We start from the raw sequence: 144,179 nt of genomic DNA, 5'->3' as shown, positions 1-144,179 counted from the left end.
AAAACAAAGATGTGAAGAATAATTCATACTTTACGTATGATTTTTCAAAGCAGAAAACAAGACCAGATACTTGGACTTCATGTCCTCTTTGTATTTCCAAGTGGCCTCTTAAACTTTATGGTTCCTCCAAAGAACTTTAAGCAAAGCCATATCCTCCATCTACAACTGATGAACTTGTTGATCCAAGATTTCATCTGGGACTTCCTCATAAGAAAAGGAATTCAAAATACCAATATCCTTGATAGGAATAATTACCATAGATCACCTACATACTTCCTCAACATCGAGATATGAAACACCAGATGAATGGAAATCAAACTTGGAAAAAACTCTAATACATACACAATGCTACCAACCCTCTTAAAAAAGAAGTACGTGATGACATATCTAAGACTGAGATCCTCCTTATTCCCAAACTACATTACTCCCTTCATGGGAGATACCTTCAATAACACCCATTCACCAACCTCAAACTCTAACTCTCTACGCCTTACATCCAGAGAGAACTTTTGGCGTCTTTGGGCAACTTAAAGTCTATCTCAAATTACCTTAACCTTTTCCATTGCTTGGTGAATTAAATCAGAGCCAAATATCTCTGACTAGCCAACCTTAAACAACCTAATAGGATAAAGACACCTCCTGCTTTACAATACCTGAAAGGATCCACACCAATGCTATACTGATAACTATTATTGTTCACATACTCTATGAGAGGCAAATGATAGACCGAACTATCTACATAAGGAATCATGCAATAGTGAAGAATATCTTCTAAGAAATGTACCATCCTTTATGTTTGCCTATCCATCTGCTAGTGAAATGTTATACTAAGGCTCACCTTAGATCCCAAACCACTATGAAATGAATGTAAAAAATGCAATGACAATTGAGTATCGCAATATGATATTATATAAATAGGCACCCCATAAAACATCACAATCTCTTGGAGGAACAACTTTGCATAATCCTCTATCAAATAAGTCCTCACTGGCAAGAAGTGAGAAGAATTAGTCATACTATCCATGATGACACAAATTGAATCAAACAAATTTTGAGACTAAGAAAAACCAGTAATAAAATCTATATTAATCACTTCCCACTTCAACACAGGCAACTCAATCTCTTGAGTCAACCCCCCAGGCATCAAGTGCTCAACCTACACTGGTTGACACACTATGCATTTAGCCGCAAAACTGGCCATTTCTCCCATCATATTATTCCAGCAATAAATCACCTTAATATCATGATAATCTTTATAGAAATGGGATAAATAGTACAATACAACTCATAATCGTCAGCCAAAATACTCTCTCTCAACCTATCTACATCGAGAAAACATAATCTGCTTTGGTACCTTAATATAGCATCAATGCCTATCTTAAAATATACAACCTTTGTTGGCCAACATCTCTCTTAATCTTTATTAAGATAGGACCCATTACTTGTTTCTCCTTTATTCAGTAATAAGGGATGATTTCGTCAACTCCTGCACAAACACACCACCATCTTTAGAGTCCAAGAGATGAATTGAAAGGTTAGACAAATGGTGAATATCTTTCACCAATTCCTACTTATCCTTATACATATGAGCTAGACTCCAAATGGATAACATGCTAAGAGAAATAACAACCACATTATCTTTACCTGGGTAATAGTAGAGACTCATGTCATAATTTTTCAGCATCTCAAGCCACCTCCTTTGCCAGAGGTTTAACTCCTTTTGGGTGAACACATATTGCAGGCTCTTATGATCAGACAAGATATCTACATGGACCCCATACAAATAGTGACGCCAAATCTTCAATCCAAATACTACAGATAACAACTCAAAGTTTTGAGTTGGGTAATTCTTCTCATGCACTTTCAACTACCTAGAAGCATAGGCCACCACCCTAAAATGTTGTATCAACACAAAACCAAGTCTCATATAAGATGTTTCATAATAGAAAACAAAACTATTAGTGCCTTTAAGTAGAATCAAAATTGGAGCTGAAGTTTACCTAATCTTTAGCTTCTCAAAGTAACCCTCACAAGCATTAGACCACAAGATCATTACATTTTTCTGGGCCAACTTAGTCAATGGGGTAGCTATAGTGGAGAAACTCTCTACAAATCTCCTATAGTAGCCAACTAAATGCAAGAAGATTCAAAATTAGTTGGAGTCGTGCGCTAAGGCCACTTCTTAACTACTGCAACCTTTTTTAGATCCACGATGATCCCTTCACTATAAATGACATAATCCAAAAAAGTAACAATATTAAACCAAAATTTACAGTTTGAAAACTTAACATACAAATGCTTATATTTTAAAGTTTGCAACATGATACAGTGGTGACCAACATGATCAGCCTCACTCTTTGAATACACCAGAATATCATCAATTAACATGATGATAAAAAAATCCAAAAATTGAAGGAAGACCCTAGTCATTAAGTCCATGAATGCTGACAGGGCATTAGTTAAACCAAAAGACTTGACTAAGAACTCATAATGACCATACCAGGTTTGAAAAGCAGTCTTAGGGATATCCACTTTCCTAATCTTTATCTAATGATAAATAGACATTAGATCAATCTTCAAGAAATATCTAGCACCCTTAAAGTGGTTTAAAAATCATCGTTCTGAGGAAGAGAATAATTTTTTCACTGTAACCATATTCAACTGTTTGTAATTGATCACATTCAAAAGGAACCATTCTTTTTAATGAATGAACAAAATAAAATCACATCATAGAGTCACACTAGGATAGATAAAAACCTTTTTAAGGAGCTCTTTCAACTGCTTCTTAAGCTTCTGCAATTCTGCTAGAACCATTTTATAAGGAGGGATAAAGATAGGGCAAGTGTCTAAAACAAGGTCAATCCAAAAATCGATCTCTCTGTCGGGAGGGATACCAGGAAGAACATAAAAAAACCATGGGAAATTTACTAACCACGAGAATAAATTGCAATGAAGGACCCTCTAATTTAGAATCTTTAACTAGGACCAAATGATAAGTACATCCCATGGAAATCAACTTCGAGGCTTTATGATATGATATTAATGTTCTCTTAGGCAGAAGAGAACCTCCTTTCCACTCAATGACAGGATCATTAGGGAATTTTAACACCTTACGAGTCCGATAATCTAAGGAGGCATAGCATGAATAAAACTAATCCATCAACAATATAACATCAAAATCAATCGTGTTTAACTCATTCACATCTACTAGGATTTCGCTACTACCAACAGATACCATATATTTCTTTACACTATTTTAGAAACTGCAATCACCCACTAATGTTGAAACAAAAAAAGGATCAGGTAAACACTCGATGTTAAAACCAAAATACATAGCTAAGAGTAGACCCTGAATCGAGAAAACAATTCACATTACGAGTAAAGAGTCATAACCTACCATTGACAACATCGAGAGATATCTCAAAATCCAGGCAGGTAGCAAGAGCATACATGCAATTTCGACTAGTTTCAGCACTAGAAGAAGATGTAACTCCCTTTGGTATAGGGGCTGATGAGGTGGTTACAGGAATCTTATTTTCCCACAAAGCAACCCTAGAAGGACAATCCCTTTGAAAGAGACCAATCTAACCATATTTAAAACATTTCTTCCTCCTTTCTTCATAAAACCCATGGTGCACCTACCTGCAGAATCTACAAAGAGGCTATGGTAAAGCGAACTAAGCCTTATAAGTCTGAGATTAGGCATACTATTCTCTAAACCTACTATCATGATAGGAATGATGATCAACCAACTACTTTGGATAATGAGCGCTAGCCGTAAAGTATGAACCAGAACTTCAACATTTATTCTTAGACAACTTTCCATAATCTTTATTACTGTCTTGTTGACATCTACTCTGATTAGAAAATCTTAACCTCTTATTTTGCCTTTCCCCTATCTTTGTCTGCTTCTTATTCTCTTTCTCAATCTACTACATATACATAACAAATCTAGAGATATCCATATGCTTGTTCAACAAGGCACCCTTACTCTTTAGAATAAAATCATGGGATAACCTAGAAATACTAACTTAGGATCATATCGGGACAACTGATTGAATTTCAAGGCATATTTCATAATTGTCATCCTACCTGTCTTAAGATTACTAGACTCTTCCATTTTTTCCTCCCTCAACTCCCGAGGAAAGAAGTGGTCCAGAAAAGCACAAAAGAAATCATCCCACAGTGCAGATTTAGCACCATCTCCCTTAGACTATTCCCATTCATGATACCACTAGTATGCTATATACTTCAGTTAGTAGGCAGCGAATTTTACACCCTCTATATCAGTAGCATGAATAACAGGACAAATATTATCTAACTCATCAATGAAACCTCGAGGATCCTCCTCATCCTTAACACCAGTGAACATTGAAGGGCTCAACCTCTTAAATTGGCCAAACCCTATGGCCTTAGAAGATGGAGTAATAGAAGCATCATACTTAAACTAAGAAGAAACCAACTGAGTCAACATGTGAATGGACTAAAAGAATTCCATATTTGACAAAATAGCCTAAGGAGCTCAAGCAGGACTAGAAAGAACTGATGGAACTTAAGGAGAGAAATCAGGAATCAGTACCCTAGACTAGGTCTACACCGCACAAAAGGTAGTGTACCATCGACATTGTCATCAAGTGTGATAGAGAAGTTTCCATGAGATTCAGATCATCTAGGAGGCATCTCTTAAAAAGCAAACAAATGGGAATTAGTGAGACTTAAGACCTTGAACTCTATAGCATAAAAAAGAACAACAAAAAATAAAGAGATTCCTACATGCCTCGTCACCTCTCCCTTATAAGTGTGGTATGCTACACACCTAAATAAAATACTTTACTAGACATGGCTTTTGTTAGACACCCAATAACACCAAACCTTGGCTTTTATACCATCGTTGTCATGACCGAAACAAAAGCCTGGACTTAACGGGTATCTTAAGTCCTGCATGAACTAATGATTAGCCCTTGCAGCTAATCAAATCAAACAGACCACACCCCGAGGTTGATTTGATTTAGATCATATTACAAGATAACAAACCATCAATTTAAAGACTTTATAATAAGACTATAACCTCTACCAACTGATACTAGTGTCAATACCAATACCAATACCAATACCAATACAAGTACCATTACAGACACCACCTATGCCCATAGTAGTCTGACAATGCCTCTAGTAAAAACTAAAAAATATTCAATTAGGACATGTCCCCGATCATAGCCAAAACAAAGACCAAAGGAATAGTAAAGTTGTAAAGTTATCCATAGAATGAAATAGAGTCCTCTGAAGTATGAAAGCTCACCGCTGCAGTTTGACTTAAAAGTTCTCCCCAAATCATGTAGTCATTGAGAATGAGGGGCAAAAGTATGACAAACTTTGCATCATGTGGGGTTATAATATCTGAAGATTGTTAGCGGGGTGAATGCTAGCCAGAAACTCAGGATAATAATAACATAATAATATGATCTAAAGTTTTAAATCATTAAAAAACAATGTGCATATTCAAATACATAAACATATATATATATATATCACATATCAGGATAGGGAACAATGCTTAACATACATGTAAACACTTTAGCTTGGATTGTGTTCCTAAACAATCATATAATAGTACCCACAGGCTATATAGGCCCCATCTCTCACCCCTTGGATGGGCCCTAATGTATGTAGCCGCATGAATCGGAGAATAATCTCATATATATACACATGGAGGACTCAAAACCTCCATCATATATAAAGTCAACTTAAGAACCTAATGACATAATTATTTATGGGGGACTCAAACCTCCCTAATCATGAAATAATAATTAGGGGGACTCGAACCTCCCTGGTCACTTTGACCCCGGTATCCGCAAATGCTATTTCTAGTATCAGTCATTAGACAACCGCTTTTATGACTTTGCTTCACAACCCTTATTAGAGCACAATAAAAATAGTTATGACACATTTCAATCAATAAACCGCAATACACATTTAGGTATACATTGTTGGTATCGTCATACCAACTTCTCTTGAAAGGTAATGCATCTTGCCAAAACAACTTCCATTAACTTGGGGAGAATAACTCTCTTTGTTCATGAATACACATTGGGGAAAACCAACTGCCTTTGTTAATTAAATCATACCATTATATTTCAAATACATATTTATATTACGCAATAGTTCAAGCCGGTTTAATTTTACAAATTCCAATAGTTCTTATAATCAAAACCAATTTCGCATTATACGATTGGGGTCATAACTATATCAAAATTCAAAAGTTTGGGAAAATCATAATTCACTAGTTCATTTTCCATACCTATGCACCCACAAGTTTAAAACCATATTAAAAGCATGAAAATCATATGTATAAACCATAAGAAACATTATTCCATTTATAACATTCAAACCCCCAATCTTTGTTTTCAAAATTAAACAGTAATCTTACGAACAATGCTTTAAATAAAATGTTTAGGAAAAATTAATAATTAGAGAAAAGTAAAATGCCTTTATCACCAAGGAGTAAAAAGATAACTCACCCTTGAAAGCCCCAATTAATTAGCTTGATAAAAACCCTAAGTGTTCATGACCATGAGAATTTGGGAGTGTTTTGAGAGGTTATTTGATGTGTTTTTTTTTATAGATAATAACGACCTAAAAATGTTATAATATGTGGGTTTTACTTTGGGAAAGAGGGGAAAAGTAAAAAATGATCTTAAGTTAAAAACTGGAAAAAAGCATTCAATTCCTTGACTCGTACCAATACCTTACGATTATTGACCATGAGTCATACCCAAGACAGTGACTAGGACCCCTATACACTACCCACCTTTAGGATCCACCAACAAACTCTTAATGAGATCTTACAAGTCATAAGGTCTAGTTGTGAGAAACAAAAACCTAAATAAATTTAACACTGGGTATTCTACAATTTGAACTTATGACTCTTAATATATCCTCATGGCTCATAGTAAGCCACTCACACTTATAGTAGAACCTTCTAATTAAGGTTATTATTATTATAACCAGGGTCCTACAATCCGTTAGTGAATCTCAAGACTCATTACCACAAGCCTTGACCAAGGTAGTGAGCCCAAAGCTAAAGAAATTTCAAGGGCTAAAAATTTGGGGTATTACATCAATATAGGAGCTGATGTAAAAAACAACCCTTGAGCTTTTGGAAGATGGTATCACAAGCATAAGACCACTAAAAGGAAATCTTAACAAAGATGTAACACCCTGAATCTGGTACCCCGAATGCTACACAATGCTCATATCCTCGAAGGACAACAAGATAACCCATGACTGATATCTGTACCTGAACACTGCATAATATATTGTATAAATATGGAAATAAAAGATGAAATGCCATAAGGTTCAAAAATGATAAAACATAACATCTAAAAGTACAATATATCAATACCAAAACAAAACTATTTGAACATACTGTAGTCTAAAAAGCGTCTAAAATTGAACTGTCTAAATAATGAGTTGATGAGCCATGTCCCCAACTAACTACAACTACTGAAATAAACTATGTGTTGAAGAAATAAAGTAATGATCATGTCCTCGAAGGATGAGGACTCACTGCTAACTCTAACTACGGAAACTGGAATCCTACTGATGCTCTAGAGCTCGAGCTTCTGAACCTATGGTATAGAATAAAACACCATAGTGCAAATGCCTCAGTATGATTGAATATACTGGTATGCATGTGAGGTAGGCTAAATGAAAAGGGTTTAAATGCATGAACAATGCTAACTGTCTACAAAACATGAACGTGAGAATACATTCATGAATAAGTGCATGAAACTGAATTCATGATGGTACTCACTACTGAGTCTAATTATTGATAACATAAGTTACTAATAACTGATATAACTAATGCTGAGCAACTATATCTGATAGTGTAGGTTTTGATGGTACTAGTTGAGTTTTGTACTGTGCTGAGTTACCTGTATCTGACAGTCATAAAATTTAAAGAACTATCTAAGTTTTTTTCCTGAGATTGAGATTGTAGAAAGTAGTCATCTAACCAACATATCCTAAATAACATATTATAGATGAGTTGGGGTGAAATCTGTAACCCCAATTAGAAGGGTGTCAATACCGCGCCACTTGTAATGAAAAGCTATGGGTGACCCTCATCTGGCAGTATCTCCAAAAGAGAATGGTGGGACCCTCATCTAATAGTGTTTGTCTACCTCATCAACCCTCATCTATAAATATTGATGTCTTAACCTATGTTGGCTACATAGTTCTGGAATGCAACAATTTGTTTTAAGGATCACACCCTCAACGTAAGTGTATGTCCTCATCCTTGGGTTCACTCAGTGCTAAATCCTACTCTCATCTGAATAGATGCTTAACATGATTAACTGAACTAAACTGGACTGGGTTTATTAAGTTTCGTTGACTGATGAAATATTACTAAGATTACTTAGTTTTCTGAGATTACTGGGATTACTGAGTTTATTAACTTTTGCTGAGTCACATGACTGACTGAATTCTACTGAACATGGCTTGACAAAGTATATCGTGAAAACATGACACTGTATCTAGACACAAAGCTAAATTGTTAGGTACAAGTACCCACATGACTTGATAGAAGGAAACTGACAAGGCTAGACATTCTTTAATAAATGACAACATCAACAAACCATAATACAATAAGTTGGGGATTTCATGAAGTACATGGTTATCATAATCTTGTACATGGTAGGAATGCATATACTCAATGTCAAAATTTCATACTCTAAAATCATGAGCATTCCAACAAACATCTACATTGCACATCAATAACATGGGAGTCAATTGAACATAAGGATAAAATATAAATCCATCACATATATCACAATTGAGCTATATTACATAATTTCTAGTCTCTTATGCATTTTACCAAATACTTAGTTTGCATGTCTTAAGGCATGGAATAATCCTCAAATTAACATATCATAACCATCTAAAATTCATGGTTGTCAACTCACATGCTAACATATTTTCATACAAAAACACATAAAGATTCCAACTTGGGAATTATACAACAACAACCACATGAACAAAATCAACCCATTACATGAATATCATAATCTATAGTTTAAAACTTGATTCTTGGTCTTCGTGGACACAAGGAATCCATGAATAAACACTATGCATACTTAGTATGTGATTCTACAAAGATTTACAATGGAATTTTCTTGAATTTGAATCTCTAATTGAGAACCCTAACTTGTTCTTGAGAGAATTTTGAGAGAAGTGACTAGATTTTGATTGAATTGGGGATAAATCCCATATTATAGGCTTTTATAGGGGTGGGAAATACCCATTCTTCCCTTAAAATAACTAAAAAAAATGGGGTGTTTACGTCACTTGGGCCATAAGATATGCGGCACATAACTTATTGCGTGAGCTAGGTTGTGCGGAGAATAACTTATCGCCTAAGTTAGGTTATGCGTCACACAACTTATGGGATAACCATTCCAGTAGCCTTAGGCAATTTTTTAGGCAACACACTCCACTTTGCAAAGCCATAACTTCTTGCTCGAGGGTCGTATTTTGGTAAAATTGGTATCGTTGGAAAGCTAATCGATTCTCTAAAATTTGGTGGGTTTAAATCTGAAAAGATACCTCATATAAATCAAGTTATGCTTGTTCAAAAATGACTCTTGCGAAATCAAACACTCAAAACTTGATGGATTCAAAAGCTCTTAGCTTGCCTTACTCTAACCGACTCCGATGAACACGCTTAACACATTATAAGCTCTCTTATTACTAGGATACTCATTTTAAGTCATGTACTCTGATATGAATCACAAGATAGGAGGTTTCATACGTAGGAAAAATGGTTTATTTTTTAGCTTAGAAATATACGGGGTATTATAATATCTCCCCCTTGGGAATATTCATCCTTGAATGGGACTGACTAGACTGAGAATACTAATGGACTGGAATTACTTGAGGGGCGTGAATAGCTGAAACATAACTATATGGATGGAACTACTGGTATATTGAAATCTCAAGCTGAATATGTATGTCTGATGCATGGATATCTGACTGAGTTGTTCCTCAAGAAAGCATGACTGAAATAATTGGTAAGCTGAGCTTCTTTACTGAACATGCAAGTCTAATGCTTTAATACTTGATTGAACGGACTCTTAAATGCTTGACTAAATATGAAATGTTAATTAATACCAAGTTTATAGTGGGGATCTGAACATGAGCTGAATACAAAGCTTGTAACTGAAATATGATCATGAAACTGAAAATCTTAAGGGGAACTATTACCCTGAGCTGAGTTTGAGTTAGCAAAGAAGAGGTGAGGATACTTGGTTCACATATCTGCTTCAGCTTCCCAAGTAGCTCCCTCGACGGAATGATTCCGCCAAAGAACTTTGACTAGAGGGACTTCTTTGGTCCTTAGTCTGAGAGTCTAATAGTCTAAGATTTTGACTGGAATCTCTTAATAAAAGAGGTTGTTCTGAACATCTATTATCTGAATAGTTATTACAAATTCTGGGTCACCTATGCATTTCTTGAGCAAAGAGACATGGGAGACTGGATGAACTTAGGCTAGATATGAAGGCAACTCGAGCTCATAAGCTACTTTGTCGAAACGACTAATAATTTTGAAGGGACTAACATATCGGGGACTGAGCTTTCCCTTCTTGCTGAACCGCTTTACTCCTTTCCTGTGAGAGATCTTTAGATCGACATAATCACCAATCTCAAACTCGAGATCCTTTCTACACAGATCTGTATAAAATTATTGTTGGCTCTGAGTAGCCCAGATCTTTCTCTGATCAACTGGACTTTTTCTAAGAAATCAAATTCTAAGTCAGGACCTATAACTGAGGCCTCACAAACTACAAACCAACCAACTAGAGATCTACATCTCTAACTATATAGAGTATTGAATAGAGCCGTCTGAATACTGGAATGGTAGTTGTTGTTGTTTGCAAACTCAATCAAAGGCAAGTGGTCATCCAAACTACCCTTGAAATCAATTGTACATGCCTTATCATATCTTCTAAAGTTTGAAAGTCCTTTTTGCTTGACCATCTATCTGAGGATGAATGGTTGTACTAAGATGAACTTGGGTACCAAGACCCTTTTGGAACGCTTTCCTGAAATTAGAGGTGAACAGGGCACCTCTATCTAAGATAATAGATAGTGGAACACCGTTCAATCTAAAAAACTCTCTAATGTAGAGTTTGTCGTAAACCTCAGCTAAATAAGTGGTATGGACTGTAAGAAAATGAGCTAATTTGGTCATTCTATCTATAATGACCCAAAATGAATCATACTGATGATGAGTACAAGGCAAACCCATCATAAAGTCCATGTTCACTTCTTCCCACTTCCAAGTAGGAATTGTGAACTCCTGCAAGGACCCACTAGGCTTCTGATGCTCCATCTTAACATGCTGACATATAGAGCACTTAGCCACAAACTCAGCGACATCTCTCTGTATCCCACTCCACCATTAGATCTCCCATAAGTCATGGTACATCTTAGTGGCCCCTGGATGAATAAACTAGCACGCACCATGCGATTTTGCAATAATTCATTGTCTTAAGTCATCTACACCTGGCACGCAAAGACGACCCTAACAATGCAAAACACCATCTCCCCCTTGGGATAAAACTACTACTTTTTGGTCCTTCACTGACTCTTATAACTTGACAAGGCTGGGATCTCTATCCTACTTTTCTTTCACACCAGAAACTAAAGATGATTCTAAACTACTCTGAACCCATATATCACCCTCTTTTGTATCTACTAAGAGAACACCTAGTCTATAAAGTTGAGGGATTTCCTAAGCTAAATTATTCTTACTATCCTCAACATGAGAAACACTACCCATAGACAGTGTACTGAGAGTGTCGGCCACTACGTTGGCCTTGCCCATATGGTAAAGGACACTCATATCATAATATTTATAGATCTCTAACCACCCTCTCTGACGAAGATTAAGATATTTTTAGGAAAAGACATACTAAAGGCTCTTATGATCTATGAACATATCTACATAAACTCTGTATAGATAATGCCTCCAAATCTGTAAGGTAATTACTATGGCTGCTAACTCAAAATCATGAGTCGGATAATTATTCTCATGGGGTTTAAGCTATATGGAGGCATAGGTTATGACCTTACCATGCCACATGAGGACACAACCCAAACCTACTCTGGATGCATCACAATACACTACGAACCCATCTAAACCATCTGGAAGAGCCAAAAGAGGAGCTGAGGTGAGTCGAGTCTTCAACTTCTGAAAACTCTTCTCACAAAGATCTAACCACTAAAACTTGAGTTTATTTTGAGTTAATGTGGACATAAGGGATACATTATAAGAAAATACCTTACCAAACTATCTATAATAGCTAGCCAAACCTAAGAAACTCTGGATATCTAATGGAGGGACATGTCTGGGCCAGTTTTTTACTGCTTCGGTCTTTTGAGTATCAACCCTAATACCATCACTGGAAATGATATGCCCTAGGAATGCTACTGACCTTAGACAAAACTCACACTAACTAAATTTTGTAAACAACTGATGATCTTTGAGAGTTCAAAGCACAATTCAGAGATGGTTTACATAATCACGCTCACTACGGGAATAGACTAGAATATCATCTATGAAGACTATCATGAACATGTCAAAGTACTGTTTGAACACATAGTTCGTCAAGTCCATGAAAGCTGCTGGGGCATTAGTAACACCAAAGGACATAAATAGAAATTTAAAGTTACCATACCAAGTATAGAAGGTTATATTTAGAATGTCATATTCTCTGATTCTAAGCTGATGATAGCCTGATATTAGGTCTATTTTTGAAAAATAACTGGCACCCTAAAGTTGGTCAAATAGGTCATCAATTTGCGGAGTTGGATACTTGTTCTTGATTGTGACTTTATTGAACTAATGGTAATTAATGTACATTCTATGAGAATCATCTTTCTTCTTCACAATAAGACTAGTGCACCACATGGGGATACGCTGGGTCTAATGAATCCCTTATCTAAGAGATACTTTGACTGCTCTTTTAATTCTCTGAGTTTTGCTGGTGCCATATTTTTGGCGGAATATATATAGGGCTGAGTATCTGGAAGAAGATCAATGCCGAAGTCTATTTCCCTTTCTGGAGGAATTCCTGGAAGATCTTCAAGAAAGACATTTGAATATTCATTCATGACTGGGACTGATTAGCGAATGGGATTCTCAGAGCTGGAGTCCTTAACATGAACAGGATGATAAGCACATACTTTAGATATCATTTCTTTGCCCAAAGGTAGAAAACAAGCCGACCTCTAAAAGCTGAAGTACTACCCCTGTATTCTAGGATAGGTTCAGTCGAAAACTAGAACTAGACAACTTTATTTCTATAGTCGGTTGTGGTATAGCAGGAATAAAGCCAAGCCATACCGACACTGACATCAAAATCAGTAATCTCTAATTTGACTAAGTTTTTTAAGGTGACATTCTAAAATATCATAATCGGACTGTTCCTGTATATCCACCGGGCTATGATAGTTTTTCCCACTGGGGTAGAGACTAAAAAAGGCTCTGCTAGAATTTTGGGATTGACTCCAAATCAACTGCTATGTAAGGAGTAACAAAAGACAAGGAAGCTCCTGGATCTAGTAAAGCGTAAACATATAAGTGAAAGATCTGTAACATACCAGTAACCACATCAGGAGAATTTTCCTAATCTTACTAGGACTGAAGAGTATAAACTCTGTTTGGGCATTGCCCACTAGTAGCACTGGAAGTGGCACCCTGCTGATTTAGGTGATCAGAATGGACTGAGGAACGATTTTGCTGACCCTGATAACCTGAATGGGGATAATCCTTGACACTGTGGCCTGGTTTTCCACATCTGAAATAGACATCACTACCATCTCTTGAATGACCCTTGTGGTTTTTACCACAAGTTTGACAAAGGGAATTAGTTTGGGTATTATTGGAACTACCCTGAGACTTAGAGTCTGGCGCCCAATCTCTATTGTTATCTCTGAATTTCAGCACTGGTGCAGTAGCTAAAGAAGGAGCTAAAACGGAGGACTTAGGATGGAATTGTGAATGATTCCCTCTTTTTGATTTAGGGTGAGCAAAGTTTAAACTACCCGTCCTTGCTCTCTTATTCTGCTTCTCCTTCATCTTAATCTTTTGCTCTTTTATCTACTGAGCATAGGTTATAAGCCTAGCTATATTCATGTCACTATTTAACATCGTGAACCTGCACTCATTGATCACACTATCATTTATCCTGAAATAAACTTAATCATATTGTCCTTACTGTCTGCCACTACATGGGGAGAATATTTGGCTAATTAAGTAAACTTAATAGAATACTCTTTCACCATCATATTGCCCTGCCTAAGGTTGATAAATTCTAACACCTTAGCTTCTCTCAACTCTTAGGGAAAGAATCTATCTAAGAATGCAGTGACAAACTCCTCCCACTCTATAGATCCTGCATAAACTGACCTCTCTGACTTCCACTGCTTGAACCAAGTGTGAGAAACATTATGCAACTAATATGCAGCTAGCTCCACACTATCACTAGATGTAACCCCCATGATATTCATAACCTTCTGAATTTATCAAGAAATTCCTCAGATTCCTCATCTACCCTAAACCCAAAAAAGGATAAAGGATTTATTCGGGTGAAGTCTCGAATCCTGGCTGTAGCTGAATTGGACATTGGGTTGGCCAGAACGATAGTTGGTCATTCATTCTGAGCAGCAACTGACTAGACAAGAGTAGTGAATACAGCTCTAAACTTTGCATGATAGATGTTCGCCCAAAAGATCTTCACGCTGAGGGGCTGATTGATTTCCAATTCTCTTCTTGGGTTGTATGTTCAGTAAACAGAAGTGAAAAGGATTAGACTGAGAGATTAACTTAAGATTATGCTCACTGGCACAACATGAAAACTGATAGAAGGGAACTATTCCTAAAACATCTTATAACCTCCTGCACATAAATGTGGTGCGCAACACACCCATATAGCAGGCACTACTGATGCGACTTTCAGACTTCCTACAATACTATTAAACCTTAGGCTCTGATACCAAGTTTGTAATGCCCCAAATTTGGTTCCCGAAATGCAACAAGGTGATCATGACCCTGAAGGACCACAAACTAATCCATGACTAATATCTGTACCTAAATACTGCATAATATATTATATAAATATGGAAACAAAAGATGAAAGGCCATAAGGTTCAAAACTGATAAAACATAAAATTTAAAAGTACAATATATCATTACTAAAACAAACTGAAACAAAACTATCTTAACATACTGTAGTTTGAAAGGCCTCTAAAACTAAACTGTTTGAATAAGGAGTTGATGGGACATGTCCCCAACTACTGAAATAAACTATGTAATAAAGAAATAAAGTAATAATAATTTCCTCGAAGGATGAGGGCTCACTGTTAACTGTGATTGCAGAAACTAGAATGCTACTAATTCTTTGGATCTCATACTTCTGAACCTATGGTTTATAATAAAACATCATAACGCAAATACGTCAGTACGATTGAAGGTACTGGTATGCAGGTGAGGTGGGCTGAATACAAATGGTTCAAATGCATGAACAATGCTAACTGACTATATAACATGAACGTGAAAATACTTACATGAATAAGTGACTGTAACTGAATTTGTATTGGTACTGACTACTGAGTCTGATTACTAATAGCATGAGTTACTGATAATTGGTATAAATGATACTGAGCGACTATATCAGACAGTCTATGTTCTAATGGAACTAGTTGAGTTTCGTACTGTACTAAGTTAACTATATCTGACAGTCCTAAAATCTGAAGAACTATTTGAGTTCTTTTACTAAGACTGAGACTGTGGGAAGTATTCATATAACCGATATGCCCAAAACAATGCATTATAGTTGAGTTGGGGTCTAATCTGTAACACCAATTAGAAAGGTGTCAATACTGTGCCATTGGCAAAGACAAGCTGTGGGTGACCTTCATCTGATAGTGTCCCCAAAAGTGAATGGTGGGACACTCATCTGACAGTGTTTATCCACCTCATCAACCCTCATTTGTCAGAGTTGATGTTCAACCTATGTTGTTTACATAGTTCTAGAATGCAAGGATTACTTCTAAGGATCATACCCTCAATTGTCAGTGTGTGACCTCATCCTTTGGTTCACTCGGTGCTAAATCCTATTCCCATACGAATAGACACTGAACATGATTAACTAAACAGAACTTGATTGAGTTCATTGAGTTCCATTGACTGAAAAAATACTACTGAGATTATTGAATTACTAAATTTTCTGATATTACTGGGATTACTGAGTTTACTGAGTTTTCCTGTGTCACATGACTGACTAAATTCTACTGAACATGGATTGACTGAGGATATAGTGAAAACATGACACTGAATCCAGGCACACAACTAAACTTTCAGGTACCAGTACCCCCAGGACTCACTAGAAGGAAACTAACAAGGCATGACATTCTTGAATACATGACTAACATCAACAATCCATAATACAAAAAGTTGGGGATTTCATGAAGTACATGGTTATCATAATCTTATACATGGTAGGAATGCATATACTCAATGTCAAAATTCATTCTCTAACAGCATGAGCATTCCAACAAATATCTACATTGCACATCAATAGCACAGGAGTCATTTGAACAGAAGGGTAAAATATGAATCCATCACATAAATTACAATTTAGTTATATTACATAATTTCTAGTCTCTTATGCATTTTATCACAAAAAATAGGTTGCATGACTTAAGGCATGGCATAATCCACAAATTAACATATCATAACCAACTAAAATTCATGGTTTTCAACTCATACGCTAACATATTTTTATAAAAACATATAAAGATTCCAACTTGGGAATCATACAACGACAACCACATGAACATAATTAACCCATAACAAGAATGTCATAATCTATAGTTTTAAACTTTATTGTTGGGATTCATGGATGAAAAGAATCCATGAATGAACAATATTCAAACCTTAGCACGTGATTCTACGAAGAGTTACAGTTGAATTTTCTTTAATTTGAATCCCAAATTTAGAATAACTTGTTCTTAAGATAATTTTGAGAGAAGTAAATATATTTTAGTTGAATTAGGGATAAATCCCATGTTACAGGCTTACATAAGGGTGGGAAATACCCATTCTTCCCTTAAAATAACTCAAAAATGGGGTTTTTACATCACTTGGGCCATAAGATATGCGGCACACAACTTATCGCATAAGCTAGGTTGTGTGGTGCACAACTTATCGCCTAAGTTAGGTTGTGAGTTGCACAAATTATGGTATAAGTTAGTTTGAGCATAGCACAACTTATGGAATAACCATTCCAGTAGCCTTAGGTAATTTGTTAGGAGATACACTCCACTTTGTAAAGCCATAACTTCTTGCTCGGGTGTCGGATTTTTGTAAAATTGCTATCTTTGGAAAGATAATTCGATTCTCTATAATTTGGTGGGTCTAAATCTACCAAAATACCATATATATATATATCATGTTAGGATCGATAAAAGATAACTCTTGCAAAATCAAATACTAAAACATGACGGATTCAAAAGCTCTTAACTTGCCTTACTCTAACTGACTCTTATGAACACGCTTAAAACATCATAATCTTTCTTCTCACAAGGATACTCATTGTAAGTCATGTACTCAAATATGAATGATAGGGTAGGAAGTTCTATACGTAGGAACAATGGTTCATTTTCTAGCTTAGAAATATACGTGGTTTTACAAAAGCACTGATAGTAACTCACCAAACCAATAAAGCTTTGAATCTAACTAGGAGAAGTCGGCCTAGCCAAGTCACGAAATATTGAAATTTTAGCTAGATCAACCATAATACCATCCTTAGATGCCACATAACCCAAGAAAAAAATAGACTCCAACAAAAACACTCACTTGGAGAACTTAGCATACAACATCTTATCCATTAATATCTGAAGCAAAATACACAATTGCTTCTCATGGTCGGCTTGCTCTTGGAATAACCCAAGATATCATCAATCAATAAAATGACAAAAGTGTTGAGGTATAGTCTTAATACCTAATTTGACAACTTTATGAATGTGGATATGGTATTCGGCAACCCAAAGGACATGACCAAAGGCTTATAATAACCATACCAAGTTTGAAAAGCTAGTTTTGAAATATCTAAAGCTCTATTCCTCAGCTAGTGGTACCCAAATCTCAAATAAATCTTCAAAAACACAAAAGTACCCAGAAGCTGATCGAACAAATCATCAATATGAGGAAGAGGACTCTTATTCTTAACTATCACATTGTTTAACTTTTGATAATCAATACAAAAACACATACACCTATCTTTTTTATTCATAAACAAGACTAGTAGACCCCAAGGTGATAAACTAGGTCAGATAAATCCATAATAAAATAACTCCTACAACCGATCCTTCAATTCCGTCAACTCTATTAGGTAAATCCTATAAGAAAGAATAGAAATAAGTTTGGTTCCAACCTCAACATAAATAGAAAAGTCAATATCATGATTCAGAGGCATAGTAGGAAAATCCGTAGTGAAAACATCTATAAAATCAAGGACAACAAGGATAGAATCCAAAGAAGTAGGTAAAGCAACAATAGTTTCATAAATAAGAACCAAATAAGTCAAATATCCTGTCTTTACGAAATAATAGGCCAGATGGAAAGATATAACTCTTTTGGGATGCAGATAAAGCATACCTCTTCAAGATATCCATGGAACACCTGACAAAGTTAAGGTCACAACCTTAGCATAAAAATCTAGGAAAAATGATAAGGAGCTAACCAATCCATACCTAATATAACATCAAAATCTACCATTACTAGGAGGATTAGATCCATCCAAGTCTCTTGTGTCACAAAATTCATAACACAAGATTGCTTCACCCAATCCAACACTAAAAAAATCTCATATAGATGTAGATACATAAAAAGGCATGGAAAAAAAACACTAGCAAAATGAAACAAAAAGAAGAATATGTGGTCATATAGGAGAAAGTTAACTCCAAATCAAATATCATAGATGCAGATATAAAGCACATAAGGATAATACCTATAATGACACTATCATAAGCCTTTGCCTTTGGTCTAGTGGGTATAGCATAACACTGTCCACGATAACCACCTGTCTGAGTAGCCCTAGAACCACCACCATGGACACCACTACCTCTGCCATGCACACCTCTAATAAGACCTATAGCTCTCATATCTGATATTGGACACATGGGGGAGGCTATCCTTAGGTAAATTGCCAACCTCATCATACACAAAGCATCATCGTAAGCCCAACTTGATAGGATGAGCTTCGACTAAGCTTGAACTACCACCCAAAGCTGCTGAAACTAAAGGCCCATTACCTAAAACCTATAAGGCTACCTGCACTAGTCTAGCATGATACCCACAGAAACATCTATAATCTCTACCTCGAGTAGTATAACCTCTGAATTTGCCTTGATGTTGGACCCTATTGGAACGTCCCTAAAATCCACAAAGAATACACTCAATTATTATAGCATGATCTACCAGACTATGAAATGACACCCCATACACTACTATTGAAGTCATAGATAACTGAAGAGAAATTTCCAACCTTTTCACAAACATCTAAATTTTTTCAGACTCCATGTAATGTTGGGATAAGAATATCTAAAAAAGACACAAAAATATGACTCGTACTTTATAACAATCATGAATCCCTCATACAAGTGATAAAACTTATCTTTTATCTGATTCCTTAAATTTTATGGCCCAAACCTATCAAAAAGGCCAAAGCAAACCAATCCCAAGTAATCTCTAAAAATTCCAGTAGATGACTACTAACAAATAACCTCCACCAGTACTTGGTTGCATCTATCAATAGGTAAGTAGTATAAGAAACTCTATGTGACTTAAGAGAACCAAGGTTATGCAACTTCTCACGACAATCAATTAAGAGCTCATAGACATCCTTGCCTAAGACACCACTAAACCTAGGAGAACCCAAATAAGTGAATCTCTCAAACATTTTATGATACTCATAATACATAATTGAATTCACAATAGTAGGAGGCATAAAAAATCTTATTGGATTATATACTACGTAAGGTGGTAAGAAAAAAGGTTGAACTCATGATTTCGGCCGACCATACTCTATCTCCAACACAAAAATAGGAATAACACTTAAAGTATGTAGAGTACCAATAGTATATATAGATACAACTGGAGGATCCATACTCAGAATAAAGGAGCACCATAGGTAGACTTTGGCAGGGAATGAGATACAATGCTCTAAGTTTGAGGAACACTAGGTGCACTTAAGAGAGAACCTTCTAAATAACTCAGTAAGAAAATTAATCACTCTTCCAATAATAGGGTAGAAAAAATCCATGGGACTAAAGTAGGCCCCATATCTCTAGCATGCTCAACCCGAGGCTAGGGGGAGAGCCCCCAGTACTACCTATGGATGGGGCAGATCCTCATGCTCATCCACTAGCTTATGCTCATCTATGGTATTCATCTCTCTCTCAACACTGAGCCCTCTCTTTGAAATATAGGTCCACATATCTAGCCTCATGGGATCTAGTGCTCACCATCTATGTAGAAAATACTGAAATATAATCTAAAACATAAGGCATTGACAAATCTACATTATATAGGATAAATGAAGGAAATTTCCTAAGGATATCTTATTGCCTCTTAAAGATAGATATGGACATTTACGTCCTAATCTACAAAACTCTACAAGACTTAATGTTCTTAGACTAATAAGACTAATGAAACCTGGCTGCTTTAATACTAATTTTTCATGACCCAAAAACTAAGGGTTATGATGGGACTTTTAGCGACAAGCCAAGACAAGTAAGACAATCATGAAAACTAATCTGAAATGGAAAATTAATGTCACAACCAAGGGTAAGTGTTTTAGAACAAAGACGAACCATACAATTATGATATATAGAAAAATTACAAAAGAAAAGATACCATAATAAAACCCAAAACCTGATGTCATAGTGTAAGAAGTACTAAATATATTTTGAATGTCAAAGATACAATAATAGTCCAAAAGAATCATAATTTGTCTCTCAACACAAAACAAGACATGAAATAGATAGAAAAAGGTAGTATATAAACTTTGGATGCATAAATCATCCGCTACCTTGAATATAAACTATATACCACTTGAATGAGCTATTGTACGATGCACTTGTACCTAGATCTACAACTAAAAGGCTCAGTAGGGGTGATTACGGTCCACTTATACTTTTAGGTATCATAGTATGTCTAAGTAAAGCTGAAAATAAAGCATACAAAATACACATTATGGGCACGTGACCTACAATCAGAAAAAGTTCCTAATAGTATCCCACACCATCTCCACTAATAGTACTACAATATACATATATAATAATATGTCATTGATACCACATAAATTCCAATTTAGGCTTTTAAGAGAAACATAGCACCAAATATACATACACATGGCTAATAACATCATAAAAGACTCCACATGGTCATACATAGTATATAATGTCTCATTACCACAAAATAACTACAAAAACGTCCTCCACACAAGAATAAAAATATATTAATAGCCATTTTCATGATTGGTTTCTACACTATAACATACTTTTTATACCTATATTAGCTATCCAAACTAGTTTAAAGAAAGTTAATCTATAACCTACCCTAAATTCCATAAATTGGTACTAACAAGCCTTCAATACCTAATTTTCATCTCATCAAAGGCCCCAAAATCAACTAAAACACACAAATATAGAATTTATGCATTAAAAGGAATCTAATAATGCCTATATTACCCATTTTTGGGTCCAAGTCAAAATGAGCCCCCAAATTTAGTTTACAAAAAATAATGTTAAACATAAATTTTTTTTCCAAAAATGTATTTCTTAGGATTAAACGAACCCATAGAGGAAAATCCAAGTGAAAATGTATTGAGATTAGTGTTTGTATTGAGAAAATACTAATTTAGGCCTTCTTGGCCCAAACCCCAAAATTCCACTTTCAAATTTATGTTATAATGAGATTTAAATGATAATAATCAATGAAATATAATTGAGTTATTGATTTGGAGCTTATCCAAGATTAAAAATTGAAGATATTACCTAAAAACTCAGAAACCAAAGCTCTAAGTCTCAAAAATAGTGAAAGAAACCAAGAAAAAAATTATATATATAGGGATCAGGTACCACTAAAATGTTCAAGTTCACTTTAGCGATCACTAATAAAGCATTTAAGTACCGCTTTAGCAGTACACGACAAAGCATAAAAGTCTACTAAAGTGGATAAGGGTCATTTTATTACTTATCGCTAAAGAGAATAGGGCACCACTAAAGTGTCCTTGTCAAGATGGAGCTGACCACTAAAGCGACAAAGTGGAACTTTATCACCTACCACTAAAGTGGCCATAATGGCGCTTTAGTGGCTGCAATAGTTGTGGAGACTTTGGAAATTCCAAGTCTCTGTATACACCTTGGGATTCATTCGAGATTCTGAGAATGAAAAAAACTATGATACCCTATCATCTTCCACACTCTAAACTCAAGGGTGGTATAAAATATTTGAAAAAAATATTATTTTCACAAAGCTGACCCCAAAATCCTAATTTCATATTCCAAACCAACCTTGTTACCAACATAAAATCAACATTTTGGATTTGCTGGTGCAACATATTTTTCCATTTAATGTTCAGATAAATAAATTTTATCCAAAGTCAACTATAAAGTCTTTATTACCATCAAAAACTATAATGTTGTACTAATCATAGAAAAATATATTGGGAACCATACCAATCATACCACACCCTAGAAATAAAAATAAGCAACCATAGGGATGGGTAAAATGATCAAATCATACAAAAATTAATAGTTCACATAAATTACAAAAATCAAGTCATTACATCTTTCCCCTCCTATAGGATGTATCCTTTTATTTTGTAATGAACCTTTTCATAATTTTTTATGAGTCATATGTTTCAAATATAAGGTCGGAATTCCTCCTGATTTAGATGTTACAAATTTTAGGCTAGTCTAGTTTTAAGTGATTTAAGAGTAAGGTGTGGCCTAGGGAAATTTAGGAATAATTTGTACTGCGTTGTGGTATTGATATTTATTTATCGATAGACAAGATTAAAAGGGACCCATAGAAATTTATAGAATTAAATTTGGATATAAAGAACTCTAAAAATTAATCTTAGCATAAATGGCATTTTTCTGAATGTTCCAGGTGTAAAGTGTATTGCAAAAAGTGGGATTTTTCACTAAAAATAGACATTATGTGCTATTTACACCTGTATAAAAATTAGTACACTGCTATAGTAGTAGGAACTATAGAGGTGGTCAAGGAAGTCAATGCCCGCCATGTTGAAGTGAATCGCTAGAGTAGTGAAAATTGTTGTTTTAATAAAATAATTCCCCAAAATAGTTTATTTTTCAAAAACACAATTTGAGGTTAGGAAATGGGTATATTATGGTGAAAATCACCAGAATTGCTTAGTTTGGCTTCATTATGGTAAGAAATTCATTCTCGTTAACTCATTTTTAATTATTAAGCCTTAGAATTATCAATTTAAAAGTTTGGGGAGGGTTTTAAGGTGGAATTTAGTTTTCTTGAACTTAGGGATTGGGTGTGAGTTATTATTTCCAACATGGTAGATTATTTCATTAATTATGTATTTATGTGAATGTTCTAGGCCCCTAATACATAGAAATTGCATGGAATGACAAAGCTCTGACATAGGAGAGTTGTGTTGATTCAAGGTAGGTGATGGTATTGTAGTGTAAACTAATATGTGCTGTATGTACATGTTAACTACTCTATAGAATTGTTTATTAGTTCATGTTGTTTTGTGTTGTCATGGTAGATGATTGTTATGGTAATTATATGATTTTTGACCTATGTTACATACTAAATATGGAATATTTGAAATTTATAATGTTCTCATGGGATTTGATGTAACAAGGTTTACAGGCACTTATGTTTAGGTATTTAGTACAAGGATTGTAATTGTCCTCTATAGCTTATGGCTAAATGGTTGTCGTATATTCCTTAGTGTATATGTATGCGGGGTCGATGAGATTGATGGTTTCATGAGTGAATTAGGGAAATAAAATTTTATACTTAAAAAATTATCCTAACTTGTTTCTGGCTTGTCTTGACTCAATTTGACTTGGTGATAATATATTGACTTGATGGTTTGATTCCTAATTGTTAATTAATGCTTGTTCTGTTATGTGTATGTTGGTTAAGCATGGATTAACTTTTTGTACTGTAACCTAGTTATATGTTCCTATTATCATCATGAGTTGGCCAAATGACCCTACTAGTACACTATTATTCTTATGTTATGATACTCCACTTGTATTTACTTTTGTGATTGCAACGTATATTTTTGTAGCTTCTACAAGACCTCACTTGTGATTATAGTCGTTGACTACAAATTTTAGGTTGAGTGTCATATCGAGCTACTATGAGATCTCTCTTTATGAAATTTGCCATTGTTTGGACTTATGAATTTTTTTTGTTTTTGGGATTGAATCCCCTTCCTGATATTCCTTGTATGTTTAGGTACATCAACTTTTGGATTCCTAGGGCATTTAGTTTTGTATTTATTATCTCATTTCACGTATGTTATTAGACTTGATAATCCTAAACTATTAATGGGATAGTTTTATTTATTTACTCTAAGTATTGTATTATGTTTGTCCAATGATACTGTAGGTTATTTTCTATATTTCGACTTATTTTCACTGTTAGAGCTTTCTTATAACATCTTTCTGTCATTTATGACTTGCTGGTACTGATAGCTAGGTTATAGGGTAGTTCGTTTGGTTCTTAGAGCCAATTCAATATTTCGAAGCCCTTGTTTGTTAAAATAGGCTGCCAAGAGAAAAATTCAATTAAAACAACCTCATATTCTAGTTTCGACTAATCCAACAGCTCTGGAATGCCGATTTTATGCTAGGTGGACCTTTGGTTTGTATTCTCAGGCACCCGAGCAAGTTTCGAGCTATTGGCATAAGATAAAAAAATCATAAGTTGGGTTTGGGACTGATTTTTTTTGAAACCACCTTGGATGGAAATTTCAACTATGCTATTGAGTCTGAAACATCAAATTAATAGGGTAGCATAGTTCATTTTCTTATACGAGATTCCAAATGAATCCCGAGGGGTTGGCGATGACTTGGAAGCTTCCAAGATTCATCTGGTGTTGGTTCACTCAAGTTCGTGAGTCATTGATTGCATTAGCGATTAGATGCGACTAGATGACAACAATAAGTACAACAATTGCAATACTTGTGCCATGAAAGTTACTCCCTATGGCAGTAGATAGGTAATACTACCAAGATATCCTTTGTCGCAAATGCGACTTCTTACCTTTTGTCTGGGTAAAGCAATTGTAATTCACACATAGCAAATGTGATACCCGTGTAACTGGAAAGGATATAAATACCCTATTTAAGCCTGTTTTTGCCCATTTCTCACCCATTCTCAGATGTTGTAAATCGTAAAGAGTGGGATAGCCTGAAAATAGTATTTATGGGTGATTTGTGAGAATTGATAAAGATTAATTACATGATTTACTTTCAAATATGTGGTAAGATTCCTTCATTTTTATGGTTTAATTCTTCTCTATGATTCCTAAACCTTGGTTCCTTAATGTTAGCAATTATATATCTCAGAATTCACCTATTTTTAGGGTAAAGGTTTCTTGAGCATAAAGGGACGTTTGGTTGGTTTCGAAAATGTGACTTCCGTAAATGATCCCCACATAAGATTTTTGCTTAATTTTTGACCCATAGCACAATAGCGGAATATAGTTATCATTGTTCTCATTTTAAGGAATAAATTATTATTTTGATAGCATTGCACCTTTTAGAAGCTTCTTCGAAGAAAAATTAATGATTCAGCAAATTCTTCGATCTTTCTTCGGCATCCTGGTAGTCTAGGATTCCCCTCTTCATTTATTAAGCAATGTTATTGTATGCTTATGATATTATATTATATTTTGGATGGGTTTTAGGTGTTCTTGATAAAATTTGTTATATTTTGGTTAGTTGGAACATTTAGGATATTCGAGAGGCGTAATTTAGGCATAGTTGGCTTAGGTTCTTAGTTAGTAGAATTTCTATCTTATGGCTACATAAGACATTCTTAACATCTAAAAATGGGTTTAGATGCCCTTCAACCCGCCTTAGGTCAAGACTTGAGCTAGTTTTGGTAGACATTTATACTTTTGTTAGATGTTTTTGAGGTGCTTATTAAGAAACTTTATGAGACTAGATGATTAATATTCACGATGATTGATATTATTAGTTGATTCTAACTATGGTATTATAGGGTAGTTATGATATTGATGATATGAATACCAGTTTGAGTTTAATTATCAACTATAATATTGATCATACATATATTCATATGTATTGATTTGATTCTGGCCATTGATCTTGATATTAAATATATATGTACCTATTTGAGTCTAGCCATTGATCTTGGTATTAGTTATATATGTACATGTTTGAGTCCAATAATTAATTATGATATTCATGATATATAAAAATTTGAGTCTAGCTATTAGCTATGATATTGAAAATATATACACTAATTTTAGTCTAGTAAGAGGAGTGGTTCTTAGTATGACATGATCTAGAAAGAATCCCAATGATAGTATGAAGGCTGGTAAGTCATGGTTGTTCTATTATATTACTCTTTATTGTACCCTCCAAGCTTATAGGGGACTATATTTGGTTATTTACTTTTCCATACTTATGGGCTTATGCGGGCCAATCTTATAGTTTTAATCTTGCATTCCTTATGTTATTGTTATGATTTATTTAGCCAATTATGTATAGCAAGATTGGTGTTACTTCAAGATTTGTCTCTTATTTTTACCTAGTTATGTTATCTTGCATCTTATCATATTTATATAATGATTTAGCTCAGTCGGCTGATAATGCCGACTAAGTACCCATAGTTTTAGTACTCATCCTACCCTTCTGTACCTTTTTGGTGCAAATCTAAGCACTAGTTTCTGTCGTTGATTTGCGGATCATGTTGTGTTGGATTTTGGCAAAAGGGTGAGCTCTTGTAGTCGTAGTTTCTCCTTTTACTGTATTTATGTATGTCTAGTCTTTTGTTTTGAGAAATTTTTTATTGAATATTTCATAACTTATAGTTGTAGATCTCTTGTTTTGACTATACCAGGCCAGTTGATAGTTTTTTATGTTATGGCTACTTTTTTTATTATTCTGCTTCTCTTACTTATTTTATGAGTTATATTGTTATTTTCTCCTTTATGGAGCATTTTCCACCAAGTTATCCCATTCCAATTAGCTTTGGGATATTGTACGACTTACCTACTAAAGGGATAGAGTATTTACTATTATGACTCTTAAAATGTGTCAAGACAAATTAGTATCACAACCTAGGTTTTACTAGTACTATTGGTACAAGAGCAAGTGTCTAGTAGGGTCCTATAGATCAGAACGTTGACATCTATTTCTTATCTTTTGGATCCTATAGGACATTCATAGGAGTTCTTCACTACTTTAAATCACTTCGTGCTAAGTGTTCAAGTTGATTTCTAAGGCATTTCTTTGATTTGACTCTTTCACAGATGGCTAGGACAAGTGCTACCAGATAATGGGATGAGAGTCCCGAGACCAAGCCTATGTATCCTATCATTTTTTATTGATGACCCAAAGGTCATGAACATCCTCGAGATTATCCCCTTATAGGGCCTAGTATGGGGGCCTTCACCATACACTATTTTCTCTCTTAAGCCAAAGATTATTCCGCCCCAGCCAACAGTGGGCCAGGGATAAACCCAGGGTCCAACAGGATTTATTTCTTTTTTAGTGCTAAAAAATATTTTAGTGTAGCTCTTACAATTATTTGGTGGAACAACATCTAATAGTGCAAAGTCTACAGATCAGAGAATTACTAAGGCGGGGGCACAACCTATAGCAACTACTCCTAGAGTTAAGGTCTCTCTTACACCAGTAGCTACTCATCCTGTAGTTGCTTAGCCAGTGGTTTGACAGCCTGCTATGTCTGTTGAGGAGCAGAAGATGTTAGAAAAATTCTTAAGATTGGCTCTGCCTTGGTTTTTGTAATACCCCATACTTTTCCTAGCATGAAATCATCTCAAGAATGTTAGAATCTTTCATTGAAAGATTAATCAACTTTTTGTCATGTGGGAAATTTAATTAGCTTTCTTATGATACCAATTTTATCAAATTTTGACATAGGAGGAGAAAGTTATGTCCAAAATACATAAGGCAGTAAAAACTACTCAGGTACGACGGTGAGACCAATGAACCCTCGGGCTAGCGACGGACCATCGCCCACAACCATCGCAAGGGAAATAGTGAGGCCACCTTCTAGATAAAGTGTGACTGGCAGGTTGATGGACCGTTGAACTTATGATGGACCATTTCCCAGACCGTCGCTACTTAGGCAGTAAGCCCCTTCTCTGGCCTACGTACGACGATCGAAATAATGGACCATCACCATAGAGATGGACCCTCGCACGATCCATCGTAGGTCCCAATTCAGCAAATTAAAGCCATTTTTAAAAGGGTATTTTGGTCATTTACCACCCACCAATATATATGCCCAATTAAATTTGGTTTCAGCCATTTGGTTCATTATTACTTCACAACCAATATTAGGGTATCTCTCTAACATTAATCTCCAAGAACAAAATCCAATCTTCTTCAACAACTAAGTGATTTCCAATTCTTCAAGTTCAAAAACATCAAGAATCTTAACCCAGGTACGCATAGTATTCATTCATCGACTCTTTTCATACATGAAGTCCAAGAATCCCTTTTCCAACTTCAAGTTATGGATTTTCTTTATGATTTCATGATTGGGTTGTTCTTGTTCATGTTGATAAATGAGAAATTAAATTTTAATCCATGTCGGGTGATAATTTCTATGTGGGTTTAATTATTATAGATATAGATTCATGCAAACCTATGACTAAACCCTTGAATGATGAAATTAGAATGTGTCCATGATGTTTAATTGTGGTACAATGATGTTTACATGTACCATGCCTACAATATGTTTGATATAATGCCTAAATAAAGGAAAAGTTCCTAACTAGCATGTTGTCATGAAATCGTCATGTTTCTACAATCTTATGCCTATCACATGTTTGATGAAATACTTCAGGAAATGCATTATGGTGATTATTACGTCTTCAAGCAATTCATGCTTTGTCAGTTTCCTTCTATCGACTCCTGGGTGTACTTGTACCTGAAATATTAGCTGTGTGCCTAAATTCATGTTATGTTTTCATGATACTCTCATTCAAGCTATGATCCTTAAACTTCAGATAGTCTTATGACTCAAGAAAATCTCTATGATCTCACAAAGTCAGTCATTTGTTAGATATCAGTAGTATTTCATCAGTAAATGAAAGTCAGTAACTTAGTACATGTTTAGTTCAGTAAATCATGTTCAGTGCCTATTCAGATAGGAGTAGAAATTAGCACCGAGTGAACCAAAGGATTGGAATTCACCTATTATATGAGGGTGTGATTCTTGAAGCAATCCTTATATCCCAAAACTATGTAGCCTGCATAGGTTCAGACATCATAGCCTACTATATGAACGTAGATGAGGTGTCTTAACCTGCTATATGAGGGTTCCCACCCTTCTCATTAGAGTTACCTATTATATTAGGGTCACTCACATATTATCCATACCAGTGGTGCGGTATTGACAACCTTCCAATCAAGGCATAGATTTGACCCCAATTAAGCTATAATGCATCATTTGGGGCATGTTGATTAGATGACTACTTCCCATAGTTTCATTGTTAGTATCAGTCAAGAACTCAAATAGTTCTTCAAATTTCAGAACTATGAGATACAGTCAACTTAGATACAGTACAGAACTCAGCTACCTTCATCATATTTAGGACTGTCAGATACAGTCACTCATGTTATTAGTTATATCAGTTATTAGTATGTCATGTTATCAATATTCAGATTTAATAATCATGTTATCATGGTATCAGTTTTAGTTTTAATATCTCATGCATGTACTCTCCTGCTCATGATAGGTAGTCTATTATTATATTTGTTCATGTATATGAACCCCACGCATTCAGCTTACCTCACATATATACCAGTACATTAAAAGTACTAACGCATTTGTGCTATGGTGTCTTATACCATAGGTTCAGAAACACGAGTTCCAGAGCATCAGAAGATTCTAGTCCAAACAGTCAAAGTTAGAAGTGAGTCCTCATCTTTTGAGGACATGATCATTATTTTATTAGTTCATTAATTAGTGTATTAGTTATAGTTAGTTGGGAACATGTCCCATCAACTCCTTATTCAGACAGTCATGTTTAGAGGCTTTTCAAACTACAATATGTACAGATAGCTTATTTCAGTTATGTTTTGGATATTTCATACCCCATCCATATGTTATGGTTTATCAGATCTTATGTTATAATTTGTGAACCTGATGGCCTTTCAGTTCATGTTTCCAAATTATATAGTATGTATGCAGTATACAGGTACATTTATCAGTCATGTGTTAGCTTGTGGTCCTTTGGGGTCATGAGAACCATATAACATTTCAGGCACTAGGTTTAGGGCTTTACAAACTTGGTATCAAAGCCGAAGGTTCAATAGAGTCCTAGGAAGTTTGAAAGTCGAATCTAGTAGAGTCTTGTACATGGGTGTGTTGCGCGCCACATTTATGTGCAGGAGGCTATAACATATTTTAGGAATAGTTTCCCATCTTTCAGTATTCATCTCATGCCAGTGAGCATAATCTCAATCTAATTTCTCAATCTAATCTGTTTCTTGTCCTTATTTCAGAACATGTCTCCCAAGAGAAGAACCCAACCTGTCCAAGAAGATCCCTCGGACGAACAAGTTTTTGATGTAAAGTTTAGGGCCATATTCACTACTCCTGCTCAGTCAGTTGCTGCTCAGAATAAATAACCAACTGTCGTTCCGACCAACCCAGTGGCCAATTCAGCTAGAGCCAGGATTTGGGACTCACCTGAATGAATCCTCCATCCTTTCTTGGGTCTAAGACAGACGACGACTGTAAGGAATTCATAGATAAGGAGCAAAAGGTTATAGACATCATGGGAGTTACGTCTAGTGAGATTGCTGATCTAGCTGCATATCAATTACAGGATATGTCTCATACATGGTTCAAGCAGTTAAAGTCAGAAAGGGCAGATGATGCAAGGTCAGTTGAGTGGGAGGAGTTTTCTTCAGCATTCCTCGATAGATTCTTTCCTCTAGAGCTTAGAGAAGCTAAGGTGCTAGAATTCATCAACCTCTAGCTAGGCAATATGAAAGTTAAAGAGTATTCTCTTAAGTTTTCTCAATTATCTAGATATGCCCCTCATGTGGTTGTAGATAACAGGGCAAGGATGAGTAAGTTTGTTTCGGGGGTGAATGATAGCATGGTTAATGAGTGCAGTTCTGCCATGCTGAATAGCAACATAACTTTAGCTTGGATCATGACTCATGCATAGTAGATAGAGGGACATAAGATTAAGATGACGGAGAAATAGAATAAGATATTGAAGACAAGTAGTTTCAACTTTGCTCAGCCTAAGTAAAAAGGAGAAAACTATTCTTAATTTCATCCTAAGTTATCAGTTCTAGCTCCTTCTTCAGCCAGTGCTCCAATTGCTAAGTTTAGAGAGTGTAATAAAGATAGAGAGCCAAGCTTTAAGTCACAGGGCAGTGTTAGAAGTGCCCGCACCTATCTTCTTTGCCAGACTTATGGCAAGCACCATCAGTGTATTTGCAGAGCTGGCAGTGGTATTTGTTTTAAATGTGGCAAGCTAGGCAACAAAGTCAGAGACTGTCCTCATCCATGTCCTCAGGGTTAATAGAATCGCTCCTCAGCTTAGTTTGGTGTCCTAAATTAGTAGGTCGCTACCTCCAGTGCTACTAGTGGGCAACGCCCAAATCATCTCTATGCTCTTCAGTCCCGACAAGATCAGGAAATTCTCCTGATGTGGTTACTTGTATGTTATAGATATTTTATGTGCATGTTTACGCTTTGCTTGATCCAGGAGCTGCTTTGTCTTTTGTCACTCCTTATATAGCAGTCAATTTTGGAATTTGTCCCAAAATTCTAGTAGAGCCCTTTTCAGTCTCTACCCTAGTGGGTAAAACTATCATAGCCCAGTGGGTATACAGGAACTGCCCGGTTATGATATTTCAGAAAGTCACCAAAGCAGACATAGTTGAATTAGAGATGACTAATTTTGATGTCATTCTTGGCATGAATTGGCTTTATTCCTTCTATGCCACTGTCGACTGCAAAAATATAATAGTTCAGTTTCAATTTCCATATGAAGCCATCCTTGAGTGGAGGGGTAGTGTATTCGCTTTCAGGGGTTAGCTTATTTCCTACATTATGGCACAAAAAATGATATCTAGAGGATGTGTCTATTATTTTGGTATTGTTAAGGATTCCAGTTTCGAGACTCCTAGTCATGAATCAATTCTAGTTGTAAATAAATATTCAGATGTTTCTCCCAATGATATTCCAGGAATTCCTCTCAAAAGGGAAATAGATTTTGGTATTGAACTTTTTTAGGATACTCAACTTATCTCTATTCCACCATGCAGAATGGAACCAGCAGAACTCAAAGAACTGAAGAAGCAGTTGAATAATCTCTTAGATAAGGGATTCATCAGACCCAACATTTCTCTATGGGGTGTACTAGCTTATTTATGAGCAAGAAAGATGGTTCTCTCAGAATATGCATTGATTACCGTCAACTCAATAAAGTCACTATCAAGATCAAGTATCCTCTTCCCAGAATCTATGACTTATTTGACCAACTTCAGGGTGCTAGCTATTTCTCTAAGATAGACCTCAGTTCTATTTATCATTAGCTCAGAGTCCGAGAATATGACATTCCAAAAATAGCTTTTCGTACTCGATATATTTACTTTGAATTTTTAGTCATGTCATTTGGTCTTACCAATGCCCCAGTAATTTTTATGCACTTGATTAACCGTGTGTTCAAGCAGTACTCAGACATGTTCGTCATAGTCTTCATAGATGATATTCTGGTCTATTCCTGCAGTGAGCAATATTATACAGACCATCTCAGAATAGTACTTCAGACTCTCAGAGATCATCAGCTATTCATCAAATTCAGTAAGTGGAGTGTTGGCTAAGTTTAGTAGCATTCCTTGGCTATATCATTTTCGATGATGGCATTCGAGTAGATCGTCAAAAGACTAAAGCAGTAAGAAACTGGCCTTGCCCTGTCTATCCATAAGATATTAGGAGTTTCTTGGGTTTGGCTAGCTATTAAAGGAAGTTTGTTGAGGGATTTTCTTCTACTGCATCCCCTATGTCCATCTTGACTCAGAATAAAGTCAAGTTCTAGTGGTCAAATCCTTGCAAGAAGAGTTTTCAGGAGTTGAGACTCGACTCACCTCAGATCCAGTTCTAGTTGTTTAAGATGGTTCAGATGGGTTCATAGTGTATTGTGATGAATCAAGAGTAGGTTTGGGTTGTGTCCTCATACAACACGGTAAGGTCATAGCCTAAGCCTCGAGATAGCTTAAGCCCCATGAGAGGAATTATCCTACTCATGATCTTGAGTTAGCAGCCATAGTCTTTGCCTTAAATATTTAAAGGTATTATCTATACAGTGTTCATGTAGATATATTTACGTTCCATAAGAGCCTCTAGTATGTCTTTTCTCATAAAGATCTCAATCTTTTTCAGAGAAGGTGATTAGAGCTCTTGAAAGATTATAACATGAGCATCTTTTATCATCCAGGCAAGGCCAACGTAGTGGCCAGTGCTCCCAGTAGACTGCTTATAGATAGTATTGCTCATGTCAAGGATAGTAACAAGAAGCTAGCCGAGGAAATCCATCAGTTTACAAGACTAAGCATTCGCTTAGTCGATACAAAGGAGGGTAATATATGGGTTCATTGAAGTTTAGAATCATCTCTAGTTTTTGAGGTAAAAGAAAAACAAGATAGGGATCTTAGCCTTGTCAAGTTAAAAGAGTTAGTTAGGGATCAGAGAGTAGAGGTTTTCTCCTAAGGAGAGATGGTGTTCTGCATTTTCAGGGTCGTTTGTGTGTTCCAGCTGTAGAAGACTTAAGGAAGCAAATTCTTGCAGAAGTGCATGGTGCGCACTACTCTATTCATCCAGGGGCCACAAAGATGTACCACGACTTAAAGGAAGTCTATTGGTGGAATGGGATAAAGAGAGATATTGCAGAGTTTGCGGCTAAGTTCTCTATATGTCAGCATGTTAATATAGAGCATTAGAAACCTAGTGGTCCTATGCAGGAGTTCATTAGTTCTACTTGGAAGTGGTAAGAAGTGAACATGGACTTCGTGAAAGGTTTGCCTCAAAATCATTATCAGCATGATTCAGTTTGGGTCATCGTAGATAGAATGACCAAATCAGCCCATTTTCTTCTAGTCCATACCTTATATACAGCCGAGGATTACCCAAACTCTACTTCAGGGAGTTGGTCAGATTGCATGGTGTTCCACTCTCTATTATCTCAGACAGAGGTACCCAGTTTACCTGTCATTTTAGGAAAGCATTCTAAAATGTTCTTGATACCCAAGTTCATCTTAGTACAACCTTTCATCCTCAGATGGATGGTCAAGCAAAAAGGACCATTTAGACTTTAGAAGATATGCTAAGGACGCGTGCAATTAATTTTAACGGTATTTAGGATGACCACTAGCCATTAATTGAATTTTCATACACCAATAGCTATCATTATAGTATTCATAAAACTCCATTCGAAGCTCTATATGGTAAGAGATGTAGATCTCTAATTGGTTGGTTCAAATTTAGTGAGGCCTTAGTTATAGGGCCTGACTTGGTATTCGATGCCTTAGAGAAATTCTATTTGATCAAAGAAAGACTCTGGGTTGCTTAGAGCTGATAGAAGTCTTATGCAGATGTTTGTGGAAAGGATCTCGAGTTTGATATTGGTGACTACGTCTATCTAAAGATTTCTTCCATGAAGGGAGTGAAGAGATTCGGCAAGAAAGGAAAACTTAGTCCAGGATATATTGGTCCCTTTAAGATTCTCAGTCGCTTTTGCAAGGTAGCTTATGAGCTTGAATTGACTTTAGATCTAGCCTCAGATCATCCAGTATTCCATGTCTCTTTTCTTAAGAAATGTATAGGTGAACTAGTAGTTGTAGTCCCCTTTCATAGCACCGATGTTCAAAACAACCTCTCGTCTGAAGAGATTCCAGTTAAAATCTTAGACTATAAGACTCGTAGACTGAGTAACAAAGAAGTCCTTCTAGTTAAACTTTTTTGGCAAAATCAGTCTGTCGAGGGAGCTACTTGGGAAATAGAAGCAGACATGCGTACCAAGTATCCTCACCTCTTTTCTGCCGACTCAGATCAAGCTTAAGGTAATAGTTCTCCATAATCTTACCATGTTTCATGTTTAGTGTTCCTCACAAACTTAGTATTTAATACCGTTGCATATCCAGTCATGCATTCATGAATTAGTTACACATACAACCGATATGCATGTTCAGTATAATATGTTTAGTTATCAGTCAAGTCAGTCATGAGATCATCTTTCAGTATTCATGTTTAGTATGTACGTTGGTTATTCTTTCCCCTTAGTCTTATTTAAGGATAAATTTTTTCAAGGGGGAGATATTGTAATAGCCTGTACTTTTCCTATCTTGAAATCATCTCAAGAATGTTACAAGATTTCTTTGAAAGATGAATCCACTTTTTTATATGTGGTATTTTTAAGATTTTCACTTTTTCATTTGAGAAATTGAATTAGCTTTCCAACGATACCAATTTCATCAAAATCCAACATTGGAGGAGAAAGTTAGGGCCAAAATACAGAATGCAGTTAAAATTGCTCAGCTGTGACGGTGAGGCTGACGGACCATCGGTCTAGAAATAGACCGTCACCCACTACTGTCCCAAGGGAAATAGTGAGGCCACCTTCTCGATAAAGTGCAACGGGCAGGTTAACAGATCGTCGAACTTGCGACGGTCCGTCGCCCAGGCCGTCGCTACTTAGGCAGTAAGCCCCTTCCCTAGTCCATGTACCACAGTTAAAATGACAAACTATCACCCTAGCGAGGGACCGTCGCTTGAGCCGTTGCAGGTCCTGATTCAGAAAATTAACGTCATTTTTAAAAGGGTACTTTGGTCATTTACCACCACCTTTATATATACCCAATTATATCGGATTTCAGCCATTTGGTTCATTATTACTTCACAACCAATATTATGGTTTCTCTATAACATTAATCTCCATGAAAAAAATCCAATCTAGTTCAAGAACCTAGGGATTTCCAATTCTTCAAGTTCAAGAACATCAAGAATCTTAACCCAGGGATGCATAATGTTCATTCATGGACTCCTTTCGTCCATAAAGTCCAAGAATTCCTTTTCCAACTTTAAGTTATGGATTTTATTTATGATTTCATGATTGGGTTGTTCTTGTTCATGTTGATAAATGAGAAATTGAATTTTACTCCTTGTTGGGTGATAATTTCTATGTAGGTTTAATTATTATAGATATAGATTCATGAAAACCTATGACTAAACCCTTAAATGATGAAATTAGAATATGACCATGATGTTTAATTGTTGTACAATGATGTTTACATGTACCATGCCTACAATATGTTTTATTTAATGCTTAAATGAAGAAAAAGTGCCTAACTAGCATGTTTTCATGAAATCCTCATGTATTTATAAGCTTATTCCTATCACATGTTTGATGAAATGCTTTAGTAAATGCATTATGGTGATTATTATGTATTAAAGCAAATAATGCTTTGTCATTTTCCTTCTATCGAGTCCTGGGGGTACTTGTACCCGAAATATTAGCTGTGTGCCTAGGGCCATGTCATATTTTCACGATACTCTTAGTCAAGATATAATCTTTAAACTTCAGACAGTCTTATGACTTAGGAAATCTGCATGGTCTTATGAGCTCAGTTAGTTATTAGATATCAGTAGTATTCCATCAGTTAACGGAAGTCAGTAACTCAGTCCATCTTGAATTCAGTAAATTATGTTCAGTATCTATTTAGATGAGAGTAGAAATTAGCACTGAATGAACCAAAGGATGAGGGTGTGATTCTTAGAAGCAATCCCTGTATTCTAAATCTATGTAGCCAACATAGGTTGAGAAATCATAGCTTGCTATATGAGGGTAGATAAGGTGGATTAACCTACTATATGAGGGTTCCCATCATTCTCATTAGAGTTAGCTACTATATTAGGGTCACTCACACGTTGTCCTTACCAGTAGCGCAGTATTGACACCCTTCTAATAACGGTAAAGATTATACTCTAATTAAGCAATAATGTAATATTTAGGTCATGTCGATTAGATGACTACTTCCCATATTTTCAGTATTAGTATCAGTCAAGAACTCAAATAGTTCTTAAGATTTTAGGATTGTCAGATAAAATCAACTTAGGTATAGTATGGAACTCGGCTAGTTCCATCAGATTCGGTACTGTCAGATACAATCACTCATGTTATCAGTTATATCAGTTATCAGTATGTCACGTTATCAGTATTTAGTTTCAATAATCATGTTATCACAATATCAATGTCAATTTTTATGTCTCATGCATGTACTCTCAAACTCATGATAGTCAGTCTGTTATTATATTTGTTCATGCATAAGAACCCCATCCATTCAGCTTACCTCACATGCAAACTAGTACATTTAAAGACTGACGCATTTATACTATGTTGTATTACACCATGGGCTTCAGAGACATAAGTTCCAGAGCATCAGAAGATTCTAGTCTCCGTAGTCAGAGTTAGAAGTGAGTCCTCATCTTTTGAGGACATAATCATCATTTTATTAGCTTGTTAATTAGTTTATTAGTTGGAGTTAGTTGGGGACATGTCCTATCAACTCCTTATTCAAATAGTCATTTTAGAGGCTTTTCAGACTACAGAATATTCAGATAGCTTATTTCACTTATGTTTTAGGTATTTCATACCCCATCCATATTTTATGATTTTTCAGATCTTATGTTACCATTTTTTAACCTTATGGCCTTTCAGTTCATGTTCCTCTGTTATACAGTTTGTATGTAGTATATAGGTACAAATATTAGTCATGGGTTAGCTTGTGATCTTTCGGGGTCATGAGTACTGTGTAACGTTCCGAGTATAGATTCACGGCGTTACAATTTTTTGGTGCACATAGCGAGGATGCATATAAGTCTTTCATTTATTTTAATGTTAGGCACCATAATTTGTGCCTAGTTAAGAACCATGGTGTGGATACATTACTTTTCAGTTAGGCTTGACAGCCCGAGATTGGTTGAGAGGTCATCTTGATTTCAGGCCAGCTAGATCTTCACTATTTAGCATAGATTCAGTTATCCAAGATTTTGTTTGAGAAGTACATGCCTCACAGTCACATGGATCATTTTATGGATTAGTTCTCAATGTTTAAGAAGGGCTCTATAATGGTTATGAAGTATGAGGCTCATTTTTTCGAGTTGGCTCTATATGCTTCCTTTCTTCTTACTACTGAGTATGAGAGGCGTTATTTCTTTGTTCAAGGATTAAGTCTTTCTCTTTAAACTTTAGCTTAGAGTTTTGTTACTTGGGTAGGTCTTTTTCTAAGATGTCGGCCCATTGTTAGGCGATGGAGGATATGCATTGCAAGGCCTTAGGGGGAAGTGATAAGAGACCTCGATATTAAGGTATTTTTAGTAGGAGCCATACTAAGTCCTGATTTAGAGGTAGCAGTTCTCAGGGTAGATATCCTTTGAGCGGCCATATCAACCTTAGAGTTAACACAGTCGACCCGTTTAGGTAGTACTGCAAATTAATAATAGAGGTCAGTCTTGTGTTAGTGAGATAGAGTAGCTATCATTTTTCGAGGGGATCGTATTTTAGTTATTCTAGTTATGGTGATTATTTAGGGTTAGCCAGAGTTTTTAGTTTTATTTTAGCTCATGGGGCATGAAATAATTGTGGAGCTTTTCTTCAGTACTTGTGAGAGTGCCCTAGTCTTGGGGTGATTGTTAATATAGCTTTGAGTATTTCCCCTACTTGATCTATTCATACTTATGATTGAAGTGGTATGCATGGTAATAGATATTATCCCCAGGGTGCTCATGGAGTTCTCAGGCATGTAGGATTGGATATCAGTCAAGAGGCTAGATAGGTGGTGGGTAAGTTCTATTGTATATAGTACCTACTAAGCCCGAGGTTGAGTTTTTGGATACTGTTATCACTAGTACAATTTTAGTGTGCCTTCAATCAACCTTTTTTGTATTTGATCCAAAATCTATATACTCTTATGTGTTTGCTTATTATACCCCACAGTCAGAGTTATCTTAGGCTCTGTTATCTGTGCCTTGATGTGTATCTACTCTACTTTGTGATTCTTTAGTAGTGGATCAGGTTATCAGATCATGTGTTGTGATTTTTTAGAGATGTTGATACTCAATCTAATCTCATTATATAGGATATGGTTGATTTTGATATTAGTTTGGGCATGGACAGGTTATCCAACTATCATACGATCATGTATTGTTTATCCATAAACTCTATCTTATCCATGCCTGGCATACCCCCGATTTTATGGCAGAGAGATATTAGCCATGAGTGGATAGTGATTATTTCTTATGTTTATACTAGTAGACTTATCTTGAGGGGTTACAATTCTTATCTCACTTACATTCATGATTTTAGTATGGAGATTCCATCACTTGACTATGTTATTGTAGCCCATAGGTTTCCTAATGTTTTCCCTACTGATCTGCCTTACACTACTCCAGCTTGTGAGATTGAGTTTTTTATTAAGCTTGAGCTTAGTACCCGGACTATTTCCGTGGAACCGTACCATATGGATCTTGTTGAGCTTAAAGAGATAAATTCTTATCTTTAGGATCTTCTGGGTCAGTGTTTCTTTAGATCAAATTTGTCCCCTTGGGGAGCTCCTATGTTGTTTGTGAAGAAGAATGATAGCTCCATGCATATGTGTATTTATTATAGGCAGCTGAATAAGGTTATCATGAGGATCCATTATCCAATAGCTCGTATTGATGATTTGTTTGACTAGATTCTAGGGGCATTAATGTTTTTTAATATTTATTTGAGGTCTGGTTGCAATTAATTGATGATTTGGGCAGAGGATATCCTAAAGCCTGCATTATTAACCCGTTATAGTCATTATGAGTTCTTTGTAATGACCTTTGGGTGGACTAACCATCCAACCACGTTAATGGATTTGATTAATTAAGTGTTAAGGCCTTATTTATAATCCTTCATAATTGTGTTTATCAACAACATCCTTGTATATTTGAGGAGTAGAGAAAAACACGCATAGCATTTGAGGTTAATGCTCTTGAACTTGTGAGATCATATGATTTTTTCCAACTTCTCTAAGTGTGAGTTTTGTCTTAAGTCGGTGAAATTCCTTGGGCATGTGGTGTCTAACGATGGTATTATGGTATACCCGGCCAAAATTAAGACTATTCGTTATTGGGCCTAGCCTACATCTCTGATCAAGGTTAGTATATTTATCTGCTTGGCAGGTTACTATCAACAATTCTTCAAGGGTTTTGCTACTAGTTTAGAAACTATGACCAAGTTGACTCGGTAGAAGGTTCCTTTATAATGGTCTGAGGACTATGAGTTAAGCTTTGGTAAGATCAAGAAGTTTCTTACTTCCACTTCAATTTTGGCTCTTCCTACTAAGGGTGAGGGATTCACCGTGTATTGAGATGCTTCTAGTGTTTGTTTGGTTGTGTATTGTTGTAGTAGGGTAGTGTTATTTCTTATGCTTTGAGGCAGCTTAAGGTGCACAAGCACAACTACCCTATTCATGATTTGAAGTTGGCAGTAGTAGTTTTCACGCTTATGATTTGGAGGTATTATTTGTATGGTGTGCATCGTGATATTTTCATAGAACATTATAGTCTTCAGCATGTCACGACCAAAGAAAACTTAATGCTAGGTAGTGCAAATGGATGGAGTTTCTTAAAGATTATGGCATCTCCATCTTATATCATCCAAGCAACACGAATGTGGTAGAAGATGCCTTGAGTCAGAAGGTAGTGCGTATGGGTAGCTTAGTTTGTATTTCAATTTCTTAGAGAACGTAGGCATGGGACATTCAGTCTTTGGCCAACTTGATGATAAGACTTGTTATTTTAGGACATAAGAGGATTCTTGCTAGTGTTAAGGTGAGGTCATTAGTGTTTGAGCAGATTTAGGATCACAAGTTTGAGGATCAGTGACTTTGCATCCTCAATAATAAGGTGTTGAGTCGTGAACCTGCTAGGGTTATCACAGATTCTAAGGGTGGCTTAAGGTTTCATAGCCATAGTAGCATCCTAATGATCCATGACTTGATTTAGTTGATTTTTCCTGAGGCTTACAACTCTAAGTATTCTATTTATTCCTGTACAACAAAGATGTGTAGATACTTGAGAAACAACATTATTGGTGGAGTTTCATATAGAGAGATGTGACAGACATTGTAACTCGTTGCCTATATTTCTAGCAAGTGAAGACTAAGCATCAGCGACATGGTCGATTGATTTAGAGATTGCCCATTCGAAGGAAGAAATGGGATAGGATTACCATTGACTTTGTTAATAGTTTTCCTCATATTTCCCATAGTTCCAATTATTTTGGGTTATTGTCAATCAATTGACAGAGTTGGCACATTTCATTCCTATTTAGATGTTCTTCAGTGTTGAGAGGTTAACCTATGCTTATGTGCATGAGATAATCCATTTACATGGTGTGGTAATATCCATTATTTTGGATAGAGTCTTTGTGTTCAGTTTTATCTTTTGGAGATATTTTCAAGAAGATTTGGCTACAGAAGTGGATCTAATTACAACCTTTCATATACAGATTGATGGCCAGTCGGAGCAGACTATTCAGGTTCTTAAGGATATGTTCTGAGCCTGTGTTATGGATTTGGGAGGTTAGTGAAAGCAATACTAAGATTTGCAAGAGGTCACATATAATAATAGTTATTATTCGAGTATTGAGGTGTCTCCTTTTTAGGCTTTGAATGGTAGGCTATTTCGTTCCCCATTTGGATGGTTTGAGTTGATTGAGGTTATACCCCGTGGTACTGACTTGCTTCAAGAGTTATTGGATAGAGTTAGGCTGATTAAGAATATGTTGAGGGAAGCTCAGAGTAGGCAGAAGTCCTAGTTAGACTGCAGTCTTCGTCCCTTGATATTTGTAGTTAGTGACCGGGTACTCCACTATGTGTCTCCCAGGAAGGGTATGATGAGATTTAAGAGAAAGGTCAAGCTCAATCCCAGACATGTTGGACCCTTCAATATTCATCGTTCAATGGGTGAAGTGGCTTATGAGTTAACCTTACCTCCAGATTTTGATGTTTTCCATTTGGTTTTCCATGTTTCGGCGATATATTCGTAATCCATCCTATGGCTTAGGTGAGATTCAGTCCAGTTGGCTGAGTGGTTTACTTTCGTGGAGGAGCCTGTGCTCATTTTGGCTAGAGATGTTAAACAGATGATCACTTGGGAGATTCCGATAGTTCAGGTTCAGAAGAGGCACCTCCTAGTGGAGGAGGCTACTTGGGAGATCTAGAGCAAGATGCAGACCCATTATACTCTCCTGTTTGAGGATTCAGGTACATCCTAATCCCTTACTTTCGCAGAAAAAAATTCATTTTAGTTGTGAATATTGTAATGAACCTTCAGGCCATTTTCCATATTTCTACTAATTTTGTCGTGAGAGATTTCCTAGTCACGACCCAATTTATGAGCCATGATGGTACCGACCAATTCAAACCAGTAGGTAAGACAAAGCCTTAACTCAAAGCTAAGCAATGGGTTAATCTGGTAAGAAATTACCAATATTGGAGAAATTAAGAACATTAATTGAAAAAATAATGGTTCTAAATAGTAAAAAAAATCATACAAGATACCAATCCCAAAACCTGGTACAGCTAGTACAAGAGCATCTAATATTGTTAATACAAATCAAAGAATAGGATAGTCAATACATCTATCTAGAATACTAAAGACTGAATACAAGAGATGGAAGGAAATTGTGTGACTCAGACTCCAAATTCACCCTATCTCTGGGAATCAATAACCTCATGAACCACGATTAATGATAATAGCTAATACACGGATCTGCACCAAAAAGGTACAGAAGTGTAGTTTGAGTATCAAACAACGTGTACTCAGTAGGCATCATCGGCCGACCGAGCTAAATTATGATATATGAATGATAAAGTGCAATATAATCATAATTAAGTCAAGGTGCAAAATCTAACATGAATCATCTCCATCAACGCTGTATTTAATAGGCAAACAAATAGGAATAACAGTTTAACATAAGGCATCAACACATGCCAATATTTCTATACATAATATGCATTAATTATTGGAATAACAATATAATATAGGGCATTATTGCATGCGAATACCGTCGTGCATAAGAAATAAATGATTCAGAATCATAAAGTAACACAAGTACAATCACAAGCAGCACAAGTACAAAGTTGATGCCCATACACCAACTAGTGCATAATGTATGGAACTCATTACAGTGTCCAATACCGCTAGAGAGTACATCCAAGAGATACATAAAGGAATCAAGTCAAAAATATAACCAGCTTCCAAATTATCCATAGTTATCCTTCATTATCATCAAATGGCCATTTACAAACATTGATAATATCATCATCAATAATTTAATGGAATTACATATAACAATATACTCATAACCATAACTATACAATCATATAAGCATCTATCTTGTTAATACACCATATTAACACATTATTTTTTAGCTAACGCTTAATACCAAACAAATTACTCACTAGTCATCGAATAACCTCTAATTATTAACTATCCACTAGACCATATCTGCCAATTACCCAATATTTATTTCTAGCCAACATAATTCTACTAGCCATCACCTAACAAAAGTCCACAAATCACCATTTATTCACTATCCACCCATCAAATGACATCCTTTGTTAACTGGCATCATTAATCTACTAATTCCCTATTAGAAACTAATCTATATCATAAAGTCAGTCATCAATTCCAACTAACCAATACAATTGTTAAACCAATCCTCACTAACCTCTATAAGAAGCAAATTATCACTATTAAAAGCCATCAATACCACTAGTCCTCTTTACCACTAAGGTTAACTAATCCATTAGTCACTATTATCCATTCAAGCAATATCCACCATTAAGAATCTTTCATCCTTAAATCAACAAATATACCACTTTATATCTTAACTCATTAGAAGTCTATAACTGACATCTCTAATATCAATATTATAACCAACTACAAAAGAACATAAATAAATATATAATTTCCATATGTAGGTCTATCCAGATTCAAATAGATAAACATATACATAGGCATATCAATAAACATCCTCCGGCCTTGTTGGACATAATTATATCATATTAGTATTCTCCACCCTTATTGGGTATCAATATAACATCATAATTTCTTTAGGATGCAGAGAATATCAGCATATCATCACAATATCTTTAGTTCTTGCTGGTATAATCATATCATCATAATATCCTCTAGCTTTGCCAGGTACCAATATAACATCACAATATTATTTGGCCATACTGGTTATCATCATATCATCCTAGTATCCTCTGGCCTTACTGGATATCATCATAACATCAACCTATCCTTCAACATTTTCGAGTATCATCACAACATCATCAAATCCTTCAACATTGTCAAGTATCATTATATCCTTCGGCCTTGTTGGGTATTATCATAACATCATAATATGTAAATTTTTATTAGTATTAAAGAACAAACCCCACAATTATGAATATAAATGACATTACCTACAAGGTCATAAGTAAATGACAATCCCTACGAAGGAAAAAGTAAATGACAAGCTCTATGAGGGTTGAAGTAAATAACAAGCCCCATGAGAGATAAAGTAAATAACTATAAGGGAGAAGTGAAAAAGAGCATACCTCAATAATCTAATGTTCATCATCAATATCACTTTATCAGTAGATATACTTATATGTAACATGAATAATATAAACTATCATTGGGTTTTTACCCATGAATTATAGCTCTAACACCAATATCATTCTTCCATCCCATAAAAGAGGGACAGTTATATAGATATGTTTAAGAAGTGGAAAAGCATAAGTATTCATATAAGGAAGTATTATAAGTCCACACATAATCTATAGAATATATTTACACATAGTCAATAAGCATGCATCTATTACCATTAACATCATCATCTCCTATATTGACAATAAGGTAGACTTCTTACATGATTATTAGTGTAGTTATTAAGCATGATCATAACAAGGTCAATCCAAACACTAGCCTAATCAATGGAATATTAAAGAGTATAATCAAGGCCTTATCATTACATAATCTATAATCTTGTTATTTAGACCAATAGTATCACCATAAAGTGATATCATGATTAATGGCCCATTGGTAGCATATTCATTGACCTACAATTGGCATAAAGAAAAATTATCTTTAGCATGAGCAATAGATAAAACATGAAATTATCTATAGATTGTTCGTAGCTTACTTATTATCATCTTTTATAGCTTAGGTCATATTATAGTCAAGGGTTCATTTGATAGCACTTCCACCAGCCCAAATATTGGTTAATCACAATAACATAATTAATAACTTGACATAAGCTTTAGCTAATAAGGCATGCAAGACATAATCACTTGGTCACCATTCTCAATTCCATTTCACATAACCAACAAACACAAAGAATAATCAATATTTCCACAAAACAATACTCTCTAGTCAATTACTAAGTGTAATGGTTCAAGGGAACTAATCCTCAGTCATGCCTTATAGTGGATCAACTATCTACTTCTAAATCCTCAAAATCCATTCTAAGTTAATTTCTTCCCCGAGCTATGAAAAGGTTTCTAAATCAACTCTTATATGTATAACAAGCCACCTTAAGAAATAAGAATGATATTATATACAAAAACCTTTACTAAGTCCAATGAAGCTGAGGCAATATTCTCGATCATAAGCAACAAAGGACAATCTTACTATAATTATGAGAAACTAGTGTATTTCACATAATATTATGTATTCCAAGGCATTCCCGTACTAAAAATGAGTAATAAAGTCTATTCTACCTAAGTATAAAAGAAAAACAAGTCAAGCATTCACATTGCCTAAATGGTTAAATTAACCCAAGTCTTGCATTTCCTCAATCCACTACTTAAAACCCATCACAATACAATAAGATATCACAATTATATGAAGACATAACTCAATCTAACAAGGAATAAACCAAGAATACCTTAAATCCAAATAATGCTCAACAATCTGCTAAACCTTGGTTTTTCCATTTGAGAAGCTTTTTTATAATATAAAGCTATCAAAAACTCATTCTACACATCATCATGAGAATATCAATTATCATATTGAACCATTGTGCTTTGGGTCTAAAAATGACACCAAAAATGCTAAATAGGACCCAAATTTAAAAACCACATTTTTTGGAAAACCCAATGTTTATACACTATCAAGGAATCATAACCTTTAAGAAATAGTTGAAAACTAAGCTTATTTGGGCTAAAATCAAGACCTCAAGCTATTTCGGTTTTTGGTCATATAATCAAGTAATTCAAACACGAAAATGAAGGATTCATACCTTTAATCCAATGTTAATCACAAAAATATATGTAAATCAAGCTTCCAAGACACTCCCAAGACTCAATTTTAGTTTAGCACACCATATTAGGGCATCTAGGTCTCAATAATGAGGGAAAATGCCTAAAATGTACCCTTAAGGTCTATTAAATACCCTAACTAAGCCCTCAACTATGATGATTATCGTTCATGGATGGATATAGTGCTATGGTGATCACATTCACTTACATGGAATTGGCACAAGGGCGGTCGCACCACCTCAAAACCAAAAATTTAGAAATCTTCCAAGATTTCCAATGATACCTCGAGATTGAATCGAAATCCGATATAAGCAAATAAAGTATATAGCCACACTAACATGAAGTATTCATACCTTTAATCCAATTTTAATAACAAAATATATGCAAAACAAGCTTCGAAAACACACCCAAGATTCAATTTTTGTTTAGCACACCATCTAATGGCTTCTACATCTCAAGAATGAGGGAGAAATACGAAAATATCTACCTTCTAAATAGGGAATTGGTTCTAAAAACCAAAATATCTACCTTGTAACAGAGATATAAGTCCTAGTAAGTCATAAATTACTTAGTGTAACTATGTAATAGTTTACTTAGTGTAACTATGTAATAGTTATAATGGAAAAATTAAGTAGAATTTTAGAAAATGACCTGGAGGGTCATTAGATTTCTATTGTTGTCCCAAGTCATTTATGACTTACTAGGATTGATAGTCGGTTACCAAGTAGTTCCTTTGATTCTAAGAGCCAATTCCCTAGGATTTTGCTGGTTTAAAATGGCTAGCAGGAAAAAATATCACTAAAACAATGTCGTATGCCAATTTGACTATTTTAATAGCTCCAAAATACCTATTTTTGGATAGGTGGATCTTTAGTTCCTATTCCGAATCACCCAAGATAGTTTTGAGCTATTGACTTAAATTTAAGAAAATGGTAAGTTGGGTATGAGAACTATTTTTTTCAAAATGACCAGGTATGCAAATTTTGATGGTGCCATTGATACCTAAACATCAAATTGATAGGGTAGGATAGTCTATTTTCTTATACAAGTTTTACATAAATCCTGAGGGGTTGGTAGATACTTCAAATTCTAAGATGGTTTTGTTGCACTCATGTCTGCAAGTCACCTATCGCTTTAATGATCGGCTGACCAGTAGCAAGTATAGCTAATGCCACATTCATGTCACAAAAAACACCCTATAGAAGAAGATAAGTATCGCGACTACAATATTACTTTTTGTGAATGTGAATTCTAACCTTTTAGATATGTATCATAATTACAATTGATAGATCGCGAATGCGATACCCGTATATCTTGGAAGGGTATAAATTCCCTATTTAGCTCATTTTTACCCATTTCTCATCTGGTCTCAAGATTTTTAAACCTTTAAATGAGGGTTAGCTTGGGAATAACAATTATGGTTGATTTGTGAACTTGGATAAAGATTAATTACATGCACTTCCTTCAAATTTGTGGTAAGATTTCTTCATTTTTATTTTTGATTTCACCTTTATTCTATAATATCCCCAAACCTTGGTGACATGATGTTAGCACCAATATAGCTTGGAATGCACCAATTTTAATGGTAAATATTCCTTGAGCATAGAGGGGGGTTATGTAGGTTTGTGAAATGCAACTTCTATATATAGTCCCCTTATGAGATTTTTACATAATTTTGGATCCAAAGCGCAATAGGTTAATATGAGTATAATTTTGTTTACATTTTGATGAGTAGATTCTTATTTTTATAGATTGGCACCTTGTGGAAGATTTTGAGAAGGGAAAATTGGTGATTTAGCGGGTTCTTTGAGCTTTCTTTGGCATCAAGGTAGGCTAGGTTTCCCCTATTTATATATTGAGCTATGTCATAGTATTTTATGATATTATTTTATATTTGGGGTGGGTTTTAGGTGTTGATGATAATATTTACAATACCTGGGTTAGTTAGACCATTTAGGCCATCTAAAAATCATTATTTGGGCATAGTTGTCTTAGTAGCTTAGTTACTTAATAGAATCTATATCATAGAGATACTTAATGCTTGCTTAACATCTAAAAGTATGTTTAGATACCTTAGTCTAGTCCGTGGAAGAATTTGCTTATAATGGGTCTTGGGGATAAGAAGTAGGCCCTTTGGTACTCCTTAGTCCAAAACCTAAACTAGTTTTTGTTGACCTTTATTGGCTCATTATAAATTTTAGATATACTTATTATGAGGCTTGATAAGGCTAGATACTTAACAGTCTTGATGATTGACACTAGAGTTTCTGCTATTTATGGTAAGATTTGATAGTTACGGTATTGATGATACGAATACTAATTTAAGTTGGGTTATCGACTATGATGTTGATGATATATGTATGCATATGTGTCTATTTGATTCTAGCTATTAATCTTGATATTGATGATATATATACGGGTTTATGTTCTGCAATTGATTATGATATTCATGATATATACCCGTTCGAGTTCAACTATTGGTTATGATATTGAGGATATAAACACTGGTTTAAGTTTGGTAAGAGGTGTGGTTCTTAGTGTGAAAATAGGTTTCCAATGATAGTATAAAGGTAGTAATTCATGTTTTTTCAGTAATATAACTCTTGATTGAACCCTCCAAGCTTTTGAGGCCTTCATTAGGTTATTTACTTTTCCATAATTATTGGCTTATTATAATCTTGTAGTTGTAATCGCATGTTCCTTATATTAGCATTATAATTTTTTTATTCAATTATATTCAATAAGGTTGGATTTACTTCTTGATTTGTCACTTAATTTGACCTAGATATGTTATCTTGCTTTTTATCATATTTATATCATGATTTAGCTAAGTCAACTAGTGATGTTTACTGAATATCTATGGTTTTGGTATTCATACTGCACTTCTATAACTTTTGGTGCAAATTTAAGACTAGATGACATCGTCGATTCAAGGATCATATTGTAGTGAATTTTTGAAGATAAGGTGAGATATTAGAGTTGGACTTGTCCCTTTTCCTTCTATTTATCTATGCCTAGTGTTTTATTTTGAGAAAGAATTGTATTAACTATCCAACAACTTATGATGTGTTGTAGTAGCTCTTGTACTAACTATACCAGATTGTGGGATGGCTTTTTATTTTATGGCTACCTTTCAAGATTATTTCTACTATCTTACTTCTGAGTTATATCTTATATTTTGCCCTTTTGGGGCATTTTACACAAAGTTAGCCTATTTCAATTTTATCTATTCTATAATTTAGCCTACCTACTGGAAGGATAAAGTTGATCCCATTATGAATTATAAATTTGGTCATGATAGCTTTTAGGATTAATGGTTCTCCCACTGAATAAGTAGTATAAGTGCCACTCACAACGAGTTTGGTTCATGGAAAAGTTGGTATCAAAAACTAGGTTTTTCGATCATATTGTATCAAAATAAGTATAGTAGAGTCTTGCGGAACTTTATGAAGATATTTTTACCTTTTTTGTGAGGCTATAAGAATTTTAGAAATTCTATCTTTCATAATTCTTTTGTGTTGTAACTTGACCTCAATTGAAATCTGGTTATCCAAATTTGCATCTAATCTTCTTTACTATTTTATCCACATACGGTGAACACAAGCACCCTCGAAACCTAACCAATAACTCTCACATCGGTTGTTCCAGTTATGGAACCAATCAATAGGGGAAGATGATGTGAGAGAAGGAGATGTAGAATAAGGAGAGAATAAGCCTCAACCGCCAGGGGTACTCAAGCGGCGAGTAGCTAGAATCTTTAAAGGTCAGTATTAAATCCCCTACCTTAGGATTATCTGGAGGAGATGGAAGTTGTAGAGAAATAAGGTTTAGAGTCCTAGGTTGCAGCTCAAGCTGGGGCTATAGGACTACCCCTATGTGTGTGTAGGTTGTTCAGCAGGTATTAACATTTCTGTATTAGTTAGGTGGGACTGGAACCACACCTGCAGTATCAGCTTATCAGGATCCAGTTGTTCATGAAACTGATACTATGCCTCCTATAATAGATGAGCCTTTTTGGATTGTTGCTTTTCCTCGTATGTTGTTCGATTCACTAATGACTTGTAGAAAATATAAACTGATGAAAAAATATTTTTGTAGATGAAACCTCCAACATTCCAGAGCATTTAGTCTAAGGATTCCTTTGAGTTTATAATTTAAGTCTATGAGAGGTTACATAAGATGGGCATTGTAAAGCAACATAGAGTTGAGTTTGTGACTATCTATTTGAGAAGTATATTCAGCAATGTTAGAGAACATATGTTAAATCTCTATTACCAATTTTCTTCCATTGACTTAGGAGTAGTTCCACACTATGTTATTAGAGAAATATGTGTGGTCCATCTTTAATTTCAATAAAGATGATTTGCAAGCATTGGAGTATGGTAGTTGAGGCCAAGTTCCATTCCTTGTCCCTCTATACTATCCAACTATTGACTTTTGAGGAGGAGTGGATTCTCGTCTATGTCAAGGATTTGAATTATTACCTTCAAGTATTTTATATGCGTACAACTTCAACAAGTAAAGGGTTCAATAAAGGTTCTGACTATACGAAGTTGGAGTGGGTTACCAAAGTGGGTCAGACTAAGATGTTTGCCAAGAAATCTCAGAATGTTTTGAATTTTAATGAGTCATACTATAAAGTCCACGGTCAGTAGGACTAAGCCTATCCTATTCAGTCGTCCTTACCAGTTTCGATTGTTGTTCATATAAATATTCTTCTCAGTCATAGGTTATTATGTTCTTAGAGGCTTCTTACTATTCTAGAAGTAGGCCTTCTCTCAAGCAGGAATGTTACTATCATGTCATAGCAGGTCACTTTAAGAGAGAGTGTCTTGAGAGGAAGGCAAATGCCTAAATGTAGCACAATGGCCATAGTTCCAGTAGGAAAAGGAGGAGGTAATGGTAGGGGACATCGTGTAGCCACCCAAAATTTTTGCCTCTAAATATTTTGATATTGGAGCTTACTTCCTATGATACGAATCACCTGAAGAGTCATAAAGTCTTCTTATGCGTTGTGACCAGTGAGGTTAGCTCATATGACTATCTTGATATCAAGTCATACTTAACGATCTACAAAGACTCATATAAGTTATCATGTATGACTGGTAATCTCACCAATTTATTGGTCCTTTGCTTCTATTGTGACCTAATGAGTCGTAATGACACAACCCGAGCCGAGGCCTAGTCGTGTCGGGCATCTTAATTCCAACCAGAACTAGAGACCACTTTCAATACCCAAATTTTATCCACTCTACCCATATTTTAGATTAATTTCAAACATATAACAAGATAAAATAATGATAATTCAAAGACATTATAGTATGCTTAAAACCAAAATCAAAATTCACAACTAAAATTCCAATCCCAATGCCAATACCAATACCTATGCTAGAACTAATCGCATCACCTCCCATGCCCATAGTAATTTGACAAAGCCTCTGACCAGAATCAAAGAATATCCAATTGGAACATACCCCTAATTATAGCCTAAACAAAAACCAAGGAAATAACAATAATAAAAAAAAGTCCATAGCATGAAATAGGGTGTTCAAGAGTGTGAAAGATCACCACTTCAAACTAAGTAAAAATCTTTCCATGAATCAAATTCACTGAGTAGGAGGAATGGCAGTATGTTGGTTCCTGTATTTCATGGAAATACAGTGTTTGAAATTGGATAGCAGAGTGAACGCTATTATGTAACTCAAGGATAAAGATGAAATAATGTCATCATTAAAAACCAAATCAATTAATGATATTCAATCATATATATAAATATATATACCATTTTGGGATGGGGAATAAGGTTTATCAAACATTTAAAACCTTATCATTGGTTGTATAACTTGACGGTCCTAAAACCACCCACAGGCAATATGGTTTTATCTCCCTCTGCTGAACGGGCCTAGTGTATGTTAGTTGCACGACCAGTGAATAGAACCTCAGATGTATAGCATACACCGAATATATAAAGTGTGATATTATTCACGCGATCAACAAGACCATTCTTACATCATCAAAAATGAGTTTTCAATATCAGTACTCCCCGGGACTTCCACTATAAGACCCTGCAAAATTTCTAACTTAATTCAGTACTTTAAGCTTGTTAAGGGGTCCTAGACTTAGAAAATTCTAGCTAAGTATTCAAACTTAGTTTTTTTTAGGCCTTCAAAAGTTGGCAATCTCATTTTGCGACCTTAAAGTCCTTTAGATGTCTATATTTTAGTTAATTCATGATCATGAAGGTCAATAGGTTTTCCTGGACAAATTTCAGATGTTTTGGACTTCTTTTGAAAATCATGTGGAATCCCAAAACAGTGTACCAATGTGATCTTGGCATGCCACATGGCCTATAGAATTTATTGATATTTTCCCTAGCTTGTAGCATCAAATTCTAGTGAGACGACGTGATCATGACGCGACACATTAGATATCATGTCGATACCATCAACGCACTGCGTGGACCTACGCTGTCGGCAATCCAATTTTCTCTAATTTAGAACCTGCATCTCAAGGGGTAATTGGGTCTTTTTTGCCATACCCTTCAGTCCCCATAACAAGAAATTTATCCCTTTAGAGGTGTAATACAATCATTATTCATAAAATACTCAGTAAGAAATCCCTAGGGCAATCAATCGAAGAATCAAATTCAAGAGATTTCACCATTTATTTCTAGAAATTCTTCAACAAGGTATATAACGTTTTAATCCAAGGCTCCCTTCCACCCTTATAGTTCAAGAAACTTCTTTTTAAAACATAAATTATGATTTACATGTTATGGGTTTGAATGTAATCATGTTGATGTTGTGGAATGTGTTCCAAGTTGAAATCTTAATGTGCTTCTTGATATTACGATAGCATGTAAGTTGAATTTCGATTCTCTTATATTGAAACCCTTGAATTATGAAGTCATGATGTATTAGCATTGTTGTTCATGCCTAAGTATAAAAATATACCTTGTATGTGTTTGATGGAATGCTCATGAGATTTGTTTAATGATATTATGATATGTTAGAATGCATTCATATTCATGTGCAATTTCATGAATTTCAAAGGATTGATGAAATTACTCATAGATCATATTGTGAGTTGTTGATTATTGTCAAGTATTCAAGAATTGTCATGTCTTATTATTTTCATACTGCCGTGTCCTTGGAGAATTTAATACCCAAAAATTTAGCTGTATACCAAGAGCCAGTGTCAGTTACAGAACAGTTTCAATCATGTCACGATCAATAGTACTCTAAGTTAGTTACAAAACTCATGAAAACTTTGTATCAATTCAATCCCATTCAGTATTCAGTTTATTCCTCAGTAAACTCAGTAAAAATAATAGGACTTGGTAGTATTTTGTAAGTCAATAAAACTTAGGAAACTTAGCTCAGTTTAGTTAATGTGTACAATCAGTAATAGATTATTCCTGCCTATATGAACTAGGAAATCAGCTCTGAGTCTATTCAGTTAGGAATATGATTCAGCACCTAGTGAACCAAGTATGGGGACTCACCTTCTAGCAGCGGGTGTGACCCTTAGAAATAGTCCTTACATTGCTGAACTATGAAGCCAGCGTAGGTTGAGACATCAAAACCTGCTAGTTGAGGGTAGATAAAGTGGCTTAACCTGATAGTTGAGGGTCCCACCATTCTCATTTGAGAGCCTGCCAGATGAGGGTATCTCTTCAGTATATTTACTTGTGGCATGATACTGATACCCTTCAAACTATGGTTAGAGGTTGGATCCCGAATCGATTTAGAAAAGGGGCATGTTGGTTAGATAATTACCTCCTACATTCACAGTCTCAGTCTCAGTCTTCAGTAAAGAACTCAGATAGTTCTATAGATTTCAGGACTGTCAGATACAGTCACTCAGCTTAGTATGGAACTCAGTTAGTTCCATCAGAAATAGGATTGTCAAACATACTCACTCAGTAAACTATATGTTAGTTATCATTTATCAGTAATCCATGTTATCATTAACCTCATTATTCAGAATACTTATGACTTCTGATATAGGTATGTATTCATGTATGTATTCTCACGCAGTCTTATTCATGTTATTCAGTCAGTTATAGTTCATGCATATGAACTCTAGCATTCAGCCTTACATCACTTTGTATACTAGTACATTCACATATACTGACACGTACTTTTCTTTGAACTATGGTGTTTTATACCATAGGTTCAGACATACGGCCCCCAAAGCAATCTTAGCGATACAAATATTCTACTAGCAGCAGTAGACTAGTAGTGAGTCCATATTAATTGAGGATATTCTTTTTATTTCATTATTGCATTAGATTTAGCATTTCAATAGATGAAGTTAGTTAGGGATTGTTCGATCAACTCTTTATTCAGATAGTTCAGTTAAAAGGCTTTTCAAACTAGATGTTCAAACAGTTGTTCAGTTTTGGTATTGAGATACCTTATTTAACTTTTATTTTAGTATTACTATTTTAAACCTTATAGAATTTCAACCCATTATTTCACATTATACCATGTTATTATTTAGTTATTGTAGCAGGTACCAGTCATAGGTTAGTTTGTGGTCCTTTGGGATTATGAGCACTGTGTAGCATCCAGGTGCTGACTCGGGGCGTTACAAACTTTATAGCAGAGCCTAAGGTTCAACAATATCCTAGGAAGTCTGAAAGTAATACCTAGTAGTGTATTGGGCATGATGTATTACGTGCCACACTTAAGGACCGGAGGCTACGTGATGTTTTAGGAACAATTTCTCATTTTTTAGTATTCATGTCATTCGAGTGAGCATGAGATCCAAATAAACTCTCTTTTTAATAAAATTTTCTATTTTATCTATAGAAAATACCACAAAAGAGGACTTAAGGAAGTGGAATGGGAGATCATCAAGTCCCTTAGCCCGACCAGCCAAATCCTTTGGGCGAACATGTCTTCTATGGTAAGTTCAAATCACCTTTAACCACCCTAGCTAATTCAATTGATACTCAGAATGAACAGCCACCTTCCATTCTAGCCAACCCAGTGGCTAATACTACTGCTGCCAGGATTTGAGACTTTACCCAAATGAACTCTCTGTCTTTCAGAAGGTCTAAGTCAGATGAGGACCCCCAGGAATTCCTTGATCAAGTGCAGAAGATTACTGATATTATGGGGGTGAATGCTAGTGAGAGTGCTGAGCTAGCTATATATTAGTTGTAGGATGTGGCTCATACTTTGTTTAAATAGTGAAAAGAAAAAAGGGCCGTAGATGTAGAGCCCACTGAATGGAAGGAGTTTTCCACTACTTTTCTAGATAGATTCTTTCCTCTAGAGCTGAGAGAAGCTAAGGTGTTAGAATTTATTAATCTAAAGTAGGGAAATATGACAGTAAAAGAGTATTCTCTCAACTTTAATCAATTAGCTAAATACGCTACTCATATGGTAGAAGATAATAGATCCCGAATGAGTAAGTTTGTATCTGGAGTGAATTATAGTGTGGTCAAAGAGTGAAAGACCACAATGTTGAGTAGTGAGATGGACTTGGCTAGGATAATGATTCACGCTCTTCATATAGAGAAGCAGAAGAATAAGAAGTGAGAAAAGTAAAACAAAAGATCTAGAATAGGTAGTTTTAACTTATCTTAGCCTAAGTCAGAGGGTGGGAATCGTTCTCTATTTCGCCCAAAATCTTCAGTTCCATTTCCATTCTTAGCTAGTGCTCCTGTGCCAAAATTCATAGATGGCAATAGAGATAGGGCACCAGGATCTAAGTGTGAGGGTAGTGTCAGCAGTGCCCGAACCAATCTTCTTTGTTAGACTTGTGGCAAGAACCATCAGGGTATTCATAGAGATGGCAGTGATATTTTTTTTTGGATGTGGTAGGCCAGGCCACAGAGTCAGAGATTGTCCCCAGTGAGGTTCTCAGGGTTAGTGAAAACATCTTTCAACTCAGTTCGATCACTCAAATCAGTAGGTTGCCTCATTCAGTTCTACTAGTGGGCAACTTCCAAATAGACTCTATGCTCTTCAGTCCTAGTAGGATCAGGAGAATTCTCTTGATATGGTCCTTGGTACGGTACAGATCTTTCACATAGATGTTTATGCTTTGCTAGATCCAGGAGCTTCCTTGTCTTTTGTTACTCCTTATATAGCATTTGATTTTGCAATAAGTCCTGAAATTCTAGAAGTGCCTTTCTCAGTATTTACCCCAGTAGGTAAATCCATCATAGCTCGATGGGTATACTAGTACTATCCAACTATGGTATCTCAAAAAATAACTTTAGCAGACTTAGTCGAATTAGAGATTACTGATTTTGATGTCATTCTCAGCATGGATTGGCTTCATTCCTACTATGCCTCAGTCGACTGCAGCATCAGAATTGTCCAGTTCTAGTTTCCAAATGAACCCATCCTATTGTGGAGGGGTAGTACTTCAGCGTTTAGGGGTCAGCTTGTTTCTTACCTTAGGGCAAGAAAAATGATATCTAAGGGATGTGTCTATCAACTTGTGTGAGTTAAGGACTCCAGTTCAGAAACCCCTACTTTTGAATCAGTTTCTGTAGCATGTGAATTCCTAGATTTATTTCTCAAGGATCTACCCAGAATTTCTCCCAAAAGGGAAATTAATTTCAGAATTATTCTTCTCCCATATACTCATCCCATATCTATTCTAACATATAGAATGGCAACTATAAAACATAGAGAATTGAAAGAATAGTTGAAGGATCTCCTAAACAAGGGATTCATCAGACCCTTTGTATCCCCGCAGGGTGTGCTAGTTTTATTCGTGTATAAGAAAGATGGTTCTTTCTGGATATGCATTAACTACCGCTAATTAAATAAAGTAATGGTAAAAAACAAGTATTCCCTTCCAAGAATCGGTGACTTGTTTGACCAACTTTAGGATTCCAGTTACTTCTCTAATATAGACCTCAGATCAGGCTATCATCAGCTCAGAGTCAGAGAAAGTAACTTGTTAAAGACATCTTTCAGAACTCGATATAGTTACTTCAAATTCTTAGTCAAGTCCTTTGGTCATACAAATGCCCCAGTAACATTCATGCACTTTATGAACCATGTGTTCAAGTAGTACTTGGACATGGTCATCATAGTTTTCATAGGTTACATCCTTGTTTACTCCCCTAGTGAACATGATCATACAGGCCCTTTCAGAATAGTATTGTAGACTCTTAGAAATTATAGTTATTCACCAAATTAAGTAAATGCAAATTTTGGATAAGGTCAGTAGCATTCCTTGTTTATATAATTTTCAGAGATGGAAATAGGATGGATCCCTAAAAGACCAAAGCGGTGAGAAACTGGCCCAAACCCATCTCTCCATTAGATATCAGGTGTTTCTTAGGTTTAGCTAGCTATTATAGGTGGTTTTTTGAGAGATTTTTGTTTATTGCATCCCCTGTGTCCATATTTACTCAGAAGAAAGTAAAATTTTGGTGGTCAGAGTCATGCATGGAGAGTTTTCAGGAGTTGAAGACTTGACTCACCTCACCTCTAGTTTTGCCTCTTCTAAATGGTTCAGATGGGTTTATGGTATACTGTGATGTATCTAGAGTAGGTTTGGGTTGTGTCCTTATGCAGCATGGTAAGGTCATAGCCTATGCCTTCGGATAGCTTAAACCCCATAAGAATAATTATCTGACTCACGATTTCGAGTTTATAGTAGTAGTATTTACCTTAAAGATTTGGAGGAACTACTTGTACGGGGTGCATGTAGATGTGTTCACAGATCATAAAACCCTCTAGTATGTGTTTTCTCAGAAAGACTTAAACCTATGTCAGAGAAGGTGGTTGGAGTTATCGAAATACTATGATATGAGTATTATATATCACCCAGGAAAGACCAATGTAGTGTCTAATGCTCTTAGTAGACTATGGGTAGTGTTTCTCATGTTGAGGACAGTAAGTAGAAGTTAGTTCAGGAAGTTCATCAGCCTACCCGAATAGGTGCTCGTTTAGTTAATTTAGCAGAAGGTAGTGTGTGGGTTCAGTATAGTTTAGAATCATCTATAGTTTCCAAAGTAAAGGAAAAGCAGGATAGAGATCCCAATTTAGTCAAGTTGAAAAAAAGTTAGTCAGAGATCAGAAGGTGGAGTTTTTTTCCCAAGAGGGATATGGTTTTTTGCATTGTTAGGATCGTCTATGTATGCCAAGTGTGGATGACTTGAGGCAGCAAATTCTTGTAGAGGCGTATGGTGCGCGTTACTCTATTCATCCAGTGGCCACTAAAATGTACTACGATTTATGCAAGATCTATTAGTGGAGTGGGATGATGAGAGACATTGCAGAATTCATAGCTAAGTGCTAACTATGTTAGCTGGTTAAGGTTGAGCATCAGAAACTAAGTGGGTCCATGCAGGAGTTCAGTATCCCTACTTGGAAGTGGGAAGAAGTGAACATGGACTTTGTGATAGGTTTGCCTCATACTCATCATCAGCATGATTCAATTTAGGTCATGGTAGAGAGGGTGACCAAATCAGCTCACTTTTTTATAGTCCATGCCCTATATTCAGCTGAGAATTATGTCAATCTCTACACCAGAGAGTTGATCAGATTACACGATGTTCTAATGTCCATTGTCTTAGATAGAGGTACCCAGATCACCTCTCATTTTTGGAAGGCATTTTAAAAAGGTCTTGGTACCCGAGTTCACCTCATACAACCTTTCATCCCCAGATTGATGGTCAAGCAGAAAGGACTATTTAGACTTTGGAATATATGCTGCGAGTATGTACGATATATTTTAAAGGTAGTTGGGATTACCACTTGCCTTTGATTCAGCTTGCATACAACAACAACTATCATTCCAACATTCAAATGGCTCCGTTTGAAGCTCTCTAAGTAGGAGATGTAGATCTCCAATCGCTTGGTTTAAGGTGGGTGAGGCTGCAGTTGTAGGTCCTGACCTAGTATTCGATACCTTAGAGAAAGTTTAGTTAAACAGAGAGAGGTTCAAGACAGCTCAAAGCCAACAAAAATCATACGTAGATGTGCGCAGAAAGGATCTTGAGTTCGAGATTAGTGATTATGTGTATTTGATAATCTCTCCTATGAAGGGAGTTAAGACGTTTGGCAAGAAGGGAAAGCTCAGTCGCCGATAAGTCAATCCCTTCAAAATTCTCAGTCGCTTTGGCAAAGTAGCTTACGAGCTTGAATTGCCTTCAGATTTTTCTTTAGTCCATCTAGTGTTCCATATCTCCTTGCTAAAGAAGTGCATAGGTGACCCAGCAGTTGTAGTCCCTGTAAAGGGCATAGATGTTCAGAACAACCACTCTTTCAAGGAAATTCCAGTCCAAATCCTTAACTGTCAGACTCACAGATTGAGGAACAAATAAGTCCCTCAAGTCAATGTTCTTTGGCGGAATCTGTACATTGAGGGAGCTACTTGGGAAGTAGAAGTAGACATGCGTACCAAGTATCCTCACCTCTTCTCAACTAATACAGACTCATCCCAAGGTAATGGCTTTCCTTAAGCTTATTTAGTTTCATGCTCAGATTTCTATTACAAACCTGGTATTATTTACCTTTGCACAGTTAGTTATATGTTCATGAGTCAGTTTAGTCATGTATTCATGCATCAGTTATGAATGATCAGTATGAGAAACTCAACTTATCAGTACTTCGATTCATGTATTCATGAACCAGCTTAGTTATGTACTCATGCATCATATATGCATGTTCTGTATGATAATTCAGTATATCCGTAATACTAATCCTATAGTCATGTCCCAGATGTTCAGCCTACTACTACTCTCAGTTCAGTCACTCTCATTTGAGGAAGAATTTTCCTAAGGGGAATATATTGTATGACCCCATAAAATTCCCAGCTTAATTCAGTCCTTTAAGCTTGTTAAGGGGTCCCAAACTTGGAAAATTCTAGCTAACTATTTAGACATAGTTTATTTTAGGCCTTCAAAAGTTGGCAATCTTATATCGCAACCTTAAAGTCCTTTAAATGTCAATATTTTAGTTAATTCATGATCAGGAAGGTCAATAGGTGTTCCCAAACAGGTTTCAGATTTTTCAAACTTCATTTGAAGCTCCTTCGGAATCCCGAAATACTGTACCAATGCAATTTTGGCACACCGCATGGCCTATCATGTTGGTTAATATTTTCCCCAGCTACAAGTGTCAAATTCTAGTGAGACGGAACCATCTTGGCATGACACGTTGGATATCGTATCGGTGCCATTAATGCCCCACATCGACCTGCGTGTCAGAAATCTAGTTTTCACTAATTTAAAGCCCGCGTCTCAAGGTGTATTGGGTTTTTTTACCATGCCCTTCAGTCCCCATAACACGAAATTTAGTCCTTTAGAGGCATAATACAATACCTATTTATAAAATCTTCAAGAACAAAACCCTAGGGCTATCAATCCAAGAATCAAATTCAAGAGATTTCACCATTTATTTAAAGAAATTCTTCAACACGGAATGTAAGGTGTTTATCAAAGGGTCCTTTCCACCTTTGGAGTTTAAGAAACTTCTTTTAAAAACATGAATTATGATATTTATGTTGTGGGTTTGAATGTAATCATGTTGATGTTGTGGAATGTGTCCCAAGTTGAAATCTTTATGTGTTTCTTGATATTATGATAGCAAGTAAGTTGAATTTTTATTCTCTTATATTGAAAACCTTGAATCATGAAGTCATGATGTATTAGCATTGTTGTTCATGTTCAAGTATAAAGCTATACCTTGTATATGTTTGATGGAATTCTCATGAGACTGGTTTAATGAAATTATGATGTGTTAGAATGCATTCCTATTCATGTGCGAATTCATGACTTTTAAGTGATTGATGAAATGCCTCATAGATTGTATTGTGGGTTGTTGACTACTGTCAAGCATTCAAGAATTGTCATTACTTATTATTTTCAAGCTATTGAGTCCTGGGGGTATTTAATAGCCGATAATTTAGTGGTGTGCCTAAAGACAGTATCAGTTACAGAATGTCTCAATCATGTCACGATCAATATTACTGTAGTTCAATTTCAGAACACAGGAAAACTCAGTATCAATCTAGTCCCTTTCAGTATTCAGTTCAGTCCTCAGTAAACTCCATCTGATAACAGAACTCGATTGTATTCCATCAGTTAACAGAACTCAGTAAACTCAGCTTAGTTCAGTTAATCAGTACAATCAGTAACAGATCAGTCCAACCCAATATGAACTAGGAAATCAGTTCGGTGTCTATTCAGTTGGGAGTAAGATTCAGTGCCAAGTGAACCCAAGGATGGGGACTCATCTTCCAGCAAAGGGTGTGATCCTTAGAAGCAATCCTTGCATTCCAGAACTACATAGCAAGCGTAAGATGAGACATCAAAACTTGCTAGTTAAAGGTTGATGAGGTTACTTAATCTAATAGTTGAGGGTCCCTCCATTCTCATTTTAGAACCTGCCAGATGAGGGTATCTCTTTGGTGTCTTTACTCGTGGCACAGTACTGACACCCTTCCAATTGGGGTTACAGGTTGAACACCAAATCTATTTAGAAAAAGGGAATGTCGGTTAGATGATTACATCCCGTAGTCATATATTAATCTCAGTCTTTAATAAAGAACTCAGATAGTTCTACAGATTTTAGGACTATTGGATACAGTCACTTATCTCAGTACGGAACTTATCTAGTTCCATCAGAAAATAGGAGTGCCAGACACAGTCACTCAGTGAATAGTATATCAATTATCAGTTATATCAGTTATCAGTAATCCATGTTATCAGTAAACTCAGTATTAAGAATCCTTATGACTTCAGATAAATTTATATAGTCATATTTATATTCTCATGTAGTCATGTTCATGTTATTTAGTTAGTTATAGTTCATGCATATGAACCCTTGCATTCAGCCTTACCTCACTTTATGTACCAGTACATTCACATGTACTGACGTATACTTTTCTTTGCGCTATGGTGTTTTATACCATAGGTTTAGACATACGGCCCCTAGAGCATTCTTAGCAGTTTAGATATTCAGCAACAGTAGTAGACTAGAAATGAGTCCTCGTTATTCGAGGATATTCATTTTTTTTCATTATCTCATTAGATTCAGCATTTCAGTAGATGGAACTAGTTACGGGATTGTCCCATCAACTCCTTATTCAGACAGTTCAGTTTAGTGGATTTTCAGACTAGATGTTCAGAAAGTTGTTTAGTTTTGGTATTGAGATACCTTGTTTAAGTTTTATTTCAGTATCACTGTTTTGAATCTTATTGTATTTCAGCCCATTATTCCGCATTATAACATGTTATTATTTAGTTAATGCAACAGGTACTAGTCATGGGTTAGATTGTGGTCCTTCGGGATTATGAGCACTTTGTAGCATCCAGGGTACAGACTCGGGGCATTACATTAACCTTCCATGGCCTTCTACAGACTCTGCCATTATAGCCTAATTAAAGCATTTACACAATCCTAAAGACTTACCAAGGAGTATTTTACTTAGGCATTTACCACTGGTATCGTTATACAAAAATTAGAGCTTACAAGTGTATTACCTTTTGCCATATAATCCATTAAGCCAAATTAGACTCCACCATTTCCAATTAAACAAAAAGCATTTATAATCAAACCCTGATGGCCAAGGCCTTCCCAAATCTATATAAAACCAACCAAAACCAATTCATGTTTCTTTAACCATTTATGTTGTACAAGGATTCCAAGAATTGTCAAACTATGTGACAAAATCATTATCAATGACTATTTCAAAAACAGGTTGAGGGTATCCCATTATCAAAGTGAAAATCATCAACTTTAGGGTTCAAGAATTACCCCTCGATTTTATCACTAATCCCATGCACTCACATATGTAAAACAATAATTAAAACATGCAAAATCACTATTTAAACCATAGAAAACATTAATCACCCATGAACATCTGAAACCCCTAGCCTTTATTTAAAACCATAACAATACCATGAAAACCATACTGTAAAACATATGCCTTTAGTAAAATAATAACGAGGGAAAAGTCTAATGCCTGAATTACGAAGATTCATGGAGAGAAATTGACTCCTGAACCCTTAGATGACCACTTTGGAGAAGCCCTAACAAATTTTTCTTGAGAGGATTTTGAGAGGGTAAAGAAGATGTTTAATATTCTAATATATGAAATGAATGACCAAAAACTGTTATATGGACGTGGGACCTTAAGGGTTTTAAGTAGGAATTGTCCAAAGTGCCCCAAGATAAAAACTATAATAAAAAAACTGCATGTGGTGATGAGTTCACCCTCTTGACTCATGACCACAATATATGCCCGTACCTCTGAGTCGTCACAAAGACAGCGTGTTGGACACTCAGACATTGTCCACCATATGACTCCATGACCCCCAATCATTAAAAGATGATAAGACTTGTATGGTCTAGTCACATCCAAATAGAATCAAAGGTATTGAACACTGGACCTCATACGACTAAGAAATACCACTCGTGGCCTATCCTCAAATCTCTTAGTGAACCAACCATACTTAGAGCTAAGTCAGGTCAATAAGTTACTGATTTGGCTGAGGATCGTCCTAACGAGTCATCACCACCCTTAGTGACTTATACCACCAAGTCGTTACTGAGACCAAAACCAAATTACCACCCACTGGACACCTAATGACTAGGGTCACCTAACCTATTCCCACATCATACTGCTCGTACGGTTAAGTCATCATTAGGACAGTAAGTTCAAAGCTCAGGAAATTTCCAAGGGCCAAAACCCAAGGTGTTTTAATTCTACCCCACTTGGTTTATTCGACCTCGAATGATTGGACAAGTCTATACTGGCACGATTAAACCCCCAAACGTCTCAAATTTTACCTTTAAGATAGATTAAAAAAGAATTCATAATCTACCTTTAACAAAGACAGAAAACAAAGATATTAGAACAACACATACCTTAAGCACGATTTTCTGGAATAAGAAATAGGAATGGATACTTGCACTTAATGTCCTTTTCAGCTTCCCATGTAGCCTCTTTAACCTTGTTGTTCCTCAATAGAACATTTACTAAAGCTACATCCTTTGTCCGCAACCTACAAACCTGTTGCTATAAGATTTCAACTGGGACCTTCTCATAATACAAGGAATCTGAAATACCTCCTTGATAGGTACAATTTGGATCACCTACTAACATCCTCATCATAGATACGTCGAACACCAGATCAATAGAGCTCAGTCAAGAAGTCAATCCAACTCATACGCAATATTGCCTACACTTTTCAAACCAAATATGGACCGACATAGCATGGACAGAGTTTCCCATTCTTAAAAAATTGCATCACTCCTTTTATGGGAGACACGTTCCATTGAGCTCCTAAAACTACATTTTAATAATAACAAACAATCAAGTGTATCTTTGAAGGACACTAAAGACTACTAATATTGGAAGGACAAAGGAAGTTTACTCCAAGAATAGACGGACATCAAGAATGGAAAAACATCTATTGTATCAAAGTACCATCAATCACAATAACAAACAAATCAAAGGAAAATCTCAGCCCCTAATGTTATGGAAAATAAAATCAATATTTTGGAAGATAAAAGAGTATCTCCCCAAAGATATAGAGGATCATGACATTCAAATAGTATGGCAAGCAGATCAATTAAATATCATGAAAATGAAATAAGAATCACAATCCCAAAATCATGGCAGACCAGATCAATCAAAAAGAAAGGATCACAAGCACATTTGGAAAGGCATCAGTCTCTACAAAACCAAAATGAAAATTACATCACGGACATATGTGATATGGACGTGATCCAAAGCCATAAATAGACATATTATATGGCTACGTTCCTCAATCAAGGAATCAATTTACGTTCTTGATTGAGAAGAAATCTCTTGGGTTTCTTTATGAAGAGTAGTATCTAAAGACTATTAAAGATGAAGAACAAAGACATACACTTTTTTATGCAACTTCAAGGAGAAAATTCAAAGTTTCTCATTCTTACTCTTACAAGGCTCTGTAACTTTTAGTTAAAAATTATAATATATAGAGTAAGATCGATTCAACTACGTAACATCAACTGAAGCTGTGTCATATATTATGAACAACAAAAAAAGTCTTCAGAGCTTTTTTCTATCATTGTACTCGCACCCATCATTCAACAATCTAAGAAAATTTTGAAACAAAAGAGGGACTGGAAGTATGCACCATATTGGTCTTCCGAACAAGGATAAATCTTTGTCTTATTATTCTATGTTCTATTATTTAATAGCATAATTGTTTAAATCTAATTCGCTTCTAAAGTGCACAGATTGTAGGCGAGTGGACTATGAGGAGTCAGTACTCGACTATTAGAAAAAACTTTCAATTCACCCCTCTCTCTTGAATTTTAGTTGGTATCAAAGCTGGTCTCATAACTACATTACTTAACCGCAAGTGAGCAAAGATTAGATAGCCTAGTATCAAATTCCCGATGCTCTTCTTAGGATGGCCACTCCTCCACAAAACCATTATACATTAATGGGCAACATTACTTGAGGCATCCTGGACTAGGGCCTTGTCGTAATAGGCATCCCAACTGCACCTAGGACTGGGGACCACCCCCTTATCCCAACCCAACCACCATATACAACCTTAGATAAGCTAAATTTCCAGCATATAACAAGATTGCATAGTTCACTCATGAAGACTTTGGGATAGGATCAAAACTATATCGACCCAACTAAGACTGTCCATACCAAACCAACCATACATACCATACAAACAAAAGAGAATGGAAAAACATAATATGTAAGCCAAACCCAAAATGTAATACTATGGGATAATGAGAAGTTATGTCTGATGATGCCAGCCTCTCAGCATATTCCAATGACAAGGCTAACACCTACACAGATCTCGCCCATTCCAACCCCCAGAAGTACCACAAAGCCTCTATACAAAATAATACAAAGGTCTAAGAATGTCCAACATGCAATGATTCCTTTCGAAAGGATGGAAACTCACCACTTCAGTCCAATAATCTCTCCCTGAGTCAAGTACTATGAAGGAGGTGTCATACATCCGGTTCCTGCAAAGCATGGGTAAAATACTGCCTATCAACAGATTAGTGGGTGAACACTAGCATTGATCTCCAGATAAGGATAAAGCAACGCAATTTATCAAAAACTAGTGAAAATCATCCAATGAAAACTACCATACATATATATATATATAAGTACAGGGATAAGAGACTAGGTTTAGCATGCCTTTTTGAAAACCATAACCCAGGTCCAGTAGCTTAGCTGTTCTACCACCCATGGGCCATATGGGTTCAATTCCTACTTCTAAAAGGGTTCCAGTGCATGTAGCCGCACGACCAGCAAATATCTCTGGGATGACTAGTACTTTTCTCCAATATAAATGTGCCACTCGGACTTGGCCATTGAAGACCACTCATATCGGCAAATATGAATTTCCAATTTTGATCCCTCGGGACTGCCACCTTCTATAACTTAGCTTACACTTCCCACCATTAACGACAAACGAAAAACAAATCCAAACAATCTAGTTATCCATTTTTTAACCAAGGCTATTTAGTAAACTAGTGGTATCTTCATACCACTAGACTTGCAAGCATTACCCATAGCCAAGCCATTTAGATTAAAGGGACTCTTAGTGCCTTTCTATTTACCAAAGTAACCTCTTGGAAGACAACCATGTTCTCTACAAGCATTATCAATTAGCCATTAACCTTTGTAAACAATCGAAAAATATTATATATTTCTTATATAAGCTCAAAACAAGCAAGAATTCCATTAACATAAGTCAATGCAATGAACATATCTTTATAAGTATTTTATCAAACACTTTGGCGCATAATATAATCAAAACCAAATTCAATTACCATTAAACCAATACCACGCTATTCCATTATCCAAAACAACCTTAATGCATAGAACGTATAATTAAAACCACAAGAAATCATAACCAAGCCTTTAACATCAAACCCCTAAATCAATGATTGAAAACCAAAACCATGAAACAAATGATATAACCATCCCTTTAATTAAAATTTCAAGTAGGGAAGAGAATCATGCCTTATATCAACATGATTAAACAAAAGAATTCACCAAGACAAGCCCCAAAGTAATCCTTTAGTTTAAACCCTAGCTTTTACCCCAAAAGCTCTTGCGAGAACTATGATATGTTTTGGAAGAGATTCTAAGTTTTTAAGAATAAAATAATAGGGTAAATAACCTCCTATGTATATTAGAAGTCATGGGTCCTTATTAGGGTAAGTAGGAACTGTCCAACACCCCTACTTAAATCCCATAAAAACCAAACATAATGTTATGATTGACCTCCTTACTAGTTGTAACCTAGCTTACGGTTGATACCCAATCAATCGTAACCAATCCTCAACCATGGATTAGACACTGTGCTGTATACGAGTCATCCTACTAAATTGTAACCTCAGTATACGATCCGTACCCATGATCAATATCCCTTGAAGAATGCAACACCAGGAGGATCAAATACAGGCCACCTTATGAGTCATCTATAAGACACGTATCCAAGCCTTACGACTCATACCCTTAGGTCATATCCATTCTAGTGTCGAATACCATCCCACTAATTAACACTAGACAGCTTACTATGGGTCTTCACCACTTGTACCCTAGCTTACAGCTCGAACCATGAGTCATAATGGGTCCGAAGAATGAGATTCCTAAGAATTTTCTTAGATTCCAAACCTGGGATGCTTTAGTCTCCGCACTAGGAAAATTGATCCCCAAATGACGGATAAGGTAGGGGTAACCATACACAGAATCATTTACATTTTCAAACATCCCTTTAACAAAGTTTAACAACAAAGAGGCAAAGATGTTAATCTTTCCCTTAAAAAAATCACAAAATATAGATGTGTTCAAGAACACATACCTTCCGCATAAATATCAGAAGCAAAAAACAAAGGAAGATACTTGGACTTTATGTCTTCTTCCTCTTCCCTTATGGCCTCTTCCACCTTGTGGTTCTGCCATAGAACTTTAATTAAAGCTACATCCTATGTTTGTAACTTATGAACCTTCCTATTCAATATCTTAACTGAAACCTCTACATAAGATAGAGAATTTGAGATATCGGAGCCTCCAAAATGAACAATCGAAGAAGAAGAACTAACACAATTCCTTGAGATAGAAACATGAAAGATTGGATGAAACAAACTCAAATTAGATGGAAACTTTAACTCATATGCAACATTGCCCGCTCTTTAACAAATCTCATAAGGACCAATGTACGGAGGTCTGAGCTTTCTATTTTCTGCAAAACCATACTACTCCCTTTATAAGTGACACCTTAAGGAAAACCTTATACCCAACTACAAACTCCAAATCTCTATGCCTAACATCTGCATACGACTTTTCACAAATCTCAGCAGTCTTAAGACTATCCCGAATCACCTTTACCTTTTCCATAGCTTGATGAACAAAATCCAGACTAAATAAACTAGCCTCGCGGAGCTCAAACCAACAAATAGGAGATATATAGCTTTACCATACAATGCCACAATAGGAGCCATACCAATACTCTTATGATAGTTATTGCTGTAATCAAACTCTACGAAAGGTAGATCCTATACCCAACTACCACCATAATAAATCACACAATCTCAAAGCATATCTTCTAATGTGTTAATAGTTCTTTCTGTCTGCCCATCCAATAGTGGGTGGAAAGACATACATAGACGCACCTTATTCCCTACCTATTCTGGAAAGACCACCAGTAGTAGGATGTAAACTATGTACCGCGATAAAAATAATTGAGATAGGCACCCCATGCAGTTTCACAATTTCCTAAAGATAGAGCTTAGCATAATAATGCACCAAAAAGGTAATCTACACCAGGATGAAATACAAAGACTTCGACATCTATCAAAAATGACCCAAATCAAATCAAATAGGTTTCGAGATCGAGAAAGACGAGCAATGAAATCTGTATTGATCTTCTCCCACTTCCATTCAGGCAACTTAATCTCTTGATAGAACACGCCAGTCCTCATGTACTTAACTTTAACTTGTTGACATACCAAGCGCTTGGACCTAAAATCAACCACGTCCCACTTCATGCAACTCCACTACTTGAGATTATGGCACTTCTTAGTGGAACCCGAACGGAAAACATAGTGCGACTCATCTTTCTTTGCCATGATCCTTTGCTGCAAACCATCTACACCAGGAACACACAACCTTTCTTGGTACTGCAAAGTACAATCACTAAAAATGTCATAATACAACACTTATTTCTCCTTAATATCCGCACCAAGAGATGATATAACCGCTTTTTGTACCATCACACCACCATCCATAGAGTACAAGAGACAAACCCCAACATTTTCCAAGTGGTGAATATCCTTTACCAATTCCCATTTTCTTTCATCAACATGAGCCAAACTACCCATGGATAACTTGCTAAGAGCATTAACAACCATGTTAGATTTACCTGGATTCCAGTGAAGACTCATATCATAGTCTTTGAGAAGTTCAAGCCATCTTTTTTACTTGCGATTAAGCTCTTTCTATGAGAACATATACTGCAAACTCTTATGATCAGAAAAGATATCCATGTGGACCCCATACAAATAGTATCGCCATATCTTCAAAGAAAACACAGTAGCCAACAACTCAAAATCCTTAGTAGGATAGTTTCTCTCATGCACCTTCAACTGCCTGGAAACACTGGCTATCACCTTCCCATACTACATCAACACACAACAAAGACCAATTCAAGATGTATCATAATAAACAACGAACCCATCATTTCCTTCCGTCCAAGTCAGAACTTGTATTGAAGTTAACATATCCTTCAACTTCTCAAAACTCCATTCACACTCATCCAACTAAGAAAACTTAACCTTCTTCTGAGTCGACTTAGGTAAAGAAGCTGCAATCTATGAGAAGCCCTCCACAAACCACCAATGATATCCGGCCAAACCAAAGCAGATTCAAATATTAGATAGAGTCATAGATTTAGGCCACTTCTTCACCACAACAACCTTTTATAAATCAATTATGATCCCTTTACTAGAAATGATATGACCCAAGGAATCAACAACATTCAACAAAAAGTCATGCTTAGAGAACCTAGCAAACAATAGTTGATCCCTAAAGGTTAGCAACACCACGCAGAGGTGATTAGCATGATCCACCTCACTCTTCGAATACACAAAAGATCATTAATAAACACAAAGATGAAATGATCTAAATACTATCAAAACACCCTATTCAGCAGATCCATTAACGTTGTCGAGGCATTTGTCAATCCAAATGACATCACAAAAACTCATAATGCCCATACTTAGTGCGAATAGCTAACTTAGGGATATCCATCTCCCTAATCTTCAGCTGATAGTACCCATACCAAAGATCTATTTTATAGAAGAACTTGGAACCGTTCCACTGGTCAAATAGATCAATCTATCTGAGGAAGAGGATATTTATTCTAGATCATTACTGTATTCAATTACCTATAGTAGATACACATACGAAGAGAACCATCCTTCTTATGCACGAACAACACCAGCGCAACCCATAGGGAAATGCTAGGATGAATGAACCCTCTGTCTAGAAGATCTTTAATTTACTTTTTAAGTTCCTTTAACTCATACGGATCCATTCAATATAGAGGAATAGAAATTGGATGAGTGTTCGAAAGTAGATCAACACCAAACTTTATTTCCCTATCCAAAGGAACACCTGGAAGATCATCCGGAAAGACATTTCGAAAATCATTAACCACAGGGACAAAAGACAAATGAGGACCTTCCAAATTGGAATCTTTAACCCGTACTAAGTGATAAAGACAACCGTTAGTGATTAACCTTCGAACTCTAAGATAAGAAATAAACTTTCCCTTAGGCGCTAAGGAACAACCTTCCCATTCTATTTTTGGCTGACTTGGGAACCTAAAGATGACCCTACGGGTTTGACAATCCAAATTTGCATAACAAGAATGCAACCAATCTATGTCGAAGATTACATCAAAATCTACCATATCAAACTCAAATAGATACGTCAAGGTCTGCCTACTATTCATAGATACCATACCCAATCTATAGACCTATTTAGCAATGACCAGATTTCCTATTGGAATAAAAACACAAGATGAATCTGAAATAATCATCGGATCAAAACCAAAAGACACATCTACCTAAAGAGTCACATAGAAAAGGGTAGAACCAGGATCAAGCAAACAATACATATCACAAGATAAAAGTTGTAACATACCAATAACAATATCAGGTGATGCCTCAATTCTTAACGAAAATCCAAAGCATACAACCTGTTCTAACCACCACTGGATGTAGGAGTAGTAACAGAAGTAAATGCCATACTACCGGGTATAGGAAAAGAATATTTAGCCACAGGGATCTTATTCGCCCACGTAGCAACCTTGTTAGATAGACAACCCGTAAGTTGATAGCCTACTTGGCCATACTTCAAGCAATTAGCCCTATATTCCTCAAATAATCCCCAATGAAGACGACCGCAAAACCACCAAAAAGTACACAAATCAATAGACTGACCTCTTCTCGCCTAAGACTGGGCTACCTATGATCGAGAATTATCACCACCATGATAAAGCCTATTGCCTAACTATTGGGGGTAAGGAGCACTGACAGTAGAGAAAGAACAAAAACTCCCCCACTTCTTTTTCTACTATTTCCCATAATCTCTACCACCTTGAGGCTGGTCACCTCCATGATAAAAAAATCTTACCCACTTACCCTGCCTGTCTCCATATTTGGCCTGCCTTCTCTTCTCATTCTCAAACTGCTGCATATGAGCAGTCATCCTTGACATGTCTATATTGTTCATGAGAAAATAGTCTTGCTCTCTAGAATCAAATTTATGTTAAGCCCAGAAGAAAACTTTCTAATTCTCAACCTCATATAAACCACCAAATTAGGAGCATACCTCGACAATCGATAGAAATTTAGAACATACTCGTTCAGAGACATTCTTCCTTGCCTGAGGTTTAAAAACTCCTCCATCTCAGCTTTTCTCAACTCTTGAGGAAAGAATCGATCCATGAAGGAATCAAAAAAGGTCTCCCACAACCATCCTCTTCTATATCATCCTTATCCTTGTCCAACTCCTTATACCATAGATAAGCAACCTTTTTGAGCTGATATGCTGCAAAGTTTACTCCTTTTACATTCGTAACCCTCACTACTCGAAAGATCTTCTCTATCTTACTAAGAAAGCCTTGTGGGTCTTCCAGCACCTTTACTTCCATAAAATTTGAAGGACCATCTTCATAAACTGTCCAAGTCTAGCAGCCTTAGCAGATACAATGCTTCCCCTACCATACTTGGCCTAAGTAGCAACAAAGGCAATAACATTCAAAGACTGACGAAACTCTGCATTCGTTACTATGCCCTGAGGGACCTGAGGAGCAGTAGAAGGAACTCTAGTACAATTAGGAATAGGCCCATGAGATCGAAGATGTACTCCAGATATAGGAGGTACTTCTTCAATATTATCCACAGATGGGACCAAAGAATTTCCTTGTGTTCCAAATCAATGAAGCATGATCTAAAAATGAACAAACAAGGATTAGAGGAGATTCCAAGACTGAGAAGTCAAGCTTGAAGGAAGAATACTAAGAAAGTGAAAAATTCCTAGATATTTTGTAGCCTCTCTCTTATAAGTGTGGCACACTACACACCCCTAATAGAGACTCTACTCAACAAGGCTTTAAGCACTCCCAATTTACCATGAACTAAGGCTCTAATACCAAATTGATGCAACTCAGTCTGGGGCTTATCGTAATGGGTATCCCAAATCTATCTAAGACCAGGTACCACCCCCTTAACCCAACTCAACTAGCTTATACAGCCTTCAATGAGCTAAATATTTTGCATATAACAAGATTTCACAATAATCTCATGAAGATTTCTAGATAGGGTCACAACTATGACCCAGCCAACCAAGTCTATCTATACCAAACCAACTAACCAAACCATACCAACCAAAGAGAATATAAAAACATAAGATGAAAGAAAAACCCAAAATGTAATTTGACAGAATAGTGAGAAATTGTGTTTGATGATGCCAACATCCTAGCTTATTAAAATGCCAAGGATAACACCAATACCGATCCTGACTATTCCAACCCCCAGAATAACAAAGCCTCTATCGAAAAGAATACAAATATCCAGTTTGGACATGCCCCCAACCATTGCCAATACGAATATCTTGAAAGATAATAAACTACCTAAGAATGTCCAACATGAAATGATGCCTTCCAAAAGGATGGAAGCTCACCACTTCAATCCAATAAGATATCGAAAAATCAAGTACTATGAAGGTGGAGTCAAACATTCAATTCCTGCATAGTATGGGTATATAGCCACCTGTAGATGGGTTAGTGGGTGAACACTAGAATGAATCTCAGGATAAAGATAAAGTAATGTCATTTATCAACACCAAGTGAAAACCAACCAATTCATTTAACCATATATATATAAGTCCTGGGTTTAGGGACCGAGTTTTGTATTCCATTTTGAAAACCTTAACATGGTTTATGTAGCTTAGACTTCCTACCACCCACGGGCCATATGGGTTCAGCTACTCTACCGAAATGGTCCCAGTGCGTGTAACCACACGACTAGGAAATATCCTTTGGATGACATGTACATCACTCCAATATAAATGTGATACTTGCACGTGGCCATCAAAAACCCCTCATATCAGCAAATATGAGTTTCTGATTTTTATTCTCCTACGTCCGCCACCTTTCACGAGTTAGATTATACTTCCCACCATTAATTCCCAATTTAAACAATGTCTAAATAATTAAATTATCCATTTATTAACAAAGGCTATTTGATAAACTAGTGGTATCATCATACCACCATACTTTCAAGCATTACACACAGCCAAATATTTAAGGTTTCATATATAAGATGGAAACAAGCAAGAGTTCTACTAACATAAGTCAATGTAATGAACATATCTTTATAAGAATTTTTTCAAGCACTTTGGGGGCATAAAATAATCAAAACCAAATTCCATTACCATGCAATTCCATTATCCAAGACCTCCATTAATGCATAGAAAGAATAATTAAAACCATAAGAAACCATAACCAAGCCTTTAACATTAAAACCCCAAATCAATAATTGAAAACCAAAACCATGCAAGAGTAAAATACATGAAATCAACCATATAACCATGCCTTTAATTAAAATTACAAGTAGGAAGATAACCATTACTTAAACCAATAATATTTAGGGAAAGAATTCAGAAAGACAAGCCCTAAAGTAATCCTTTAAGTTAAACCCTAGCTCTTTGCCCAAAAGCTCTTAAGAGAATTATGATATGTTTTAAAAGATATTGTAAGTGTTTAAGAATAAAATAATAGGGTAAATAACCTCCTAAGTGTATTAGAAGTTGTGGGTCCTTATTAGGGTAAGTAGGGAAATGTCTCGAATACCCTGACTTAAATCCCATAAAAACCAGATACAAGGTTACAACTGACCTACCCAATTGTAACCAATCCTCAACCATAGATCAGACACTATCCTGTAGATGACTCATCTAACCAAGTCGTAACATCAATATACTATTGATACCCATTATACGTGTCACTAGCAGAATGCAACACTAGGAGGATCAAACACTGGCCACCTTACGAGTTACCTATATGACTCGTACCCAATCCTTACGATTCAAACCCTTAAGTTGTATCCATTCAAGTTTCCAATACCATCCCACCAAGTAAAATTGGTCAACTTATGATATGTATTCACTAGTCGAACCGTAGCTTACGTCTCTTGCTATGAGACGTAATGGGTCCAAAGAATGAGATTCTTGGAAATTTTCTAGATATAAGAGGCATGATCTTAAAGATGACCAAAAAAGGATTAGAGGAGATTCTAAGACTGAGAAGTCAAGCTTCAAGAAAAAATACCAAGAAAGTGAAACATTTTAAGATGTCTTGTAGCTCTCCCTTATGAGTGTGGTGCACTACACACCCTCAAAAGAGACTCTACTGAACCTGGCTTTGTGGACTCCCAATTGAGCATAAACCTAGGCTCTCATACTAACTTGATAAAGCTCAGACTAAGGCCTTGTCGTAATGAGCATCCCAAGTCCACCTAGGACTGCGGATAACCTCCTTAACGCAACCCAACCACTTTATATAGCCTTAGATAAGCTGAATTTCAAGCATATTACAAAATTATAAAATCCTCTCATAAAGACTTTGGGATAAGGTCACAACTATGACCGATCCAACCAAGTGTATCCCTACTAAACCAACAATCCATACCATACCAACCAAAGAGAATATTAAAACATAATATGAAAGTCAAAACCAAAAAGTAATATGATGGAACAGTGATAAATTATCTTCTATGATTCTAGCCTCCTAGCTTATTCCAATGACAAGGTTCAAAACAATATCAATCCTGTCCATTCAAACCCCTAGAAGCACCACAAAGCCTCTATCCAAAATAATACAAATATCCAATTGGGACAAACCCTAACCATGGCCAAAACCAATATCTAAAAATAAAATAAAAGTCTAAGAATGTCTAATATAGAGTAATGCCTTCCAAAAGGATGAAAGCTCACCACTTTAGTGCACTAAGTTTTCCCTGAATCAAGTACTATTAAAGAGAAGTAAAATGTTTGATTCTTGCATGGCATGGTTAAATATCTGCCAGTAGATGAGTTAGTGGGTGAACACTAGCATGAATATCGGGATAGGGATAACATAATGTCATTTATAGAAACCAAGTGAAAAACTTCCAATACAAACAACCATACATATATAAAAGTATTGAGATAAGGGATTGGGTTTAGCATGCCATTTTGAAAACCTTAACCTGGGCCATATAGCTTAGTCGTCCTACCACCACAGGCCATTCAGCTCCCCCAGCTGAAAGGGTCCCAATATATGAAGCCGCATGTCCAAGAAATAACCCTAGGATGACTAATACATTCCTCCAATAAAAACATGGCACTAGCAAGTGTCCATTGAAGACCTCCTATATTTAAAAATAAGAGTTACTGGTTTTGGTCCACCGGGATCACCACCTTCTATGGCTTATCTTACACTTCCTTCCATTAATGCCTAATTAGAACCAAGTCTAAAAAATTTAATTATCCATTTATTAACCAAGGCTATTTGATAAACCAGTGTTATCATTATACCACCAAAGTTGCAAGCATTACCCATAGCCAAAATATTTAGATTAAGGGGATTCTCGGTACCCTTTTTATTTAACATATTAACCACTTGGGAGACTACCCTGTTCTCTATAAGCATTACCAATTAGCCATTAACCTTTGTAAACAATTGAAAAACATTAAAGGTTTCATACATAAGGTAAAAATAATCAAAATTTCCACAAACATAAGTCAATGCAATAAACATATCTTTATCAGTATTTTATCAAACACTTGGGGATCATAACATAATCAAAACAAAATTCTATTACCATTACACCATTAACTCGGAATTTAATTTTCCAAAACAACCATTAATGCATAGAAAGTATAATTAAAACTATAAAAAAGCATAACCAAGCCTTTAACATCAAAACCCCTAAATTAATGACTGAAAACAAAAACCATGCCAGAGTAAAAACCATGAAATCAATCATATAACCATTCCTTTTGTTGAAATTGCAAGTAGGGAGGAGAATCATGCCTTAAATAAGGAAGATTGATGGAAAGAATTCACTAAGATAATTCCCAAAGTAATCCTTTGTTTCAAACCCTAGGTCTTTGCCCCAAAACCTCTTGAAAGAATTATGATATATTTTGAAAGAGATTCTAAGTGTTTAAGAATAAAATAATACGGTAAACAATCTCCTATGTGTATTAGAACTCGTGGGTCCTTGTTAGGGTAAGTTGGGAATTGTCTAGAATACCCCACTTAAATCCCATAGATAACCCAACATAGGGTTACGATTGACCTCCTTACAAGCCTTACGGTTGATTCCAACTTAATCATAAATAATCCTACACCATAGATCAGACACTATCCAATATACGAATTACCCAACCTAGTCGTAACATCAACATACGATCTGTACCCATGATCCATATCCCTGGAAGAATACAACACCAAAAGGTTCACACACTGACCACCTTATGAGTTACCTATATAACTCATACCCAAGCCTTACGACTCATAATTTCTTATCGTATCCATTCAAGTTTCCAAGACCATCCCACCAACTAATATTAGTCAGCTTATGATAGGTCTTCACCACTCATACCCCAGCTTATGAATCATGCTTATAGCTCATACCATGAGTCATAATGCATCAAAAGAACGAGATTCTAGAAAATTTTCTAAGGGTATAAACCTGGATGCTTCATTAATTACTCTTACTGGAAGAACAAATTCAAAATCATTGTCTAGTCAAACAACTTCTAAGCTTGGGTTTTAGAAACATCGACATTGAAGTTGGAGATTTTGAACTTGGGATTCAAAGCCTGGGATTCTAAGCTTGTGAGATATCTTTGGGAAAAGATTTGGGAAACCAAGACTATCATTATAGAAGTTGGAGATCTTCACAACATGAAATATGAAAAATTATGAGGTAACCTTATTGAATATGAGAAAAATTATATCAATAGGTTTCACAAGGATGTAAAACCAAAACCTGTAGCCTTCAATGCTGCTCCAAACAGAGAGGAGTACATTTTGATAGATGCTATTAATAAAGGAATAATACTCATCAATCATGGGGTAAGGCAAATCAAGAGACAGAGACAACAGATATCCTAAGGAGGAAAAAACAAATAACTCTACTTAAAATGATGATATCTATTACTACTATGGAATGTCTGGTCATTTCAAACAAAACTGTTCAGAACTGAAACAATGATCTTCTAGAAAAGTAAGAACTTTTGATCCTAGAGTGATGAATATGAAACTCAAAAAGAAGTAAAGGCTGCCAATATGTCTTTTATGGAAACATGAGAACCTAGATAGGTAAGACAACATGATTGTCATAATTGTAACACTCTTGAATCTAATTTGAATATGATAATCGATGAGTTCAAAAAAATTATAGATGAGTATAATAGTTCGCTCAAGAGAAGAAAAGTTATTAAGCATGATTTAAAAAAAAACTTGTAAAGAAATGAAAAAACTGAGAAATAGAAATTAAAGCATGTCAAATTGAAATTAGCTTATTTCATGAAGAGCTTGGTGATGCAAAAACAAAATTGAACATTTTAATGAAATCCCCAAGCCATGGTTTCATAGGACCAAACTCCTAAAAAAGAATCCAAGTTATTTTTAAGGGTCATTTAAATCAGCTAAGATTCCCTTTTCTTCCCAAGGAGCCATCTTCTTTAATTGAGTAGAGAGAGGGCACAAACTCTATAGTTGCTGGCATAAGCCTAAAAGTGTGTGTATTTGGATTCCCAAAGAAAGCACATCTAACCTATAAGGACCCAAGACAACTTGTGTACCTAAAAAAAATTAATTTTCTCAGTTTGCCAAGATAGGTACGCAAGAGCTACAAAAAGGGAACATGGTTCATTGACAATGGGTGTTCTAGACAGATGATCAGAAAAAAAGAGATTTTTCCCTACCTCATGAAACTAAATGAAGGATCAGTCAGATTAGGTGATAATTCCAGAGACAACGTCATTGGAGTTGGCTTAGTGAGACTCAGCTCATCATATGAATTCACCAAAGTATACCTAGTAGATGGTCTCAAACTCGATCTACTCAGCATCTGTCAACTATGTGATCCCAAATTTGGAGTACTCTTTAAGGCTTAAAATTACTCTATCAAATATGACAAAATGGTTACCTCTCTTATCGGTGAATTTAATGATAAAATTTATGTCTTAAATAGTCCTAATTTTTCTACCTTAACCTGCCTCACTGTGTAAACTAATGATACTTTGTTATGGAATAGGAAGCTCATGCATTCTAGTATGCATAACTTTGAGAAATTTTCTAGATTTTAATTGGTGAAAGGTCTTCCAAAACTGAAGTTTGAAAAAGATAAAATTTGTGATGTCTGCTAATTGGGTAAATAGACCCAAACATCTTTCAAAGTCAAGGACATCGTCTCTACTACCAAGCCTTTTCAAATGATCTATATTGATCTGTTTGACCCCACCAAGACCTCAAGCATTGGTGGAAAGAGATAGGTTTTTTTCATTGTTGATGATTACTCACAATTTACTTGGGTTATGTTTCATGCACATAAACATAAGACTTTCATAAATTTTGAGAATTTTTTACGAAAATTACAAAGAGAAGTTGAACTACTCCTCACTTACATCCACAGAGATCATGGAGGAAAATTTGAAAGAAGGTGTTTGAGGAGTATTGTACTTAGAATGGATACTATCAGAACTTCTCTTCACCACAAACTCCTCAAAAAATGGTGTACTAGAAAAAAAGAATTGGTTCCACCACGAATATCCCAATATAATGTTGTTAGAACATAATCTACCAGATTAATTTTAGGCAGACAAAATTAGCACAACATGTCAAATCATCAACATTTTCCTTATCAGGCCTTTTTCAAAGAAAATACCTTCTGAACACTGGAGAGAAAAAAATCCCAACATCGGCTACTTTCATCCCTTTATTTGTAAAAGTTTTATTCACAGCAATGGTAAGAATAAGTTAAGAAAATTCAATCCACAAAGTGATGAAGGTATTTTTATTGGGTACTCTCCTACTAGTCGTGCTTATAAGGATTTTAATAAAAGAACTCTGTGTGTTGAAGAATCTATGCACAGTGTTTTGATGAAAATAACCACATCCCTACGAGTTTGAGTGTTGATGAAGAACATCTAAGTAATACAAAGACTAGAGAAAATAACAGCACAACCTCAGAACCTTCGTAGGACAAGTCAGCTACACCCCCTACATAGTTAATTCCCACAGCTAAAATAGTAAAATCGATTATTCCAAAAGAATGGAAGCATGATGATAGCCATCCAAATGAACCCATTATAGTAAATCGAGAATACATAGTGAAAACTAGAGCTTCATTGAGGAGATAAGCATCAGTTTCCCTTGTGTCCCAAATCAAACCAAAGAAAACTAATGAAGCTCTCAACTATGAATTATGGGTTAAAGCTATGAAGTGACAACTATACCTATTATTAAGTTTGTACTATAGTTTAAAGACCAAGAAACTGATCAGTAATTAGAATCAGATGGATCTACAAAAATTAATTAGATGAAGAAGGTAAAATCATTAAAAATAAAGCCAGACTTATAGCTCAAGGCTACTCTCAACAGGAAGGTATTGATTATGACGAGACGTTTGCCCCCATGGCAAAGTTAGAGTCAGTACAATTTTTTAGCCTTTGTCGTGTTCAAATATTTCAAATGTATCAAATGGATGCAAATAGTGCTTTTTTAAATGGCTTTATTCATGAAGAAGTTTCTATAAAAGAACCCCCAGATTTAAAGATCCTTCATTTTTGAATCATGTATTCAAATTATCAAAAACACTCTACGGTCTCAAACAAGCTCTTAAAGCTTGGTATGAGAGATTGATTACTTTACTACTAAATAATATTTTTCAAAGAGGTGACATTAACACAACTCTATTCATTCAAAAGCTTGATTCAAATCTTCTCATTATACAAATTTATGTTGATAATATTATTTTTGGTAGTTGTAACATCTCTTTGTGTGAGAATTTGACTAATTTGATGAAAGGAGAATTTGAAATAAGTCTTATGGGCGAGCTAACATTATTTCTCGGGTTACAAATCAAACAAATTCCCAAAGGCACCTTCATCGGTCAAAAAAAATATACAAATGAACTCATCAAAAAGTTTGGTGCAGAAAAGCGAAAGGCTTGTGGAACACCCATGAGCCCATCCCCAAGCATTAATTCATACTTGTCAGGAAAAGACATTGATGAAAAGATGTATCGAGGGATGATCAGATATATACTCTACTTGTGTGCAAGTCATCCAAACATTATGTTCAGTGTGTGTAAATATGCTAGATTCCAGTTGACCTACAAGGAGTATTATATCACTTCCATCAAACGAGTCACCCAATATCTAATAGGAACTCAAGACTTTGTTCTATGGTATCCCTTCTCCTCACACTTTGATTTAATTTACTACTTAAATAGTGATTTTGTAGGAGACAGAAGTTAAAGGAAGAGCAGTAGTGGAACATGTCAAATTCTTCATGATGACCCCATCTTGTGGAATAGAAAAAAACAAACTTTTGTTGCTCATTGAACATCTGAAGCTGAATACATAACTGTTGGAATCTGTTGTACTCAAATCTTATAGATTACGCATCAGCTTCTTGACTTTGACATATCTTTTAAATATGTTCCAATTATTTGTAGTAACACTACTGTCATTATCTTATCTAAGTATACTATGCATCACTCTTGGGGTAAAAATATTGATATCAAGAATCATTTTATTAGAAACCATGTAGAGAATGGTGCTTTTCCTCTAATATGTGTTGACTCCGAGAACCAGCTAGTAGTTATTTTTACAAAACCTCTACTAGACGAAAAATTTTGCTTCCTTTGAAAAATGCTGGGTGTTCTTAGAATTAGTGATCGTTAAGCCTTATATAAAATTTTCAAAAATATTTAGTACATAAAAATCATGTATTCGTCTAAACACACCTCTTCTGACATTCCTTCATTACTTTTTTTCTCTACTGGTGAATTTATTTGTCTACATATTGCCTGCATATTGTTTCTTTAAGATCATGTCAAAAGGAGAGAAGATAGGAACATTAGAGTAGCCTACCAGTTAGGGGGAGAAAAGCACAAGAGGGCAAAGGAAAATTTTACATGTCAGCTAATACTTATACAAGTCAGAGGGAGTAAACTAACAGACATGGAAGTAAACTAATATTTACTCTTGTTGTCATTATGTAGAAGGGGGAGATTGTTAGCCTTCTAAGTCTACGTATTAATAATGACAAACTAACAAATATATCTTTGAAGGACACTAAAGGTTGCTAATATTGGAAGGACAAAGGAATTCGAATCCATGAATAGAAGGGCATCAAAAATAGAATAACATCCATGGCATCCAAGTACCATCAATCACAATAAGAACAAACGGAAGGATACTCTTAGCCCCTAATGTTACAGAAAATTGAATCAAGATTTAGAAAGATAAAAGAATATCTCGCTAAATATATGGAAGATCACAACATTCAAATAGTATGTGACAAGTATATCAATAAAATATCACAAATATGGAAGAAAGATCATAATCCCAAAATCATGGCAAACCAAATGAATCAGGAAGAGAAGTTCACGAGTATATTTAAAAAGGCATCAATCTCTATAAAACCAAAACAAAAAGTAGATCACAGACATATCTATTATGGACATAATCTAAATATATTTATGGACATATCTGATATAGAGGTATCATACGGCTACATTCCTCAATAAAAGAATCAATTTACGTCCTTGATTGAGAAGAAATCTCTTTGGTTTCCTTATGAAGAGTAGCATCGAAAGACTATAAAGATGAAAAATGAAGACATACACTTATTCAAGCGACTTCAAGGAGAAAATTCAAATTGTTTCATTCTTAGTCTTACAAGGCTCTGTAACTTTTAGTTTACAATTGTTAAATAAAGAGTAGGATCGAGCTAACTTTATAACATAAATTGAAGCTTTGTCACATGATATGAAGAGTAAAATAAGTCTTCAATTTTGAAATTTTGAAACCCAAGGGGACTTGAGGTCGGCAATTCATTGGTGTTCCGAACCGGGATAAATCTTTGTGTTATTACTTTACGTTTTATTATTTACATTCTTAATTGTTTAAATATAATCTATTTGTGAAGTGGACTGAGTTGGAGGAGTCAATTCTGACGAGTCAATAGTCAACTCACTGAAGAAATTTTCAATTCACCACCCTATCTTGAATTTCACCTGTAAGAATACCCTATCCCTAACCTCAAAATCTAAATTTCTATGCATCATCATCGACATAGGAATTTTGGAAACTTTAAGAATATCCCAAATCACCTTCAACTTCTCTAAAGCTTGGTCAACAAAATCCAGACCAAACATCTCTGCCTCACCAACCTCGAACCACCCAATAGGAGACCTATGCCTCCTACTATACAATGCCTCAAACTGAGCCATCCCAATTCTAGAGTGGAAGATATTGTTATATGCAAACTCTATAAGAGGTAAATTCTAAACCACAATACCACGATAGTCAATCACGCATGGTTGAAGCATATCTTCCAATGTCTGAATAGCCCTTTTCTCTTGCCCATTCGACTATTGGTTGAAAGTCATACTAAGACTCACCTTAGTCCCTAATCATTTTTGAATTAACCTCTAGAAGAGTAATGAAAATTGCATACCATAATTAGAGATAATAGAAACAGGTACCCTATGAAACTTCACAATCTTATGGAGGTATAGCCCCGCATAATCTTCAGCTGAGAAAGTTGTCCTTAATGGCAAAAAGTGAGAAGACTTTGTCATCTATCCATAATAACCGAAACCTCATTGAACTAATTTCTAGACCGAGGAAGATCAGTGCTGAAATCTATATTGATCACTTTAAATTTCCATACATGCAACTCAATTTCTTGACCCGGGCCTCACGTGCTCAACTTTTACTTGTTGGCACACTATGCACTTAGCCACAAAATTAGACACATCTTGCTTCATATTGTTCCACCAAAACATCTTCTTAAGGTTGTGATATATTTTTGTCAAACAAGGATGAATAGCATAGCGTGACTCATGTGTCCCAGCCAAGATCCTCTTTTGCAATCCATCTATATGAACATATACCCTCTCTTGGTACTGCAAGGTACCATAACTACTAATCTCAAAGGCCATCACCTTCCGCACACCTACATCACCCTTGATCCTAATCAGTATTAGATCTAACATTTGCTTCTCCTTTACCTCAACACCCAGGGACAACTTTGCCAAATTTTTAATGAACACACCACCATCCTCAGAGTCCTAGAGACGACCTCCATGGTTATTCAAATAGTGAGCAACTTTCACTAATTCATGATTTCCTTCATCCACATTAGCTAGACTCTCTATAGATAACCTGCTAAGAGAATCAACAACCACATTAGCCTTACCTGGAAGGTAGTAAAGACTCATGTCATAATCTTTGAGCAGCTCAAACCATCTTCTTTGCATAAGGTTTAGCTCTTTATGAATATACACATACTCTAGGATCTTACTATATAAAAATATATCCATATAGATAGTGATGCTATGTTTTCAATGCAAATACCACAACCAATAATTCCAAATCATAAGTCAGATAATTATTCTTATGCACCTTCAACTGCCTAGAGGCATAATCTATCACTTTTCCATGCTACATCAATACAAAACAAAGCCCCACACAGGATGCATCATAATAAACCACAAGCCCATTAGTTCCTTCAAGCAAAGTCAAGACCGATGCTAAAGTAAGATTATCTTTCAGCTTCTCAAAACTACCCTCACAAGTATCAAACCATAAGAACTTTACATTCTTCTAAGTCAACTTAGTAAATGAGGCAACTATAAAAGAAAAACTTTCCACTAATATTTTGTAATAACCAGATAAACCCAAGAAGCTTTAAATATTGGTTGGAGTCATTGGTCTAGGACACTTCTTAACTATTGCAACCTTCTGTGGAACTATCAAGATCCCATCACTATATATGACGTGACCTAGAAAAGTGATAGCATTCAACCAAAATTCATATTTTGAGAATTTGGCATACAACTCCTGATGCTTTAGGGTCTATGATAAAATATAGAGATGACTGGCATGATACACCTCGCTCGTAGAGTACACCAAAATATTATGTATGAAGACAATGATGAACAAATCTAGAAAATGACGAAAAACTCTATTCATCAAGTCCATGAATGCCACTGTTCACTAGTTTACCTAAAAAATATAACCTGAAACTTAAAAAGCCCATACCGAGTATCAAAAGTAACCTTAGAGATATCCATCTCCCTAATATTTAACTTATAATACCCATATTGAATATCAATCATAGAGTAAAACTTAGCACCCTAAACTTGATGAAATAAGTCATCCATCCTCAGAAGAGGGTATTTATTCTTTACTTGCCACCTTATTAAACTACCACTAGTTTATACACATCCAATAGGAACCATCTTTATGATGCATGAATAATACCAATGCACCCCAAGAAGACATAGTAGGATTGATGAAACCCTTGTCTGAAACATCATTTAGTTGTTTCTTAATCTCCTTTAACTCAGTTGGTGCTATTCTATATGAGGGAATAGAAATAGGACAAGTGTCCTTGCAAGATATATCCCAAAAAAAATCTCCTATCGAAAGGAAAACAAGGAAGATAGTTCAGTAAAACCTTAGGAAATTCACTCACCACGAATACGAAATGTAAAGAATGACCCTCCAAGTTAGAATCTTTAACCCGAACCAAATAATAGAGATTAATCTTTGTACTCTAAGATATGATATGAACCTTCCCTTAGGTGCTAAGGAACCACCCTCACATTTAATAATTGGCTCATTAGGGAATTTAAGGATAACCTTATGGGTCCAACAGTCTAACTATGCATAGCATGAGTATAACCAATCCATCATTAATATAATATCAAAATGCATCATGTCAAACTCAAATAGATCTACCGAAGTCTCTCAACCACCTATGAGCACTAAACAACCCTTATAGACTCTTCTAGCCACCACAGATTCACCCACCAGGCAAGAAATAGAAAAAGAGTCCTAAATACACTCGGGACCAAAACCAAAATTCATATCCATAAATAGGGTCATATAATAAAGAGTGGACGCTAGGTCAAGCAAATAATATGTATCACTGGAAAAGAATTCAACATACCAGTAACTACATCAGGCAATGCCTTAGACTCCCAATGAATAGTGAGATCATAGAGCTGGTTCTTACCAGTATTGAAGCCAGATTATACACCCTTTAGTGCCAAAGTTGATGATGATGCAATAGGAACCTTGCTTTCTTAGAGGCAGCCTTACAAACATGACAGTTTCATAGTATAAGCCCTAGCTAAACATAGTTGAAGCACATATCCTTTCCTTCATCATAGTAACCCTAGTACAATTGACCACAAAATTTGTAGGAAAAATGTGATGGAGCTAATTGGGATTATTTCCACTATAAAAACACATATAATCAGAAGGCTTTAAATAGAGAGCACTTTCCATCGAGTAAGACCCAGAACTACCCCACTTTTTCTTGAACTACTTTCAACCATCCCTATCATTTTATTATTTGTCACCACCCTTCTTAGAAAGGATAAACTTCTTACTCTACCTTTCTCTACCTCTACCTGCTTCTTCTTCTCTTTCTCAACCTGCTGCATGAAATAATCAACATAGAGATATCTATGTCCTTGTTCAACAAGTAAACCTTAATTTCCAAAATAAAATCTTGGGATAACCCAGAAGCAAACTTTCTCATTATAGACCTCTTACTTAAAACCAACTCTGGATCATACCGCGATAACTGGTGAAACTTTAAGGAATACTCCTAAAATAACAACTTATATAGCTTAAAGATTACAAACTCATCCACTTTTGATTCCCTCACCTCTTAAGAAAACAAAAGGTCTAAAAAATTACTAAAGAAATTATCCTAAAGGGATGACTCAGCATCGTCACCATTAGATTGTTCCTATTTCTCAAACAACTGATATGATACATCTTTCAGTTGCCACACCATTCATATAAGTAGCTTGCATTACATAAAAAAGATCTTTTCAATCTTATCCTAAAAACCTTGAGGATCCTCTACTACCTTAACACTAGTAAAGGTTGAAGGGTTCATCCTTATAAACTGTCAAACCCTTGTGTCCTCAGAAGATGGTGTAACAGATACACCACGCTAGGCCTAAGAAGCTACCAACTATACCAACATATGGATTTATTGAGAAAACACAACACTTGTCACATCAGCCTGAGGAGATCAAAAATGACTTGAGGGGATCAATGGAACTCCAGGAGCACAATCAGGAACTACACTCCTAGATTGCACCTGGACCCTATAAGTAGAACATGTCCAATCAACATTATCCCCAAGTAGGACAGAGGAGATTCCATGAACATTAGATCATCGAGGATGTATGATCTTAAAAGCGAATGAATGAGAATTAGAGAATATTTTGGGACTTTAATCTCAATAGCTCAAAAATAGAACACAAGAAAGTGAAAAATTCCGAAATACCTAATAGTATCTCCTTTATAAGTATGGCATGCTACATACCCATATAATACACTCTGCGTGATACGGATTTGTTGGACACCCAATTGACCATGAACTAAGTGCTTTGATATCAATCTAACGTGACCCAAATTGGGGCCTAGTCGTGTTGAGTATCTCAAGTCAAATCAGGATCAGAGACTACACTATACCCTATTATTATCCATTCTATATCATAAATCGGGTAAATTCTAAACATATTACAAAATAAAAAAATAATAATTCAAAGACATGATAGTAAGCTTAGAATCAAAGTCAAAATCCATAAAAAAAATTAACCAACCAATTCCAATCCCAATGCGAGTACCAATACCAATGCTAACTCTAATACCAACATTGTATATTCCCATATTTGTTTGACAGCGCCTCTAATCTAGATCAAAGAGCATCCAATTGGGACATGCCAATGACCATATCCAAAACCAAAACTAAGAAAATTATAATAATGAAAAAAAGTCCATAGCATAAATGGGGTCTTTAGGAATATGGAAGCTCACTACTTTAATCTAAGTCAAGAGATATCTCCGAATTAAAGTCACTGAGTAAGAAGAATGGTAGTATGGCCAGATCGAATATCCCGTGGGGATACAACGCTCGAAGATGGTAAGTAGAGTGAATGCTAACATGTAACTGAGGGATAAAGATAAAGTAATGCCATTATTCAAAACTAAGTCAAATAACCATATGAAAGCTCATATACACACGTCTATATATACCGTGTTGTGATAGGGAGCAAAGTTATCAAGAATTTAAAACCTTAACTAGGATTGTATAAATTGGCCATCCTACAACCACCCACCGGCTATATAGGTTCAGCTCCTCCTACTGAAATAAACTAGTTCGTGTTAGCCGCATGATCGGAGAAAAGAACCTGGTATTTATAGTTTATCCCTAAAATATAAAGTGTAACATTATTCACATAGTCACTAATACCACTCTAACATCAGCAAAATATGAGTTTCCAGTGTTGATCTCCCTGAGACCTCAACCTTCTATGATATTTCTACACACCCCTTAAATATTGCCCAATTAAACTCTATACACATTCCCAACTATTTAATATAGAGTTTTTTAGTTAGGAATTAATCTTTGGTACTATCAAACATAAATTAGAGCTTGCAAGTCTATTACCTTATGCTATATAATTCATTCAGCAGAAATAGATTCTATTGCTTCCAATAAAACCAAAAAAATTTAATCAAACCATGACCACCAAGGCCTTTTCAAAACCATATGAAACCAAAAAAACCAAATTGATGTTTGTAACCATTCATTCAATTCAAGGGTTTCATGAAGAGTCAAACTATGTGACAAAATCATTTTCATTAACAATTTCACAAAAAAGTTGAGGGTGTGCCATTATCAAAGAAAAAATCATCAAATTTGGGGATCAAACATGACCCCTCTCTTAGATCACTATTAAAATAAACCCACATGTGCAAAACCATAGTTAAAACATGAAAAATTATAATTTAAATGATAGAAAACATTAATCAACCATGAATTTCAAAAATCACCAACCTTTATTTCAAAACCATAATAATTCCATGAAAACCATACATTCATACATATGCCTTTAGGAAAAGAACAATGAGGGAAGAGTCACACGCCTTAATTACAAAGATTCACAGAGTGAAATTGACTCTTGAACCCTTAGATGACCATATTGGAGAACCCTAGCCAATTTTTCTTGACAGGATTTTGAGAGAGTAAAGAGTACATTTAATCCATTAAAATATTAAATGAATGGCCAAAAAGTCTTATATGGAAGAGTCTCCTTAATTTTTTTAAGTGGGAAATGTCGAAAGTACCCCTAGCTAAAAACTATAGAAAAATTGCAGTTGGTTATGAGTCGACCCTCTTGACTCGTGACCACAACATAAAACTCGTACCCCTTAGTCATCACCAAGGTAGTAAATTGGACACCCATACACTATCCACTATACAAATCCATGATCGCCAATCATTATAAGACCATACAACTTATATGGTCTAGTCTCATCAAAGACAGAATCAAAGGGATTGAATATTCGACATCATCTGACTAAACCCTACCACTCATAGCCTATCCTCATAAGTCTTTGTGAGCTACTCGTACTCATAACCAAATCAAGTTACTAAGTCACTGATTTGGTTAAGGATCATCCTAATAAGTCATTACCATCCCTAATGACTTATACCACCAATCATTTCAAAGATTAAAACTAACCACTACTTATTGGACACCTAACGACAAGGGTTACCTAACTCATACCCATACTATAGGACTCGTATTTTTAAGTTATCAATAGGATAGTAAGCTCAAAAAAAAAGGAAATTTCTAAGGTGTTAAACCCAGTGTGTTTTACGTAAGCTCTAAGTACAAGTCATGGGGTATGAATTGTAATCAGAACAGTGTTGGTGCCTTGTGCTACTGTCTAGAGTACGCATCATGGTGATGACTTATAGAGAATCCTCACGGGTCTTATAATGGTCTGTAGTCATTGGCAATTATATTTTGATTTTAAATTAAGGGTACTTTTATCAATTCCCTCTTTCCCCACCTAGACCACACATCTATAAACCATAAAAAGAGGTTATTTTTATCCTTTATCAAATAAAATACACTCTTAAAGTCTTTCAAACTCTTCAACCATGAACAAGCTATGGTTTCAAAGAATTGGCCTTTCAAGCTTACATTGTCGATTTCTCTCCATAATTCTTGATTATCTAAGTCATATTACTCTTTCCCAAAGATTATTTTATTAAAAGAATATATTTACCATTGTTATCTATGTGGTTGAATTGATGATTTCAATATGGATTGAGGAATTTTTAGAATTAATGAATGAATTGCTTTCCCCATGGTTTTATTGATCATTCATGATTTGAATTGATTATCTTAAACAGTTAGGTGCATGGGCATGGTAAATTAGGATGAGGGTCGTGGATTCCCCCAATTTTGATGATTTGGAATATTGGATTTGGTATAACCTTAACCTAATATTTTTGAACTTACTTTGAACTTGAGAATATGCTTATTGAACTACTTTTTGAACCACTGCATAATATAAAAAGTAATTGAAACATAACAGTTTTAAATTTAACTTAGGTATTTTTGTATTCCCCCAATATAATGAATAATTTAACCTAAGGGGTCGTGGATTCCCCTATGTTGATGAATAACTAAATTTTGTAGGGTCGAGAATTTCCCATAGCTATGAAAATTAAAATGGTGTGACGATAATATCTTGCAAGTATAGTTGGTATGATGATACCAAAAGTATATACTTTAATGGTAATATGGTTGAATTAATAGGAATGTGTAAATGTTTTTAATTGGGCTTAAGTGGGGCTGTGTATCTAACCATGAAGCTGGAGGTCGCAAAGGACCGATACTGGAATCTAGAGGTGGCAAAATGGATAAATAATATGGTTATCCATCCATTATATACATGTTAAATGATTTGAATATCCAACCCATTGAATAGATGGTCATATGGGTCAACCGATATTATCAATTCTAAAATATGGCAAACCCGATTGGTGTTCAAAATTTTAAAATTTTCTCTCTAAAAATTCTCTCTTCTGTCGTGATTTTAGTATTACTATTTCCACCGAAATAGCCTCACAGCTGCAGGTGGAGCTTTTCTGGCCACCGAACTAGTCTAAAAAAGAGTACAGTGATGATGCACTATCATAACATAAGAAATTCATCATAGATTCATCTTACAGCTCTCAAAAATTTAAAAAACTAAAGTGATAGTGGGTGATATTTCTGATGATCAATGGGATATGCAGCAAAAAATTATATCGGGTGAATATTTGGATGATAGTGGAATGTTTCCAAGTGCTGGAATGAACTCAACATGAAAAAATCATGCAAAAGGCCCAATTTAAAGCGAATTTAAAAAGTGTGGTGCAACATATGGTCATGCTGATTTACATAATGCTTTGACAGTTTCCGTGGTGGTTCACGATCAAAATTGTGCCACTATGGATAAAAATCAAGAGGAACTGAGGATAAAAATTGGTACACTGGATCAACCCTCCCAAACTGCTGCTGTAGCATCTCAAAATTCAAACGAGAAAGTCGATAACGCTGCCGACTATGCATGAAATTCCGTCAAAACTTAATTTATGTCCATTTTGATAAAATTCAATGCCAAATGAAACAAATGATTTACAATCAAAATCCCTAATTGGTTTAGCTTCTAGCAATTCTAATTTAGAAATTAAAGTTTCTAGGCCCAATATTTCAAAATATGTGGAAATGCTTATTTGATGGAAAATTCCCAAAATTTCCAATGCCATTTGGTGAAAAATGTTCTGGTAGCGCTGAAAAACTAAAATCCCCATCGAAAAACTATCTTACTTTATCCAATTGTTACTCCAATTCTGCTTTACCAAACGATTTGGCCGGAGAAGGAGTTTCGGTAAATGGGAACCAGGTGGGGCCATTGATTTCGACTAAAATGATATAGAGAATATGAATTTGGAAAAAGACACATCAAATCATTTTGAAGGATATTCTAATGAATAATAGGGTTTCTTCAAATTTAGTTACTATTTATGAATCCAAAAAAGGAACTTCTGATACTGATAACACTCAAATTACACTCTTGAATGAGTGTAAGCGATCATTGTCAATATAAAACCCAACTAGGTTGGGGTCGAATCCCACAGGGAATAATGTGTGAACCCAAGTTGTTTGCGATTTAATTCACTGATAGTTTGATATGGGGGGTTTAAGTTTCACGAATAATTATTTGTCACTTTAATGTTGATGTTTGTAATCAAGAGTTTATAAAATAATGATAATTATGTTCACTAGGGCTTACGGTACATGAAGGATGCTAAAGGTGATTCCAAATTCTCATGGTGGCTAGGATAATAAGCTATCTTTTTCGATGTTATGCTCAAATGTCTCTCAACTACATAAGCATTTCATTTTCTATTCCTCTCGGACTTAGGAAATTTCTATTCATTGCCTAGATTTTACCTAAGGTTAACCAACCTTGTTACAACGCTGATTATGAAACAAAGTATTTCCTAGTCCTTATTGATAATTCACTTCCTACTATATTTGATTTCTTTCTCAAGAAAATCAAAGCAGGTGTGTCTACTGTTTGCAACCAACAGACGTTAATTAAAGCTTCAGAATTATCAAGAAATCCTACCACCAATTGAATCTTGAATACTTGCCACCTTATCAAGACCTAACCCTAGATCCTATAATTCAGGTTAATGGAGTTTAGCCACTCATTATGCAAAATACAAGTACACAAGCTAAATTCATAGTTAGGCAGATTAACTTAAAATGATGATGAAAATCAAGAAGTGTAACTTCAACTAAATCTTAATACAAAACACCCAAAATATTAAAGACAATCTTCTCTCAACAATAATGTTCTAGAGCATATTGGAACTCGAGAGAGAGAAAAATTGTGCACAACGTATACTGCAAGATATGTCAATGATAATCTAAAATCCCTAAAAGCTGCTATTTATACTTAAGTATAATTAAGGAAATAAAATAACAACTTAAGTAAATTTCTCAAATAGGTGACGCCATTAGGTGACGCCTTATCAAGGGCCTGACGCCTTATCAGGAATGGCGTCAGATTTCCTTCAATGTTGACAAGCTCCGCCTAAGGCTGACGATGTGGATGATGATGTATCAGGAGTCTGATGACATATCATGGATGTCGTCAGCTCTTTTTCCCTTTTTATAATTTCTACCTAAGGATGACGATGATCCTAATGCCTTATCACAACTCAGATGCCTTGTCACAAAATATCGTCACAACTTTTCTTCAACTCCTATTCTCTAATTAAGTCTAACGCTGGTCTTGATAGCTTATCACACTTTTCACGTTCTATCACTAGATATAATCACAGGCTTAAACTCATGCAAAGTCTTTGGTTAAGTCTGACGATAACTGTGATAGCCTATCATAGGGCTGGCGACTTATCAAAGATGCCATCAGCCATACTTCTCTTTAGATTTCTCCAGATTTCAACTTCTATGTTTCCATTCTTGTTGGCTCTCTATCTCATCAGCTTAAAATACAAAATCAAACATAACAAATCAAAAATGACATAAAGTTTCTTAAGACTTCGCAATAATTCTCAGTTAAAGGCTTTAAATATGTTAGCAATTGCTCACACATCAACACCCTCAACTTAAAACAATTGCTTGTCCTCAAGCAATTCAGCTTAACTAAGAGAATACATAGCACATTTAGCAGCTAGTTTTCTATTTAAGCTTAGGACATAGTTACCACCTCCAAGGTCAATCCAATGAAAACCAACTATGTATATCATTGAAAAATAATAATGCAATACAAAGGACTCAAGCGATGGCATCAATCTTATCCACAACAACCTTTTATCTACTAATGCTACACTATCTAAACAAGAAAGTAGCTAGCAACGATACCAGTGTGCCCTCACAATAAAGAAATCTCCCTCTTCTCGTGTAAGGAACCAAAAATGTAAACGTTAGGGTCATCAAAAGACTCTCACTCTGAAAACAAAGTTCCAATCAGTGTATGACAAGTACCATAGGCTTGCCCTTATTTTCATTAACAAGACTTTCAAATAGGCCAGCTAGGATCATTATAGGACTTCTTTTAGGCTTGTAATGTAGCTTGGGGATGGTATGATATTCAAGGAAATTTAGAGTGACTATGCCTCCTTGACACTACACCATTCTCTTGGGGTTCACTCATTAGCCTCTTTCTCTTTTTCTCTTCTTTTGATCACACATATCCAAGTAGGGTGCTTCTTTTTTTTAAAAAAAAATTTGCACCCAACTTTTATTCATTTTCTTTTATTCTACCCTTCTTCACACTCAGTTTACATAATGCACCCCTAAGATAGCTACCCTCAACTTAGGTTCTTTGCCTAGGTCAAGGTGTACAGTTTCCAAGGAGGACCAGGGCCAAAACAAGTTTATTATGGTATAAATAGGAAGGTGAAAGGTGTCATAGGAAAAAAATGGTCAATTTAGGATCAAAACAGGGATCAAGGGGTATTATGCACACAGAGAAGGCTGTTTAGGCTAAAAGTGGGTTAATCAACAAAACAACCTATGATTCATTCCTAACCCCTACCCTTCAACCATGGTACGACTAAAAAGGCAAGTTCTGGCTTTAGTATACTAAGGGAATTAAGTAGTTGCTCACACACACATGGCAAGCAAATATATTGCAGGTTATCACTTATCTAGTTTATTTAATTTCTCAAAAATGATCGTCAAGTAGCTAGAACTAATGCCACAACTAAATTCACATTGGTCAGAAGTAAATATAATTCATACAGTTTTGTAAACAAAACATTAGAGAGGTATTCAACATCAATCAAAACATGTCAACTGCTTTTTGTACTTGTATTTCTCCTAGTCACCATAGAATATATTACAACAACAGACTACCCTACACCCTTAATATAAAATCAAAGAAAAACTAAAATAAGGGTTAGAGTATAGCTGGAATGGATCAACCTTGGGGGTCATGGTTTGCCTCCGATGCAGCGCCTGATTTTATGTCGTGGCACAACTCCGGTATCTTGATTACTTTAGACTTAATCAGCACAGATAATGGTGACACTTTTCATCAATTCTTTTAGGCTAATGTAAAGCTTGATGCATTGCCCATTTACCTTGAAGGTACTGCCATCTTTGTTTTCAAGTTCCACTACTCCAGATGAGTGAAATTGACTAACTTTAAAAGAGCCTGACCACTTAGATTTCATCTTACCTGGGAATAGTTTAAGTCTGGAATTAAACAGAAGCACTAAGTCACCTTTTTGGAATTCTCATTTTGTATTTTATAATCGTGGTACTTTTTCATCTTTTATCATAGAGAACTGCTCATTCATATACCCTGAGATGGAATTCATCTATCTTATTCAATTGCCCCAGTATCAGCTCTGCCACTTCTTTCTAATTCAGATTCAACCTTTTGAGTGTCCATAAGACCTTGTGCTCCAGCTCTATTGGTAGGTGGCAAGATTTCCCATAGACAAGAGGAAATGGTGACATGCCAATGGGTATCTTGAAAGCAGTTTGATATACCCACAAATCATCATCGGGCTTATGAGATCAATCTTTTCTGCTAGCATTCACCGTTTTGGCTAGGATGGCTTTAATCTCACGATTTGACACCTCCACTTGCCCACTGGTTTATGGGTGGTATGGAGTAGCCACTCTATGCTATTTCACCCCATATTTTGCCAAAGCTTCTCGAAATATTTTGTTATAAAAGGGAGATCCTCTATTACTTATTATAGTACATGGTACTCCAAAGCGACAGAAGATGTTCTTTTTGAAAAAAGCAACAACCATCTTCCCTTCATTATCAGACAAGGCCATGGCTTTGAACCATTTCAAAACATTGTCTACATTAACTAAGATATACTTCATTCCATACGAGCTTACAAAAGGACCCATTAAATCAATGCCCCAGACATCAAACAATTCCACTTTAAGCATCTTACTTAAGGGTATCTCACATCTTTTAGAGATTGACACCTGCCTATAACATTGGTCACATTTCAGCACAAATTTATGGGAATCCTTGAACAATGTTGGCCAGTAATAGCCGCTCTGTAATAACTTCATATCCGTTTGGTCACATGCATAGTGACCCCCAACCGAGGAAGCATGACATGCTTCCAATATGCACAATACATCTATTTCTGACATGCATCTCCTTATAATATTATTGGTACATCACCAAAAAAGATACAACTCATCCCAGAAGTAATGTGTCATATTATTCAAGAATTTCTTCCTTTGATGGAAAGAAAGATTATCTGGGAAGACCTTGCTCATAACATAATTTGCATAATCTGTATACCAAGGCTATTTTTCCATAGCGGCCACCAGGATCTCCTCATCAAGAAATGCATTATTTATCTTTCTTTCATCACTAAATTCCTGTTCACCTTTCAATCTAGGCAGATGATCTGCAACCTGGTTTTCACAACCTTTCCTATTTTTGACCTCGAAGTCAAATTCTTGCAGCAGCAATACCTATCTAATCAACCTTGGTTTTGCATTCTTCATAGCCATCAAATACCTTAAGACAACATAGTCGGTGTGGACCACCACTTTGGTCCCAAGCAAATAAGCTCTGAACTTCTCGAAAGCATACACAATAGCCAGAAGTTCCTATTCAGTAACTATGTAATTCTTTTGTGCTATATTCAGTGCTTTGCAGGCATAATATATTGGATGAAACAGTTTGTCACTCTTTTGTCCCAATACAGCTCCAAGGGCAACACCACTTGCATCACATATGATCTCAAATGGTCTTGGCTAGTCAGGTGCAATAATAATAGGGCCTCAATCAGCTTCTTTTTAACGTATCCAAATGCCTTCAAGAACTCATTGTCAAAGTAAAATTCACTTCCTTCTCCAAAAGTTTGGAAAGTTGATTTGCAACCTTTGAGAAGTCTTTTATAAATCTCCAATAAAAGCCAGTATGTCCAAGAAAACTACACACTCCATTCACTGAAATGGAAGGTAGTAATTTCTTAATAACATCCACTTTTTCTCGATCAACTTCTATCCTTTTTTCAGAAATTTTGTGGCCAAGAACGATGCCCTCATTTATCATGAAATGGCATTTTTCCCAGTTAAGCACCAAATTAAATTCAACACATCTTTGGAATCCTAGATTCAGATTTGCCAAATATGTCTCGAATGAATCACCCCCCACAGAGAAATCATCCATGAATACCTCTATGGTGTCTTCCACCATGCCTGAGAAGATAGATATCATACACCATTAAGAAGTGGTGGGTGCATTGCATAGACCAAATGACATTCTCTTAAATGCAAAGGTTCCATATAGACATGTGAAGGTCATCTTCTCCAGATCTTCAGGAGCAATGCAGATTTGGTTGTATCCAGAATAACCATCAAGAAAGTAATACCACCCTCTTACAGCAAATCGATCAAGCATTTGGTCTCTAAAGGGCATCGAGAAATGGTCATTCAAAGTCCAAGTATTCAGCTTTTGGTAGTCCATGCAAGGTGGACATAGCTCTAGTTTGCTATTTCTCTGAAGTTGCATACCACTACACGTATCTCATCTTGTTAAATTAAAACCATTAATTTGTGAACTAAATCAAATTCCCCCTTTTTGTTTTACGAAAATGAATGATTAAAAGTCAACTAATCTATATACAACTTAATTAGCACCATATTCCTTATGGGATTCGACCCCAACCTAGTTGGATTATATATTTGACAACGTTCTCTTACTCTCTCATAAAAGAGATATAGTTTGGGTATATCAAATTTTTACGCCATTGCCAGGGAATGCGGTTGTTGATTGAGTTTATGAATATCAATTGAGTGTTTTTCAAGTTTTCTTATTTTATGTTTATTTGTTATTTTTTTTCATTATAGGATCATTGTTATTTATGCCACAAACCAGAAGTTTAGGAGAACCATTATTACCCTTCAATCCTAAATCTCATCTCATTGAAAGAATAGCTAACCAACAGGAAGCTAAAAGATTAGTCTCTTTGGCTAATGCTCAATTAAATCAACAGAATAAAAATAACCCAGTTCGGGTACCTAATATAGATGAAGAGGACTTGGGAGATGATTATTTAATTGACCAAGCTAATAGGAGGTGTACAACGGGAGTAGTTGCACCTATAAATCAAAATCGTGTATTAAGAGAAAGACTAGACCCCCAAGCTGCGTAGTTTGATATTGATAATGATGAGGATGATTTAGATGGAACTGGAGATACAGGGGAAATCATTCTACCAAGGGTGAAATTCAACATCACCAGTACTATGATCCAGCTGCTAAATTTGAAACGACTCTTTGGTAGATTACCTGGTGATGATCCAAATCTATATTTGGTGAATTTCATCAGTATTTTTAAGTCATTTGATAATCCTGGAGTGGGAAAAAATGCTATTCATGTAATATTGTTCCCACTGTCTCTGTCTGGAGAGGCAACTATGTGGTTAAATGGGCTGACTTTTGATTCTATAACAAATTGGAGGCAATTGAAAGGAGCTTTCCTAGAGAGGTTCTTTCTGCCCTCAAGAATGTTACACTTAAGGGATGAGATCAACAACTTTATGCAATTATCTAATGAAGTTTTGCATGAGACTTGGGCAAGGTTTAAAAAAAATTGACTCAATGCCCAAACCATAAGATGACTGATGAACACTTGATGGAAATATTCTATAGAGCTTTGAACTTACTTACAAATCCAATAGTGGATAATGCTGCAGGAGGAATTTTTATGCATCTTACCTTTACTGAGGATGTGGAAATGTTAGAAAGAATGACTAAGACAAGTAGAGCTTGGCATACCAGAGATTCTATGGTAGTAAGTAATATAGGTTCTGGTGTAATATCAGTAAAGCAGCATAGAAGAGAAGATGAGGGCTATTAGGATATGGCTCATATGAAAACCCAGATGGATCTGCTCATAAAATATTTGCTATCAGGGAATGTAGAAAAGGTAAAATTTATGGGTCCCATGGTAAGAGAACTGAATCAAACACCGAGGAAGAAACTAACTACTTGTATAACCAGGGGGTTTCTGGACCGGTGGTCAAGGAAACCAAGGTTGGAACCATCAAGGAGATTTGATGAATAAAAGTGAAAGAGTAAACTGTATGTACCCCCTAGAAGCTATGATAATGCTGCCACTAATTCAGCCAAAATATCCATGGAGGACATGATGGAGAAACTATTAAAGGGAGTTGAGGCGACCAATTCTGGTTTGACTACTATGAAGAGTAACATATCTTCCTTGATTCAACTAGTAAATTCACACTCAATCGCTATTAAACAGTTGGAGAAGCAGATGATCCAATTATCCATAATATTCAACCAAAGACAGAATGGGACTCTACCAAGTGGTACAGTTCAGAATCTGAGGATTGATGGATTGTGTATGGCTATTACCACTAGGAGCAGTAAGATGTTTCTAGTCTAGGATTTGGGATTATCCGTTCACATAATGTAGTCGAAATCGATTGGGAGATGGTTGGTGAATCTTCAGTAGTGACTGTAGAGTTGGGAAGTTTGGAAAAGAAGAGTGCAGAAGTGGAAAAACCACCTAAGCCAAAGCATGTTAGTGATGTGGAGCAAGGCATAAGAAAGGAGGTAAATTTTCTCCAGTTGAAATCCCAAGGCCACCATCCCCATTTACACAACGATTAAAGAAGAAAGAATATAAAGGAATGTTTCACAAATTCATGGCTATGTTAAAGAAATTGATAATGGATGTCCCTTTAGTTAAAGAACTTGAGAAGATGCCAGGATATGCTAAATTTATGAAAGATTTTGTGACAAAGAAAAGAGCAAAAAGATACGAATTAGTGGATAATCTTCATTATTGTAGTACTATTTCTACAAGGTCACTGATACAGAAGAAAGAAGACTCAGAAGCATTCATCATCGCTTGTATTATTGGGTCTCTAGATTTTTCTAAGGCCTTATGTGATCTGGGAGCTAGCATCAATCTAATGCCGCTAGCTTTTTATAAGAAGTTGGGTTTGGGAGACCCTACACACATAAATATGTGACTTGTAATGGTGGATAGATCAGTGAAAAGGCTGCTTGGGATTCTACATAATGTAATTATAAAGGTGGCCAATTTTATATTTCCTGCTAACTTTGTCATTCTTGATTGAGAAGTGGACTTTAAAGTACCCATAATTTTGGTCTAGCCATTTTTAGCAACTTGGAGAGTATTAGTTGACCTGGAGTTGAATAAGCTGAAATTTAGGCTCAACGGGAAAGATGTTAGTTTTGAAGTATGTAAATCCATGAAACAACAAAAGGAGATGAGTGTCTTTTTAATTGTTGATATATTCTATGAAGATGAGTGAGATGTACCAGTTAAGGATAGACCTGCTCTGGAGACCATAGCTGGTTTGGTTGAACTTGCAAACAAGGATGTGAGTGAATTCAAAGTGGCTGGACTTAGAATAATGTATTTTCTTGATCCAAAAAGTGAGGTACAAATGGTATCATCAATGTATCTTGATGAAGTCTGAGTAGTAAAGATAATCGAGTCATGCCACGTTGTTAAATCAGGCGCTGCATGGGAGGTAACTCATGATTTTTTCATTTTATCATGTTAAATTAAAATACAAAAATAAAAGTTGAGCCATGACCAAAACTATGACGCTTGGTGGAGGCAACCCATCCTTCTAATCATTTTTAGTTTTTTTTTTATGAAGTGTAGCTGTATAAAGTACTAAGGAGGTGATTGGTACCAAATTTGGTTTGAATTGAGCCATATTAATGGTGATAAGTTAGGAGTAATAGTGACATTATAGGTAAGTTAGAGTGGTCAAATGTTAAGGCTCTAGTCATGACTCGTGTTAGAGTTGTGACCCAAATTATGTTAATCTGTCCCCTAAAATTTTGTGGTGTGACTTTATTTTATGATTTTCAAGGAGGTCTATGGTGGTAGCATAGGGATTGAGTCGATAGGCCTGATCCCGAAGCCCACCACTACCTCGATGGGGGTGCAGGGGCAAAGCCCCCACAGTACATACCTTTCTCAATGCTTTATATGAAGAATAGGGTGCATGGCATCCAAGTTTAAATGTACTATAGGGTGTGTTGTGTCCAAGTTTACATAGGCCATGGCAAAGGTATAACCTAAGACAAATCCTAAGTCCATTGCCTCAAGTAGGTTTTACAATATGCGGTGCACACCTTAACTTACGCAACACCTTATGCTGCGCACACCTTAATATTGGTAATAGCTTGTGCGTCACACACCAACCCGTACACCCTCACTATTTCACTTGTGTGATACCTTGGGCAATGCACCCTTAAACTTGTGCGATAACATATGGGCCGCACACTTACCTTTGTGTGATAACATGTGCATTAGACACCATACTGCATATGCTCACTGTTTTATGTGTGCGATAACCAATGCAGCGCATACTTAAACTTATGTGATGACTTGTGAGCGGCACACCCTTCTACTTTCAACAGGTCAACCCGACCTGGATTTCATTCTTTTAATAGACTCCACACCCTAAATGCCAAAATTCATCCTTATTTTACCCCCAAGCCATACAAGATTTCTCCCTTACTATTCTCTTTATCCTTGAAGATTACTCTTTGCTTAACAATCTCAAAAATTCCCCCCTTCCTTCCTTAATCTTCCATCTTCAAGGTAAGTTTTACTTTCTTAACCCTTAGTTATTGTGACCTTTTGTTATAGTTAATTGATTTCTTGATGATTATAAATTAAATTCTTGTCATGTCTACGTCAAAGAAGTATTTTGAACATCTTGGAAAGATAAGAACCATTGTTTTAGTACTTGAGCTTGTACATATGAGTGAATTGTTTACAACCAACATGGTAATTGTGCAACCATTAGTTTCCATCTTATTGTGTTGAACATAATGTTGAGAAAATCGTGTAAAAGTGATGGTGTTTTGTATATATTATATGGTTGAATTTGTAGGGCATGTTTTGGTTCAAAAAGTGCTTCATTAAAATAGAATTGGGGAAATTATGGTGCACCATATCAAAGTGTATGTCAGCGAAGTTACAGTACCCGACAATAACACTTAATTGGATTATACTAAAAAATTAAGTGTGGGGTGCTGACTTCATCACCTTCATCTTAATTGTAGTTAGTTTCATTATATGTGGCTAACATGGGTGATTTGATGAATACAGGAAAAATAGCTCCGATGATGATCTCCATGGAGGTGGAATGATTCCTAATATGGATGAAGAGTACTACTAGCTAGGTTCTTTAGCTTGTTATTTGCACTAGGGACAGTGCCTAGACTAAGTGTGGGGTGGCTAGTTACTTTGTAGCTTGTTTTATAAGAAATTAGTACCTTTTTCTAGTATAGTTTAGTGATAGGATCAATTATTTTGTTTATTTTGTTTCTTCTTACATGTTTGTTTGATTTAGTTAAAGTTAAGTGCTTTTCTCAATGATAGATGGATGACGACCGTCTTAAGAAAAAATTAGTCATTTGTTGCATGTAAATGTTCTTGTGGATCACATGGAATTATAGCATGGGTATGCGATAGATCATTACATTTGAAACACCTAGGCTCTAGTTCTGACTCTTGTTGTGATTGTTGGTTTTAGTTGAATTCATTAAATTATTGGTCAAGAATCTATAATGCTCCTAATTAAGTTGACCATGTGCCATGAGTGTGTAAGACTGTTGTATATTCCTTATTTCAACTGATGCTAGAACTTTCCTGGTGTGCGTGCAAAGCAAAATAAAGACTGTGAGTTTAGAAGATGATTAAGGCATTTCTTTGATAGCCATTGTTCATGCCTTCTTTTGACCTACCTTTGGACATTATCTTAGCAAGCCCCATTGAGCCTTCGTCTTGTTCTTTTGCTAGCCTCATATGTAGCCCAACCCATTCTTTAATAGAACATAATTTGATCCAATAGCTCCTAAGTACTTTAATGTAAAATCAATTTAAGTTAGGTGTTTGACAATAACAGGAAAGGTGAAATTGATGCCCCAAAGTCTAGTTATTGGCATGTGAAATTGATGTGGTTGGGAGTAGCGAAAATTGTTGAAAAATTTCCAAATTTTATTCTGGACATGTTACAATAAACCTGTTTTGGCCTTGGTCATTCTTGGACATTGTGCACCTCAACTAAGGCAAATCTCTTAAGTTGAGGGTGGCTATCATAGGGGGGCGTAATGTGAAATGGGTGCAAAAAAAATATATTTGAAAGGGTTGCATACTCCCACCATAGTGTTGTTAATTGAGTTTAATGGGATAGGGTGAAAACAAAAGATATGGATAGATGAAAGTGGTGTAAATAGGTTGTTAGAAATTGGTCTTAATTGTATAATGTAGTGTATTAAAGCGCTTAGGGAAGATAGTCACTATTTCTGGCGAAAATAGTTCCTACCCATCCTTTAGCCTGCATTACAACCGATAAAAGACGTATTTGTTCCTTATCTTAGCATTCTGATATTAGTGGAGCATTACACTAAGGGAAATTATATTGTCAGCATTTGTAATTTGAGAAGTCTTTGTGAGAGTGAGCGCAACTTGATATTAGTGGAGCATTAGACTAAGGGCAAGCATATGGTCATCAGTTGTAATTTGAGAAGTCTTTGTGAGAGTGAGCGTAACTTGATTCTTATATCCATTTTGTTAGAAATTACATGATTTTGAGTGATTATGGGTATCTTTCTTGTTGTTAGGGAACATGGTTGATGAAGGTTGGGTAATTTATATGATTTTTTTGCTTAAACAGAATGCATGAATTTGCCAACTTAATGAGTCTATTCTTTAGAGTAGGTTGTCTCTAGTAATGATTCATGAATATACTTCTTGTTCATAATTATTGTGTGAGTCTATTTGAGCATCTTGTTTTTCCTTCATGGGTGTTAAGAATTGTGTAGGCATAAATGGATAAGTTGTTCGAGGATGAACAAAGCTTGAAGTGTGGGGTGGTGATCTTGGGTGTATTTATATGCCTAAGAATCATAGCTTATCCATATTTTAGCTAAGTTTGGAGAACAAAGTGCCTAGTTTCTTATGTTTTTACTCAACTTCTATGTAATTGAGCTAACCAATGTGATTAGCATGATTTTAGGTATTAATGAGGTAGATGGAGACATAATGGGACTATGGAATGTGGATGGCATATGACACAAGAGAAAAATATCTTGTTGGACCATATGTTGCACCTACAAACTATGTCCAAGAAAAATTTATCATTTATAATTAGTTTAGGGACTTATAAGACAAATATGAGAGAAAAGACTATTAAAAAGACTTGATGCTGAATTTTTATCATAATTCATTATTCTGTATTTTTTATTGAGAGGAGAGGGGCGGCTTACTACTAGGGGAGTAACTCAACTTCATCTTTTCCACCAAGATTATTTTCACTTTTTGGTATGATGAATATTTCTATTGTTATTTCCATTTTATTCATGAGTAGCTAAGTTTATTAGTTAGAGTTATGGAAACCTTGTAACATACATTCTATTACTTTGGGTTTTTGAATTCATTGTGTATTGATCTTCTTATATCATACTCTTTTCGTTAATCTTTAACTCTCTTGGTTGCAAACATAGAGGATGTGCCTTAAAACTCAACTTGTTTGATAGAAAGGTTGAGGTTCGGAAAAGTGAGTAGTGACAAGAAAATAGGATTTCCAACCCCCATTTTATATGTTAATGTCTTAACAGGATTAACTACTAGGAGATTTCATAATTTTTTTTGTAAAAACTTTTGATACGAGAGAACTAAATTAAATTAGTCCTTGATGGTTAAGAAACACTAGGATTATGTTATTAAATAAAATACATTTCTCTGTAAGAAAGATACATGTATGAATTCGTAAAGCCCATAGTTAGAAAGTATTGAAAACTACAAGGTGTACATAACCCTAGGTTGCTATTTCTCTGAAGTCGAATACCACTACACATATCTCATGTTGTTAAATTGAAACCATTAATTTGTTAACTGAATCAAATCCACCCTTTATGTTTTATGGAAATGAATGATTAAATTCAACTAATCTACATAGAAGTTAATTACTACCATATTCCCTTTGGGATTCGATCCCAACCTAGTTCTGTTATATATTTGACAATGACCACTTACTCTCTCATAAGAGAGGAATAATTTAGGCGAATCAGCTACAGGTTGGACCCTGGTTATTGTAATGTCCCGAGATCCCATCCCGAGATTTCACACGGAGCTTGTGACCCCAAAGGACCACAAGTTAACCCTTTACAGATATCTGTACCTATACACTACATAATATTTGGAATAAATGCAGAAACTGGCCATAAGGTTCAACACATCTATAAATACTTAAAATATAAAACTGAATACTATACAATACATCCGTCTGAAAAGCCTCTAATCTGATTGAACTATTGAGTTGATGGGAAAGGTCCCCAACTAACTCTGTCAATTGAAAGTAAATAAATTTTTTATAATAATAATAAAAATCTAAAATCCATCCTCGAAATAAGAGGACTCACTGCTACTACTGCTGACTGTGACTTATCTGCTGATGATACTCTAGGTCCTGTGCCTTTAAACCTATGGTATCAAATGAGACACCATAGAGCAAATATGTCATCACAAAATGTATCGAGTATGTAGACGGGGTAAGGCTAAATGCAAGGGCTCATGCACTCAAAATATGTATAAGCTAAATGATCATGAGAATACCGCATGAAAATAATCACACATATAAGAATGCATAAATCATACTCATAATCATCCCATCTCTAGAGACTTAACCTTGGATATTGCTTTATTGTGAGCTAAACTCACTACCATCACTGAGATACTGAACAACTGACTCATCTACTACTGATAACTAAGGATCTGAGTATACTTATATGAAAGACTGAGTTCTGAGCTTACCACTTTCAACCGACAGAATTAGAGATTCAACTTTTCTAACAGATAACTTCGAAAGCTTTATCAATGATAAGAAAATAGGATTATATCTGAATCCAACAAGAAGAATACTTAAAAAGTTTTGAAAAAGAGACCAAGCCTATCTGACGGGAGATTTTTAAATATGAGAATAAGAATATTCAACATGATCTGAGACTAAGATCAAGCCTCTCTGATTGGAGATCTTTAAATATGATAGTAAGCATCTGTATATGAGGCCAATCCTATCTGACGGGATGGTCCATGAATCAATGGAACTATCTGAGTTCCTTAATGAGATAGACGATTGTACCACATGATCTTGACTTCTAAAGATTGATATTTAAACAACAACAGTGGGAACTAGTCACTTAACTGGCATGCCCCAACCTACCAAACATGGGGTCTAACCTATAACCTCAGCTGGAAGGGCATCAATACCGTGCCACGGGTAAAGACTCACTCTTGGGTCAAGCCTCTCCAATGGGATAATCCTCATAGGAAGTCGAACTGAGGCAATATAATAGTCAACCTCTATGATGGTGACAGCCTTTACTAACGGGGACTCCTATATCCTGCGCTGGCTATGCAGTTCTGGAGTTCAAGGATTGCTACTAAAGACTCCATCCTCTCTCTCTGACAGGAGGAATCGCTATCCCTTCCCTCGCTCGGTGCTAGTTTCAACTCCCAACTGAAAGACTCTCACTAAATTCTTAGAATGAACAAAATAAAGTTGGCTCTTTTTACATGATCATATTTCTCAAATGATCAGACTGAAATACATTGAGATCACTTGGTTCCGTATCTGACAGAAACAATATCAAATCACAGTATCTGACTGATGATACATAGATTGATTTGATTATTTGAATCATTTCTGAGATTAGAATTCAATCACTTCAGTTCTATTAGGACTAGGCTGAGTATAGGTCAGAGGCTAGATTACTAGCGATACAGAGATTATAGAGATTACTGAGCTTTATTAAGGTTCACACTTGTTTGAGGATACAGAGTTCTATAGTTCATTGAGTTATGTAAATCATGGCTTGGTTGGAATTATTGATAAACTGACATGGGCCCTAGATAACAGCTCTATTTGCGGGTATAAATAACCCCAGGACTCGATAACATCGAAGTAAAGCATCATCATTCATTGAAGCATCACAAGCATTCATGCATCATTACCATCATTCATACATAATCACGAGAAACTCAGAAATTATGCCATATATTCAATTTCACAATCGTTAGAATATCACCTCAAGCCTCCAAGGATTCATAAACGTCTACTCATCATCACAACTACCAAAGGGGTCACTTTAAGCGTTTCAAAATCATAGCATACTTTCCCCCTCACAAACCTTACGGCATCGCATCTATCTTTTAGGAAATATAAACCTATAATCACCATCATGATTACCAAAGGATTGTTCCCAACATTTAGGGGGGCCATCAATATCGATTCATCATCACAAACTAACTTAAGTAAGACATGCTATTAAATTATACCCCATTCAATGAAGATTTTCATCAAGTACTTCAGACCTATATCGGTCTCGACATATATCTAGATATCATGAGATTTTGAGAAAACTTCACACTATCATGTCATTACTCTCTTGCCAATGACTTAGCATGTGTGAAAACTTAAAATAAATCAAAGAACACTCACTTGGGAGATTTACCGCTATTTACACTCACTTGGGAGATTTACCGCTATTTTATCTCAACTTATTCACTACGGTCTTTTGACAACCACTAGACATGTCCGGTTCTACACATACTCGACGATTCCATAGTATTATTATGTTTCATTCCACTCACAAAGGCATTTTATCAAAAACTAGATGTGCATGGACTAGCCCACAACTTTGGGTTTCCCCTTTAACATACTACAATGCCCCTCTATGCTTCACCTCAGTCTTTCATCCAACCTATGGGGTGCATACTTTGCTTATTCAACCATCTGTACACCTTAATGTCATGAACACCTCACATAGACACCAACTTCAAAAGGGCTCATCACAACATCACATAAATTCCACATACTAGGGTCAAAGACCATAAATCTTGCAAACAATCATGAATCCAAACTAAACAATACAAGTAACATGAACTTTAACTCTTACAAATCATGGAATATCACAAAACATAAAACCTTTAAGTTTAAAAAGGGGTACTTGAGATTCTTGGATAAAACGGACCCAACAATCAACATCTACATACATGAGAATTTCTTTTCTTGAAGGCTCTTGAAAGGATTTCTTTATTTCTCTAGATCCTTCTTGATCTCTCTTGAATTTTATGAAAGGAGAAGAGAGTATTTTGATTTTGGAAACCCTAATTTTTGGGTGGAGGAGAGAAAAATGAAGTTAAAGGCCCTTGGCCAGGTATTTATAGAGATGGACGAGGATGTGGAAAAGACCAAAATGCCCCATTAAAAATTGTCTAGAAAATTCTGATCGGGCTTTGTGACGGTTGACCTGATGGTCCGTAAGAAGGACTGACGGTCCACCAAGTCATCCGTCACTCAAATGCCAAAACTAGGATGCTCTGCCTCGGAGTGACGGTTGAATTGAAAGTCTGTCAAAAATCTGACAGTCCACCAGATCGTCCGTCTTTCGAGATCCAGGAATAGGACGTTCTGCCTCGGTCTGACGGGCCCCTTGATGATCTGTCAACTTTCTAATTGTCCACCACTTTAGCTGTCACATGATGACCAAAAATTTAAGCCACTTCCTTGGTCTGATGGGATAGTTAACGGTCCACCAAGGACTTAGTGGTCCGTCAGATCGACCGTCAAACCTGCAATTCCTACAATGCTCAGTAAAATGACCATAACTTCTTCGTTCTATTTCGTATTTTGATGAAATTGGTATCGATGGAATGCTTATTCAATGATTTACATTACTAGGGAAATTACATACGATTCAAAGTGTTTCATACATAGGAAGATACTTTTGAAACTTTTAGACTTAGATTTTCTGCTTAGCTAGATACGCTCTAAATCTCAGACAAGTAGAGAACTTTGTGGGGTATTACATTAATTCCCCCTTGGGAACATTCATCATCGAATGTCACTTGGTAGGCTAGGAATACTGATTAACAGAACTTACTTAAGAAAAAAAATATCTCAACGCATAACTGCGCAACTAGAACGACTAACATACTGAGTAGTCATACTGGGCATGCATCTCTAACACGTGGAACACTCGACTGAAACTACTTAGAGCTGAATCCTCATAGCATGCATGAACATATGATGCATGGACTCATAGCTAGGCTGATCTCACGAATGCATGGATGAACACGCACTAATAAGCTAAACTCTTTCTACTGAACGTGCATATCTAATGCATGAATGTCTAATTGAACTGACCTTTGGAAGCACTACCGACAATACAATGATTACTGATGCTAGCTTCACTAGAACAATAGTAACATGCATATCAATAAACTTAAGGATATGAAAACATCATAACACTATGGGTTATCTCTCCCTTGGGACCCTATGTCCCTCTAAACTCACTTCGTTGAAATACTACAACGGTGCACAGGGCACCTACTGCCTGGGTCATGATTGACCGATTTAGATCTAAAACTCATACATGACTCATGCTAACATATAATGATAAAGATGAAATCAATGGATCTAACAATACATATAATATAGATGAAGGGCTCATAACATACCCGGGTCTATGTCGGGGAGACCTTCATGATCAAGACGAGCCTAAAGCGCACAGAGTCTACCCCTCTGTGTTAACACTCTACATCTTACATTAGATGGCCTGGATCACCACACCCAAAGCGCAAATCACTACCGGCGCTACACACGCCTCGGTGGTACCTGCCAAACTCTCCATAAAGCGGATGGGTATGAACACCACTAGCACTACTCTAGGCCTTGGAGCTTGGCGCTCCCTTGGATCTGATACCCCAAAACGCAGGTGTGGGTACACTAGCCAAAGATAGAGCTAGAACTAAAAATCTCTGACCATACTGAGAACCATTATCACCTTGGGACCTTGACTGCGAGAAACCACGACTACTTGTTTTGGCTCTCTTACTCATACTCTCTCTTTCTTTTGTTTTGCCTGCCTCAATTTGCTGCACATGCACCATTAGCCTAGAAAGATCTATATCTCTATTTAGCATAGCATCTCTAAACTTTTTCAACACAAAACTAGAAACCCCAGACAGAAAATTACTCATGCTCACTCTAGGGTCAGCTACAAAGCCGGGAGTATACTTAGCTAATTGGTTAAACTTAAGACAATACTCTTTCACAGTCATAGAACGTTGCCTTAGGTTCATGAACTCTTCTACCCTAGCATCTCTCATCTCAAGAAAAAATAATCTATATAGAAAGACACTCTGAAACTCTGACCAAGTCACAAGAGCTACATTCTCCCCTCTACTCTTCTCCCACATCACTACCCAATCATGAGTAATATCCTTCAACCCATAAGATGTTAAATCCACACTTTCCTCCTTAGAGACATACATAATCTTTGTGATATTCTTCACCTCTTCCAGATAAAGCTATGGGTCCTAACTAACTACTGACCCAAAGAATTCTGGCGGGTTTATTTTCATGAAATTTCTAATCCTAGCTGCGGCAGAAATCCCATCTTGCTGAGGTGGGACTGCAGCCTGAAGGTTGCCCTGAACATTAGTCAAGCTTGGGCTAGTGCCTAAATAGCTGTCTGAAACTCTACATATGACACACTCTTATTATGAGGTCTTACTGGTTGAGGGGACTGATCATCGACCCTACGGACAAAACTTCTACGAGGAGGCATACTCTGTAATTCAAAGAAAGAAGTGGATTAGACTGAGGATCAGCCTGAGCTCATGCTCACTCCCACAAAATGATTACTGAAACAAGGGAAATATCTCCTAAGAACATCCTGTAGTCTCTTGTACATAAATGTGGTGCGCTACACACCGATGCACAAGACTCTACAAGATATTGGTTTTTAGACTCCCTTGGACACTCTTGAACCTTAAGCAATGATACTAAGATTCTAACACCCCGAGATCCCATCCTGAGATGTCACACAATTTTTGTGACCCTAAAGGACCACAAGCTAACCCTTTACTGATATATGAACCTGTATACTGCATAATATCTGGAATAAATGTAGAAACTGGCCATAAGGTTCAACACATCTATAAATACTTAAAATATAAAACTAAATACTATATAATACATCTATCTCAAAAGCCTCTAATCTGACTGAACTGTGGAGTTAATGTGATAGGTCCCCAACTAACTTTGTCAACTGAAATTAAATAAATGTTTGATTATAATAATAGAAAACTAAAAACCCTCTTCAAAAGAAGAGGACCCATTGCTACTTCCATTGACTGGGATTGATATACTAATGATACTCTGGGTCTTGTGCCTTTAAACCCATGGTTTCAAATGAGACACCATAGCGCAAATGCATCAGCACAAAATGTACCGAGTATGTTGACGGGGTAAGGCTAGATACAAGGGCTCATGCACGTAAAATATGTATAACCTAAATGATCAAGAGAATACCGCACAAAAACAAGCACACATTCAAGAATGCATAAATCATACTCATAATCATCACAACTCTAGAGACTTGACCTTAGATACCGCTTTACTGGGAGCTAAATTCACTACCATTACTGAGATACTGAACCACTAACTCATCTACTACTGATAATTGAGGATTTGAGTATACTTATATCAAAGACTGAGTTCTGAGCTTACCACTTTCAACCAAAAAAAATTAGAGATTCAATTTTTCTAGCAGATAATTTTGCAAGCTCTATCTATGATAAGAAAATAGGATTATATTCGAATCCGACAACAAGAATACTCAACAAATTCTGAAAAGGAGACCAAGCCTATCTGACGGGAGATCTTTAAATATGATAAAAAGAATATTCAACATGATCTAAGACTGAGATCAAGCCTCTTTGATGGGAGATCTTTAAATATGATAGCAAGCATCTGTATATATAGCCAAGCCTATCTGATAGGATGGTCCATGAATCAATGGAACTATCTGAGTTCCTTACTGAGATAAACGACTGTACCACACGATCTTGACTTCTAAAGACTGATACTAAAACTACAACTGTGGGAAGTAGTCACTTAATTGACATTCCCTAACCTACCACAGGTGGGGTCCAATTTGTAACCCCAGCTGGAAGGGCATCAATATTGTATCATGGGTAAAGAGTCACTCTTAGGTCAAGCCTCTTTGATGGGATGAGCCTCGCAGGAAGTCAACCTGATGTAATATAATAGTCAACCTCTCTGAGGTGATAGCCTCTACTAATGGGAACTCATGTATCCTACGCTGGCTATGCAGTTCTGGAGTTCAGGGATTTCAACTAACAACTCCGTCCTCTCTCTCTGATGAGAGAAATTGCCATCTCTTCTCTCGCTTGGTGCTAGTTTCTACTCCCAACTGAAAGACTCTCACTAAATCCTTTAAATAAATACAATAAAGATGGACCTATTTACATGATCATGTTTTTCAAATAACCTGGCTAAAATACGCTGAGATCACTTGGTTCCATATCTGACCAAAATAATATCGAATCATTGTATCTGACTGACGATACATAGCTTGATTAGATTATTGGAATCATTTTTGAGATTAGAATTGAATCACTTGAGTTCCATTAGGACTGGGCTGAGTACTGGTCTAAAGCTAGATTACTAGCGATACAGATATTACAAAGATAACTGAGAATACTGAGCTTTATTAAGCTTCGCACTTGTCTGAGGATACAGAGTTCTGTAGTTCACTAATTTCTGAAAATCATGGCCCAGTTATAATTATCAAGAAACTGACACAGGCTCTAGACAGAAGCTCTATTTTTGGGTATAAATACCCCCAGGACTCGATAACATAGAAGTAAAGCATCATCATTCATTCAAGCATCGCAAGCATTCATGCATCATTACCATCATTCAGGCATATTCACAAGAAACTCAAAAATCAAGCCATATATTCAAATTCCCAATCACTAAAACACCACCTCAAGCCCCCAAGGATTCAAAAATGTCTACTCATCATCACAACTACCAATGGGTCACTCTAAGTATTTTAGAATAAAAACATACTTTCCCCCTCACAAACCTTACGGCATCTCATCTATTATTTAGGAAATATAAGCCTTTATTCACCATCATGATTACCAAAGGATCGCTCCCAACATTTAGGGGGTCATCAATATCAATTCATCATCACAAACTACCGTAAGGAAGACATGCTATTAAATTATACCCCATTCAACGAAGTCTTGCATCAAGTACTTCACACCTATATCGGTCTCGAAATATATCTAGATATCATGAGATTTTGGAAAAATATCACACTATCATGTCACTACTCTCTTACTAATGACTTAGCATGTGTCAAAACTTAAAAGAAATCAAAGATCACTCACTTGGAAGATTTATCGCTATTTCATCTCAACTTACTCACTACGGTCTTTTGACAACCACTAGACATGTCTTATTCTACACCTACTCAGGGATTCCCTATTATTATTATGGCCCATTTCGCTCACTAAGGCATTTTATCAAACACTAGGTGTGCATAGACTAGTCCACAACTTTGGGTTTCCCCTTTAACATAGTACAATACCCCTCTATGCTTCACCTCAGCCTTTATCTAACCTATGGGGTGCATACTCCACTTATTCAACCATTTCTACACCCTAATGACATGAACACCTCACATAGACACCAACTTCAAAAGGGCTCATCACAACATCACATAACTTCCACATACTAGGGTCAAAGACCGTAAATCTTTCAAACACTCATGAATCCAAACTCAAAAACACAAGTAACATCAACTTCAACTCATACAAATCATGGAATATCACAGAACATAAAATCCTTAAGTTTAAAAAGGGGTACTTGAGCTTCTTGGATAAAAGAGACCCAAGAATCAACATCTACATACCTGAGAATTTCTTTTCTTGAAGGCTCTTGAAAGGAGTTCTTTATTTCTCTAGATCTTTCTTGATCTCTCTAGAATTTTATGATAGGACAAGAGAGTATTTTGATTTTGGAAACCCTAATTTTTGGGTGGAAGAGAGAAAAGTAAAGTTGAAGGCCCTTGGCCAGGTATTTATAGAGCTGGGGGGAGGATGTGGAAAAGACCAAAATGCCCCTTTAAAAATTGTCTAGAAAATTTTGATCGGGCTTTGTGACGGTCGACCTGATGGTCTGTCAGAAGGACTGATGGTTCACCAAGTCGTCCTTCACTCAAATGCCAAAATTGGGATGTTCTGCCTTGGAGTGACGGTTGAAGTGAAAGTATGTCAAAAATCTGACAGTCCACTAGATCGTCCGTCACTCGGGATCCAGGAATGGAAAATTCTACCTCGGTCTTATGGGCCCTTTGACAGTCTGTCAACTTTCTAATGGTCCACCACTTTGGCTGTCACATGATGAACAAAAAAAGAAAGCCACTGCCTTTGTCTGACAGGACACTTGACGGTCCACCAAGGACTTGGCGGTTCATCAGATCGACCGTTAAACCTTTGTTTCCGACAATGCTCAGTAAAACGATCGAAACTTCTTCGTCCGATGTCAGATTTTGATGAAATTGGTATCAATAGAAAGCTTGTTTAATGATCTAAATGACTAAAAGTATAAATTAGGAAAATTATACACGATTAAAAGTGTTTTATACGTAGGAAGATACTTCTAAAACTTTTAGACTCAGATTTTCCACTTTGTTGGATACGCTTTAAGGCTCAGACTAGAAGAGAACTTTGCAGGGTATTACAACTATCTTATTTAGGGAATGTCAGTTAGATGATTACCTTCCAAGTCTTATTTTTAGTGTTCAGAATAAAACTCAGTCTAGTTCTACAGACTCAGGACTGTCAGATATAGTCAACTAGTATTAATAATTTAGTTATCAATAAATTCAGATATCAGTTACTCTGTATCAAAATTCAGGACTTAGCTTTAGATAAACTTATTTACAGTATTTATCTATATGAACATTAGTGCACACATAGTTATTATAGTAGCATCATTTATCCATGCATTCTCATATTCAGTTACCCTATAGCATACAGTTAATTATTGTTTATGCATATGAACCCTTACATTCAGCCTTACCCCATCTAGCATACCAATGCATTCCATGTACTAACACATACTCTTTATTTATTCTATAATGTCTTATATCATAGGTTCGAATGCTCAGGTTCCCAACTGCTCATAGACAGATTCAGATTCAGCTAGCAACAGTAGATTAACAGTGAGTCATAATCATTCGTAGATTAACAGTGAGTCATAATCATTCGACGATATTTATTTGTTTTATTATTTTAGTAGACCAGTCTTTTGGTAGATGGAGTTAGTTGGGGGATTGTCCTATCAACTTCACATTCAGACAGTTCAGTTTAGAGGTTTTTCAGACTAGTTTTCAGACAGTATTTAGTTTTACAGATTATCATTATAGTTTTATATTTTTAGCAGTATTTTAGATGTTTGAACTTTATGGCATTTAAGCCTATTTTCCATAATTATTTCAGTATATTATTCAGTGATCATAGAAGATATTAGTCATGCAGCATCTGGGGTACAGACTAGGAGCCTTAAAAACTTGGTATTAGAACCCAAGGTTCAAAAGTATCTCAGGAAGTCTAAAAGTTACATCTAGTAGAGTCTTGTGCATAGGTGTGCAGTGCGCCACACTTATGGACAAGAGGCTATGAAAGGTTTTAGGAAATAGTTTCCTTTCTTTCAGTATTTATATCATTCGAGTGAGCATAGGCTCAAGTTAAACTCTTAGTATAATCCATTTCCTCCTTTTTGTTTACAGAATATGCCTCCCAAAAAGACTAATGAAAGGAGAACTGGAAAAAATTTAGCACCTCAACCCATTCAGGCAGATCCCCTAGACGAGCTTGTCTCCCATACAAAATTCAAAGTTGCATTCACTACTCTAGCCAATTACTTTGCAGCACAGAATGAATGACCAACTATTGTTTAGCCCAACCCAATAAGTGAATACTGTTGTATCCAGGATTTGAGACTACACCTGAATAAATCCTCCCTTATTCTTAGGATATAAGCCAGAAGCAGATCCATAGGAGTTTCTCAATTAGGTTCAGAAAGTCAAAAAAACTATGGGAGTGACTTCCAGTGAGAGTGTTGAGTTAGCTTCCTATCAGCTACAAGATATAGCTCGTACATAGTTTAAGTAGTAGAAGGAGACAGGGGCATAGATTCAGAGCCTATATAGTGGGAAAAGTTTGCTACTACTTTTCTAGAGAGATATTTTCCATTAGAGTTGAGAGAAGCCAAGGGATTAGAGTTTATCAAACTTAGGAAAGGCAGTATGAACATGAAAGAGTATTTCCTCAAGTTTACTCAGTTAGCCAGGTATGCTCCTTATGTAGTAGCAGATAATAGGTACAGAATGAGAAAGTTTGTATCTGGGGTGTCAGATGTGTGGTTAAGAAGTCCAGAACATCAATGTTTATTAAAGAGATGGACTTATCCAAGCTCATTGTCCATGCTTAGCAGATAGACAAGGCTAAGATCAGAGAGAGAGAGAGGTAGAACAAAAAAGCTAGAACAGGTAGCTTTAATTTTAATAAGCCTAAGTCAGAGGGCATTAATCATTCCTAGTTTTGTCCAAAGTTTTTGGTTCTAACTCTATCCTCAGCCAGTGCTCCAATACCTAAGTTTATAAATGGTAACAACGATAGGGCACTAGGCTCGAAGTCTCAGGGTAATATCATCAGTGTTCAAACAAATCCTCTATGTCAGTAATGCGATAACAGCCACAAAAGTGTCTGCAGAGCTAGCAATGATCTTTATTTCAGGTGTGGCAAGCCAGGCCACAGATTCAAAGATTGTCCTCAGTCAGGTTCTAAAGGTTAGCATAATCATCCTTCAGATCAGTCAGTTCACCCGAATCTGCAGGGTGCCACTTCTAGTGCCACCAGTGAGCAACACCAAAATAGGCTTCATGCACTTCAGACTAGAAAAGATTAGAAAAATTCTCCTGATGTGGTCACTGGTACATTACAGATCTTCCATTTTCATGGTTATACCTTGCTAGATCTGGGAGCTTCTTTATCTTTAATAGCTCCCCATATAGCCATTAACTTTGGAGTCAGTCCATATATCTTAGCAGAGACTTTCTTAGTTTTTACCCTGGTGGGTAAATATTTGCTCAACGAGTATACCAGAACTATCTGGTTATGATATCTTAAAAAGTTACTTTAGCAGACCTTGTAGAGCTAGAGATGGTAGATTTTTATGTAATTCTCGGCATAAATTATTTCCACTCATGTTATGCCTGAGTTGATTTTATTAATAGAATAGTTCATTTTCAGTTTCTAAATGAACTAGTCCTTGAACAGAGGGGTAGTGCTACAGTGCTTAAGGGTCAGTTGATTTCATACCTTAGAGCGAGAAAAATAATATCCAAGGGACGTATCTATCATCTTGTGTGAGTCAAAGACTCTAAATTAGAAACTCCAACTCTTGAGTCAGTTCCAGAAGTAAATGAATTCTCAAATGTGTTTCCTGAAGATCTTCTTAGAGTTCCTCCCATTAGGGAAATACACTTTGGAATAGACCATCTCTTAAATACTCAACCTATATCTATTCCATCATATAGAATGGCACTAGAGGAACTCAAAGAGTTAAAAGAACATTTAAATGATCTCTTATATATGGGATTCATCAGACCTAATGTTTCACAAATGGGTGCACCATTTTTTTCATGAGTAAGAAAGACGATTCTGTCAGAGTGAAACAAAGTCACAGTCAAGAATAAGTACTAACTTCCTAGAATTAATGACTTGTTTAATCAAATTCAGGGTGCTAGTTGCTTTTCTAAGATATACCTCAGATCAGGCTATCATTAGATTAGGGTCAGAGAATGTGACATTCTGAAAATAGCTTTCAGAAACCGATATAGTCACTTAAAGTTTCTAGTCATTTCCTTTTGTCTTACTAATGCCCCAGCAGCCTTATGGACTTGATGAACTGAGTGTTCAAGTAGTACTTGGACATGTTTATTATAGTCCTCATTGTTGACATTCTTTTCTATTCCCGTAGTGATAATGACCAGGTAAATCACCTCAGAATAGTACTCCAGACTCTCAGAACTCATTAGCTATTCGCCAAATTCAGTAAGTGTGAATTTGGATAAGGTCAGTAGCATTCCTTGATCATATTATTTTTGATGATGGCATTACAGTTGATCCTCAAAAGACTAAAGTGGTGAGAAACTAGCGTAGACCCATATCTCCATCAGATATAAGGAGTTTCTTGTGTTTTGTTGGCTATTATCTTGGATTTGTTGAAGGGTTTTCATCTATTACATCCCCTATATCAGGATTAACTCTAAATAAAGTCCAATTTCAGTGGTCAGATTCATGCGAGAAGAGTTTTCAGGAGTTGAAGACTCGACTTACCTTAGCCCTAGTTCTTACTCTATCAGATAGTTCAGAAGGTTTTGTTGTGTATTGTGATAAATCCATAGTAGGTGTAATACCCCAAACTTTTCTTAGCTTAGATTCATCTCAAGAATGTTAAGGGAGAGATTCTAAAGTGAATATTAATTATTTAATATGGAATTCTTTAAATTTAGATTTCCCATTGTGTGGGAAATTGAAGAATCTTCTCAGCGATATAAAATTCACCTAAATTCGATAACCGAGTGGGAAAGTATGGCTATTTTAAGTTTTTGTCGTAAAACACCGTTATTTGGGCCCTTAGTACGTCACAGAGAAGTGTAAAATCATAATTGTCAATTTCCAGTGAGACTCTATGATTTTGGTGCATTGCAGATAGGTCCATTTTCTCATTGGTCAATTTCTAGTAGTCCAACGTATAGTGGCGCGTCACACCGAAGGCCAAAATAGCATTCCTATAGGGCACTGCGATAGTGGCCATTGCGTTGAAGCTCCAAGTCCCTATTTTAAAAATCCAGTGGGACAATGCCATAGCTCCGATAGCGGACATCCCTAATTTCCCAATTACCAATTTCCAGTGAGCCACCGCGATAGTTGCGCGTTGCAGTGGCCCATTAAATTGGGACCCAGTTATTTTTTTTTAGCTTGGTTTAGGCATTTTAAAATGGTATTTTTGACAATTCTCAAGCCCCCAATCTATCCAAAACACAAGATTAATCATATCATAAGCCTATTATGCTTATTATTCATCATCCTCTTCAAAAGTAAAACCCTAGAAACCAAGAGCTTATTCAACAAAAAATCAAAATCCTCCAAAGATTCTCCAAGAAAGCTCTAAATTAAGGGTTTCAAAACAAGAACATAAAGAACCCATCATCAAGAACTCAATAGGAATTAGAGATTCAAGGTTTCTTCATCTAAGCTTCAATTAAGGTATGTTGGGTTTTTTAACAAGGATCTCCTTTCATCCTTATTCTTAAAATTAGTTTTTAATTTCAAATTTACTTGATTTTGACTAAAATTACATGAGATTTAAATTAAGGTTCATACCTATTATTGCTATTTGCAAAGATTATGAGTTTTAAGATACTTTAAAGTATAATTGTATGTTTACTTTCATATTTTCACGCTTATTACAGTAATTTCTAGATTTTGAGATGAATTACCATTGTTTATTATCAAGCATTATTTTTTATTATATTTTGACATGAGTTTTATACATAAGTTTTTAAGCCCCAAGTTCATATATTGAGATTTTGAGAAAAGATGTTGCTTTAAGCATCTTATGAGTTTATTATATCAGATTTACAATAGAGTTTTGATATTTTGATCCTCAAATTAGTTTTGGAATCCACTTTATAAATTTACTATAGATTACCAAAAGAAAAATAATTTTATTTACAAATTTATTTAGATAAATGCAGGTTTTATAACAAATGCTTTTGCGAGTTTTAAAGTGGATTTCCACGAGATGAGTGTAGCGAATAAAAAGGGAGTAGTATTTAGTACCGAGTTGGGTATGATTCCAAGGTCTCATACTACTGAACTATATGCCACTATAGATTTGAGACTAAAGGGCGCATAGTGGGCTGAGATAGTGATTACTTTAGCTAACGTTATACTCTCTAGCAAGAGTATGACATCTCTCCACAATGTGTGGTTTCTTTCTTAGGAGGATAAGAAATTATATCCAAGTAGCTCGCATAGTTTATTTCAATTAAGAGAACTTCCCAGCTAGTAAAAGATATACATAGAGCTTTTCAGAAAAAGTATTTTCCCTAAAGTTTTAAAAGCTTATAGACTACAAATTTTAGAACAGAAAATGCTTTTAGAAAACTAAGTGTAAAGGCTCACAAGTTTTACTGAGATTATACCTGAAAGAAAAGATAATGCTTCAGATTTCAGATTCAGTAGTGAGTCCTTCTAATCTTAGATAGATGGTTTAAAGGGAGAATATGAGTATATATTTTTGAACTAAATATTATCGCTCACTAGATTCATAAAGTATGATTTGTAATTCCTCATTATTATTTTTAGTATTTCAGACATTCCTGCTTATGTGAGTCATTTACATTTAGCATGCATTATTTTATAAATAATGACTATGAGATAATGTTTTACTTATGCATATCACACCAATATACTCAGTACATTCTCAAAGTATTGATCCATATATACGTCTATGTGCTATAGTGTCTCGTAATATATGTACAGGTGCTCAGTATCAACAGCATGAGTAGTTCGAGCATCTCCATCTATATTCAAGTTGGTGAGTCCTCATAGTTAGGGGACTTATTCTATCTATTCAGATTTTGCAGTTTATCAGTTTATGAGCTTTTAGCATTTCCTTTAGACAGTTCGAGTTAGTTGGGGGTTTGTCCCAGTCACTCTGTAGATATTAGTAGTAGAGGCTTATCAGACTACTAGTGTTGATATAGATTATTCAGATTTGATGTTTTCAGATATATTGTTTAGATTAAAGTCTAATATTATAGACAATTTCCATATTTATTATGACTTTTATGTCTATATCTCCATTATTATGAGAATTAGGCTCAGTAGTATATAGGCAGGGTTAGCTCTACGCTACACATAGTCTTGGGAACCATGTGATATCTCGAGATTAGATTTTTGGGCGTTACAAACTTGGTAACAATGCCTAAGGTTTTTAAAAGTCCTAGGGAGTCAGACAAGCCGCGTTACATTAAGTCTTTGTCTTGGGTGTAAAGTGCGCCACATTTATGTAATTGAGGCTACAAAACATTCTTAGGAAATCATATCTTTATTTCAAGATCTATCATTCTTATAGTATCTCTATTATCTTTTTACTCATGCTTTCACGTGATATTTGGTCATTCCTCCTCATCGAGCTAATGCCCGTAGAAATGATAACCAACCACCTCAACCTACAGTTCTTTTGAATAAGAATTGTCCCATACAGAGTTTTGAGTTACCTTTCAGGTGCTAGCCCAAGCTGTGATAGCTAATGTTCAGGGCAACTATCAGGTTGCAATCCCACCTCAGCAAGATAGGGAACTAGCTATAGCCAGAGTTTGGGATTTTATGAGAATATACCTGCCAGAGTTATTTGGGTTGAAGGAAGGTGAGGACCAACAGTTGTTTGCTGATGTTGTAAAAAAGATAATCTAGATTATGTATGTTTCTAAAGAGGATAGTGTATAACTAGCATCTTATAAGAGGAATGATGTTGCATATGATTAGGTAATGATGTAGAAGAAAAGTAGAGAGGAAAATGCAGCTCCTATGACTTGGTAGATGTTACAGGATACATTCTTAGACAAGTTCTTCCCATGTGAGATGAGGAAAGCAAAGATAGAAGAGTTCATGAACCTGAGGCAGGGCTCAATGACAGTGAAGGAGTATTGCCTCAAGTTCAACAAGTTGTCTAAGTATGCCGCTGATCAGATGATTGACCCTAGGTAAGGCATGAGTAAGTTCATGACAAGAGTATCTAGATTAGTGGTCAAGGAGTGTAGGACTTCCATGCTTATATGAGATATGGATCTTGCTAAATTCATGATGCATACTCAGCAGATTGAGGTAGGAAAGTTAAGAGAAAGTGAGAGGGGAAATAAGAAGGCTAGAATAGGGAAGTTTGAGTATGGTCAGACTAGGTCTCAAGGAGGAAATCATTCACATCTTCAGAATCGTTCATTGATACCAGCGCCATCTTCAGCTAGTGCTCCTACTCCCAGAGGTAGATAGTATTTATGGGGTAAGTCTTTGATTTCCAAATCTTAGAACAGTGTAAGTGGGAGGCCTCGTTATCCTTCTTATGCTAAGTGTGGTAGTAATTATCTCAGTGAGTGCTTAGCTGGATAGAAGGGTTTTTTTGATTAGGGTAAGTTAGGTCATAAAACAAAAAATTATCCGCATGCTAAGTAGGAAATAAGAGATGTTCATCCCTAGACTCAGGATACTAGGGAACTGGCTCTTTTAGGTCACCCAGCTCCTCCTCAAGGTGCATCATCCTGTACCGGCGGTGGTCAGCGCTAGAATCAGTTCTATGCTTTACTATCCCACCAAGAGCAGGAAGATTCACCAGATGTTGTTATTGGTATGCTTTCTATCTTTCATCTTAATGTTTATGTGTTGTTAGACCATGGGCCGAGTTTCTCGAATGTGTCCCCATTAGTTGTAGTAAATTTTGAGATAAATTCTAAAAAGATCCCTGACCGTTTCTTGGTTTCTACCCCAGTAGGTGAGTCAGTTGTTGCCAAGCAGATTTATAACAAGTGTCCTCTTACTATACTTTATTAAGTCATGCTAGAAGACCTAATAGAGTTTTACATGGTTGACTTTGATCTTATTCTTTGTATGGATTGGCTTCATTCCTGTTGTGCGTCTATAGATTGTCTAACCTATGTGGTAAAGTTTTTGTTCATAGATAAGCCAGTCTTTGAGTGGTCAGGTAATTTGGTGTCTCCCAAAAGTCATTTCATATCTTATCTTAAGGCCACAAAGTTGATATCCAAAGTTTGCATTTATCATCTTATTCGAGTTAAAGACACTAAGTCTGAGACTCCAATAATTCAGTCAGTCAATGCAGTTAATGAGTTTCCTGATGTTTCCTCGAAGATCTCCTAGGGGTACCTCCCGATAGAGAGATAGAATTAAGAATTGACCTTTTTCCTGATACTCAACCTATTTCTATACCTCCTTAACTTATGGCTCCTGTAGATCTTAAGGAGTTGAAAGAGCAACTCAAAGATTTTCTAGATAAAGGTTTTATAAGGCCTAATATTTCTTCATGGGGCGTTCCTATCCTATTCATGTGAAAGAAAGATGGTTCTTTGCTTAATGCATTGACTATAGTCAGCTAAATAAGGTCACAGTCAGGAACAAATATCCTTTTCCTAGAATTGATGACTTATTTGACCAACTCCAAGGTGATAGTTATTTTTCAAAGATAGACCTTAGATCCGACTATCATCAGCTTAAAGTAAAGGAATATGATATTCCAAAGATAGCCTTCAGAACCCATTATGGTCATTTTGAGTTTCTAGTCATGTCCTTCGGCCTAACCAATGCCCAACCAGCCTTGATGGACTTGATGAATAGATTGTTCAAACAGTATCTGGAAGTGTTTGTCATAGTATTTGTAGATGATATCCTTGTCTACTCTCATAGTGAGGATGATCATGCAGACCATCTTAGAATTATGTTGAAAACTCTTAGAGATCACTAGTTGTTCACCAATTTCAGCAAGTGCAAATTTTTTCTAAGGCCAGTATATGCCCTTGGTTATATTGTTTTCAGTGAGGGTATTAGATTTGATCCCCGAAAGACAGAAGCCATAAGAAATTAGCCAAGATCTATCTCTCTGTTAGATATTAGGAGTTTGTTAGGTCTATCTGGTTTTTACAAATATTTTGCTGAGGGCTTCTCGGCTATTGTATCTCCTATGTCTTGATTGATCCTAAAGAAAGTTAAGTTACAGTGGTCAGATTCCTGCGAGAAGAGTTTTCAGTACTTGAAGACTCTGCTTACTTCAGCCCCAGTCCTAGCATTACACAATGGTACAGATGATTTTGTGGTACATTGTGATGCCTCAAGAGTTTGTTTAGGTTGTGTGTTGATGCAGAAAGGTAAGGTCATTGCCTATACCTCTAGACAGCTTAAGCCTCACAAAAAGAATTACCCAACCTGTGACCTTGAATTAGCTGTTGTGGTGTTTGCCTTAAAATCTTGAGACATTATCTGTATGGTGTGCACGTTGATATGTTTATGGATCAGAAAAGTTTTGCAGTACGTGTTTACTCAGAGGGAGTTAAATCTTCAACAAAGAAAGTGGTTGGAGTTGTTAAAGGATTATGATATAAGTGTGTTGTATCATCCGAGCAAGGCCAATATAGTGGCAGATGCCCTTAGTATATTGTCAATAGGCAGTGTTTCTCATGTGGAGGATGATAAAAAAGAGTTAGCTCGAGAAGTTCATTATTTAGATAGATTAGGAGTTAGATTGTTTGACTCAGCTGAGGGAAATATTTGGGTTTAGACCAATTCCGAATCTTTCTTAGTTTCAGAAGTGAAGGAGAAGCAAGACCTCGATTCCAGTTTGGTGAAATAGAAGGAGTCGGTTAAATACCAAAAGGTAGAGGTTTTCACCTAAAGAGGAGATGGCATGTTGAGATATCAAAGTAGATTATGTGTTCCTTATGTTGATAACTTGAGACAATGGATTATGGCGGAAGCACATGGTAAGCATTATTCTATTCATCCCAGTGACACCAAGATGTTTCGCCACTTTCGGGAAATTCATTGGTGGAGTAGTATGAATAAAGATATAGCAAAGTTTGTAGCTAAGTGCTCAGCTTTTCAATAGGTTAAGGTAGAGCACCAAAGGTCTGGTGGTAGGTTGTAAGAATTCGGTATCCCCACTAGGAAGTTGGAAGAGGTGAATATGGATTTTGTGACTGCTTTTCCCCATATGCGTCATCATCATGATTTGATTTGGGTTATTGTAGATAGATTGACTAAGTCAGTACATTTCTTGCTAGTTCACACGTCCTATATGGCTTAATATTATGCTAAGTTGTATATCCGAGTGATGGTTAGATTGCATGGAGTTCCCTCATCTATTATCTCAGATAGGAGTATTTAGTTTACCTGTTAATTTTGGAGAGCTTTTCAAAAGGTTCTTGGTACCCAAGTTCATCTCAGTTCATTTTTTCATCCACAGATAGATGGTCAGGAAAAAAGGACCATTCAAACTTTAGAAGATATGTTGAGAGCTTGTGTTCTTAATTTCAAAGATAGCTAGGATGAATATTTTCCATTGATTGAGTTCGCTTATAATAACAGTTATCATGCTAGTATTCAAATGTCTCCGTTTGACGCTCTCTATGGGCGGAGATGTAAATCACTGATTGGTTGGTTTAAAGTGGGCAAGGCTGCTTTGATTGGGCCAATTATGCTGTTTGAAGCCATGGAGAAAGGTCAGTTAATTAGAGAGAGATTAAAAGTATCCCAGAGTTGTTAGAAATCTTGTACAGATGCGAGAAGAAAAGAGCTTAAGTTTGAGGTTAATAATCTAGTGTATTTGAAAGTTTCACCCATAAAAGGGGTAAAAGATTTGGCAAGAAGGGGACACTTAGTCCTCACTATGTTGGTCCCTTTTGTATTTTGAGTCGCGTTGGGAAAGGGGCGTCTGAGCTTGAGCTACCCACAGATTTGTCCTCAGTTCATCCGGTGTTCTAAGTGTCCATGTTAAAGAAATGCATGGACGATTCAGCTATTATAGTATCTCTAGAGGATACCAATATTCAGAATAGCCTTTCTTATAAAGAAGTTCCAGTAGAGATTCTTGATTGTCAAATTCATAAAATAAGGAACAAAGAAGTACCCTTGGTCGAAGTTCTGCGGTGAAATCAGTCCGTTGAAGGTGCTACATGGGAAGCGAAGGAAGACATGCAGACCAAGTATCCTCATCTCTTCTCCAAGAAGTCAAATTCTGCAGAAGGTAATAGTTTCCTTCGTTCAGTTCTTTTCCTCATTCTCAGATTCAGCTATATAGTTATTTTCATTAGAATTAATGCACTTCTAGATCAATTCAGTAGCTCATTATATTTGAGATCCAGTTACTCAGTTTATCTCAGTTATGCATGGTAGCTTATAGCCTCAGATTTCTCAGTATTTTTATCTTAATTAACAACATTCAAGGATGAATGTTCCCAAGAGGGAGATATTCTAATACCCCAAACTTTTCTTAGCTTAGATTCGTCCGTAGAATGTTAAGGGATATCTTCCAAAGTGAATATTAACTATTTCATGTGGAATTCTTCAGATTTAGACCTCCTATTATGTCGAAAATCGAATAAGCTTTCCAACAATATAAATTTGCCTAAATTCGATAACTAAGTAAGAAGTTATGGCTATTTTAAGTTCAAGTCATAAAACAACGTGATGGGCCCTTAGCGCATCGCAGAAAAGCGTAAAATCATAATTGTCAATTTTCAGTGAGACTCCGCAATTTTGGCGCATTGCAGAGAGGTCGATTTTCTCATTTTTCAAATTCTAGTAGTCCAATGCTATAGTGGTGCATTGCACCGAAGACCAAAATGGCATCCCTATAGGGCACTGATATGGTGGTGCATCGCGTTGAAGTTTCAAGTCCCAATTGTCAAAATCCAGCGGGACAACGCCATAGCTCCGCATTGTGGAGGTCCCCAATTTTCCAGTCGTCAATTTCTTGTGACCCACCGCGATATTGGTGCATTGCGGTGGCCCATTAAATTAGGACCCAGTTACATTTTTTAGCTTTGTTTAGGCATTTTAAAATGGTATTTTGGACAATTTCCAAGTCCCCAATCCATCAAATACACAAGATTAATCATGTCCTAAACCTATTCTGCTCATTATTCATCATACTGTTCCAAAGCAAAACCCTAAAAACCAAGAGCTTATTCTACAAGGAATCAAAATCCTCCATAGATTCTCCAAGAAAGGTCCAAATTGAGGGTTTCAAAAGCAAGAACATCAAGAACCCATTATCAAGAACACAATAGGAATTCAAGATTCAAGGTTTCTTCATCTAAGCATCAATTAAGATATGTGGGGTTTATCAACCAGGATCTCCTTTATCCTTGTGCCAAAAATTAGTTTTCAATTTTAAATTTACATGATTTTGACTAAAATTACACGAGATTTGAATTAGGGTTCATACCCATTATTGCTATTTGCAAAGATTATAAGTTTTAGGATACTCTGAAGTTGAATTGCATGTTTACTTTCACATTTTCATGATTATTGCAGTAATTTCCATATTTTGAGATGAATTACCATTGTTTATTATCAAGCATGATTTTTCATGATATTTTGACATGAGTTTGATACATGGGTTTTTAAGCCACAAGTTTATATATTGAGATTTTGAGAAAAGATGATGCTTTAAGCATCTTATGAGCTGATTATTTTTGATTTACAATAAAGTTTTGATCTTTTGATCCACAGATTATTTTTGGAATCCACTTTACAAATTTACTACAAATAATAGAAAGCAAAATAGATTTGTTTACAGATTTATTCAGATAAATGTATAACTGGTTTCATAATAAACCCTTATGCGAGTTTTAAAGTGAATTTACTTGAGATGAGCATAGAAAATAAAAAGCGGGTAGTATTTAGCACCGAGTTGGGTATGATTCCAAGGTCTTGTGCCCCAGAACTATGTACCACCGTGGAATTGAGATTAAAGGGCCCATAGTAGGCTGAGATAGTGATCACTTTAGCTAAGGTTATACTCCCTGTAAGGAGTATGACATCTCTCTCTAACATGAGGTTTCTTTCTTAGTAGGACATCACGTTGGACTCCATGTAGCTTGCATGGTTTATTTTGGTTAAGAGAACCTCCCAGCTAGTAAAAGATATACATCTTTTTAGAAAAAATATACTCCCTAATGTTTTAAAAGCTTATAGACTACTGATTTTAGAATAGAAAAAGCTTTTAGAAAACCAAGTGTAATGGCTCACAAGTTTTAATCAGATTATACCTTAAAGAAATGATAATAGTTCAGATTTCGGATTTAGTAGTGAGTCCTTCTACACTTAGACAAAATAGTTTAAAGGGAGAATATGAGTACATCTTTTAGAACTAAATGTTATTGAAAACTAGATTCATAAAGTATGATTTGTTATTCATGACTATTATTTTTAGTTTTCAGACATTCTAGCATATATGAGTCATTTACATTTATCATACATTATTTTATAAATGATGACTATGAGATGGTATTTTACTTATGCATATCACCCCCATATACTCAGTAAATCCTCAAAGTAGTGATCCACATATACGTCTATGTTCTACATTGTCTCATATTGTAGGTACTGCTGCTCAGTATCAGCAGCATGAGTAGTTCGAGCATCTCCATCTATATTCGAGTTAGTGAGTCCTCATAGTTTGAGGACTTATTCTATCTATTCAGATTTTTAAGTTTATCAGTTTATGAGCTTTTAGCATTTCCTTTTAGACAGTTTGAGTTAGCTGGGGGTTTGTTCCACTGACTCTCTAGTTATTAGCAGTAGAGGCTTGTCAAACTACTAGTGTTGATACAGATTATTCAGTTTTGATTTTTCAGATATGTTGTTCAAATTATTCTCACATATTATAGACAATTTCCACATTCAGTATGAATTTTATGTATATATCTCTATTATTACAAGAATTAGACTTAATAGTATATAGATAGGTTTAGCTTAAGGCTACTCATAGTCTTGGGTACCGTGTGACATCTCAGGATTAGATTTTAGGGCGTTATAGTAGGTTTGGGTTGTGTCCTCATGTAGAGAGGTAAGGTCTTAGCCTATTCCTCAAGATATCTTAATCCTTATGAGAAGAATTACTTGACCCATGTTCTCGAGTTAGCATATGTAGTGTTTTCCTTAAATATTTTGAGGCATTACTTATATGGGGGGCATATTGATGCATTCACAGATCACAAAAGGCTTTAGTATGTATTTTCTCATAATGATTTAAATTTGCATCAGATAAGGTGGTTAGAGCTATTGAAAAATTATGATATAAGTGTTCTATATCACCCAAGCAAGGCCAATATAGTGGCTGATGCTCTCAGTAGACTATCTACGAGTAATATTACACATGTGGAGGACAGTAAAAAGAAGTTAGCTCAGGAAGTTCATCAACTTACCTGACTAGGTGTCCGCTTAGTCGATTCAGCGGATGGCAATGTGTGGGTTTAGAACAATTCTTAATCCTTTCTAGTTTTTGAGGTAAAAGAAAATAGGATAGAGATCCTAGTCTTGTTAAGTTAAAAGAGTCAGTCAGAGATCAAAAAATAGAGTTTTCTCCCGAGGGAGAGATGGTGTATGGTATTGCCAAGGTCAGTTATGTATGCCGAGTGTAGACGACTTGAGGCAATGAATTCTTATAGAAGCGCATGATGCGTGTTACTCTATTCATCCAGGGGCCACTAAGATGTACTCTAATTTATGAGAGATCTATTAGTAGAGTGGGATGACGAGAGATATTGTAGAGTTTATAGCTAAGTGCTCTACATGTCAGCAAATTAAAATTGAGCACTAGAAGCCTAGTGGGTCCATGTAGGACTTCAGTATTCCCATGTGGAAATGGGAAGAAGTAAACTTAGACTTTGTCACTGATTTTTCTAGTACTCATCATTAGCATGATTTGATATGGGCTATCATAGACAGGATGACCAAATCAGCTTATTCTTTGTTGTCCATAGTTCCTAATTTGTTGATGACTACACCAAACTCTATATCCAAGAGTTGGTCAAGTTACACAGAGTTCCAATATCCATTATCTTATATAGAGGTACCTAGTTCATCTCTTATTTTTGGAAAGAATTCCAAAAGGGTTTTGGTACCCGAGTTCACCTCAGTACAGCCTTCCACCCTAAGATAGATGGTCAAGCAGAAAGGACCATTCAAACTCTAAAAGAAATGCTAAGATCTTGCATTATCAATTTTAAAGAGAGTTGGGATGACCACTTTCTTCTGATTGAATTCGCATACAATAACAACTATCATTCCAGTATTTAGATGGTCTAGTGCGAGGCACTCTATGGTAGGATATGTAGATCTCTAATTTGTAGGTTTAAGATAGGTGAGGCCACAGTAGTAGGGATTGATCTAGTATTTAATGCCTTAGAGAAGGTTTAGTTAATAAGAGAAAGACTTAGGGATGCTAGATCCAACAAAAATCGCACGCAGATGTGCAGAGAAAGGATCTCAAGTTTGAAATTGTTGATTTTATGTTCTTGAAAATCTCTACCATGAAGGGGGTAAAGTGGTTCGGCATGAAGGGAAAGCTCAGTCCCCGATATGTCAGTCCTTATAGAATTCTCAGTCATTTTACAAAGGTAGCTTATGAGCTAAAGTTGCCTTTAGATCTAGCCACAGTGCATCCAGTATTCCACATCTCCTTTCTAAGGAAATGCATTGGTGATCCAGCAGTCATAGTTCCTTTAGAGGATATAAATATTCAAAATGGTCTTTCTTTCAGAGAAGTTCCAGTCCAGATCCTCGGTTATCAGATTTGCAGACTGAGGAATGAAAAAGTTCCCTTAGTCAAAGTTCTTTAAAGCAATTAGTCCGTTGAGGGAGATACTTGGAAAGCAAAAGTAGATATATGAACCAAGTATCCCCACTTCTTCTCCACAAACTCAGATCCAGCTTAAGGTAATAGTCTTTTTTGGCTATACTTGGTTCCTTGTTCAGATATAATTATAAACCTAGTATTCAATATCATTGCATATTCAGTCATGCATTCATGAATCAGTTTAGCCGTGTAGTCATCCATTAGATATGCATGTTCAGCGTGTAAACTCAGTCTATCCATATCTCAGCTAATTAGTTTTATTTGGGGATGAATGTTCCCAAGAGGGAGATATTATAATATCCTATATTTCTCAAAATTAACATAACCCTCAGTACATGATTTATCTAATATAAAACTTTCAAGTACTCAATAATTTTCAGTTTCGAGTCTGCCATTGCATAGGAAATTGAATTAGCTTTCCAACAATATAAAATTTGCCTAAATCCGATAACAAGGTAAGAAGTTATGGCTATTTTAAGTTTCAGTTATTAAACACAGTCATTCAGGCCAATAGCGCATTGTGGAGTATGTCATAATTATAATTGTCGGTTTTTAGTGTTGCTCCATGATATTGGCGTGTCGGGCCAAGGCTCATTTTCAAGTTTGTCAGTTACAAGTGTATCAAAGTGATCCCACCGCGTCGCAATGAGTCCAGATTTTAGAACCAAAGGGGCACTGCGATCCCACCACATCGCGCCAAGACCTCAGTTCCCACTTGTCCTTTACTAGAGACACGGAGCAATAGCACCGCGTCGCACTAGGAGTTCAGGTTGGGAAAATTTCTCAAAAATCAAAAGTGACATAAAGGGATAAATTAGTCTTTTCCCATGATTTTTGAATGCCCAGATATGGGATTTAATCCCTAAAAACATTATAGAGGTCATTCTTAATCAATTTTTCCTCAAATTAAAAATGTTCTCTCTCAATAATACATACCCTAGCTCTAAAAAATCAAGACCAATCTCAAGAATTTCTCCAAGAATCTTCAAGAACAAATATTTCAAGGTATTTTAGGTGTTCATCTATGGGTCTCTTCCACCCATAGAGTCCACGAATCCACTTATAAAACTTCTAGATCTACGATTCAGGATTTAAATGCATGAAATTTTATTGTATTAGTGTTCATGATATTAAATGAGTTCCAATTAATGATTAATTGTAGATTCCATGAAGTTTGAATAGCATGTACATTGAATTGTGAAATTTCCATGTCATAATCCATGAATTTTCAAGTTAGGGCATTGTAATTGCCAAGCTTATGTGTTAACGATGATTATGTGCATTAAGTAGTGTTCTCTGTGTTTGATAGCATGTCTATGTGAAAGAATAATTAAATCATGGCATGTTAGTATAAGTATAAGCTTATGCCCTACAAGTGTTTGAGAAAATGTCTCTATGAATGATTATAATTTTCAAGGGTATATTAGCTTTATTTAAACAATTATGTAGTTAAGGAGTATAAAATTTAAGAATAAGAAATTTAAAGTGAAGCCCCAAGGAAATAGTAGTTATTGGTGTTAAAAACATTTATGTGTTGTGGTCGAGAAAAATGTAATGAAAAGAGAAAATCGATCAAAATTGAATCATGTGTTGGTAGAAAATACTCCCTCATTTTTATTTGTGAACTAGATTAAAGAGATGAGGGTGGGTAAAAGAAGTAAGAAATTTCTAGTTGTGAAAGAATTTCAATGTATAATGTCATGTATTAAAGCGCTTAATGTTGATAATCACTATTACTGGATAGAATAGTTCCTACCCGTCCCTTAGCGTACATTCAACCTGTAAAGTCCTATTTGACCTTGATCCTTTATTTTATAATATTAGTGAAGTACTACATAAATGGAAAGAATATGGTTCATCTTATGTGGCATGTTAATTATTTCTGAGAGTAACCATAATTGGATTCTCATACGTATTCTTTTGGTGAAATGCATATCTGCGGGAGACTATGGACAAATCTCTTAGGGTGTGGGAGTATGTTTAACTATAGTTAGGTGAAGTATGACCTGTTTAACTGAGTAATATGAATTAGTTATCCATCTTGGTGGAGTCAATTTTAGTGGTTAGAATGTTTTGAAGTAGTATTCATGAGTTTTCAAATGTATATAACATGGTTAATACGAAACTTGCTATTCGCGTAGTCATTATAGAGATTGTTTGAGTATCTTTATTTTAGTAGAAACGTTGCTTAATACAAAGAGTTGTTCGAGGATGAATAAGTATTTAAGTGTGGGGTGGTGATGTTAGGTGTATTTATGCACCAAAAAGTCATTATCTATATGTATTTAGCCTATATTTGAGGACTCCTCTTCTATATAATAAGGTGTTAATGATATAATTGAGAATCTATTTATTAAAATGCATGTTTATAGTGTTTAAGGTGTCTTTAAAAAAAGTTTAGAATCATATTGGTTACATATAGTTTAGACAATAAAACTAGTGTTACTAGCTTCAGCTACATGTTCATCTAGAGTATCTCGATGGATTCAATTGTGTTGTATGCACTAATTAGTATTTTAAAATTTTATAGGAGATTATGAGTTATTCTAAGATAATTTATGTGAAGTTAAACAAACTGTATTTTAAATGTAAAGACACCCACACAGTGAAGAACTCAAAGGTAAATGGATGGAGTAAACCTTGACGTAATCTAGAATTTCTGAGCACATAGGCATGCCATACCCTTGAAACTCTGAGATAAGGGTGTGACATTCCCAAAAACACAACTTAAATCTGTCCAAAACATTCTTAATCCACCTTAAGGGAATTCCACACCCAAAAATGTGGAGCAATACAAGCATGAAATGCCCATGGGAATAAAATGACCAACTTTATTGCTAGTATAAATAGAACACTTATCTCTTGCTGTAAAAAATTTGGATGACTTATGGGCATTGAAACACACTTTATGAGGCTTTTTTTTAGGGTTATTAATCTTAACTTTAGTTTAATTTAGGTTTTTAAACATGAATTCTTTCATCGTAATTCATTGTAGGACCATGAGCGCGTAACATCCTTGGCTAGGGTTAAGGACAAGACGATGATTACTTGTGCTATTAAGTGAGTTTGATTAAGTTGATTATCATAATTGGTTGTTTATATTTCCTTTTTATTACTTTTATACAAAATCGCTGCCTATAGGATAAACCTATATTTCTATTGTGAGCCCGGAAGGAGGAACAATGGACTAGATCATGGGATATATGAAGTGGGATCTTATACATTCAAGAAATTGAAGTAAGGATTTGCATTTAGGACAGAAATATATGTAATTCGCCCCATTTGGTTCATATACGGGAAAAATATAAATGTGTTTATCTTAGTTCTCACTTCCCCACTCAATGATGTAGTTGTACAATTATGTTAGATAGACGAATGGAGGTTCTAAATGCTATAATCATGTTATCAACCCCGTGAATCAACAACCAAGGTAATTAACTAAAACAATGATGTTGTATGGATAAGTAGGATTGTCCACAATTCCTTAACCTTGGAATATTCTCCATTATTGTCTCCAACACCTTATAAGATTAAATTAATTATGGTTACTTTTAATTCTCAACTTTTGAACATTGTTGGTTACATACAAACTTGTTCAATCCCTCTAGTAATTCAAGAATTTGATTATTGATGAGCACATGTCCCCAAAGGTTTGATACTTGGATTTTAAAGTACACTTTATTACTTTTGTTTCCAGGTACACTTCCATGTGCTCTAGCACACAACAACCTCTTCCTCTTCTATCGCATCTCATTCTGAATCTACCTTGAAGTGTAGCTTAAAAAATCAACTCAAGTTTTACTACTACAACTGATTTACCATTATCGTATAAGTTAACCATCTAAAAGAAAAGAGTGCAATAGGTTGGATACCAATTTTGGTCACCAAATACCAATTGGAATCAAGTTATAGAGTGAAAGAAGGAAGAACAAAAGGGAAATCTCCTAAAGTTATGTAGCCTCTCTAAATAAGTACAAAAGTCTCCATACCATTCTGCACCTATTATTATATATTTAAATAGATGAACCTAGGGCTCCGATATCATCTTTTTCATAACCTAAATGGTTGTGAGTCACACCCACACTAACACTCTAGTAGGAGAAACATCCAACCTAGTTAATGACCTAACCTTTTATCTATTTTGAAATAAAATTTAATGCTCCAACTTAATAAATATAAAATCCCAAGTAAATAATTAATAAATATAAAAAAGTAACAAATTATTTATTATAATTCCCAAAATTCCAAAGCCACCATGCAATAACAATCTAAAAACCATAATTTGATGTCTGAATAAACATTACAAAATAACTAAAAAAAAATAATATCATTATTCAAAAGAGTGAAAATGATAGAAAAGATCTAATGGTAGCCTAAAGATAGTTCTCACTGTTAAATCATTAAGTTTTTGGTCATGAACTAGATCTTAGGTCTTTTCTAAGTAGTCGGAACCCCTTTTTCCCTTAACAAAAGAAGAACATATATCACATCAGTACAAACACCAAATATTGATATGTATCATCGACCTACTTTAAATTAAAAACCATACATAAGCATACATATATGCCCTTATTACGTATGTTAATTTTCATATTCGGCCTATTTATCATGTGCTATGTTCTTTTCTTATTAGCTTGTTACTTGTCATTTTGGGTTATGGTGTAATGACCTGGAATTTTGATATAATATGTGAAATATAAATTTTTTTATTTTAATATTTTACACCTCCCAATAGTTGCATTGTGGTATTTCTAGGGTGTGGGGTATATTGGAACTGTTCTGAATGCATTTTTATGCCATTTATATGATATTATAGTTTTTGAAAGCTTCGAGAGCCTTACCGTAAGCTTTTGTGGTTATCTTTTGATCCCTGTGAAGAATGGATGAATAGAATGTGACATAGATCTAGAACATAGATTTTAGGGTGGTAACATGTTTGATCTGGTTTTACAACTTTTAAAACTCATTCTGACCCTTGATTTGGAAAAATATGATTTTTGGTTTTGGAGGTCAACTTTGTGAAAATGTCTTTTTAAAAATTTAATAATTTCATTATGTCCGAAGCATCGAATTTAGTGTGGTTACATAGGTCATTTACATATATCATATTCCAAATAAATCTTAAGGCCTTAACAAAAACATGGAAGAGTTTCAAAGTTTCAGCTGGTTTCTAGTACATCTGCATTTGCAACATTTGAGTGACGATCACAGCAGGTGTGCATAAAGGGTAGTGCAATTGTAATAAGGGTGTTGGCAATTTCCAAAACCACTCCTACTACCAGGGTGTGCAATTGCAAACTTGAGTGTACGATTTCAATGCCTGATTACCTAAGAGGGGTATAAATAGACCCCTTAGGTCGCAAATTAGCTTATTTTTTACCGAAATCTTGAGAGATAAAACCTAAAATAGCGTGAGAGGTTAAAAGTGAAGCTTATGGTTTCTTGGAAATCTGGATTAATGTCCATTTCTTGTTTCCCTATAAAATTTAATGTTAGAATTCACCCTTTTCCTAGCTGAATTTCTAATTAATTGCTCAAAACCCCAAAACTTTAGGACTTGATTTTAAAACTCAATTTCACTCCTTTTCACTTAAGTAATGTTCCTAATCCTATAATTACTTATTTTTCTTGATTTCATCCTAAAAAATAACTTTAAATCCTTATTTTAAAGCAGGTTTCAAAGGTTTTACCCGGTAAGGTGTAAAAATGGTTTTTCTTCGATTTGGACCTTTTTTAACTTGGTTTTACTTTGGTTTATAGTTTTAGGTTCCTAAAAGTATGGGAAACATGATTTTGAAATAATTTATGAGTTTTTCCTTCTCTTTCGATACCCCATTTCGGAGGTCCATTTTGACCTCAAACCAAAAGTAACCAATAGGGTGGTGTATGCTTTATTTTGATACATAGGTTCTATATTTTGTGGTTTTAGTTAATTTTGAATCAATCATGAGAAGTAACGTTGTGGGTTAAAGTGCTGCGGACTAATTTTCGGCATTGGAGTAGGTTATGGCTTAACTCTTTTAGATTGGGATAGGTGATTAACTTGTATATCAAATACATATTAAGGGGATGGTAACTAATCTTGAAATTATCTATTCTTATGTGTTATGTTTGTGTGGGGCCTATATATGATTCAATTATTGTTTTTGAGATATTATATGATATGTGTGATAATGTGGGGCCATATGTGATGTTGATAGCCTGAAATACATGTGAATAATTGTATTGTATTGTTGAAATTCCTATTATGTTAATATTTGTGTATTTTGTAGTATTCGTACCTTATTGGCTTACGAGTCATATGTAATTTCATAGATGGTTGAACTAATGGGTGGATAATGGCTCACGTGGTTGTGGAAATGTATCATTGTGGTTAATTGTGGAAATATATTTTGTGTTTGATTGTGGAAATACTCGTTGTGATTTTTTTTATTATTATATCCTCATATCATACTCGTTCATAAAATATTGCTAAAACCATGGCAATATTTGAGAAACACTTGCAACACCTTGTAAAACCATTCTCGAAGAATGTGCCAAGAAAGAAATATTGTCACATCTTATAAAACCCTCCCTAGGGTATATTTCAGGGATGTATATGATATATGGATTTGTATGTGGGCTGATGAACCCCTCATGGGTCCTACCTCGAGAGGCTTCCCTCCGTAGATATACATGGAGGTCACATGACAACCTCTTGCATCATCATCATGATCGTATACTTTGCACTTACCTTATTGTTTTTATATTGTCTTTGAATTTCTTTATTGACTTATCATACCTTGTTTGTGCTATCTTTCAATAATTGTACTTGACAATCTTGTATGTACATGTCCTTCCTTGTCCTGACTTGTATATGATATAATGTATACTTGTGTTCCACTTGGTTGTGTTGTTGAAATATATGAAATATGTATATTAGAACTTTTTAGTGCAAGCTTTGTGAGATATTTTTTGATTGCAGGCGACATGCCCTTAGTGTGTATTTTGTATGTCTTATTTTCTACTTTGCTTAGTTGGCCTATGATACCTATTTATTACAAGCGGACCGTACTCACTCCTGTGTACCCTTCTAGTGTAAATTCATGTTTAATTGTGCCCTACGTCCCTTGATTCATGCAATTGTTAGAGTTTTTAATGTGTTGGCTGATTTTTAGGCTTCTGAATGTCTTTTACTATCTCTTTGTCATTAGACTATGTCTTTTCTAGTTTTCAAAGATAGAGTTGTATCTATTGTATTTTCTTATATATTTCATTTCGGATTGAGTTGTACTAGATATGTTCTTATATTATTGACATCAGATTTTGGGAGTTATGGTTGCATTGTGGTTTATGCTTCCTTCCTCATATGTTATACTTGTATGGTTCAGCTTCATTCTAGAAGCTTTACATTGGGAATATTTTTGTATCTTCCCCTTTTATGTATTACTTGGGTGATAGGCTTACTTGTAAAGGTACATCACGATAACTACCACCTTGACCTTTGAATTTTAGGTCGTAACAACGGGGTTCAGCTTACCTACTAGTGGGTTAAGGTAGGTGCCATTATGACCCTAATTGTTGGGTTATGACAACTTCCATCATAAGTATAATAAAGTAGAATTAAATGTTCTTTTTCTTTGATATAAAAATAATAATAATCTAATGTTGGCCAAAGTTGTTCAAAAAAATAAAAATAGTAATCATCAATATAAAGAAAGTAAGAAATTTGATTTTTGATTCTTTACAAAATTGAGTTTAATAATCAAAGGATGGAAAGCGAAGAGGAAGCAAAAAATGATACATTTGGAGTTTACAACATTTAAAATGGACCAGAATTGAGTAGTTTGTTAAGAAATAGCAAAAAATTAGCCCTAACCATGATTAATATATTTAACTTGTTGCCTTAATCATGAATGAATTGCTACCATTTTATTGAAAGTTTTTATCCTATATATTTTGTTGGACATTTCTTCATTTCCTCAGTAATTCATTTCTCAAATTCTTTATACAAAATGTAACTACAACCACCAATGAGTAGAGTGGCTCGCTATGTCATCACTCTAAATTATGTAGGTGTTTGGTGTTATAAATGCAAAACTTGTGGTGAGGTATTCACATCCAACCAAGGGCTCGCTATGAATAACACAAACACATTGGTTGAGTCTTGAGTGGTCCTACTTGATTTGAGCATGCACCATGTGCGAGTGAGGTCTTTAGCTGTATTCCTTATTGTGTATTGATGTTTAGAACTTTCTTGGTATGTATTTAATGTAAAATAAAGAATTTGGGTTTAGGAGATAGTGTATTTATTTCTTTTATAGCCATGTTCCAGACCCTCTTTTATCTACCCTAGATGCATAATTTTTGTTATCCCCATTAAGCTTGTAGCCTATTATTCGTTAGCTTGATATACAGCCTATTCCTCATCTTTGATTTACCATAATTTAATCCATAGCATTTAAGTTCTTTAGTTGAAATATTATAAGGTAAAGGAGTGGAAAAATTAAGAAGGGAAAAGGTGAAAAGTGAAGCCCCAAAATAGCAACTATTGGTGTGAAAATGTCTATGTGTTGTAGTTTGGAGTGGTGTAATGAAAAGACAAAATTTGATCAAGAGTTAATTAAGGATGCTCCCATCATACTATCTGTGAATTACCTTGAAAGCAATGGGTCTAAAAAGGAGTGTGGAAAGATAGAAGTGGATAGAACTTGGTTGATTAGATAGTATTTGATGGACAAAATTGATGTATTAAAGCGCTTGGGGAATATAGTAACTATTACTGGCTAGAATATTTTCTACCCATCTCTTAGCTTGCATTACAACCTGTAAAGTCCTATTTTCTCTTTAGGAAGATAGTACCTATTATTGGCTAGAATATTTTCGAGGAGTACTGCTCTAAGGGAAATCCTATGGTTCATCTTATGTGGAAATAGAATGCTTTCTGTAGGTGAGTGTAATTCGATTCTCATACCCATTCTTGTGATAAATTATAACTGTTTGAGTGAATTAGAACACTCTCTTATAGTGTGGGCATATGTTTAATAATAATAAGTTTACTATTTGGATATCATTGATTGAGCAATATGCATGAGTTGTCTAACTTGGTAGAGTCAATTCTTGAGGTTAGGAGGTTTTGAAGTAGTGTTCATGAGTTTTCAAATGTATATGACATGTTTAATTTGGAACTTGCGATTCGTGTAGCCATTACAGTGCTAGTTTGTATGACTTGCGTTTAGTAGTAATATTAGAGTATTCCTTTGATGGTGCTTAATTTTAGGTGTTTCTCGACGAAGAACAAGGCTTTTAAGTGTCGGGTGGTGATCTTAGGTGGATTTATGCACCTAAGAGTCATTATCTGCTTGTATTTTGCCTAGTTTTGAGGAGTTCTTGTGTGCATAAAGAGTTTGTAATGGTATAATTGATCTTTTATGTGTTAAAATACATGTTTATAATGTTTAAGGTATGTTCAAAAAAACATAGGAATCAATTAGGTCACTTAGAGTTTAGACGAAAAGACTAAAATTAATAACTTGAGTTATGTGATGTTCTGGTGTATCTTGTTGAATTCTAGTGCATTGTATGCACTAATTCGTCTTGTTTAATGTCATAGGAGAAAATGTATTATAACTAAACCAATGTTTGGAGGCTAAATAAGCTGTATTTGAAGTGGAAAGACACCCACGAAGTGAGGAACTCAAAGACAAATAGAAGGAGTAACCTTGATGAAATCTAGAAATTCTAAGCACACGGGCATTCCACGCCCTTGAACCTCCACTATAAGGGTGTTACACACCCCAAGACACAAAATAAAATGTCAATAAATAGTATGCATTAGTGATTAGGGCATGCCACAACCCTAATCGTAACTATGCAAGAGCATAACACGCCTATGGGTACAAAACGACCAATTTCTCTCCTAGTATTGATTGAACTCATGGGTTTTATTGTACACACCTTCGATGACTTTTTGGGAAGGAATGCACTTAAGGATTCTGAAATTAGGGTTGTTTGTCATTTCTTTTGTTTACTTTTAGTTATTATACATTTCAATCTTATAATTCATTGTAAGACTATCAGTGGCTAAACACCCTAATCTAGGGTTGAGGCCATGAACATGAACACTTATTCTTTCAATTGAGTATGGTAAAGTATACTATCATCATTTGTTTATTCATATGTCCTTACTCCTACTATTCTATGGATTCACGACCCTTAGGATAAGCTTATATTTCTACTGTGAGCTTAGAACGATGATCAATGGATTAGATCGTGGGATATATGGAGTTGGATCTTATACATTCAAATGATTAAAGTTAATATTTACATTTAGTATAGGAATATACTTAATTTTCCCCATTAGTTTCATATATGGGATTACAAATAATTGCATTTAACTTAGTTCTCACATCCCCATTCAACAATGTAGTTATGGGGCTTAGTTAGATAGACAATTAGAAGATGACCATTCCCTATTATGTTATCTACAACTAACATAATTAACTAGACTAATGAAACTTAATAGCGTAGTAGGATTATGCATAGTGCCTTGCCCCAGATTTCTACCCATTAAAGCCTCCAACACCTTGCACTATTGAATTGTTTATGGGTTACTTCTTAATTCTCAACTCTTAAATACTCTATTGTTTACAATTAGCGCTTGTCAAATTTCTTTAGTGACACTAGAATTAGGTTGTTGTTGAGAACAAATCCTTGTGAGATTGATACTTGGCTTTTAAATGCCACTTTATGACTTGGGCAACCACAAACACTTGTATGCATGCTAGGATGCAATATTTAGTCATTTGGATTAGAGACTTCAATTTTTCTAGCACCAGTTGGTACTATGATTTGGAGGCCCTTAAGATGTTTGGATGAGTACCTTAGGTTGGGCCTTTGATTTAGCCATATACCTTTAAGTTAGGGTTGTATACACACATATATATGTATTATATATGTGTGTGTGTGTGTAGATATAGTATTATCATATATCTTTCTCGTTCTTTATTTATTCATGTTGTATATATATTCCTTATCCCTATATACTACTAGATATCCTTCTTTAATCCCTTAATTGTATCTTGGACATTATTTTATGGTATAGTGCTTTAGTGCCTGAGTACGGCCAGAATAGGACAACTTATCCTTTTTGCCTCTTTAGTTTTACTATAGCAGCTTCCTAGTTATTTGGCTATAGTTTACATTCTGCTTGCATTTTATCTATATTGCATTATTTCTAGAGCTCATTCAGTAGTTTTCTATTGAGTACCACATATTCGTACACATACTACACTTCTGCAGCCTACATATCGAAGTACGAATTCTCACTATTGTTGTGTGTACCATGTTGTGTAGCTATGGATCAGAGATATAGGTTGACCTCCTTGCATTCGGAATATTATTATTCTCTCTTATGGGTTATACTGATCTCTAAGTTTTATCGGAGATGTTTTGCACCTATATATTCATTTAGTACTTCATTTTGTATTTGTGTTGTACTAGAAGCTCTTGTATTGATTCCACCAGGTTTTGGGGAAGTCTTCTATATATTAGTCTTTCACCATTTTTATTTCTCAGTTTTCTTTCATTCTCTTGGTAGTCCTTTACTAGCAGTTTACGACTACCGGTTGGCTCAGCTACCGGTGGATTATAGCAGGTGCCATCATGACTTGAGAAAATAGGCCGTGACATAACATATTGGAAACAAGAAAGATCAGGACAAATGTAACAGTTAAATAAGTGTGCATACTTAACTTACATTGACTTCCTACCTTACTGTCTTTCTTTTATTTAAGTAATATTAATTTAGCCTTAGGATACGACGAACTAACTACCTTTCGTGAATTAATCTAACACTCAATTCCTATATACTTACATTATTATAACAACTCTATATACTTTTGTCTCTCTTATTAATCTTCTTTCCATGACAATCCTCGCACCTAACTATACTACCATTAACCATTGGGAGTGCAACAACAAAGACACTTACTATTCTCAATAACTTTACAAGAAAGGACACTACAATATACATCAAGTTTGCAACTCTAAACACAAGAGAGAAATATTTATATATAATTTAGGATGTACCTTATATTTACACTTTGCTACCATGCCAAGTTATATCCAACAAGATGATTGGTTTATTCAAGAAACCACAGTATCTCATTAAATAACTAGTCCTCACAAGGAACCATGATATGTCATAAACATAACTCGATAAATTGAAGGAACCATCAACTACATTTAAACATAAATGTACATTCAGTGCATATGGATGAAAGTATGAATGCAAAATGTGTGTATCATCTCTTTCTCTTCTAAATCTCATTAACATCATTCGCATCATCATGAATATCACAATTTCAATATCAAAATCAACAGCATCAATATAATCAACAGCATAATGAACATCATGGTCTCGACATCAATATCATTATAATCAAATCATCATTACCAATTTATATATATATATATATATGAATATATAAATGCACATTATAAGCAATGAATGAAGGCAAATCGAAAGCACCTAATGAACATTAGATACAAGTAATAATGATCAAAATAGAGCTTACAATTAATGACAATCAAGTAAATACTGTCAATAATCACAAGTTCGTCATTTAAGATATCAACGAATATCCACTAACACATGAAATCAGAGTTACGTTTGAAGGTCAATTCACCACATGCTCAATTGAGCATTATCAAACACCATCATCTATCATAAACATGTCAAAAGATTAATCAATCAAATACCCTTTATAGGAGTTCACATTTCATTAGGACTAATATCTTTAATTCATCATCATAATTCATTCACTAATCTAAATGACTTTTTCATACAAAACTAGTCAACTCAGTTACTAACTAGTAACCATTACACTTAAGTCATAACTAAGTTCAAGGCATTATCTCCTTTAGCTAATTATTCAACCACTCGACTTTATTCAACTTACAATTCTAGCTAGAGTCATCCATTTGTACACATTGTACTTTCTAGAACATATAAAAACACAACTTTAGGTTTTTACGTTATATCATCACCTCCTCTTATCATAATCAATCCTCCTAACTATCTTCTAGTAGGAATACCTCATACTTTAACTATGAGCAATAGTGGGTTCACTCTTTTTAACGTAGTAAAGACTAGCTCTATAGATTATAAGGTTGCTTAACTTTTCTATTAGTATTCACATTTATATATTAATGGCATGCATCATTATGTAAGTTATAAAACACAAACTCCCATTAAGGAATTCATACGAAACCCAATAACATTCAACTATATAATTATTACATTATTTCCATATTTTGTCCATCCTAA

The sequence above is a fragment of the Capsicum annuum genome, chromosome 6, assembly GCF_002878395.1.
Source record: "Capsicum annuum cultivar UCD-10X-F1 chromosome 6, UCD10Xv1.1, whole genome shotgun sequence".
Taxonomy (NCBI): Eukaryota; Viridiplantae; Streptophyta; class Magnoliopsida; order Solanales; family Solanaceae; genus Capsicum; species Capsicum annuum.
The sequence above is the reverse complement of the archived record's forward strand: the minus strand, read 5'-3'. Positions refer to the sequence as shown.